Source organism: Oncorhynchus gorbuscha, linkage group LG24 (genome assembly GCF_021184085.1).
Source record: "Oncorhynchus gorbuscha isolate QuinsamMale2020 ecotype Even-year linkage group LG24, OgorEven_v1.0, whole genome shotgun sequence".
Lineage (NCBI taxonomy): Eukaryota > Metazoa > Chordata > Actinopteri > Salmoniformes > Salmonidae > Oncorhynchus > Oncorhynchus gorbuscha.
In genome coordinates, this window is record NC_060196.1 from 35,955,088 (window position 1) to 36,099,266 (window position 144,179).

The 144,179-nt window shown below is 41.9% G+C and overlaps 3 protein-coding genes across 4 annotated transcripts in view; all 3 read right to left on the reverse strand.

Annotated features, from left to right (window-relative positions):
* Positions 1-324, reverse strand: part of LOC124012911 (cleavage and polyadenylation specificity factor subunit 1-like) — a 17,819-nt gene extending 17,495 nt beyond the window's left edge. Inside the window, 1 exon segment of the mRNA XM_046326964.1 lies at positions 81-324. The gene's annotated coding sequence lies outside the window, so the exon portion shown is untranslated.
* Positions 325-4,563: 4,239 nt separating this feature from the next.
* LOC124012786 (protein mono-ADP-ribosyltransferase PARP10-like) lies at positions 4,564-17,434 on the reverse strand. Its single transcript, XM_046326747.1, has 12 exons — positions 16,952-17,434; positions 15,486-15,661; positions 15,010-15,252; positions 13,332-13,562; positions 10,592-11,649; positions 10,094-10,309; positions 7,609-7,735; positions 6,733-7,396; positions 6,015-6,424; positions 5,688-5,821; positions 5,416-5,590; positions 4,564-5,192 (listed from the first exon to the last, which is right to left on the reverse strand). The coding sequence occupies exons 2-12, from the start codon at positions 15,658-15,660 to the stop codon at positions 4,894-4,896; spliced, it is 3,732 nt and encodes a 1,243-aa protein (XP_046182703.1). The 5' UTR covers position 15,661; positions 16,952-17,434; the 3' UTR covers positions 4,564-4,893.
* A 6,822-nt stretch (positions 17,435-24,256) lies between these two features.
* LOC124013218 (CMP-N-acetylneuraminate-beta-galactosamide-alpha-2,3-sialyltransferase 1-like) lies at positions 24,257-85,200 on the reverse strand. Of its 2 annotated transcripts, XM_046327463.1 has the most exons (8): positions 84,910-85,200; positions 60,759-61,210; positions 60,383-60,593; positions 39,056-39,249; positions 28,702-28,881; positions 26,873-26,918; positions 26,530-26,649; positions 24,257-25,696 (listed from the first exon to the last, which is right to left on the reverse strand). In XM_046327463.1, the coding sequence occupies exons 3-8, from the start codon at positions 60,494-60,496 to the stop codon at positions 25,523-25,525; spliced, it is 828 nt and encodes a 275-aa protein (XP_046183419.1). In that variant the 5' UTR covers positions 60,497-60,593; positions 60,759-61,210; positions 84,910-85,200; the 3' UTR covers positions 24,257-25,522. The 2 variants fall into 2 exon arrangements, with proteins under 2 accessions (XP_046183419.1, XP_046183418.1); XM_046327462.1 differs by having other exon boundaries at positions 60,383-61,210.
* Positions 85,201-144,179: the final 58,979 nt, after the last annotated feature.

Sequence of the window (144,179 nt, forward strand, 5' to 3'; positions counted from 1 at the left end):
AGGCATCTAGATATGTAGCTAAATAGTTGTTTTTAAATAACGTAGGTCAGCTAGGTAATTAGCATATCCGTTTGTCTTACTTGCTAATTAATGCTCCACTCGCGTCTGTTAGCTACCTTAGCTTCAAGGTGTTCCAGTATTTTATCACATAAACCTACCGATCATGAATAAGCTACGATAGTTTCCAATTAGAGTCTTGCCTTCCACTTTTATTACAGCATAATTCATACGCTCCAATTGCTAAAAAATAATTACTGGCTTTAGTTATTTTTCATTCAATCATTTCCCAGACATCCATTCCACCAACGTGAGCAGCTAAACTGAATTCGGTAAGAACTAACGACCACACAACACTAGTTCCTATCTTTATAGAAAAATGTGTGTACGGTTTGAAATCTCACCATGTGTGTATTGCAGTTGTGTACATAAATATGACTGGACACGTTTAATTGAACACAAAGCTTCAATTACAGCCACCTTTTTTACTAAATAAAAAGTAAATGTAAACACCATGTCTCAGAGGGAATACAATAAATATAAAACGTATTTATTTATTTTTTATTTCACCTTTATTTAACCAGGTAGGCAAGTTGAGAACAAGTTCTCATTTACAATTGCGACCTGGCCAAGATAAAGCTAAGGCAACATGATAAGTAAAGTAACTTTTTGGTTTCGCCAGACATATTACCAGTTAAATGCATACATTTCACAAGTAACATTCCATGTCACACCACTGGAGGTCCGTTGTTAAACTGATTATAAACATCAAACTATACTGGAAACAATATGGTTCCAAACTATTACATTCATCTAATTCGCATGCATTACAATCATATTATTGATATGGATAAGAATGAGTATTTGTAATCATTGTACAGTAGGAGGCTGCTATAGTGTTGTCTTAGAAATAAACAGTAGCATCGTAAACACACAAGTTACAAAAATTCCAGAGGAGCTGCTGTTCGGAGGATATAGTGGCATGGGTGTTCTTATGCATCCTGTTTCCATTGATCATCCTTGGAGATGTTTCTACAACTTGATTGGAGTCCACCTGTGGTAAATTCAATTGACTGGGCATGATTTGGAAAGACACACACACACACACACACACACCTGTCTATATAAAAAGGCCCCACAATTGACAGTGTACACTGCCATTCAAAAGTTTGGAGTCACTTAGAAATGTCCTTGTTTTCCATGAAAACATACATGAAATTGAGTTGCAAAATGAATAGGAAATGTAGTTGACAAGGTTATAAACAATGATTTTTAATTGAAATAGTGTCCTTCAAACTTTGCTTTTGTCAAAGAATCCGGCATTTGCAGCAATTATAGCCTTGCAGACCTTTGGCATTCTAGTTGTCAATTTGTTGAGGTAATCTGAAGAGATTTCAACACATGCTTGCTGAAGCACCTCCCACAAATGAGATTGGCTTGATGGTCACTTCTTACAGTCAAGCTGCTCCCACAACAGCTCAAAGGCGTTGAGATCCAGTGACTGTTCTGGCCACTCCATCATACACAGAATACCAGCTGACTGCTTTTTCCCTAAATAGTTCTTGCATAGTTTGGAGCTGTGCTTTAGGTCATTGTCCTGTTGGCGTTGCATGGCATTGCAAAATGGAGTGATAGCCTTCCTTCTTCAAGATGCCTTTTACCCTGTACCATCTCCCACTTTACCACCACCAAAGCACCCCCAGACCATAACATTGCCTGCACCATGCTTGACAGATGGCGTCAATCACTCCTCCAGAATCTTTTCTGCGTCTCACAAATGTTCTTGGTGAGCCGAACACCTCAAACTTAGATTTGTCTGTCCATAACACTTTTTTCCAATCTTCCTCTGTCCAGTGTATGTTCTTTATCTATTATTGTCCAGTCTGAGATAAAGGCCAGCATCCCGGAGTCGCATCTTCACTGTTGACGTTGAGACTGGTGTTTTGCTGGCACTATTTAATTAAGCTGCTATTTGAGGACTTGAGAGGGGTCGTTCTCAAACTAGACACTAATGTACTTGTCCTCTTGCTCTGTAGTGCACCGGGGTATTCCACTCTTTCTATTCTGGTTAGAGCCAGTTTGAGCTATACTGTGAAGGGAGTAGTACACAGCATTGTACGAGATCTTCCCCAGTCTTGGAAAATTCTCTCATGGAATAGCCTGACGAGTTTCAGAAGAAAATAATTTGTTTCTGGCCATTTTGAGCCTGTAATCGAACCTACAAATGCTGATACTCCAGATACTCAACAAGTATAAAGGCAGGCAGTATTTTGCTTCTTAATGAGGACAACAGTTTTCAGCTGTGCTAACATAATTGCAAAAGGGTTTTCTAATGATCAATTAGCCTTTTAAAATTATAAACTTGTATTAGCTAATACAACGTGCCATTGGAACACAGGAGTGATGGTTGCTGATAATGGGCCTCTATACGCCTACGTAGATATTCCATTAAAAATCAGTAGTTTCCATCTACAATAGTCATTTACAATATGAACAATGTCTACACTGTATTTCTAATCAATTTGATGTTATTTTAATGCACTTATATTGTTGTTTTTCTTTAAAATCAAGGACATTTCTAAGTGACCCCAAACTTTTGAATGGTAGTGTATGTCAGAGCAAAAACCAAGCCATGAGGTTGAAGGAATTGTCCGTAGAGCTCCGAGGCTGGATAGTGTTGAGGCACAGATCTGGGGAAGTGTACCAAAACATTTCTACAGCATTTAAGGTCCCCAAGAAATTTGGAAGCACCAAGACTCTTCCTAGAGCTGGCCGTCCAGCCAAACTGAGCAATCGGGGGACAAGGCCTTGGTCAGGGAGGTAACCGTGAACCCAATGGTCACGGACAGAGCTCCAGAGTTCCTCCATGGTGATGGGAGAACCTTCCAGAAGGACAACCATTTCTGCAGCACTCAACCAATCAGGCCTTTAAGGTAGAGTGACCAGATGGAAGCCACTCCTCAGTAAAAAGCACGACAGCCTGCTTGTAGTTTGCCAAAAGGCAGATAAAAGACACTCATACAATGAGAAAGAAGATTCTCTGGTCTGATGAAACCAAGATTGAATTCTTTGGCCTGAATGCCAAGCATCACTTCTGGAGGAAATCTGGCACCATCTCTATGGTGAAGCATGGTCGTGGCAGCATCATGCTGTGGGGATGTTTCTCAGTGGAACGGACTGGTAGACTAGTCAGGATCGAGGAAAGATGAACATAGCAAAGTACAGAGAGATTCTTGACAAAAAACCTGCTCCAGAGCACACAGGACCTCAGACTGGGGCGAAGGTTCATCTTCCAACAGGACAACGACCCTAAGCACACAGCCAAGACAACGCAGGAGCGGCTTCAGGACAAGTCTCAATGTCCTTCAGTGGCCCAGCCAGAGCCCAATCGAGAGACCTGAAAACAGCTGTGCAGTGACACTGCCCATCCAACCGGACAGAGCTTGAGAAGATCTGCAGAGAAGAATGGGAGAAACCTCCCGAATACAGGGGTGCCAAGCTTGTAACGTCATACCCAAGAAGACTCAAGGCTGTAATCGCTGCCAAATGTGCTTCAACAAAGTACTGAGTAAAGTGTCTGAATACTTTTAAAAAATGTAAATCACATTCACATATATTTTTTAATACATTTGTATAAAAAAAAGTCTAAACCTGTTTTGCTTTGTCAATAAAGGGGTATTGTGTTTATTGTTGTTTTTATTTGATCCATTTTAGAACAAGGCTGTAACTTAACAAAATGTGGAAAAAGGGTCTGAATACTTTCCGAATGCACTGGATATTGGCTCGACTTAGTCTCTGGCCTAACAACATCCGTATCAATATATCCTCCAAATACCTGCTTCCTGGGCATTATCACAAACACAATACACAGTATATTCTCAGAAGGCTTTTTCAAATTGAATTCCCATTAATCAGTCAAGAGCATCCGGACTGGTTGCATCACTGCCTGGTATGGCAACAGCTCGGCTGTTGGACCGCAAGGCAGACCGCAAATGGGCGGCAGGGTAGCCTAGTGGTTAGAGTGTTGGACTAGTTACTGGAAGGTTGCGAGTTCAAACCCCAGAGCTGACAAGGTACAAATCTGTCGTTCTGCCCTTGAACAGGCAGTTAACCCACTGTTCCTAGGCCGTCATTGAAAATAAGATTTTGTTCTTAACTGACTTGCCTGGTTAAATAAAAACGCAAGGCAGTATATAGGGTAGTGCATACGGCCCAGTACATCACTGGAGCCAAGATTCCTGCCATCCAGGACCTCTATACCAGGCAGTGTCAGAGGAAGGCCCTAACAATTGTCAAAGACTCCAGTCACCCTAGTCATAGACTGTTCTCTGCTACTGCAGAGCAAGCGGTACCGGAGCGCCAATCTAGGTCCAAGAGGCTTCTAAACAGCTTCTACCCCCAAGCCATAACACTCTTGAACATCTAATCAATTGGCTATCCAGACTGTTTGCATTGCCCCCCCTTTTACGCTGCTGCTACTCTCTGTTATTATCTATGCATAGTCATTTGAATAATAATAATAATAATATATGCCATTTAGCAGACGCTTTTATCCAAAGCGACTTACAGTCATGTGTGCTCTACCTACATGTACATATTACCTCCATTACCCTGACTAACCGGTGACCCCGCACATTGACTCTGTACCGGTACCCCCTGTATATTGCCTCGCTATTGTTATTTTACTGCTGCTCTCTAATTACTTTAATTTCTTATTCTTTTTGTGTGTTTGTTTTTTAAAGACTGCATTGTTGGTTAAGTGCTTGTAAGCATTTCACTGTTGTATTCGGCGCACGTGACAAATACAATTGGATTTGAATCCACTTTTCCTCAACACGGAGAAAAGCAACAAATAAAACACTGACCAAACAGTTCTTTGGACATCAATCAACTCCCTCAGCGGTGAATCTTCTGACATGTGATGAGATACTCAGGGTAAGCCTGTGTGTCGTTGAAGATCACAAACAGAGAGGGGTTGTCCGTCTTATCTGCCACGCTGTCGTATCGGAGGGGCATGTCAGAGCTCTCCTTCAGAGGAGCCGTCTTCATGGAGTGACTGCCCTGAGTGAAGTCCCCGGTCAGCACCTTGGTCACAAACACAAACTTGTGTCCGTCTGCGTTGGGGGGAGAATATTGATCCTGGATGGACAGGGCAGAGTTCACAGCAAAGTAGACCCCCTGACCGTACACAGTGGCTGCAGAGAAAAACAACAACGAGAGGCCAAATTATTACAGAAAGAGATACAATAGGCCAAATTAGTAAAGTAGAACACTTGACAGTACACAGTGGCTGCAGAGAACAGCATATACAAAAGAGGCCACATTACTACAACAGTCTACATCTTCTACAATGAAAATAATGATGAAATGAAAACGCTGATGAACTAGAGCCTTTTTTTTTATATTAGAAGGCCTCACCATTCTTTCCACAGAAGCTTCTATTGAAGCCATGAACACAGATCTCTTTCACGCTGGTCTCGCTTGTGCCGTGGTACAGCGTACGCTCCACTTCTGGGTCAGTGGTACTCTGATTTATACTAGCCTTCTTCAGTCTGTACTGGTTGTACAGGAGCCTATTCATCAGCTTCTCAACCTGGGAAATAAGATTAACAGAGCAATGGACTCCGACATCACTGATACAATACGAAGTTACTGGTTAGCTGCTGTCGACGTCGATAGATACCACATACCTTAATGATTCGGATTTGGTTGTGGAACTCCTGTATGGAGTCGTAGAAGTCTTTCACAACATTCCGGAACTCATCAGAATCCGTGTTCATTCTGGACGTTTCAGGCAGGTTGGACAGTAGACTGTAGTCCTCATCTGAAAAACAGAAACATATCGCAACAACATAAGTGCAATATAGCTTGAAGGAAAACGGTGCAACATTAAATAGCTTTGTTCATATTAAAATAACAGGGATATTGCATCAGTAATGAAATAGCATCTCACAAATGTAATTCTTATCCCCCCCCATAACAATAAGCTCACATACAGTATTTGCTAAGTTCTTTACCTTGCATCTCCGAGTACACGTCATCGGAGCTCAGCATCTTCCTGGAGATGGTGACGGACTTCCCAGAGGCCACGTTGTACTCCTGCATCTTCGCAAAGTTGATGATGTGCGGCAGGTTGTTGAGCAGGATGTCGATCTTTTCCTGCCTCATCTTCCAGGCGTTCTCCATGAACACTGTCGCCTCCGGAGCGTACGGGGTCTCCGTCCCTGACGACGCAGGGTCGTGCCACACCCACTGCACTGTCCGCAGGATGTCAGCGTCTGACGTCGTTGTGGAGATCCTCCTTAGCAGCAGCTTCATGTCCGGCATCGCACCGGTAACAAAGTCCTTGAACCCGGAGATGATTGCCGTAGTTCCCTGGATGGTGACCTCCACGGCGTGCTTCCTCTTGATGAGGTCCAGACACCACCTGATTGGTTGATTTAATTGACAATGAAACAATTCAAAAAGTGGTGGGCACCAATATTGAAAATTCCATATGATATTGTTTAATATCGATATGAGCGAGGCATATCGTAAGAGGTGTATTCTTCCTGTTAACCTACACTATTCTGTAAAAAGCATACATGACTGCTTCTGCATGCACAAAACCCTCTCACAGAGTTACCAAACCAATATGATATTGAACTCAAAAGAAAATTGGGAAAAAAATGCAACTGAATTCAATATAGATTTTCCACAAATAAAATACATAGAACTTTACACACACACACGTACCTGTGATACGGAGACAGGCTCCTCAGGCTGCGGTGCACTAGCTTCTCCTTATGCTGTTTATTACTGACCCTCTTGTTCAGGGCAATGTCCACTCTGACCAGGTCACAACTGTAGCCTGCGTACACAAAGATTGTTGCCGAGTTGGCTGACTGAATGGCCTCCTGCAGAGATACCTGGACAGCCTGATCGAGGTGGGAGCCAGCAGTAGGGAGGGAAGCGGTAGGCATGGCACCGCCATCATCCCGAGTCATCTTCGTCATCTTCCTGGACAGCTCTAGAACCTTCTGCAGCTCCTCCTCCTCGTCAGCCAGGGACCTCTTGGTGGTCTCCATAGAGTACTGGATGGCCAGGGACATCTGCGCCTCCTCCTCCAGGGTAGTGGAGAGTTGCATGGCCCGGGACATCTCTCCATCCTGAGTCACCACAGGAGCAGTAGCACCCACATCGTCACTATCCCCTCCCTCCACCAGGGGCAGTGGAGCCTCTTCCTCCACCTCAACGTTAGCGCTGTCCCTGTCTGGGCCCTGGTCAGAGCTCGGGGCCATGGGTTTCTCGGCCGGAAACAGATCCTCCTCCATGTCAGTGGTTCCGGTCAAACCGGAGAGGCCAGAGTCCACCGTCTCATCTATGGCTGAGAACAGCCTCTTTGCCTCCTCTATACGACCTGGGATCAGTACGTAGGTTTTCAGTGAGGAATTGCAAAACAACAATCCCAATAGAATAACTACCTTCTCTGAACATTATTCTGGCCACTATGCTTCCATATGCTCTTTAGAGTCCAGGATGGGTTACTGTGCATCACTGTGACAAATGTTGTAAAAAGGGATTTACAAATACATTTGATTGATATGAGAAGAGTAAAATGAAAGTATGCACCTCTGTCTAAAGCTGAGAGGTTGTTGGAAGTCTGGATAGTACAAGTCAGAACTGATGTTGAGGCCTGTAAGGAACTTCTCTGGAAGCTCTGATGGGACGTCATATTCCACGCAGCCTCAAAGATGTCCTGTAGAGATGACAAAACTAGAATACACAACATACATACCACAATACAGTGCAGTCGGAAAGTATTCAGACCACTTGACTTTTCCCACATTGTAACATAAGACATTTTTCCCCCCTCTCATCAAATCGACACAATACCTCATAATGACAAAGCAAAAACAGGTTTAAAAAAACGGAAATACTTTGAAGGAACTTTGGCAGCATTTTACAGCCTTCTTGAGCATGACGCTGCAAGCTTGGTACACCTGTGTGTTGGGGAGACTTGTCCCGAAGCAACTCCTGCATTGTCTTGGCTGTGTGCTTAGGGTCGTTGCCCTGTTGGATGGCGCTGTGTTAAGAAGCAGTGCGGCTTGGTTGGGTTGTGTATCGGAGGACGCATGACTTTCAACCTTCGTCTCTCCCGAGCCCGTACGGGAGTTGTAGCGATGAGACAAGATAGTAGCTACTAAACAATTGGATACCACGAAATTGGGGTGAAAAAGGGGTAAAAAAAATAAACCAATAAAATAAAATAAAACAACAACTGCGGAACCATATATAGACAGGTGTGTGCCTTTCCAAATCGTGTCCAACCAATTGAATTTACCACAGGTGGACCCCAATCAAGTTGTAGAAACATCAAGGACGATCAATGGAAACAGGATGCACCGGAGCTCAATTTCAAGTCTCAAAGCAAAGGGTTTGAATACTTATGTAAATAAGTTTATTTTGGGGGGGGGGGGGGGGGGATTATATAAAAACATGTTTCCGCTTTGTCATTATGTGTAGATTGATGAGGAAAAAAATATATTTGATCAATTTCAGAATAAGGTTGTAACGTAACAAACGTCAAGGGGTCTGAATACTTTCCGAATGCACTAATACATATATCTCTGAAATACACCATAGGCTTAAAGAGATTATCCAGTACTTATACCTTTTAGCCGGTAGTTCTCAAAGTAGCACTCATGACCCAAAATTGATCCTCAAAAATGGTTTAGTATGTCATATATCCACCACGTTATTGCTCTCTGTGCATCTTGCCATTTGTCACTCAAAATGGCAAGGGACTGAAGCTCATTGGCTAGGAGGGCTGGCCCGCGTGGGGGAAAATGACTCAGCATTTCTGTTTCTGGAAAAACAGGCCATTTTCAAAGTAGAGATTTTGTGGCTAACTGAGGTAAGACACTAATTCTGTTCATACAATGAACAAAAATATAAAAGCAACATGTAAAGTGTTGGTCCCATGTTTCATGAGGTGAAATAAAAGATCCCAGAAATGTTCCGTACGCACAAACAGCTTATTTCTCAAATAGGTTCACTTCCCTCTTAGTAACCTGACTGCAGCTCGGCGTCATAACCGACTTCAGTGTGCAAATGCTCACCTTCGATGGCCACTGGCGCGCTGGAGGAGTGTGCTCTTCGTTGATTAATACCCAGTTCAACTGTACCGGGCAGATGGCAGACAGCATGCATGGTGTCGTGTGGGCGAATGGTTTGCTGATGTCAATGTTGTGAACAGAGTGCCCTATGGTGGTGGGGTTATGGTATGGGCAGGCACAAGCTACAGACAACGAACACAATTGCATTTTAGCGATGGCAATTTCAATGCACAGAGATACCGTGTCGAGATCCTGAGATCCATTGTCGTGCCATTCATCCGTCACCACATGTTTCAGCATGATAATGCACGGCACCCATGTTGTAAGGATTTGTACACCCATCCTGGAAGCTGAAAATGTCCCAGTTCTTCCATTGCCTGCATACTCACCAGACACGTACCCCATTGAGCATGTTTGGGATGCTCTGGAGCGACGTGTACGACAGTGTGTTCCAGTTCCCGCCAATATCCAGCAACATCGTACATCCAATGAAGAGAAGTGGGACAACATTCCACAGGCCACGATCAACAGCCTGATCAACTCTATGCGAAGGAGGTGTGTCGCACTGCATGACCAACAGATGCATATCTGTATTCCCAGTCATGTGAAGTCCATACACAAGGGCCTGATGAAGTTATTTTAATTACGGAGTTACAGTTCATATAAAATCAGTCAAAAATCATAGAAATTGTTGCATGTTGTGTTCATATTTTTTGTCCAGTGTAGATTATGCATGTATCAACTACACATCTAGCTCAAAGCGGGAGGTTTAAAGAAATACTTAGTAGTTACAAAAGTTCCAGAGCATGTCTTTAACCATACTTATCCCAATAAAAAAATACAGCAAACCTTTAAAGAATCTATCAAATGTAGAGGAACAAATCCATGGCACAAAAAACAAATCCCCATCTCTGTGCAGATTGTAATTTGGCTACCACATTCGCTAGTTAATTAGTAATGATAGTCTATATTAATGTCATTATCATTGAGCCAACTACCTCGTTGTCCAGGGGTTCCCAGTGCACCTTCTCCATGTTTATGTAGACCTGGAACTTAGTCTGCATCTCCCTGAGGATGCTGGTCCCCTCCCCCTCCTGGATGAGGAACCGCGCCACGCCCGTCTGTTTCACCGTGATGGTTCTGGTCTCGGTGGACAACACCACGCCCCTCAGAACCTCATCGGCTATTTGACATGCCGCAGCATTGCCTTGGATCTACCAATCACAGTCACATGGATGATTAAAAGGAGGTGGAAGGTTTATAAGGCCATTTACCAAGACATCCGATACCCTTTTCACGATAGCATGCACATTTGAACCGTACTATACTGGCTGAGATTTTCTTTTCACATTGTCCTCTCCAGCATGTGTAACCAGTATAGATCAGCTTGACTCGGGAGAGTGAAAAGGGTATGAGAGAATTACAGCATATACTGTGTTGAATTTATATAATACAATGCATGCTTTTATGATTTTTCTAAAAAGTAAAACACCTACTCTGAGTCCACAGATGCCGTGTGCGTCTAGAGGGAAGATAGACACCTGGTTCATATCAGCCAGTAGCTGATGATGGTGGGTCTGGATGTACTTCAACATGCCTGGCTCCATAGAGATGATAGCCTCCGTTTCAATGGGTGTACTGAGGAACTCCACTATCTTAGCCTGCTTCTCCTCCTCCAACCCTCTCAGAGTCAGGACATCTATCTGTCCTCTTTCGGACACCTTAGCTGAGCAAAGAGTCAGAGACTGAAGGAAGCCAGTCCACTCCTGGGCATACAGCATACACTCGTACGCTCTGTCCACAGGGATACTGAAGTCAGACAGCAGAGTCTTCAACATGCTACATGCCTGGCTCACCAAGCTGGGAGACAGAGACGTTACCATGACGACACAGTCCGACACGGTGTACATGGACGGCAGCCCGTTTTCTTTCAACGTCTGTAGCAGCCGGTCCTTCACTTCCTGTTTGGCCAGGAAGTGGGCCTTTTCTGGGTCAAAGGTGAGATGAGCCTGGGCCACGTCCCCAAGGAACTCCAACACAGCGTTTTTCAACTGCTCCAGCGTTGGCCGGTCAGGCCCGGCCATGTGGACCCCGTCCTCCCTGATCTGGATGCTACAGCCTTGGTGGGCCAGCTGGAGGCTCTGGGGCAGGGGACTGGCCTGGAGCAGGGTGAGTTTCACCGGGTCTGGGACAGAAATGTTGCTAGACATGGGCTCTGGGGTCGAAATTAGGTCACCCATGCCTCCCTGGGCTGCTGCTGCCTGGGACACAGGGGGGAACAGAGGGGGGCCCAGAGGCTCAGAGGTAGCCTTGTGAGAGGACTGAGAACGGTCACTGGTACTGTCTACAGGGAGAGAATCAGTCTGTGATTGACCACCACTGTCTGTCTGCTGTGTGTTCGTTGTGCTACCATCTGATGTTCCATTCACAGAGGTCAGGGGAGAGGTCAGGGGTGAGGAGGAGCTGTCCTCTGATTGGAGGAAGGAGAAGTAAGGCCTGACCGTCAGATCTGTCTCCTCCAGTTTATGTGATTGTTTAAGGACACGTTCCACTGCTGTTAGATGCAATAACAAGGAAGGGAATAAAATGCATTCAACAGCTGCATAGAATTTGCATGCTTTATAACCCGGCTTTATAGCTTTTATGTTGCATTGACACTACCAGTCAAAAGTTTTAGAACTACTCATTCAAGGGATTTTCTTTATTTTTACTAATTTCTACATTGTAGAATAATAGTGAAGACATCAGAACTATGAAACAACACATATGGAATCATGTAGTAACCCAAAGTGTTAAATCAAAATATATTTTATATTCTTCAAATAGCCACCCTTCGCTTTGATGGCAGCTTTCCACACTTGGCATTCCTCAACCAGCTTCACCTGGAATGCTTTTCCAACAGTCTTGTTGGCTGCTTTTCCTTCACTCTGCGGTCCGACTCATCCCAAACCATCTCAATTTGGTTGAGGTCAGGGGAATGTGGAGGCCAGATCAACTGATGCAGCACTCCATCACTCTCCTTTTGGTAAAATAGCCCTTACACAGCCTGGAGGTGTGTTGGGTCATCTTCCGATTGAGAAACAAATTATAGTCCCACCAAGCGCAAACCAGATGGGATGGAGTATCGCTGAAGAATGCAGTGGGGACTACACATGCGGAGATCATCCGTTCACCTACTCTGCTCTGAGTCTCACAAAGACACGGCGGTTGGAACCAAAAATCTCCAATTTGAACTCCAGACCAAAGGACAAATGTCCACCTGTCTGTCTATTGCTAGTGTTTCTTGGCCCAAGCAAGTCTCTTATTGGTGTCCTTTAGTAGTGGTTTCTTTGCAGCAATTCAACAATGAAGGCCTGATTCACAGTCTCTAAACAGTTGATGTTGAGATGTCTGTTACTTGAACTCTGAAGTATTTATTTGGGCTGCAATTTCTGAGGCTGGTAACTCCAATGAATTTATCCTCTGCAGCAAAGATAACTCTGGGTCATCCTTTCCTGTGGAGGTCCTCATGAGAGCTAGTTTCATCATGGCGCTTGATGGTTTTTGAGACTGCACTTGAAGAAACTTTCAAAGTTCTTAACATTTTCCAGATTGACTGACCTTCATGTCTTGAAGTAATGATGGATTGTCGTTTCTCTTTGTTTATTTGAGCTGTTCTTGCCATAATATGGACTCGGTCTTTTACCAAATAGGGCCATCTTCTGTATACCCCCCTAGCTTGTCACTACACAACTGATTGGCTCAAACACATTAAGGAAAGGAATTCCACAACTTTTAACAAGGCACACCTGTTAATTGAAATGCATTCCAGGTGACTACCTCATGAAGCTGGTTGAGAGAATGCCAAGAGTGTGCAAAGCTGTCATCAAGGCATAGGGTGGCTATTTGAAAAATCTCAGATATATTTTTATTTGTTGTACACGTTTTTGGTCACTAAATGATTCCATATGTGTTATTCCATAGTTGTGATGTCTTCACTATTATTCTTCACTATTATTCTAAAATAAATAGTAAAAGAATAGTAAAAATAAAGAAAAATCCTTGAAAGAGTGGGTGTTCTAAAACGTTTGACCGGTAGTTACAAAATCTAACGTAATTACTTTAAAAATGGATACAACAGCTAAAATGTAACCGCTTCTACACAAACAGATGAAGCCCTTGTGGATGACGTCCTTAACTTACATCCAAACAAACAGTCGGTAGAGATACAGTACATAAAAACATCTCTAAACCTACAGTCAAAGTCCAGGAAGGAGACCCTGGCAACCCCCTCTGACATCATGGTGACCTCCTTAACTTCAAGGCGCCCGCCCCGTTGGCTCTCCAGGTACAGAGTAAGCATGTCTGCTGTGATGCTGGGGTGCACGTTCTCCATTAGGACGGAGTCAGTTTGATCGATCTGTTCCAGAGAGATCTGTGCTCCATCCAGAGGCTTCTTAGAGATCTTTGAGCAAAGCTTCTGGAAGTCTGTGCATGCAAAATAAGGAAGAATTCACAAATTAACTATATTGTATGCAAAAGCATAGCCAATTACAATATATTTGTAATTATATTGTTTCCCAAATCATGAGCTGTCCTCAATTACTTAATCTACGGTTTGATTGTGATGATACTTAAGGGGGGGGCTCAACACCCCTGAATGAGGTGTGCTTGTGGTCGAGCAACTCCTCTCTCCTTGAGCAACAGGGGGCGTGGCTTTGTGTGTTCAGCAGCATTAAGCAGCAGCAGAAGGGAGAGATGACAGAACTATAGAAAACGTACATTATAAGCGCCGGAGTTGTGTATCACATTTAACAAACCACACCTTGAAATTCCATTATGGAAGGTAAAGTAAAAACTCTAGCCGGTCTTTGCATCAATACCGGTATATTGTAAAATATGGTATACCGCTGAGCCCTAGTTGAGTTTATATTTTTGTTCAGTATACTTCCATAAAGATGTTTGAACTGGTATCCGGGGGACCTTCAGACGAGTCTTGTAAGGACTGTGGTCATCCGATAGCAACACAACCGACATGTAGCCCATGTTCAGACACTAGAGACAGAAGTTGGCAGATCAGCAGTACCGACTTCAGACAAGTCCCTCTTGTGTCCGAGAGGGGTCATAATAGTTTCTAGGTCAAACCGTTCGGACGCTAGAGATCATTTTGTGAGAAGACCAATTTTCTGGATGTCTCATGCTATTTTTGGGTCTCGCCTATGGCGGCAGACCGGCAAGGACCGAACCGGCCTCCACATGGCTACATGCAACTTTAGCTTTGATCTCAAAACAAGCACGACTGCTCATACTGTAAACACAGTCCAGTTCAAAGTGAATGGCACAGATCCATATATGGCAATGGTTTACTTGCATATAGGCCTACTGCAGCTCTGATTAGTTATGTCGCACCGGTCTGTGTAGAGTTCAGGCTGAGTCGTGCGTGTCAATACAATCCTACTCAGATGCGTTCTGCCTACAAAATCTCTTGCATAGTTAGTTGTGTGTCGATATGTTGCATTGAAAGTGGATAATTCAATCGCGTTAATTCGATCACAATTGACACAGTAAAGGGAGACGTTTATAGCGTTAACTAATGGGGAAAACTCTAGAAAGTTTAGTGCTACTCTGGCACGGGCTGATATTTCTTCTGCATGGCAGTTCCGGTGAGCTGCGCGCCTGCCGCAGCATAGATGGAACATTGGTCTCATGGTCTAACAAACACCGCTCTGGCTCTGTCACCTTTAACCGCAGATGTGGAAGTGTGACATCGGTGGATGCAGTGGATTGAGGCTCAACCAATGCAAAAAAAAAAAAAAAAAAACATCTCTAGCTTAAACTGGCAGATTTTTATGGAGATACATTTATGCTAATTAGATGTCCGCAGTACTGCGGAAATCGACTCTAAGGGATTCAACTTAATAGGAAAACCCCAAACCTTTATTGAAGGCCTGATTGAAGTGTACTAGGACCAGGTCCCTGCCAGGTGAGGGGTATAGAGTGTAGTCGTGCGTGTCCATCCCCATCATGTTCTCTACATACAGCTCCACCAGCTCCTGACAGCTGAATGGGTTAACCCCCCGCAGCAGCAGCCTCCGTGGATCCTTACACGCAGGCTTCCTCACGGTCAGCCGAGCATTGCTCAGGACATGTGCTCTTTTAGACAGGACCCTTGATGCAACTGTCAATCAAACAAAGACATAATCAGCATGCCATGGATGAATCGTTTTTTGGTGCAATATTATCATGAATTTGTGGACCACAGGATGACTAGTTGTTGCTAAGACATCAGACTTCTGTGGATCCAGATAAAGAAAGGAAATCTGATTAAGATGCGTAGGTTCATAATGTGAAACTTATTGGCCTTAAAACATATCAGATCCCAATAATTACACCGACTGAATGCATTCTTACCCTCCGCCTCTTCAAACAGCAGTAAGGCGCGGCTCCCTTCCAGCTTCACAGACACCAGATTACCTCCCCCAGAACGACGCTTGTTCTCAAAGTACAAATACAACAGCTCATCCTCCACCTCCTCTGGTACTCCCAGCACCTCCACTGTCCGGTTCTCTTTGCTTTCAGCAGACATCCTGACATACAGGCACAGGAATAATCAGTGGGATTGATTGACTTGCAAAGTACAAGGTGTAAGTGTACACACACACACACACACACCTACAAATGTATGTGGACACACATTCAAATTAATGGATTCAGCTATTTCAGCCACACCAGTTGCTGACAGGTGTATAACATCGAGCACACAGTCATGCAATCTCCATAGACAACCATTGGCAGTAGAATGACCTTACTGAAGAGCTCAGTGACTTTCAACGTGGCACCATCATAGGATGCCACCATTCCAACATGTGAGTTCGTCAAATTTCTGCCCTGCTAGAGCTGGGCCGGTCAACTGGTAAGTGTTGTTATTGTGAGGTGGAAACATCTAGGAGCAACAACGGCTCAGCCGCGAAGTGGTAGGCCACACAAGCGCACAGAACAGGATCCTCGAGTGCTGAAAAACACATCACCGAGTTCCAAACTGCCTCTGGAAGCAACCTCAACACAATAACTGTTCGTCAGGGAGCTTCATGAAATGGGTTTCCATGGCCGAGCAGCAGCACACAAGCCTAAAATCCTCATGCACAATGCCAAGCATCAGCTGGAGTGGTGTAATACAAATATCAAAATAAGCTTCAAATGTAGTCCTCATCTACAATACGCTTCATAAGATACTGTACTTTATCAAAATGCTGGGATCTTTTATTGTACAATACTGGCTGTTTTACAAATCTTTCATTTAGAATATTTAAACTTTTTGCACTGTTTTGCACTGAGATGCAGTGCCTTAGACCACTGCGCCACTCGGAAGGCCCCGAAGGCTACTTTAAACGTGTACATGATACCGCACAAAATTCTCTCACTCCATATATTAATGCCCATTTTGGAATGAGATGTTCAACGAGCAGGTGTCCACATACTTTTGGTTATGTAGTGTACGTACTGTATCATAGCCAGCACAGACAGGGCTAGTATGAACACACCTACAGCCAGGTGTGTATTGATTGTGTAATGTGCATTGATCACAAAATGTATCCTACTTGGCTACAAAAGTCAGGAGTTAAGTTGACTTAAATAAAAATCAAACAAATACATCGCTGAATATAATAGAATGTGTTGGATTTTATGAACATTAGTAACGTCACTCATTTTCGATGAAATATAAACTGAAACTATCCACGCCGCACAACATCGCAAGTAGCACAAAGAGCAAATGGCACAATTACATAAAGGAATAATAGCTCTCGCTGGGTATAAATATGAATTTGCCCTTAACTTTGAAACACCTTTATTCGCAGTTTAAAGGAAAAAAAACTTACCTGGAAGACAAACATTCTCAGATCACGACGCACAGAAATGGCTTCATTGGCGATTTCTTCTTCTTTGGGATTGGGTTGGCGGGTCGCATACAACTTAAGGTGCATACACTGCCACCTACTGTACTGGATTGCGAAGCCAGACACAGCCTACATACATTAAATTCTCTTCATTTTTCCCGTTCCTCGAAGAAGGTGAGAGACTTGACACCACTTCCCTCCCCCCAATACACCACCCAAACCCCATCCAGCCTCTCCAACCCTTTCACACAATATCTACATCATACAGTTCACAAAATATCAACACATGCTACACCATTTCCTCCTCTAAACACTCCACAGACCTGTTTCATATCTCCCTACCATCCACAACATGGCATTCCAACCTGTGTTCCCAACCCGTAGTCTAGTCCACCCAACTTCCTCTTCTACATCCCATACACCCCACCTCTTCCTTTAATGACCAGAGCACACAATAAAATTGCCTCCCCTTACTACTAATATCCCACTCCATTTGCCAAAGATTAAGCCCTTTTGCCCTGATCAAGGACTTCACTTCCCTGCGGCCCAGCGGGACCTGAATATCTAATAACTTCTTCTTCTTTGATATCATGGTGGTCCGAAAACAATGGTTTAAGTGCATGCCGCCACCTACTGCTCTGGAATGTACGATCAATCACGATCTGCCCAATTTTGTACTAGCATAAAGAAAAGTATTAAGTTATCTAAACCAAATAAATCCTTAACTTCTACCAAAGCCCCCCCACCCCACAAAACACCTCCCCTACCCCATTAAACATATATATCATGCTGAAACACTGCACCCTTAGGATTGTTCAGCATGTCAATAACCATTTATCAGTAACATGTACCTGTTACCCCCATCTGTTTTACCGCCTCCACAATAACCTTCAACCTGGCATTTCTGCTTTCCTCAACCCGAGTCGTATTGATAACCTTACCAATAAACATCATGACTGATCCCGTATCTCTGAGCCTCGAGCATCTCTCTGTACCTGGCATTTCTGCTTTCCTCAACCCGAATCGTATTGATAACCTTACCAATAAAAGCTATGAAGTCAACTTCATTGATTATCAAAGTCCTTTGACACCGCACATTCACGAGCACAAGATTTCTGAACTGGGCCTCCACACTGCCAGGACCATCAGAAGCACCAGCCCAGACAGTAGGTCCACTTACTACAGGTACATCCATGTACGCTCCATCAGTCCACACTGTAGTTCTATCAATCTATTTTATGGCCTCTGCATTCGATACATCATGACTGATCCCGTATCTCTGAGCCTCGAGCATCTCTCTGTACCTGGCATTTCTGCTTTCCTCAACCCGAGTCGTATTGATAACCTTACCAATAAACATCATGACTGATCTCGTATCTCTGAGCCTCGAGCATCTCTCTGTACCTGGCATTTCTGCTTTCCTCAACCCGCATCTGATCTCGTATCTCTGAGCCTCGAGCATCTCTCTGTACATGGCATCCAACAAATGCTGCACTTATGTTCTGCCCCATAGTTACAGCACTTAACCTTCACATTGTTTCCACATTCACCGTAACCATGTGCCCCTCCACACTTGGCACATATTTTCTTTCTTTTACACTGAGCAGCTACATGTCCCATTCTTTGTCATTTAAAACACCAGTGTGCACATGGGACAAATTCTCTAACATTGAAACTAAGGAATCCTATCTGTACTTTTCCCGGCAAGACTTTCTCAAACCTCAGCATCACTGATAAGCTTTCACGACTTTGATCAACCTTTAGGCTTAAATCACACTGCCTTCCTTCACATTTTCTTTAATATCATCTGTGGACATACATATTGGGACCCCAGTGGGACTCCCCTCAACCTAGCATAAGCACCAGGGACAGACATGGCTTTTAATCTTCTTCCCATTAAGCTTTTCCATTTAAAAAAATCTTATCTTGTTGAGCCTGGCAGCCACATAATATTAACAATCAACCATTTCCAATGAGCCGAGCTAATTTCACTTCTCCGGCCTCTTTCTCTACGACATTAGTTAGTCTGATAGGGTGTAAGTGAGGCCCTGTGGTCTCATCAAACACTATCACCACTTTCCACTCCAATACATTATTACTCTTGCTTCCTACCTTGGCTCTCTTCATGATTTCTTTACTAGACGCTCCACTGCTTTCTGTACCATGATCTCTCTTCTTCCTGTGTCTTGTCACCACCGACCATTCCGGTCCTTGATCAGAACTAACATCCGTATTGTTTGCATTCCAGCACAGCTGTTTCTTCAAACGCTTTCTCCATTTCCTCCACACTACACGCCGCCATTTCCTCTACAATGCCCTGCTTCCGTGCTACCGTCTTTGCCATTGAGCAATCATATCTACCCTCTCTCCCACACACACTCTCAGGACCTTTGAGTGTATCCTATCCCGGAGTTTTGGCTGCCGATCCATATACAAAGCACCCATAATCCAAAAATGACCTGATCAATACGTGGTACATATACAACAGTGTTTGTCTATCTGACCCCCAATCACCCTACTACACTTAATATGCTCAACATGTCTCTTCGATGTAATCCTCTCATCAAACCACATACCTAAATAGTTCAACTCAGACACCCTACCTATATCCTGACTGTATATTTTCAGCATAACATCTTTAACCGTCCTTCTAGAATGCACCATAAAGCAGGACTTGGCCACAGACATCCTAAACCCCCATGTTAGAGACCAATCTTCCACAACTCCTACAGCTTCTTCCTCATCACATATTTCACATTCCCACTTCTCTTCTACCCCATTGACAATTCTGACCCCAACATGACTCGATCGAACAGGAAGTCCATAATCCAGTTATGCAGACGTCCCCCAATGCCTAATGCGCTCAACTTGATCAACAACCCTTCCCTCCAAATGGTATCGTAAACTTTCTCAATGTCAAAATACACGACACTCATCACCTCTTGGGCTATCTCTGTACTATCTCTGTACTAACTGTCACCAGGGCCTTCATGGCAGACCTTCCTCTACTGAACCCACTCTGTGCCACGCTCATCACACCCCTAGCTTCCAAGAGATACATCCTCCTATTCACCACTGGCAACTTCCTGGTTGTTCGTCATGTGCACCATGTAGTTAGTGGTGCTTCTGCATCAGCTACAGGATTTATGCATTACATTTTCAGTAGCAAGGCCACTTGAATAAGCAGGCCTAATTAGTCAGAATATCCTAATGGGTTTGACTAAATATGCACATTTTCATGGAACATGAGGTCATGTGGAGGGGGAGAGAGTCAGAGGATCAGAGTCCCAGCGAGGTCATTTAGTAAGTTTGTTCATGACTGTAATGTAGTCCTACACTATCATTTGTAGCCTAACGTATGTATCCACACATGTTTATAGCTTCAACAAGAGAGACTCAGGGGAACAAAGTTGGTATTCTCATTATGATCTTGTAAAGCAGAACCATTGGCAAATAAAACAGTTTATCCATTATCCACTAGGTGACAGTGTCCTCTAATGCATGTTATCAATCACTGATATTCAATTCATTGACCATCAATAATTATACTCCTGGTCTCCTTTTTTAAACAAACACAGCTTTATTCAAATTAAACATGTTACATGGTCTCAAAACTTGCAAAATAAATTATGGAAAGATCTCAATTGCATACTCATGTCCTCTCTCCACATCTCTTCTCAAAACCTATTGGAGGAGAAAGCCAGAGAGGAAGGACCTCTGGCTTTCTTATCCAATGGGTTTGGGTTTTGAGAAGGAAACAAGAAGCGAGGACGTGAGGCGTATGCAATTGAGATCTTTCCCACGGCTCGAACCCATTTATGGTGGGGGGGGGGGGGGGGCAATAAAAAATATCCATTGACTGGCAGAGTTGTCTCAAGGCACATAACACAGAAATACTGTTAAAAGTCATAATGTCCCAAAACATAGATAAATCACAAAGGCATCCTTCAGCTTATCTCATGATACTTTAAATACAATAATGCAGGAATATCAATTATCTTACCATTTACATTTACATTTACATTTCTCCTGTGAGAATTTTCGTTGCCGGCTAAAAGGTTCAATGAAAATAAACAAGAGAAAGAAATCTCAAATGTATTTAAAATAGGAGGAATGAGTGCAATAACATAAGATTCAAGCACCCCATGTAAAAGAAAAGCTTGAGTGATTCTGAATCTGACTGTCTTTAATGATATCACATTTAATAAACTTCAAACAAATATTCCCCTCAGTGCTAGGTCACTACAGTTTCCCATCATCGTTAAAGGTCTGATGCATCTCTCTGTGTCAGAGCCCAACTAGTAGAGATGTATTTGGAGAAGTCCCTAAACATCTGAAAAACCTGTAATAAAACATTAAACATTTGGTCATGAGTTACTGCAGAGCCTTGATGAGCAGCAACTTGTAACACTGTACATGTTAAATCATTTATCAAAGAATATTGCACTGATTCCTCTCAAGAAGATCATAGGCACTTTGGACCTGTTTAACTAGTAATATGAATATCATGGATAAGGCACTTAATTTAAAATGGACACATTATCATTAGTCAGTCATCTAGTCCTTCTACTTTGTAGAATGATAAACGGTACGATCCACCAGACATTGGTTCTTTGAGCAGCAAAGATACCTTGATAATAAAGCAGATACTGGTTGTTGCACTATTCCCTCATAGGACGGCCATTCAGTCAATGCCACACCCGGTGGCCAATTAAGATGGGAATACTGTATATACTTTAGAAGGGTAGCTCAATACAGAGATGACAGACGCTCCCACCAGCAGCAATCTGGAGACATTTGCCTCGGCCAGGGCCGCAGTGAGGCAACGAGCTAGAGACCGCTCTCATCCTCATGATCATTGGACCTGACTTCCCAGACAGGTGTCTGTGGTCTCAAGGAGGTGGTGGGGTGAGGGTGGGAGGGGCAAGGGGAGAAGTCAAGTTTTGGTTTTGGATCAACACATTACAGAAGGTCACTTCAACCAGCATCAGCTCTGTATCAAAACCATACCCACATCACAAAATGTACATGTGGAAAATTGGGTAATATATGGTTGAGATGTTGCTCAATGAGATTACAACCTAAATTCACTCTCAAAAAGACAGCAGAAACGTTGTTGAATTCCCAATGTGTTATCACTATGCTTTCAACCATCTAAAAGCACAGCCAAATTCCAATGGAAAACAATGTCTGGTTTTTGGTTGAGTGGTCACCTAAAGTGCTTTCAGAAAGTATTCACACCCCTTGACTATTTCCACATTTTGTTGTGTTACGAAGTGGGATTTAAATTGATTTAATTGTCATTTTTTCTGTAAACGACCTATACATAATACTCTGTAATGTCAAAGTGGAAGAAAATTTCAAATTTTTTATTTTTATTAATGGAAAATAAATCACTAATATATATTCATTTACATAAATATTCAACCCAGCTGTGAGTCTTTCTGGGTAAGTCTCTTAAATTGCTGCAAATCTGGAGCGTACAATATTTGCCCATTATTCTTAAAACAATTCTTCAAGCTCTGTCAAGTTGGTTGTTGATCATTGCTGGATAGCCATTTAAGTGTTGCCATGGATTTTCAAGACGATTTAGATCAAAACTAACTAGGCCACTCAGGAACATTCAATGTTGTCTTGGTAAGTAACTCCAGTGTATATTTGGCCTTGCGTTTTAGGTTATTGTCTGCTGAAACGTAGATTTGTCTCCCAGTGACTGGGAGCAGACTGAAACAGGTTTTCCTCTAGGACTTTGCCTGCTCTATTTCTTTGATTTTTATCCTAAAAAAACTCTGAAGTCCTTGCCGATGAAAGCATACCCATAACATGATGCGGGCACCATCCTGCTTGAAAATATGAGTGGTACTCAGTGATGTACTGTGTTAGATTTTCCCAAACATAATGCTTTGTATTGAGGACAGAAAAATTTATTTCCTTGCCACATTTTTTTCAGTATTATTTTTATGCTTTATTGCTAACAGGATGTCTGTGTTTGAGTACGTGTATTCTGTACAGCAGGGATCATCGATTACATTCAGCTGCAGGCCAATTTTTCTTGAGCACACGGTCAGGGGGCCTGAACATAATTACAAATCCTTTGGAGATTGCAAATTGGCCGTAAGAAGACCCAAACGGATATATTTGACTAAAACATAATCAATTCAAACCTTGCTTCCATTTGTAGACGATCACATCTCTCTGCTATGTGTGTGAACACTTTCAAACAGATTTCCAAAATTAAAATCACTTGGAGCTGATTAGCTTATTTATTTTTTATTTACTTGGTGGGGGGGGGGGGCAAATAAAATCAGCTGCGGGCCAAAACATTCATATTAAACACCATTATTGCACACAGTGATAATCCATGCAACGTATGCGACTTGTTAAGCACATTTTTAGTCCTGAAGTTATTTAGCCTTGCCACAACAAAAGAGTTGATCACTTATTGACTCAAGACATTTCAGCTTTTCATTTTTTTTAATACATTTCTAAAAACATAATTCCACTTTGTCGTTATGGGGTATTGTGTGTAGATCAGTGACACAAAATAGAAACCATTTTAAATTCAGGCTGTAACAACAAAATGTGGAAAAAGTCATGGGTGAATACGTTCTGAAAGGCACTGTAAATGTGTATCACTGCACCGAAGACCATTTAATAGCACAACAAATGGGAATACAATGTCAGATATTTTGTTTATTTATACAACTTAATGTGTTATCCCTGTTCCTCTTCTAATAGCACAACCAAATAACATGGATTGCAGTTGAGAATATATTACATTAATAGTACATGGTGCAAGTGATCAATGCCGTTTATTATAGACATTCATTATAAAAATTGTGAAGATCTCCACAGACCTGTGATCTTGAACATGCACTCTTTAATTGCTAAGACATTTATAGTTACATTAGCGTCAAAATGTGGCTATGGATGTGTTACCCATTTGAATAAATACTGTTACGTTAGTCTGTAAGTTAGCCTTACCTTTAGGCTACTGTATTACAAAAGTAACAGTGAATTGTGTTTGGTTGATAACACAACAAATAACCAGCATTTAAAGGAGATTAATCTACTGCTTGAATAGTTTAATATGTCCCACTGACTTAGTCAAGCTTTAATTCCATTGTTATGCTGTCTGAGGCACTGCATCGCAGTGCTAGAGGCTTCACTACAGACCTGGGTTCGATCCCAGGCTGTATCACAACCGACCATGATTGGGAGTCCCATAGGGCGGCACATAATTGGCCCAGTGTCGTCCGGGTTAAGGGAGGGTTTGGCCGGGGGGGCTTTACTTGGCTCATCTGGCTCTAGCGACTCCTTGTGGCGGGCCGGGCGCTTGCAGGCTGACCTCGGTCGTCAGTTGAACAGTGTTTCCTCCAACACATGGATGCGGCTGGCTTCCGGGTTAAGCGGCCGGGTGTTATGAAGCTCTGTTTGGCGGGTCATGTTTCAGAGGACGCATGACTCGAACTTCGCCTCCTGAGTCTATTGGGGAGTTGCAGCGATGAGACAAGATCGAATGAGAAAGAGGTGGCAAAATATCCCCCCAAAAAGTTTTTAAAAATCTAATAGTATGTTTGATTCACTTCTCCAACTCGACCAAAAATCGAACTTAAAGAATAGGACAAAATCAAATCAAACTGTAAATGGAATTTAAATGAAGTTGGATTTAGTCCTATTCTTTAACTTCGATTTTTGGTTAGGATGGAGACATGAATCCAACATATACAGTACATTATTAACTTATAGATTACATTTAAAATCAACCAAAGCTTTAAACCCTATGCCTATATGTATCGTCTATTTTTAGTTGAATCCTGGGTTGAATTGAAACAATAGGCCTATTGGAATGACTTCCGATGGCAAAAGTGAATCTATTTAGCTTGTACATTTTTACATTTTAGTCATTTAGTAGACGCTGTTATCCAGAGCGACTTAGTTAGTGCACTCTTCTTAAGATAGCTAGTTGGAACAACCACATATCACAGGCATAGTCAGTACATTTATCCTCAATGAAGTAGCTATCAGCAAAGTCAGAGCTAGTAAGGGGGAACAAAGTAAAGTGTGAGTGTTAGTTCACAAAACACTCTTTGTTTGGGGGGGCGTTGTCAGTGACATATCAAAGCTTAGCAGGGTCGGGCTGGGTTAAAACCCAGGATGGGAGACCAAAGGAATAGCTATAGATAGCTGTAGAATTTTCCAGAAGGATTTGCTGCCCAGCTATAGTTTTTTTCCTGATAATGGATATAACATTGAATATCTGACATTGTTTCAAAAGGTACAAATTCAACATATTTTATACAAGCGCTGTCTATGTTGAACATTGGTTACAATGATGACAAAATCCTGTGGTTGAAATTTCACCCTCAAAACAACAGTTGATTACTCTTTGCAAATCCAATGAATTTTACACAGATTCCACGTCACAATACGTTGACAAATTACGTTGAAACAATGTTTATTCAACCAGTTTATGCCCAGTGATTAACCTCTGAGTCGAAAGAATTTCATTCAAGAGGCTTGATGGTCTCAGGCCAGTAACATCTCCAGACATCAGAAGCCTTTGAAAATCTTGATCTTGTGTTTGTCAGCCAGAAGCAGGGTAACGTTGTACTCATAGTCAGCATCATGCACCCCGGTGTGGCGGAATGCTCCTCCCTGGTGATTCTCTTCCCAGTAGTGGTGCCAGTTCCCGTACTGATCCGCTCCGAACCCGTACACACTCACCTAAATGATACAACACACCATTATACAGAGGTACTCGTCCGCCCCGGAATTGGCCATCATGGTGCCAGACTCTTCTATGTGACTTATATGCTTTGGCCTAATGCCATGTGCCACAGAACTGATGAGGTGGAATGTTGCTTTACTGAATGATGCGTTGGTTTGATGTTCTGGTACTCTGACACATACAGTTGACTTTGTAGAGCTAATTTCTCCAGTTGCAGGTTTTTTTCGAGAAACTTACAAAACATGCCTATTGATGATGCTTTAACTCTAGATGACAGTATGCAGTTACTAGAAAAACGTCCTTATACAGTTACTAGGATTTATTTTTCTTCTCTTCTAAATGACTCAGTTGACCTCTATGTAACAACTATAGGACAACTATAGGACACTGGGATGCCGTCTGCATCACTTGGGGCAACTGTGGAGTTTTTCTCGAGTCAACCTCTTTCAGGTTCTAGAGAACACCTTTTTTTCCTAAGAGTGTAGCACATGGTAATTGCCTGCATTTCACACCTCCCGTGTAGATGCAGATAATAAGCAGAACACTCGGCGCTCTGCCCCTCTTTCCCACCCAAAATGTGTTTTTTTTTGTAGAGCAGTGGGGGGTAGACAACACAGTGCTGCACAGCGTGTGGCCATCATTTCGCAGACGCAAGGGGTTACTTCATTTCCATCAGCGGTTACATTTTTTGGGCACTTGGGACACTTTTTCCGGCTGTAAACGCCGTAAAACCTCAGTGTGAACCCAACGCATGCTTCGCAGCCACAGAACACTCTCATAATGTACAGAACTTTGTCAGACAGACACAAAAGGAAGTGGGTGGGCTCACCTTATCACAGATATGAATGGAAAACAATAGGCTGAGGAAGCCAGTGGAGGGATACCGGCCATGACTCTCCAGCCATGCGTCATAGACATATTTAAAGAAGGTCGGGCTGTATATCAACACCTGCAAAACATAACAACAGCTTTGACCTTGTGACAAGTGAAAATAATTTAAATCTTGAACGTTATCAATCAATGAACCAACCAACCAGTCACTAGCTCTTCAAAATATGCATTATATTGTCTCCAGGTAAGGTAAACTAAAGCAGATTAACCCATAGTGCTTTGGTCAAAAGTAATACTCTACTTTAGGGCGCCATTTTGGAAGCAGCCAAGGGTTCACTCACCCTGTTCTTGTTTGCCTTAATCCTGGACTGGACAGGAATGTATGTGCTGCAAGAAACAAAAGACGACATAATATAAGAAATATCAAAGTTTTATCTGTGGTCCTGTGTAGCTCAGTTGGTAGAGCATGGCGCTTGTAACGCCAGGGTAGTGGGTTCGATCCCCGGGACCACCCATACGTAGAATGTATGCACACATGACTGTAAGTCGCTTTGGATAAAAGCGTCTGCTAAATGGCATATATTATATTATTATTATTATTATCACAGATAGAAGGGGAAACCAAAGAACCTTTGGTACTGTCAGTTTAAACCACCATCGTTGATCAAATTCACCTTATTTCTGACAGAGGCGCCGCCATCTTTGTTTACTTTGTGGTGGCCATCCTGTTGGCTATCAGCATTGGCTAACATTAGCCATACTGACTATGAGCTCCTCACGACAAACTAGTAGCCTATACCGGTAATACGTTCAGTAAAAGGCTGTCACGTCTGGAAAAGAAACCCGATTTCAGGTTAGAAAATATATGTTACAGTTCACAGTGTATTTGTGATACTGACACTGTTTTGGTTACTGTTTTGATAATTGTTTTTTTTATGTTTGTGTTGGTATAGTAACAGTTTGCAAACAAAGTAATTCTCACATTATTTATGTTTTTACAGATGATCACAGTGACAGATACAGATGCAAACAGCAGAGGCTTGTTTCCCATCAAGGTCAAGGGTCATACGCTATTGTGATGTGTGAGGTCATATAAACAATATTGATTTGGGAATGATTTGATTAGTACTACAGGTATGCTACCCACCGGTAGGGTAGACTGTATGAAAAGAAAAGCTGCACCGTCTAGGTCAGATTAAATAAGTGCAATAGATAAAGTTTCGATAGCTATGCTGCCTTCATCAGGATTCAAGCTGTGCTGTGATATAACTATAGCGCTAAGAATTATTGACCATCTGACCCATAACATTATTAGGCTACAGTTCAACCCTGATCCTCAGGGCTGGACTGGGACCAGAAATCGGCCCTGGCATTTCTAACACACTGGCCCATTTTTTTCTTTGAGGCTCCCAAACCAGTTCATTTTTCCCTCTCGATGGCCCACACTGGCCCAGTTCTTACTTGAGGCCCCCATTATTACAGAGATAAGGATCATTTTGTGCAGAAAACACAAGTTAGACAGGCCCACTGGGAAAAGAATGGGCCAGGCCACCCCTGCTGATACTCAAGGTGCCAGTAAAGATTCCTACAGGCAGCTAAGCACTTCCACAACCTCCTCACTCTCCTCCTCCTCTTCCTCCTAACATCCCACTCATCCTCAGTAGTCATTAGATCATTAACACAAGAACGTCACCATAAGGATGTAACTGTCAAAAGCGTTCCAGCTGAAGCCATATGTATGACCCAGTTGAAGGAATCCACATTCTTAGAATCTTAACTTGTGGTAATAATGAGGTGATTCATTGAGATGATTCATGTCATGTGTAATAATTGTCTAACACAGAGCTTGAGAACATCGACCTTGCGGCGCTGGAAGAGGTCTATATCAGTACGTGCCAACATGTGGATACTTGTGGTTATGACAAACAGCCCTGAAGGAGGCATCGGGTGCACTTCTACAAAGACTGTTTACACAGCATAAAGGATACCAGACCTCACGGGGATGAGAACGTTGTTTGCGGTTTCATCTTTCCATTCATTACAAACAATTCCACAGGCATCCACTACAGTTCGCATTGAAGGTTTCACTAAGGTGCACTTTACTACACTTTCTTAGGTGAACTTGACGAACGTGTAGTGACTGTGTGGCGCGTGGTCATTGATCACTCACTGTTTGATGGAGCCTGTAGTCAAGGCGCTGGTGATCCACTGAAGGTCCAGAGTCTTGAAGGGGATGAGCAGAAGACTGGTGGTGTTGTCCAGATCTATGGCGCTCTCTGGGTACATGACGTGATGGGTGGTCCGGCTCCCAACATCCTCCTCATAGCCAGAGGTAGGAGCCATGTTCATTCTGCAGGAGCAGGGTTACGGTTAAAGTCGAAGTGGGTTGTCCTGCATTATAAAAACTGGGTGGTTTTGAGCCCTGAATGCTGATTGGCTGACAGCCGTGGTTTATCGTATCGCATACCACGGGTATGACAAAACATGTATTTTTTATTGCTCTAATTACATTGGTAACCAGTTTATAATAGCAATAAGGCAATATACCATGGCTAAGGGCTGTAAGCCCTCAGCCATGTACCCCACACCCCTCTGTGCCTTATAACTTAAATATAACAAATGGATGACAATGCTTTCACATACTAATCAACATATCTGCTTTGTTGAAGGTGGGATGCCTGGAGGTACAAAACTGGAATTTGTATCTAAATGATATTTCTGTCATTTGGAACTTGAATGTGGTGATGAACCAGAGGCTTACTGTATATCCTCAACATCAGGCTCTGGGATTAACCGTCTTCATGACATTCCTGTAAATATCTACTGAATGCCCACATCCTAGTAGTGCCATGGCATGTGACAGTTTGTGGAATTCCTGCTTCTCCACATCATACAGTTAATATTTGTGTCCCAGTTACAGTGAGTGCATTGAGGGGAAAGCTATAGCTGTGATTCTGCCTGTTTAATTAATATAGTTAGTTCGTTCTTCCAAGGGGAGATCTTTGTGTGTGTGTGTGTGTGTGTGTGTGAGTTAAGTGAGTGTAGGGTGAGCAGTATAATCAATTTCAGCCAAGGACTTCCCTCCTAATTTACACACTGATAGTTGGTCTGGCTCCTCATTGAAAAACATAGCGCAGAAATCCAATCTAAAACTGGGCTTTTCACTCACAGATGTGAGGTGCATAGCTATCACTACATCTGTTGGGCTCTAGGATCCAACCTAATGAAGTTACTTGCTGAGGCTTTACCCCATCATACACGGATCAGAAGTCGATTGATGTTTAATCCACCGCTGATCCAACGCTGTAAAGTGTCTTATACTCCAGACAAGCTAATTATGTTTGAATAAAAGAACCCGGTGCATCTTTGACACCTGTGATATAGCAGCTCTCGTAGAACCAGAATAAATAGGCTCTTTTTTTTAAAGTGTGAGGGGTTTCGCCAGTAAATATTTATCATTACATGAAAGGGGATGGGTTCTATAAATTTACACTACCTTGGGCTATGCGCTTGGTAGTGGGTCAATGCTGTCAGTGTCTTATTATCCAGACAAGCTAATCATGATTTAATAAAATATCCCGGTGCTTTTGACACCTGTGATATACCAGCTCTCATAGAACCAGAATAAATAGGGTTAAAAAAAAAAAAAAAGAGTTATGGATTTTGCTGGTAAATATTTATTTTCATTACATGGAACGGGATGGGTACTATAATTTTGAAGCAGAGCACATACAACATGTTTTTCATTTGCATAGTCGGGTCTGGCAATCCAGCGTTCATCTAAGTCACTGGAGTAGCAGCACACGGGCTCCGTCCTAAATGGCACGGTATTACCTTTATAGGGCACTACTTTTAACCAGGGTCCACAGGGGATGCAGGATGATATGAACGGTACATAATTCCTGTGCTTGTAAGCCTGCACTGCAGAGAAGGATTGTATTAAAAGAAAAGCAATAAGTCTCGCGTCTCTTGTCCCAGTCTCTGCGTAATTAAATCAGCATGCATGCTGCTCCACAGCATGGGATGTTGTAGAAGATAAGTGCAGTCATACAGCTTTACATTGAGGAACATTTGTACAGAACTGCTTGTGAGTGGAGAAAAACCATACATTTACATTTGAGTTCATATCCAGTGTGACTTACAGGAGCAATTAGGGTTAAGTGCATTGCTCATCAACATATTTTTCACCTAGTCAGCACAGAAATTCGTACCAGCAACCTTTTGGTTACTGGCCCAACTTTCTTAACCGCTAGGCTACCTGCCACCCGGGGATGTACCAGAGAGCTCATCTCCTGTTTTTCCATGCTTCTGTGACAGCATGGCCAGCACCATTGAGGGCTATCTCCATTTTAAAGTAGTCAATGGGTACCTTTGAGCAGATACAGTGTGTTGCATTATGGGGATAAAAACTGCGCCTACACATCAACTGCATGAACTTTACAAATACCTTGTAAGCAAAGGTAATGCCGTTTTTTATTTAGTCGCCTTCAAGTCGCTGTAGTTGCTTCTCACAAACTGTACCATGCAGCCATTACCTGCATTGTGGGATGCACTATTTGTCAACCAATCATTAGGCTGCTTTTGGTTGACCCAAGCGAAAATGGCCAAAGAAGTGACAAACAGGAACCAACATTGCCGTGATTCTAAAGCTACAGGGGACACAAATGAAAGTGATATTTGCGTCCTCTGTCTAACCAAATTAATTGTAGCCTACACACGTTATGTTATCAGTTTGTGAGTGTGTGTGATATAGTATTGAGGGCTTGCAGTTGATGTATGACACCGCTGGGCGGCCATGTTGGAAGACCACATCATTACTTCTTCTGACAACAACAGCCGAGTTTCTGCCTCAAACTGCATGATAGCAGTGCCTAAAACTAGTTGATTCATCACCAAGGTCATTTTCTGTGGATATATTTACAGATTCCCCGCAATCATGAAACAGCATTGATGACACCAATGAGAGAAGACTCGAGAACTGTCGGAAAAGCAAGTAAACCTTTTTGCCTGTCAAGACCTGAACCCAGACAGCTGTCAGTACAGGGTCTGCTATGATCATTTCATAACTGGTATGTCAAGTCTGATTGATTTTGAGTTTAGTTTATCTGTTATGCGAAACAGGTGTTAACACTAAATTAGCTAGCTCGATTGTAGTCTAGCCATTAGCATATGTCGAGCTATTTTTTTCACCATAAAATGGAACCTTTATAACAAATGACTGCATGCCCTCGATCATCGCATCTGCAGACTAATGTAAGCCTACTGTTCCTAACGTGATGAGCAGATTGGATAGTGATAATTTTGGCTATTAATAAGCGCGTAGTGACAGAGGTTTATAGGCTATATCAAAGAGATTTCTTTCCTTTGCACAGGGAAAAAATGTGGCCTTCGATAAACAATTGATGCAATTCTACTACACTTTATATGAATGGAGACATTAGCAGAATATTGTTTTAATACGATGGTAGCCTGGTCCTACTCTACTGACACTGACAACAGATCAATAAAAAACCACCTCGTCTTGAATGCAACCATGTAATCTAGAATATGACATTAATTTGACAAAAACTGGATCCCTTCTAGCCATGACCATGAAAAAGGCGAGGCGCAAATGATACAATATGACATCCATATAGTCTGGGGGACAAAACTCATATGATAACTCATTGATCATTTGTTGAGAGCTTTATTCATAAAGAGGGAAAATGTATGGACATTACAGCATAGGACAAAGGCCTCCATAGGATAGGTCAACCTGCTGTGTTGACTATTGGGTGTTCCAGCCCAACAATAGATTTAATATTTATATGACACTAAAACACCTGACTGAATTAAACAACCAAACGATGAAGAGCCCCGATGGTATAAGTGACCTAAAGAAGTGCTATTCTAACATCAGGGGTGCTTTTCAGTGGTTTATGTACTGCTGTAGGTTCAACCAGCTGACCTCTGTCAAGACAACCACGTCGACTGGATTCCCAACGTGAAGATGAGCAATGTTGCAACAGCATCAGTTTCTACAATCTAGCTATTCTTTGTCCCTTTTCAGGTATGAAAGGAGACATTCCTTAGTCATACGAGATGGTTGTCATATGCTGTGCTTTGGTCAATCAATGATTCTGTTGTGCAATTTGAGCAGAAAGCACCTTGCCGTCCTGACAAAAGTGCCCCCTTAAACCATATGAATATATTAAACGTAATTTGGAACATGTAAAATACTACTGTTTATGATATTGTAAACATACTGTAGATGATACGCTATATTGTTGTCTGGGTGAAATTAAAAGTATTGTCATCTCTGCTTTGCCTAGCCCCATTGAATAAAAACTGTTTCTTATAGGCCAACTATTATTCTTTCTTTTCCAATTTAAACACATTTGGCATAGACAAACGTAATTGTTGTGGTAGTCTTAGGCAAACCATCTTCATTGTCACAGTAGCCTGACTAAGTGACACTCAGACCTTCTGGGATAAAAGTATCTGGCATTGAACTTGGTGGTAGTAGTTGTTTGTATGTTTGAAGAGAAGGACCCCCATCATCTCCTGTTTCCAGACATTTCATCACCTAGATTACAAAGGTTCGATTTGCACTAAACAATGTCAGCACAAGGCATGTACAAAAGTCTGGCACGCCCAATTTTTCAGTTTTTGATTTGTTAAAAAAGTTTGAAATATCCAATAAATGTCATTCCACTTCATGATTGTGTCGCACTTGTTGTTGATTCTTCACAAAAAAATACAGTTTTATATCTTTATGTTTGAAGCCTGAAATGTGGCAAAAGGTCGCAAAGTTCAAGGGGGCCGAATACTTTCGCAAGGCACTGTATATATATATATATATATATATATATATATATATATATATATATATATATATATATATATATATATATATATATATTTCACCTTTATTTAACCAGGTAGGCTAGTTGAGAACAAGTTCTCATTTGCAACTGCGACCTGGCCAAGATAAAGCATAGCAGTGTGAACAGACAACAACACAGAGTTACACATGGAGTAAACAATAAACAAGTCAATAACATAGTAGGGAAAAAAATAATCTATATACATTGTGTGCAAAAGGCATGAGGAGGTAGGCAATAAATAGGCCATAGGAGTGAATAATTACAATTTATCAGATTAACACTGGAGTGATAAATGATCAGATGAACATGTGCAGGTAGAGATACTGGTGTGCAAAAGAGCAGAAAAGTAAATCAAATAAAAACAGTATGGGGATGAGGTAGGTAAATTGGGTGGGTAATATACCGATGGACTATGTACAGCTGCAGCGATCGGTTAGCTGCTCAGATAGCAGATGTTTAAAGTTTGAGAGGGAGATAAAAGTCTCCAACTTCAGAGATGTTTGTCATTCGTTCCAGTCGCAGGCAGCAGAGAACTGGAAGGAAAGGCGGCCAAATGAGGTGTTGGCTTTAGGGATGATGCATCGGAGTCGGAGGATCACCAACCGCTGGACTGTTTGCTGGACATTTTGTTACATGTCCAGTAAGCAGTGAGATACACCTGCTGGAGCGCGTGCTACAAGTGGGTGTTGCCATCGTGACCAGTGAACTGAGATGAGGCGGAGCTTTTACCTAGCATAGACTTGAAGATGACCTGGATAATGATTAGCCTCATACATTGTCTACTGTTATTGTTTTTAAATTGAGAACCTAGAGCTTAACAATGTGTAAACAATGTGTGAGTTAAGCAATTCTCTGCTTCAGATGCACATTGTCAAGGAGTCTTTTGCAAATGCCCATAAGGCTAATGCGATCATACTATAGGCCAGTTTACCATTAAAACAAGTTTAAACACTAAACTTCAACACTATCTCATATTATTTCAAAGTGTACAAGTAAGCTAACTCATATGTAAAGGTTAGACATTTTTGTAACAAGTAGGCTATTATTACGAAAGCATAATTTCAGGTGAACAAAAGAAAGTCTATATCAGATCTGGCCAATCTCGCTCCACTGATCCGTGATCTACTGGGGCGCAGACTTCTGTTCCAGCCAAGCAATAGCACACTTGATTATTAACTCATTCATTTTGATACATTAAAATCAGGTGTGTTAGTGCAGGGCTGGAACAGAAACCTGCATGCCCAGCAGAGTTGGCCTGCTCCAGTTGTAATAGGTTTAAACATTGTGTGTGACTTTTAAACTGTATTTCGGTTCACAACATGTGCTAACATAGGTACACATACAATCCATGGTATACAAGGATGTACCCTTATTCTCTTGGGACATTCACCTGGACCTCTTCATCTGCAGACAGAGTTTCACAGCTCAGTTTCTGTACCTGAGAACAGAAAACATTGTAAAGAAACAGGCTGCATTATACTCAAATTAGACAGCACTGAATATTATGTTACTATATCTCTCTGTCCTACGTTTTTCCTCGCTATTGACTAGAACTGGAGAATATTTTCAAAAATGTCCTCCCGCAAAAGGTATCTTCCCTATCCAGATTAGCCTACTCTCCCTTCTCTGACAGCTTGAATTGATAGCTAATCTTTCACCCTCTTCCATGGCTGTTAGCTAGCAACAAATGAATTTAGTTAAAATGATAAATACATCAAGATAGCTAGCTAATTAGCTAATATGACGTTAGCAAGCTGGTGATATTTAATTAACTTAGCTAGCTATACAGTTTACTAAATAGTGAACATTACATTAGCAGCTCATTTGAGTCTGCCTGCACACTTAAGTTTCTGTAGCAAACTAGCTAAAAACAACCACTTTCAAAAAATATTTACTTACTTGAATAGGTTCTCACACTGCCGTTTTCTGGGTCCTTAGAAAAAACGAAATAATGGGCAATCTTCCCGAAGTTTCCGATGTTAGCAAAATTCAGCCAGCTATGTGGACAATTGGATAACTTACTGTCAACTGCATTTATTTTCAGCAAACTTAACATGTGCAAATATGTGTATGAACATAACAAGATTCAACAACTGAGACATAAACTGAACAAGTTCCACAGACATGTGACTAACAGAAATGGAATAATGTGTCCCTGAACAAAGATAGGGTCAAAATCAAAAGTAACAGTCAGTATCTGGTGTGGCCACCAGCTGCATTAAGTACTGCAGTGCATCTCCTCCTCATGGACTGCACCAGATTTGCCAGTTCTTGCTGTGAGATGTTACCACATTCTTCCACCAAGGCACCACCAAGTTCCTGGACATTTCTGGAGGGAATGGCCCTGGCCCTCAACCTCTAATCCAACAGGTCCCAGACGTCCTCAATGGGATTGAGATCCGAGCTCTTCGCTGGCCATGGCATAACACTGACATTCCTGTCTTGCAGGAAATCACGCAAAGAACAAGCAGTATGGGTCGTGGCATTGTCATGCTGGAGAGTCATGTCAGGATGAGCCTACAGGAAGGGTACCACATGAGGGAGGAGGATGTCTTCCCGGTAATGCACAGCATTGAGATTAACTGCAATGACAACAAGCTCAGACTGATGATGCTGTGACACACCGCCCCAGACCATGACGGATCCTCCACCTCCAAATCGATCCCGCTCCAGAGTACAGGCCTCGGTGTAATGCTCATTCCTTCGACGATAAACGCGAATCTGACCATCACCCCTGGTGAGACAAAACCGCGACTCGTCAGTGAAGACCACTTTTTGCCAGTCCTGTCTGGTCCAGCGACAGCGGGTTTGTGCCCATAGGCGACGTTGTTGCCGGTGATGTCTGGTGAGGACCTGCCTTACAACAGGCCTACAAGCCCTCAGTCCAGCCTCTCTCAGCCTATTGCGGACAGTCTGAGCACTGATGGAGGGATTGTGCATTCCTGGTGCAACTCGGGCAGTTGTTGTTGCCATCTTGTACCTGTCCTGCAGGTGTGATGTTCAGATGTACCAATCCTGTGCAGGTGTTGTTACACATGGTCTGCCACTGCAAGGACGATCAGCTGTCTGTACTGTCTCCCTGTAGCGCTGTCTTAGGCGTCTCACAGTACAGACATCGCAATTTATTGCCCTAGCCACATCTGCAGTCCTTATGCCTACTTGCAGCATGCCTAAGGCACGTTCATGCAGATGAGCATCTTTCTTTTTGTGTTTTTCAGAGTCAGTAGAAAGGCCTCTTTAGTGTCCTAAATGTTCATAACTTTTACCTTAATTGCCTACCCTCTGTAAGCTGTTAGTGTCTTAACGACTGTTCCGCAGGTGCATGTTCATTAATTGTTTATGGTTCATTGAAGAAGCATGAGAAACAGTGTTTAAACCCTTTTACAATGATCTGTGAAGTTATTTAGATTTTTATGAATTATCTTTGAAAGACAGGGTCCTGAAAAAGGGATGTTTCTTTTTTTGCTGAGATTACATACACACACACACAAAAGTATGTGGACACCCCTTGAAATTATTGGATTAGGCTATTTCAGCCACACTCGTTGCTGACAGGTGTATAAAATCGAGCACACAGCCATGGAATCTCCATAGACAAACATTGACAGTAGAATAGCCCGTACTGAAGAGCTCAGTGACTTTCAGTGTGGCCCCTTCAGAGGATGCCACCTTTCCAACAAGTCAGTTTGTCATATTTATGCCCTTCTGGAGTTTCCCCGGTCAACTCTAAGTACTGTTATTGTGAAGTGGCAACGTCTAGGAGCAACAACTGCTCAGCTGCGAAGTGGTAGGCCAAACAAGCTCACAGAACGAGACCGCCTAGTGCTGAAGCACATAACTCCTTAGAAATCGCCTGACCTCGGTTGTAACACTCACTACAGAGTTCCAAACTGCCTCGAAGCAACATCAGCACAATAATTGTTTGTCGGGAGCTTCATGAAATGGGTTTCCATGGCTGAGCAGCCACACACAAGCCTACGATCACCATGCACAATGCCAAGCGTCGGTTGGAATGGTGTAAAGCTCGCTGCCATTGGACTCTGGAGCAGTGGAAACTCGTTCTCTGGAGTGATGAATCATCCTTTGACGGATGCCAGGCGAACGCTACCTGCCCCAATGCATAGTGCCAACCTTAAAGTTTGGTGGAGGAGGAATAATGGTCTGGGGCTGTTTTTCATGGTTCGGGCTACGCCCCTTAGTTCCAGTGAAGGAAAATCCTAACGCTACAGCATACAATGACATTCTAGACGAACATTGTGATAAGAGTTTGGGGAAGGCCCTTTCCTGTTTCAGCATGACAATGCCCCCATGCACAAAGTGAGGTCCATATAGAAAAGATTTGTTGTGATCAGTGTGGAAAAATTTGACTGGCCTCAACCCCATCAAACAACTTTGGGATGAATTGGAATGCCGACCGCGAGCCACACCTAAATCGCCTAACATCAGTGCCCAACATCACTAATGCTCTTGTGGCTGAATGGAAGCAAGTCCCCGCAGCATCGTTCCAACATCTAGTGCAAAGCCATCCCAGAAGAGTGAAGGCTGTTATAGCAGCAAAGGAGGGGACCAACTCCATATTAATACCCATGATTTTGGAATAAGGAGGAGCAGGTGTACTCATACCTTTGGTCATGTAGTGTATGTTGACACTGCCAAGTTGATCTGAGCATGGCTGTTGGAAAATCACCAGTGTTCAACTTTCGGCTGTCGCAGATGCACCTCCCCCGGTTTCACTCTCCGAACTTCGTCTACAGTCGGCTTCATTACCCTTCCTGCTCTAACCCTAACCCTATTTCTTCTTCTCAGAGTGTATTGACAGGTCCCAATCACTGCACTATTGTCAGCATAAAACAGTCAAATCATCTCAGGTATCGCATTAAACTGACCCATCAACGTCGTACAAAAAGAGGGCTTGCAATTTGCTGCACATTTTCCGCATAATATGGTTCAATCAAGCCACACAAACAAACGTTTTCCCTCATCAGCGCATTTTCGCAACAAATTGGCCAAAATCATTGCATATTGCCATGGAAAAATCAAGCATTTTTTGCCCTCAAATAGAAAAAAAAATCCCAGCAAAATCCTGGAGGGACGAATTGGCACTAACCCTACCCCCATCTATGTGCCGGAGTGTGTATAGTCTGAACACATAAAACCAAGGGGGATTAACTGCCACCTGCAGTTAAGGAAAGTTTTCTCAGGAGTCAATTTCATTAGCTGACCAGGATGGAATTCTGTGTTTCTTCCTTAACCTATATCAAGTCCCACCCAGTTGACTACTACAAAATAGCGAAAGCCCTAAATCGCATGGCACATCATGCTTAAACAGGTTTTGGGGCCAAGTGGCTTTGACTTCTATGAGACAAACTGATCCAATATAACCTTTCATGAGCTATTGTGATGATAATTGTAGGCTATAAATGCCTTGATAGAACAAAACCGTTTGTATCCCTGCTCAGGTGTAATCTTATCAACGGTGGGGGTGGGAATCAAGAAACTGGACTACAATGATTACACTTGTAATTAACACCAAAGCCTAGATATTGGTCAGGCATGAATGCTATACAGAACAAAATCACTCTTATGTGGCTTTGCAGTTCAATTCCTGACATAATGCTTTATGTAACTCATAAACAAAAAACAAGCTTGATGAGTCACCTGATGACGACATCACTGGAGTCGATGAGGGCTCCGTAGCGGGAGCCCTTAAGGTTCCCAGAGTTCCCCACCACAGCACAGGTCCTACAGCGCTCAGGGCCCGCATCCATGTAAAGGTCAGCATCAGGGATGACCTGGAACAACTTCTCCACCACCTCGCTGAAGTTGGCCGGCTCTTGCTCTGCCTGCAACCACTGGAGAGAGAGGGAGACCTTCAAGCCTTTCAGCTCAGCCTTTAACCATTCGGGCCAGAACAGAGACAGTTGAGGTAGGGACACAGAGACAGGCCAGCCAGCACATAATTATCTGAGGACCATATGTTTCTTAGAGCTTGGTGAGAGAATGATAGTCATATGGTTATTTTGCATACAACCTTCCCATAACGTTTCGTACAGGTTACCTCATGGTTCTATTTAAAGAAGGTTTTCAAAACATTAGTAACGTTTAAAGAACATTCTAACGATGTTATTTAAAAACATACTTTCAGTTCTCAGCATAAAAAAAACTCTTGTTAAAAGGACAAATTTGGATTTCGGCAATGAGGCCCTTTATCTACTTCCCCAGAGTCAGATGAACTCAAAGATACCATTTTTATGTCTGAGTGGAGTTTGAAGTAAGTTGCTAAGTAGCATTAGCGCAATTGCTATCTAGCGTTAACACAATGACTGGAAGTCGGCTAACATGCTAGCGATACCCATAGACTTCCAGTCATTGCGCTAATGCGAGTTAGTATTGGCTTTCAAAACAGTTATTTATCCAGGAAAAAGGGAGTGGTTTTGGGAGTAAATCCCAGTAAATCTCAGTAACCGGGTTACCACCATTCAACCCTAGCACACACCAGAGCCAGTAGATGGACCAAGACAGTACTCATCAATACTCACCTCTTATGAAACATGTTATGAGTAACAGGATGTTACCTTCTAGTTAATATTCCATCTACTCTTACATCTAATTGGTCAAGATGAATGTGACCTCATCTCCATAGAACCCCCTCAGGGCATGTGATCCTTCCACCTCCAACGTGTATCTCCGTATTTCATTTAATGGAGTCACGATGGTGGCAGCCACTGGTAATAGCCCCAGGATCAATTCTAATTTACAAGAAAGTGTTCCTAACTGACTTCTGAGAAGGGTGAATGGACTTTTGATGTTTGAATAAAACGAACAACGGCGTACCATTTGACTGTTAGACGTTGTAACCGGGCTGTTCCTAAGTGATCGGCAGCTCATTCTTCATTGTACGTGACCTTGCTATAGAAATACCAAGAATAAACTGACAAATTGTGATGCAGGGTTGAGGCAAGAATAATTTAGAGCTCAACATACCATCGGCCTACGCTTTGAACTCAATATGGCCACGGATAAGGTTCAAAAATAGAATATCTCTCGTCTCTGAAATACGTGTTTTTTTCCCTCAGTTTATTGGATCTAGACTTCTCTAGTAGTGTTGAATGGTATTCATTGAGTAGTAATTCAGTTCTATCTGGTGGAATCTTAGAAATTAGCCACCTCAAATTATAGCTGACTAGGAGATGGTATCGTTCATGGGCATTGGTACGTACAGTATCATTAATAACGTTGTCATGGAAACAATGTTTTCTTCCTTGTCCTGATTATCATTAGGACGGTTAACCTGATGTGACTGAACCAAACTCACCTGTGTGGTTATTAACCTGTAAGTCTCAGAACCTGACATCACCTGTACGTGTCATCAGCCAGCAGACTGTTCCTCCAGGTCATCAGAGGGTGGACTAATCCAAACTCTCTAACCCTAGCTTCATGTCCACATCCCGGTTTAACCCTAACCTCATGCCTAGCTTCATGTCCACATCCCGGTTTAACCCTAACCTCATGCCTAGCTTCATGTCCACATCCCGGTTTAACCCTAACCTCATGCCTAGCTTCATGTCCACATCCCGGTTTAACCCTAACCTCATGCCTAGCTTCATGTCCACATCCCGGTTTAACCCTAACCTCATGCCTAGCTTCATGTCCACATCCCGGTTTAACCCTAACCCTAGCTTCATGTCCACATCCTGGTTCAACCCTAACCCTAACTTCATGTCCACATCCTGGTTCAAACTAACCCGAGTTTCATGTCCACATCCTGGTTCAACCCTAACCCTAGCTTCATGTCCACATCCTGGTTCAAGCCTAACCCTAGCTTCATGTCCACATCCTGGTTCAGCCCTAACCCTAGCTTCATGTCCACATCCTGGTTCAAACTAACCCTAGCTTTATGTCCACATCCTGGTTCAACCCTAACACTAGCTTCATGTCCACATCCTGGTTCAAACTAACCCTAGCTTTATGTCCACATCCTGATTCAGCCATAACCCTAGCTTCATGTCTACATCCTGTTTCAGCCCTAACCCTAGCTTCATGTCCACATCCTGGTTCAAAATAACACTAGCTTCATGTCCACATCCTGGTTCAAACTAACCCTAGCTTTATGCCCACATCCTGGTTCAAACTAACCCTAGCTTCAAGTCCACATCCCAATTCAACCCTAACCCTAGCACAACCCCAACCCTAGCTTCATGTCCACATCCTGGTTTAACCCTAACCCTAGCTTCATGTCCACATCCTGGTTCAACCCTAACCCTAGCTTCATGTCGACATCCCAATTCAACCCTAACCCTAGCACATCCCCAACCCTAGCTTCATGTCCACATCCTGGTTCAGCCCTAACCCTAGCTTCATGTCCACATCCCAGTTCAATCCTAACCCCAGCTTCATGTCCACATCCTGGTGCAAACTAACCCTAGCTTCATGTCCACATCCCAGTCCCACCTAACCCCAGCTTCATGTCCACATCCCAGTTCAATCCTAACCCTAGCTTCATGTCCACATCCTGGTTCAAACTAATGTCCACATCCCAGCTTCATGTCCACATCCCAGTTCAATCCTAACCCTAGCTTCATGTCCACATCCTGGTTCAAACTAACCCTAGCTTCATGTCCACATCCCAGTTCAATCCTAACCCTAGCTTCATGTCCATCCCAGTCCACATCCCAGTTCAATCCTGGTTCAAACTAGCTTCATGTCCACATCCTGGTTCAAACTAACCCTAGCTTCATGTCCACATCCCAGTTCAATCCTAACCCTAGCTTCATGTCCACATCCTGGTTCAAACTAACCCTAGCTTCATGTCCACATCCCAGTTCAATCCTAACCCTAGCTTCATGTCCACATCCCAGTTCAATCCTAACCCTAGCTTCATGTCCACATCCCAAATCCTAACCCTAGTTCAACCCTAACCCTAGCTTCATGTCCACATCCCAGTTCAATCCTAACCCTAGCTTCATGTCCACGTCCAGGTTTAACCCTAACCTCATGCCTAGCTTCATGTCCACATCCCGGTTTAACCCTAACCTCATGCCTAGCTTCATGTCCACATCCCGGTTTAACCCTAACCTCATGCCTAGCTTCATGTCCACATCCCGGTTTAACCCTAACCTCATGCCTAGCTTCATGTCCACATCCCGGTTTAACCCTAACCTCATGCCTAGCTTCATGTCCACATCCCGGTTTAACCCTAACCTCATGCCTAGCTTCATGTCCACAGCCCGGTTTAACCCTAACCTCATGCCTAGCTTCATGTCCACATCCCGGTTTAACCCTAACCTCATGCCTAGCTTCATGTCCACATCCCGGTTTAACCCTAACCTCATGCCTAGCTTCATGTCCACATCCCGGTTTAACCCTAACCTCATGCCTAGCTTCATGTCCACATCCCGATTTAACCCTAACCTCATGCCTAGCTTCATGTCCACATCCCGGTTTAACCCTAACCTCATGCCTAGCTTCATGTCCACATCCCGGTTTAACCCTAACCTCATGCCTAGCTTCATGTCCACATCCCGGTTTAACCCTAACCTCATGCCTAGCTTCATGTCCACATCCCGGTTTAACCCTAACCTCATGCCTAGCTTCATGTCCACATCCCGGTTTAACCCTAACCCTAGCTTCATGTCCACACCCTGGTTCAACCCTAACCCTAACTTCATGTCCACATCCTGGTTCAAACTAACCCGAGCTTCATGTCCACATCCTGGTTCAGCCCTAACCCTAGCTTCATGTCCACATCCTGGTTCAAACTAACCCTAGCTTTATGTCCACATCCTGGTTCAACCCTAACACTAGCTTCATGTCCACATCCTGGTTCAAACTAACCCTAGCTTTATGCCCACATCCTGGTTCAAACTAACCCTAGCTTCAAGTCCACATCCCAATTCAACCCTAACCCTAGCACAACCCCAACCCTAGCTTCATGTCCACATCCTGGTTTAACCCTAACCCTAGCTTCATGTCCACATCCTGGTTCAACCCTAACCCTAGCTTCATGTCGACATCCCAATTCAACCCTAACCCTAGCACATCCCCAACCCTAGCTTCATGTCCACATCCTGGTTCAGCCCTAACCCTAGCTTCATGTCCACATCCCAGTCCCACCTAACCCCAGCTTCATGTCCACATCCCAGTTCAATTCTAACCCTAGCTTCATGTCCACATCCTGGTTCAAACTAACCCTAGCTTCATGTCCACATCCTGGTTCAAACTAACCCTAGCTTCATGTCCACATCCCAGTTCAATCCTAACCCTAGCTTCATGTCCACATCCCAGTTCAATTCTAACCCTAGCTTCATGTCCACATCCAAGTTCAACCCTAACCCTAGCTTCATGTCCACATCCCAGTTCAATCCTAACCCCAGCTTCATGTCCACATCCCAGTTCAATCCTAACCCTAGCTTCATGTCCACATCCTGGTTCAAACTAACCCTAGCTTCATGTCCACATCCCAGTTCAATCCTAACCCTAGCTTCATGTCCACATCCCAGTTCAATCCTAACCCTAGCTTTATGTCCACTTCCCAGTTCCAGCCTAACCATAGCTTCATGTCCACATCCCAGTTCAATCCTAACCCTAGCTTCATGTCCACATCCTGGTTCAAACTAACCCGAGCTTCATGTCCACATCCCAGTTCAACCTTAGCTTCATGTCCACATCCCGGTTTAACCCTAACCTCATGCCTAGCTTCATGTCCACATCCCGGTTTAACCCTAACCTCATGCCTAGCTTCATGTCCACATCCCGGTTTAACCCTAACCTCATGCCTAGCTTCATGTCCACATCCCGGTTTAACCCTAACCTCATGCCTAGCTTCATGTCCACATCCCGGTTTAACCCTAACCTCATGCCTAGCTTCATGTCCACAGCCCGGTTTAACCCTAACCTCATGCCTAGCTTCATGTCCACATCCCGGTTTAACCCTAACCTCATGCCTAGCTTCATGTCCACATCCCGGTTTAACCCTAACCTCATGCCTAGCTTCATGTCCACATCCCGGTTTAACCCTAACCTCATGCCTAGCTTCATGTCCACATCCCGATTTAACCCTAACCTCATGCCTAGCTTCATGTCCACATCCCGGTTTAACCCTAACCTCATGCCTAGCTTCATGTCCACATCCCGGTTTAACCCTAACCTCATGCCTAGCTTCATGTCCACATCCCGGTTTAACCCTAACCTCATGCCTAGCTTCATGTCCACATCCCGGTTTAACCCTAACCTCATGCCTAGCTTCATGTCCACATCCCGGTTTAACCCTAACCCTAGCTTCATGTCCACATCCTGGTTCAAACTAACCCGAGCTTCATGTCCACATCCTGGTTCAGCCCTAACCCTAGCTTCATGTCCACATCCTGGTTCAAACTAACCCTAGCTTTATGTCCACATCCTGGTTCAACCCTAACACTAGCTTCATGTCCACATCCTGGTTCAAACTAACCCTAGCTTTATGCCCACATCCTGGTTCAAACTAACCCTAGCTTCAAGTCCACATCCCAATTCAACCCTAACCCTAGCACAACCCCAACCCTAGCTTCATGTCCACATCCTGGTTTAACCCTAACCCTAGCTTCATGTCCACATCCTGGTTCAACCCTAACCCTAGCTTCATGTCGACATCCCAATTCAACCCTAACCCTAGCACATCCCCAACCCTAGCTTCATGTCCACATCCTGGTTCAGCCCTAACCCTAGCTTCATGTCCACATCCCAGTCCCACCTAACCCCAGCTTCATGTCCACATCCCAGTTCAATTCTAACCCTAGCTTCATGTCCACATCCTGGTTCAAACTAACCCTAGCTTCATGTCCACATCCCAGTTCAATCCTAACCCTAGCTTCATGTCCACATCCTGGTTCAAACTAACCCTAGCTTCATGTCCACACCCCAGTTCAATCCTAACCCTAGCTTCATGTCCACATCCCAGTTCAATTCTAACCCTAGCTTCATGTCCACATCCAAGTTCAACCCTAACCCTAGCTTCATGTCCACATCCCAGTTCAATCCTAACCCCAGCTTCATGTCCACATCCCAGTTCAATCCTAACCCTAGCTTCATGTCCACATCCTGGTTCAAACTAACCCTAGCTTCATGTCCACATCCCAGTTCAATCCTAACCCTAGCTTCATGTCCACATCCCAGTTCAATCCTAACCCTAGCTTTATGTCCACTTCCCAGTTCCAGCCTAACCATAGCTTCATGTCCACATCCCAGGTCAATCCTAACCCTAGCTTCATGTCCACATCCTGGTTCAAACTAACCCGAGCTTCATGTCCACATCCCAGTTCAACCTTAGCTTCATGTCCACATCCTGGTTCAAACTAACCCTAGCTTCATGTCCACATCCCAGTTCAACCTTAGCTTCATGTCCACATCCTGGTTCAAACTAACCCTAGCTTCATGTCCACATCCTGGTTCAGCCCTAACCCTAGCTTCATGTCCACATCCTGGTTCAAACTAACCCTAGCTTCATGTCCACATCCCAATTCAACCCTAACCATAGCACATCCCCAACCCTAGCTTCATGTCCACATCCTGGTTCAGCCCTAACCCTAGCTTCATGTCCACATCCCAGTTCAATCCTAACCCTAGCTTCATGTCCACATCCTGGTTCAAACTAACCCTAGCTTCATGTCCACATCCCAGTTCAATCCTAACCCTAGCTTCATGTCCACATCCCAGTTCAATCCTAACCCTAGCTTCATGTCCACATCCTGGTTCAAACTAACCCGAGCTTCATGTCCACATCCCAGTTCAACCTAACCCTAGCTTCATGTCCACATCCTGGTTCAAACTAACCCTAGCTTCATGTCCACATCCCAGTTCAATCCTAACCCTAGCTTCATGTCCACATCCCGGTTCAAACTAACCCCAGCTTCATGTCCACATCCCAGTTCAATCCTAACCCTAGCTTCATGTCCACATCCCAGTTCAATCCTAACCCCAGCTTCATGTCCACATCCCAGTTCAATCCTAACCCTAGCTTCATGTCCACATCCTGGTTCAAACTAACCCTAGCTTCATGTCCACATCCCAGTTCAATCCTAACCCTAGCTTCATGTCCCCATCCTGGTTCAAACTAACCCGAGCTTCATGTCCACATCCCAGTTCAAACTAACCCTAGCTTCATGTCCACATCCTGGTTCAAACTAACCCTAGCTTCATGTCCACATCCCAGTTCAATTCTAACCCTAGCTTCATGTCCACATCCTGGTTCAAACTAACCCTAGCTTCATGTCCACATCCCAATTCAACCCTAACCCTAGCACATCCCCAACCCTAGCTTCATGTCCACATCCTGGTTCAGCCCTAACCCTAGCTTCATGTCCACATCCCAGTTCAATCCTAACCCCTAGCTTCATGTCCACATCCCAGTTCAATCCTAACCCTAGCTTCATGTCCACATCCTGGTTCAAACTAACCCTAGCTTCATGTCCACATCCCAGTTCAATTCTAACCCTAGCTTCATGTCCACATCCAAGTTCAACCTAACCCTAGCTTCATGTCCACATCCCAGTTCAATCCTAACCCCAGCTTCATGTCCACATCCCAGTTCAATCCTAACCCTAGCTTCATGTCCACGTCCAGGTTTAACCCTAACCTCATGCCTAGCTTCATGTCCACATCCCGGTTTAACCCTAACCTCATGCCTAGCTTCATGTCCACATCCCGGTTTAACCCTAACCTCATGCCTAGCTTCATGTCCACATCCCGGTTTAACCCTAACCTCATGCCTAGCTTCATGTCCACATCCCGGTTTAACCCTAACCTCATGCCTAGCTTCATGTCCACATCCCGGTTTAACCTAACCTCATGCCTAGCTTCATGTCCACAGCCCGGTTTAACCCTAACCTCATGCCTAGCTTCATGTCCACATCCCGGTTTAACCCTAACCTCATGCCTAGCTTCATGTCCACATCCCGGTTTAACCCTAACCTCATGCCTAGCTTCATGTCCACATCCCGATTTAACCCTAACCTCATGCCTAGCTTCATGTCCACATCCCGGTTTAACCCTAACCTCATGCCTAGCTTCATGTCCACATCCCGGTTTAACCCTAACCTCATGCCTAGCTTCATGTCCACATCCCGGTTTAACCCTAACCTCATGCCTAGCTTCATGTCCACATCCCGGTTTAACCCTAACCCTAGCTTCATGTCCACATCCTGGTTCAACCCTAACCCTAACTTCATGTCCACATCCTGGTTCAAACTAACCCGAGCTTCATGTCCACATCCTGGTTCAATCCTAACCCTAGCTTCATGTCCACATCCTGGTTCAAACTAACCCTAGCTTCATGTCCACATCCCAGTTCAATCCTAACCCTTGCTTCATGTCCACATCCCAGTTCAATTCTAACACTAGCTTCATGTCCACATCCAAGTTCAACCCTAACTCTAGCTTCATGTCCACATCCCAGTTCAATCCTAACCCCAGCTTCATGTCCACATCCCAGTTCAATCCTAACCCTAGCTTCATGTCCACATCCTGGTTCAAACTAACCCTAGCTTCATGTCCACATCCCAGTTCAATCCTAACCCTAGCTTCATGTCCACATCCCAGTTCAATCCTAACCCTAGCTTTATGTCCACTTCCCAGTTCCAGCCTAACCATAGCTTCATGTCCACATCCCAGTTCAAACCTAACCCTAGCTTCATGTCCACATCCTGGTTCAAACTAACCCGAGCTTCATGTCCACATCCCAGTTCAACCTTAGCTTCATGTCCACATCCTGGTTCAAACTAACCCTAGCTTCATGTCCACATCCCAGTTCAACCTTAGCTTCATGTCCACATCCTGGTTCAAACTAACCCTAGCTTCATGTCCACATCCTGGTTCAGCCCTAACCCTAGCTTCATGTCCACATCCTGGTTCAAACTAACCCTAGCTTCATGTCCACATCCCAATTCAACCCTAACCCTGGCACATCCCCAACCCTAGCTTCATGTCCACATCCTGGTTCAGCCCTAACCCTAGCTTCATGTCCACATCCCAGTTCAATCCTAACCCTAGCTTCATGTCCACATCCTGGTTCAAACTAACCCTAGCTTCATGTCCACATCCCAGTTCAATCCTAACCCTAGCTTCATGTCCACATCCCAGTTCAATCCTAACCCTAGCTTCATGTCCACATCCTGGTTCAAACTAACCCGAGCTTCATGTCCACATCCCAGTTCAACCTAACCCTAGCTTCATGTCCACATCCTGGTTCAAACTAACCCTAGCTTCATGTCCACATCCCAGTTCAATCCTAACCCTAGCTTCATGTCCACATCCCGGTTCAAACTAACCCCAGCTTCATGTCCACATCCCAGTTCAATCCTAACCCTAGCTTCATGTCCACATCCCAGTTCAATCCTAACCCCAGCTTCATGTCCACATCCCAGTTCAATCCTAACCCTAGCTTCATGTCCACATCCTGGTTCAAACTAACCCTAGCTTCATGTCCACATCCCAGTTCAATCCTAACCCTAGCTTCATGTCCCCATCCTGGTTCAAACTAACCCGAGCTTCATGTCCACATCCCAGTTCAAACTAACCCTAGCTTCATGTCCACATCCTGGTTCAAACTAACCCTAGCTTCATGTCCACATCCCAGTTCAATTCTAACCCTAGCTTCATGTCCACATCCTGGTTCAAACTAACCCTAGCTTCATGTCCACATCCCAATTCAACCCTAACCCTAGCACATCCCCAACCCTAGCTTCATGTCCACATCCCGGTTCAGCCCTAACCCTAGCTTCATGTCCACATCCCAGTTCAATCCTAACCCTAGCTTCATGTCCACATCCCAGTTCAATCCTAACCCTAGCTTCATGTCCACATCCTGGTTCAAACTAACCCTAGCTTCATGTCCACATCCCAGTTCAATTCTAACCCTAGCTTCATGTCCACATCCCAGTTCAATCCTAACCCTAGCTTCATGTCCACATCCAAGTTCAACCCTAACCCTAGCTTCATGTCCACATCCCAGTTCAATACTAACCCCAGCTTCATGTCCACATCCCAGTTCAATCCTAACCCTAGCTTCATGTCCACATCCTGGTTCAAACTAACCCTAGCTTCATGTCCACATCCTGGTTCAAACCTAACCCTAGCTTCATGTCCACATCCCAGTTCAATCCTAACCCTAGCTTCATGTCCACATCCCAGTTCAATCCTAACCCGAGCTTCATGTCCACATCCCAGTTCAAACTAACCCTAGCTTCATGTCCACATCCCAGTTCAATCCTAACCCTAGCTTCATGTCCACATCCCAGTTCAATCCTAACCCTAGCTTCATGTCCACATCCCAGTTCAAACTAACCCTAGCTTCATGTCCACATCCCAGTTCAATCCTAACCCTAGCTTCATGTCCACATCCTGGTTCAAACTAACCCGAGCTTCATGTCCACATCCCAGTTCAACCTAACCCTAGCTTCATGTCCACATCCCAGTTCAACCTAACCCTAGCTTCATGTCCACATCCCAGTTCAATCCTAACCCTAGCTTCATGTCCACATCCCAGTTCAACCTAACCCGAGCTTCATGTCCACATCCTGGTTCAACCCTAACCCTAACTTCATGTCCACATCCTGGTTCAAACTAACCCGAGCTTCATGTCCACATCCTGGTTCAGCCCTAACCCTAGCTTCATGTCCACATCCTGGTTCAAACTAACCCTAGCTTTATGTCCACATCCTGGTTCAACCCTAACACTAGCTTCATGTCCACATCCTGGTTCAAACTAACCCTAGCTTTATGCCCACATCCTGGTTCAAACTAACCCTAGCTTCAAGTCCACATCCCAATTCAACCCTAACCCTAGCACAACCCCAACCCTAGCTTCATGTCCACATCCTGGTTTAACCCTAACCCTAGCTTCATGTCCACATCCTGGTTCAACCCTAACCCTAGCTTCATGTCGACATCCCAATTCAACCCTAACCCTAGCACATCCCCAACCCTAGCTTCATGTCCACATCCTGGTTCAGCCCTAACCCTAGCTTCATGTCCACATCCCAGTCCCACCTAACCCCAGCTTCATGTCCACATCCCAGTTCAATTCTAACCCTAGCTTCATGTCCACATCCTGGTTCAAACTAACCCTAGCTTCATGTCCACATCCCAGTTCAATCCTAACCCTAGCTTCATGTCCACATCCTGGTTCAAACTAACCCTAGCTTCATGTCCACATCCCAGTTCAATCCTAACCCTAGCTTCATGTCCACATCCCAGTTCAATTCTAACCCTAGCTTCATGTCCACATCCAAGTTCAACCCTAACCCTAGCTTCATGTCCACATCCCAGTTCAATCCTAACCCCAGCTTCATGTCCACATCCCAGTTCAAGCCTAACCCTAGCTTCATGTCCACATCCTGGTTCAAACTAACCCTAGCTTCATGTCCACATCCCAGTTCAATCCTAACCCTAGCTTCATGTCCACATCCCAGTTCAATCCTAACCCTAGCTTTATGTCCACTTCCCAGTTCCAGCCTAACCATAGCTTCATGTCCACATCCCAGTTCAATCCTAACCCTAGCTTCATGTCCACATCCTGGTTCAAACTAACCCGAGCTTCATGTCCACATCCCAGTTCAACCTTAGCTTCATGTCCACATCCTGGTTCAAACTAACCCTAGCTTCATGTCCACATCCCAGTTCAACCTTAGCTTCATGTCCACATCCTGGTTCAAACTAACCCTAGCTTCATGTCCACATCCTGGTTCAGCCCTAACCCTAGCTTCATGTCCACATCCTGGTTCAAACTAACCCTAGCTTCATGTCCACATCCCAATTCAACCCTAACCCTAGCACATCCCCAACCCTAGCTTCATGTCTACATCCTGGTTCAGCCCTAACCCTAGCTTCATGTCCACATCCCAGTTCAATCCTAACCCTAGCTTCATGTCCACATCCTGGTTCAAACTAACCCTAGCTTCATGTCCACATCCCAGTTCAATCCTAACCCTAGCTTCATGTCCACATCCCAGTTCAATCCTAACCCTAGCTTCATGTCCACATCCTGGTTCAAACTAACCCGAGCTTCATGTCCACATCCCAGTTCAACCTAACCCTAGCTTCATGTCCACATCCTGGTTCAAACTAACCCTAGCTTCATGTCCACATCCCAGTTCAATCCTAACCCTAGCTTCATGTCCACATCCCGGTTCAAACTAACCCCAGCTTCATGTCCACATCCCAGTTCAATCCTAACCCTAGCTTCATGTCCACATCCCGGTTTAACCCTAACCTCATGCCTAGCTTCATGTCCACATCCCGGTTTAACCCTAACCTCATGCCTAGCTTCATGTCCACATCCCGGTTTAACCCTAACCTCATGCCTAGCTTCATGTCCACATCCCGGTTTAACCCTAACCCTAGCTTCATGTCCACATCCTGGTTCAACCCTAACCCTAACTTCATGTCCACATCCTGGTTCAAACTAACCCGAGCTTCATGTCCACATCCTGGTTCAATCCTAACCCTAGCTTCATGTCCACATCCTGGTTCAAACTAACCCTAGCTTCATGTCCACATCCCAGTTCAATCCTAACCCTAGCTTCATGTCCACATCCCAGTTCAATTCTAACACTAGCTTCATGTCCACATCCAAGTTCAATCCTAACTCTAGCTTCATGTCCACATCCCAGTTCAATCCTAACCCCAGCTTCATGTCCACATCCCAGTTCAATCCTAACCCTAGCTTCATGTCCACATCCTGGTTCAAACTAACCCTAGCTTCATGTCCACATCCCAGTTCAATCCTAACCCTAGCTTCATGTCCACATCCCAGTTCAATCCTAACCCTAGCTTTATGTCCACTTCCCAGTTCCAGCCTAACCATAGCTTCATGTCCACATCCCAGTTCAATCCTAACCCTAGCTTCATGTCCACATCCTGGTTCAAACTAACCCGAGCTTCATGTCCACATCCCAGTTCAACCTTAGCTTCATGTCCACATCCTGGTTCAAACTAACCCTAGCTTCATGTCCACATCCCAGTTCAACCTTAGCTTCATGTCCACATCCTGGTTCAAACTAACCCTAGCTTCATGTCCACATCCTGGTTCAGCCCTAACCCTAGCTTCATGTCCACATCCTGGTTCAAACTAACCCTAGCTTCATGTCCACATCCCAATTCAACCCTAACCCTAGCACATCCCCAACCCTAGCTTCATGTCCACATCCTGGTTCAGCCCTAACCCTAGCTTCATGTCCACATCCCAGTTCAATCCTAACCCTAGCTTCATGTCCACATCCTGGTTCAAACTAACCCTAGCTTCATGTCCACATCCCAGTTCAATCCTAACCCTAGCTTCATGTCCACATCCCAGTTCAATCCTAACCCTAGCTTCATGTCCACATCCTGGTTCAAACTAACCCGAGCTTCATGTCCACATCCCAGTTCAACCTAACCCTAGCTTCATGTCCACATCCTGGTTCAAACTAACCCTAGCTTCATGTCCACATCCCAGTTCAATCCTAACCCTAGCTTCATGTCCACATCCCGGTTCAAACTAACCCCAGCTTCATGTCCACATCCCAGTTCAATCCTAACCCTAGCTTCATGTCCACATCCCAGTTCAATCCTAACCCCAGCTTCATGTCCACATCCCAGTTCAGCCCTAACCCTAGCTTCATGTCCACATCCTGGTTCAAACTAACCCTAGCTTCATGTCCACATCCCAGTTCAATCCTAACCCTAGCTTCATGTCCCCATCCTGGTTCAAACTAACCCGAGCTTCATGTCCACATCCCAGTTCAAACTAACCCTAGCTTCATGTCCACATCCTGGTTCAAACTAACCCTAGCTTCATGTCCACATCCCAGTTCAATTCTAACCCTAGCTTCATGTCCACATCCTGGTTCAAACTAACCCTAGCTTCATGTCCACATCCCAATTCAACCCTAACCCTAGCACATCCCCAACCCTAGCTTCATGTCCACATCCTGGTTCAGCCCTAACCCTAGCTTCATGTCCACATCCCAGTTCAATCCTAACCCTAGCTTCATGTCCACATCCCAGTTCAATCCTAACCCTAGCTTCATGTCCACATCCTGGTTCAAACTAACCCTAGCTTCATGTCCACATCCCAGTTCAATCCTAACCCTAGCTTCATGTCCACATCCCAGTTCAATCCTAACCCTAGCTTCATGTCCACATCCAAGTTCAACCCTAACCCTAGCTTCATGTCCACATCCCAGTTCAATACTAACCCCAGCTTCATGTCCACATCCCAGTTCAATCCTAACCCTAGCTTCATGTCCACATCCTGGTTCAAACTAACCCTAGCTTCATGTCCACATCCTGGTTCAAACCTAACCCTAGCTTCATGTCCACATCCCAGTTCAATCCTAACCCTAGCTTCATGTCCACATCCTGGTTCAAACTAACCCTAGCTTCATGTCCACATCCTGGTTCAAACCTAACCCTAGCTTCATGTCCACATCCCAGTTCAATCCTAACCCTAGCTTCATGTCCACATCCCAGTTCAATCCTAACCCGAGCTTCATGTCCACATCCCAGTTCAATCCTAACCCTAGCTTCATGTCCACATCCCAGTTCAATCCTAACCCTAGCTTCATGTCCACATCCCAGTTCAATCCTAACCCTAGCTTCATGTCCACATCCCAGTTCAAACTAACCCTAGCTTCATGTCCACATCCCAGTTCAATCCTAACCCTAGCTTCATGTCCACATCCTGGTTCAAACTAACCCGAGCTTCATGTCCACATCCCAGTTCAACCTAACCCTAGCTTCATGTCCACATCCCAGTTCAACCTAACCCTAGCTTCATGTCCACATCCCAGTTCAATCCTAACCCTAGCTTCATGTCCACATCCCAGTTCAACCTAACCCGAGCTTCATGTCCACATCCTGGTTCAACCCTAACCCTAACTTCATGTCCACATCCTGGTTCAAACTAACCCGAGCTTCATGTCCACATCCTGGTTCAGCCCTAACCCTAGCTTCATGTCCACATCCTGGTTCAAACTAACCCTAGCTTTATGTCCACATCCTGGTTCAACCCTAACACTAGCTTCATGTCCACATCCTGGTTCAAACTAACCCTAGCTTTATGCCCACATCCTGGTTCAAACTAACCCTAGCTTCAAGTCCACATCCCAATTCAACCCTAACCCTAGCACAACCCCAACCCTAGCTTCATGTCCACATCCTGGTTTAACCCTAACCCTAGCTTCATGTCCACATCCTGGTTCAACCCTAACCCTAGCTTCATGTCGACATCCCAATTCAACCCTAACCCTAGCACATCCCCAACCCTAGCTTCATGTCCACATCCTGGTTCAGCCCTAACCCTAGCTTCATGTCCACATCCCAGTCCCACCTAACCCCAGCTTCATGTCCACATCCCAGTTCAATTCTAACCCTAGCTTCATGTCCACATCCTGGTTCAAACTAACCCTAGCTTCATGTCCACATCCCAGTTCAATCCTAACCCTAGCTTCATGTCCACATCCTGGTTCAAACTAACCCTAGCTTCATGTCCACATCCCAGTTCAATCCTAACCCTAGCTTCATGTCCATCCCAGTTCAATTCTAACCCTAGCTTCATGTCCACATCCAAGTTCAACCCTAACCCTAGCTTCATGTCCACATCCCAGTTCAATCCTAACCCCAGCTTCATGTCCACATCCCAGTTCAATCCTAACCCTAGCTTCATGTCCACATCCTGGTTCAAACTAACCCTAGCTTCATGTCCACATCCCAGTTCAATCCTAACCTTAGCTTCATGTCCACATCCCAGTTCAATCCTAACCCTAGCTTTATGTCCACTTCCCAGTTCCAGCCTAACCATAGCTTCATGTCCACATCCCAGTTCAATCCTAACCCTAGCTTCATGTCCACATCCTGGTTCAAACTAACCCGAGCTTCATGTCCACATCCCAGTTCAACCTTAGCTTCATGTCCACATCCTGGTTCAAACTAACCCTAGCTTCATGTCCACATCCCAGTTCAACCTTAGCTTCATGTCCACATCCTGGTTCAAACTAACCCTAGCTTCATGTCCACATCCTGGTTCAGCCCTAACCCTAGCTTCATGTCCACATCCTGGTTCAAACTAACCCTAGCTTCATGTCCACATCCCAATTCAACCCTAACCCTAGCACATCCCCAACCCTAGCTTCATGTCCACATCCTGGTTCAGCCCTAACCCTAGCTTCATGTCCACATCCCAGTTCAATCCTAACCCTAGCTTCATGTCCACATCCTGGTTCAAACTAACCCTAGCTTCATGTCCACATCCCAGTTCAATCCTAACCCTAGCTTCATGTCCACATCCCAGTTCAATCCTAACCCTAGCTTCATGTCCACATCCTGGTTCAAACTAACCCGAGCTTCATGTCCACATCCCAGTTCAACCTAACCCTAGCTTCATGTCCACATCCTGGTTCAAACTAACCCTAGCTTCATGTCCACATCCCAGTTCAATCCTAACCCTAGCTTCATGTCCACATCCCGGTTCAAACTAACCCCAGCTTCATGTCCACATCCCAGTTCAATCCTAACCCTAGCTTCATGTCCACATCCCAGTTCAATCCTAACCCCAGCTTCATGTCCACATCCCAGTTCAATCCTAACCCTAGCTTCATGTCCACATCCTGGTTCAAACTAACCCTAGCTTCATGTCCACATCCCAGTTCAAACCTAACCCTAGCTTCATGTCCCCATCCTGGTTCAAACTAACCCGAGCTTCATGTCCACATCCCAGTTCAAACTAACCCTAGCTTCATGTCCACATCCTGGTTCAAACTAACCCTAGCTTCATGTCCACATCCCAGTTCAATTCTAACCCTAGCTTCATGTCCACATCCTGGTTCAAACTAACCCTAGCTTCATGTCCACATCCCAATTCAACCCTAACCCTAGCACATCCCCAACCCTAGCTTCATGTCCACATCCTGGTTCAGCCCTAACCCTAGCTTCATGTCCACATCCCAGTTCAATCCTAACCCTAGCTTCATGTCCACATCCCAGTTCAATCCTAACCCTAGCTTCATGTCCACATCCTGGTTCAAACTAACCCTAGCTTCATGTCCACATCCCAGTTCAATTCTAACCCTAGCTTCATGTCCACATCCAAGTTCAACCCTAACCCTAGCTTCATGTCCACATCCCAGTTCAATCCTAACCCCAGCTTCATGTCCACATCCCAGTTCAATCCTAACCCTAGCTTCATGTCCACGTCCAGGTTTAACCCTAACCTCATGCCTAGCTTCATGTCCACATCCCGGTTTAACCCTAACCTCATGCCTAGCTTCATGTCCACATCCCGGTTTAACCCTAACCTCATGCCTAGCTTCATGTCCACATCCCGGTTTAACCCTAACCTCATGCCTAGCTTCATGTCCACATCCCGGTTTAACCCTAACCTCATGCCTAGCTTCATGTCCACATCCCGGTTTAACCCTAACCTCATGCCTAGCTTCATGTCCACAGCCCGGTTTAACCCTAACCTCATGCCTAGCTTCATGTCCACATCCCGGTTTAACCCTAACCTCATGCCTAGCTTCATGTCCACATCCCGGTTTAACCCTAACCTCATGCCTAGCTTCATGTCCACATCCCGGTTTAACCCTAACCTCATGCCTAGCTTCATGTCCACATCCCGATTTAACCCTAACCTCATGCCTAGCTTCATGTCCACATCCCGGTTTAACCCTAACCTCATGCCTAGCTTCATGTCCACATCCCGATTTAACCCTAACCTCATGCCTAGCTTCATGTCCACATCCCGGTTTAACCCTAACCTCATGCCTAGCTTCATGTCCACATCCCGGTTTAACCCTAACCTCATGCCTAGCTTCATGTCCACATCCCGGTTTAACCCTAACCTCATGCCTAGCTTCATGTCCACATCCCGGTTTAACCCTAACCTCATGCCTAGCTTCATGTCCACATCCCGGTTTAACCCTAACCTCATGCCTAGCTTCATGTCCACATCCCGGTTTAACCCTAACCTCATGCCTAGCTTCATGTCCACATCCCGGTTTAACCCTAACCCTAGCTTCATGTCCACATCCTGGTTCAACCCTAACCCTAACTTCATGTCCACATCCTGGTTCAAACTAACCCGAGCTTCATGTCCACATCCTGGTTCAGCCCTAACCCTAGCTTCATGTCCAATCCTGGTTCAAACTAACCCTAGCTTTATGTCCACATCCTGGTTCAACCCTAACACTAGCTTCATGTCCACATCCTGGTTCAAACTAACCCTAATGCCCACATCCTGGTTCAAACTAACCCTAGCTTCAAGTCCACATCCCAATTCAACCCTAACCCTAACAACCCCAACCCTAGCTTCATGTCCACATCCTGGTTTAACCCTAACCCTAGCTTCATGTCCACATCCTGGTTCAACCCTAACCCTAATGTCCATCCCAATTCAACCCTAACCCTAGCACATCCCCAACCCTAGCTTCATGTCCACATCCTGGTTCAGCCCTAACCCTAGCTTCATGTCCACATCCCAGTTCAATCCTAACCCCAGCTTCATGTCCACATCCTGGTGCAAACTAACCCTAGCTTCATGTCCACATCCCAGTCCCACCTAACCCCAGCTTCATGTCCACATCCCAGTTCAATTCTAACCCTAGCTTCATGTCCACATCCTGGTTCAAACTAACCCTAGCTTCATGTCCACATCCCAGTTCAATCCTAACCCTAGCTTCATGTCCACATCCTGGTTCAAACTAACCCTAGCTTCATGTCCACATCCCAGTTCAATCCTAACCCTAGCTTCATGTCCACATCCCAGTTCAATTCTAACCCTAGCTTCATGTCCACATCCAAGTTCAACCCTAACCCTAGCTTCATGTCCACATCCCAGTTCAATCCTAACCCCAGCTTCATGTCCACATCCCAGTTCAAGCCTAACCCTAGCTTCATGTCCACATCCTGGTTCAAACTAACCCTAGCTTCATGTCCACATCCCAGTTCAATCCTAACCCTAGCTTCATGTCCACATCCCAGTTCAATCCTAACCCTAGCTTTATGTCCACTTCCCAGTTCCAGCCTAACCATAGCTTCATGTCCACATCCCAGTTCAATCCTAACCCTAGCTTCATGTCCACATCCTGGTTCAAACTAACCCAAGCTTCATGTCCACATCCCAGTTCAACCTTAGCTTCATGTCCACATCCTGGTTCAAACTAACCCTAGCTTCATGTCCACATCCCAGTTCAACCTTAGCTTCATGTCCACATCCTGGTTCAAACTAACCCTAGCTTCATGTCCACATCCTGGTTCAAACCCTAGCTTCATGTCCACATCCTGGTTCAAACTAACCCTAGCTTCATGTCCACATCCCAATTCAACCCTAACCCTAGCACATCCCCAACCCTAGCTTCATGTCCACATCCTGGTTCAATCCCTAACCCTAGCTTCATGTCCACATCCCAGTCTTCATGTCCACATCCTGGTTCAAACTAACCCTAGCTTCATGTCCACATCCCAGTTCAATCCTAACCCTAGCTTCATGTCCACATCCCAGTTCAATCCTAACCCTAGCTTCATGTCCACATCCTGGTTCAAACTAACCCAGCTTCATGTCCACATCCCAGTTCAACCTAACCCTAGCTTCATCCTGGTTCAAACTAACCCTAGCATCCCAGTTCAATCCTAACCCTAGCTTCATGTCCACATCCCAGTTCAAACTAACCCCAGCTTCAGCCACATCCCAGTTCAATGCTTCATGTCCACATCCCAGTTCAATCCTAACCCCAGCTTCATGTCCACATCCCAGTTCAATCCTAACCCTAGCTTCATGTCCACATCCTGGTTCAAACTAACCCTAGCTTCATGTCCACATCCCAGTTCAATCCTAACCCTAGCTTCATGTCCCCATCCTGGTTCAAACTAACCCGTTCATGTCCATCCCAGTTCAACCTAACCCTAGCTTCATGTCCACATCCTGGTTCAAACTAACCCTAGCTTCATGTCCACATCCCAGTTCAATTCTAACCCTAGCTTCATGTCCACATCCCAATTCAACCCTAACCCTAGCACATCCCCAACCCTAGCTTCATGTCCACATCCTGGTTCAGCCCCAACCCTAGCTTCATGTCCACATCCCAGTTCAATCCTAACCCTAGCTTCATGTCCACATCCCAGTTCAATCCTAACCCTAGTCATGTCCACATCCCAGTTCAAACTAACCCTAGCTTCATGTCCACATCCCAGTTCAATCCTAACCCTAGCTTCATGTCCACATCCCAGTTCAATCCTAACCCTAGCTTCATGTCCAATCCAAGTTCAATCCTAACCCTAGCTTCATGTCCACATCCCAGTTCAATCCCAGTTCAACATCCCAGTTCAACCTAACCCTAGCTTCATGTCCACATCCTGGTTCAAACTAACCCTAGCTTCATGTCCACATCCTGGTTCAAACCTAACCCTAGCTTCATGTCCACATCCCAGTTCAATCCTAACCCTAGCTTCATGTCCACATCCCAGTTCAATCCTAACCCGAGCTTCATGTCCACATCCCAGTTCAATCCTAACCCTAGCTTCATGTCCACATCCCAGTTCAATCCTAACCCTAGCTTCATGTCCACATCCCAGTTCAACCTAACCCTAGCTTCATGTCCACATCCCAGTTCAACCTAACCCGAGCTTCATGTCCACATCCCAGTTCAACCTAACCCTAGCTTCATGTCCACATCCTGGTTCAAACTAACCCGAGCTTCATGTCCACATCCCAGTTCAACCTAACCCTAGCTTCATGTCCACATCCCAGTTCAACCTAACCCTATCTTCATGTCCACATCCCAGTTCAATCCTAACCCTAGCTTCATGTCCACATCCCAGTTCAACCTAACCCGAGCTTCATGTCCACATCCCAGTTCAACCTAACCCGAGCTTCATGTCCAAACCTAACCCTAGCTTCATGTCCACATCCCAGTTCAACCCTAACCCTAGCTTCATGTCCACATCCTGTTCAACCTAACCCTAGCAGTGGTAACATCTCACCTGCCACCAGCGGTATGTGTCGTCAGTCAGCAGGCTGTTCCTCCTAGACATCAGAGGTTGAACAGACAGGTTGAACCTCTCAGTGAACCAGGGGTCGTCCTCCAGCTCGGTCATACACTGTCGACAGCCACACTGGCCCTTAGAGAAGAAGCTGTCCGATTTGCGGATGGCGTATTTGAAGAAGTACAGAGAGGGATCTCTCAACGTGTAACTGAAGAGGAACGTGGTTAAAGTTACAATGCATGAAAACACAGTAAATGCCCTGATCTTCCTCCACTTCGATAGAGACATGGTGTAGTGGTAGATTATAAACTTAGTTGTCTGGGAGGTGGAAGGAAGGGAAGGGAAAAACAGAGAAAAAATTATTGAAAATTACAATTTCCAAGTGATGTCTGAGAATATTTCCTCCTCTGGAGATTTCGTGGCTCTAACAGGCTGAATGCCGGGTTCCTCTGATGAACAGAAACAGTCCCTGTCTTCCTCATCACAATTACAGGCTCCTCTTCACTCTGTTGGAAAACAACATCTCAGAGGAAAAAGCTGACCAGAATACTAGTTCCTTAAATATTTTAAAGGGAAAGCCTTGGCATTCTGTAGAAAAAAATGTTCGGTCAGACAAAAATCACATAGATGAGGAATCCTTGTGTATGTCCATGACACGTCTGCTGAACAATAACACCGTAGTTAAACGGTGGTCCACAATCCAGGATGGTCCTGTCAACTTAACGATGGCCGAGTAACTGCATCCAGCTGCTCTTCTGCGGTTGGCAGTGTGAGGTCAGTGACTTGTGCGTCTATCATTCACTGCCTGTCCAGTCAATCATTTCCCTAGACAGCAAACAAACAAGAGACATGAATGCAAATACAAACACCGCCGAGTAAATGACTGATCATATGTGATAAAAACATTTCCCTTCAACAGCTTTCAACTTTCACTATTCCCAGAACCAACTCTAGCTTTATACTAAAAACAGAAAAGCAGGAAGACCCCTTGGGATCTATTTCTACATGAAAGGACATCAGAGCTCCACCATCCAGCAGAAAGGTCTGGGTTTACTGTTAAATGCACAGAAACACAGAACATTTCACAGTATTGTTCACATTCAGCCAAGGCAAGTCTATGGCCATTCTCCACACCGAAAATGCTCTTGTCAAATTATAGGCCAAGGTGATAAAATTAGGATTTTTGCACACAAACATACTAACTTCACCTTTTTTCTCTTTACAATGTATGGCATGTCAGTCTAGCATAGATCTCAAAAAGGACCCCAAGACACCAGAGGTTGGGGGTGTTTTTTTGATGGTGTCAAGAATGAACAAAAATGCAAGAGAAAGGAACAGACTTGAATGTAACACTTAACTAGTTGTCTTGAATGCAGCTTCCTAGCAATTTAACAAGCAGTAGCTGCTAACTATTGCCAATCAGCCTCAAAGACTGTTTGCAACACTAAACTAGTTGTCTTGAACGTAACTCCTCAAACAAGTTCCAGCTGCTACTAACTGCTAATCTGCCTCAATACCTATTCTCACTTTCCTTAAGCCCCTAGAGTCGATTGTCGCACTGGTGCAATCTTCTACCCCCAAACTATAAGACTGCAGAACAATTTATCAAATGGCCACCCGGACTATTTACATTGACCAACCCATTGGTTAAGAGCTTGAAAGTAAGCATTTCACGGTAAGGTGAAACACCTGTTGTATTCGGCGCATGTGACAAATACATTATGATCTGAATCTAAGTAACATAATAACAAAATCCCCATCAAAATCCGTCAATTTAAGCTAGAGATGTCTAGCAGAGCTAGACTGGTGTTTGTCAGACTATGAGACGTCCCCAAAATTAGTCTTCTCACAAAAAAGTCTGTGACGTCCGTACAGGTTGACCTACAAACTATTATGACTATGATTATTACTATTACTCTATGGACACGGAGATGCTCTACAAACCCAACAAGTGTCATGGGACTCTGAATGGAACTGGTACAGAAGTATGAAGGTAGTTTTGTGCCAACCCCAAAAAGGGGTTAAATATGTGTATATAAAAAAAGGAAACTATTTTCCTGAGATTTCTTATATCTCTTATATCTCCTAGAATCTAGGAGATATAGGACCTAGATAGTAGTAAAGTAGTAGTAGTAAAGCCCCCCCCCCCGGCTTAGACCTTTAAGAATGAATCACCACTACCATCCTACTTTAATCTGATGAGTCATTCCTCCTGTTTTGTGTCACATCCCTTCTCCCCCTTTCCCCACCTCCTTTCTCACTTTACTTATGTTGTGTTTACCACACCGGCCTAACTACCACGGCCTGACAGTGATGTCTACCTGAGACTCCAAGCCAAACCCTACAGAGTCAGCCCCTCTGGATCCTTCATCTGCAGCCCTCGACTTCATCCAGTTCATTTTCATTTCCCCACTGAATCCTCATTCTCACATCCATTCCATTTCTCACATCCATTCCATTTCCTTAATAAATATTCTAAACCCATTTCACATCTGGTCCTTAAACTCGTGAAATGAGGAATCGACCAGGAAACCCTGGCTCTGCCCTGCAGGGAGAGACGGGGGACCAGTGGTGGTGAAGGGTGTCTGGGTGTCAGGCTGTGTGCGCAACTGGTCAACTGGAGTCAGGTGCAGGAGAGCAGAGATGAGTGAACAGGCACAGGGGCGGTGCTTCGGTGGCGTGCCTGAGCACTAAGAGAGCATGGCTCCTACCCCAGCCTTGGACGCGTCCACCTCCACTATGAACGCCAAAGAAGGATCCGGATGGGCCAGCACGGGAGTCAAGGTAAACAGAGCCCTCAGGTGACCAAAAGCCCTGTCCGCCTCAGCTGACCACTGCAAACGTACCGGGCCCCCCTTCAGCAGTGAGGTAATGGGAGCCGCTACCTGGCCAGAACCCCGGATAAACCTCCGGTAGTAATTGGCAAACCCTAAAAAACGCTGCACCTCTTTTACCGTGGTGGGAATCGGCCAATTACGCACGGCTGAAATGCAGTCACTCTCCATCTCCACCCCTGAGGTGGAAATGCGTTACCCTGGGAAGGAGACGGAATGCTGTAAGAACAGGCATTTCTCATTCTTGACGTACAGGTCATGCTCCAACAGTCGCTCAAACACCCTGCGCACCAGGGACACATGCTCGGCTCATGCAGCGGAGTATATCAGAATGTCATCAATATACACCACTACACCCAGCCTGTGCAGGTCCCTGAACATCTTGTCTACAAAGGCTTTGAAGACTGATGGAGCATTCATCAAACCGTACGGCATGACGAGGTACTCATAGTGCTCCAAGGTAGTACTGAATGCCGTCTTCCACTCGTCTCCCTCCCAGATACGCACCAGGTTGTACTCGCTCCTGAGATCTAGTTTGGTGAAGAAGCGCGCCCTGTGCATTGACTCGATCGCTGTGGCTATGAGAGGTGGCGGGTAACTGTACCTCACAGTGATCCGGTTTAGGCCTCGATAGTCAATACATGGGCGCAAACCTCCCTCCTTCTTCTTCACAAAAAATAAACTTGAGGAGGCGGGTGAAGTGGAGGGCCGAATGTACCCCTGACTCAGGGATTCGGAGGCATATGTTTCCATAGCCGCCGTCTCCGCCTGTGACAGGGGATACACGTGACTCCTGAGAAGTGCTGCTTCTACCAGGAGGTTTATCGCACAATCCCCCCCACGATGGGGTGGTAATTGAGTCGCCCTCTTTTTAGAGAAGGTGAGAGCCAATCGGAATATTCGGGGGGGATGCGTACGGTGGAGATCTGGTATGGACTTTCCACCGTAGTAGCACCAACAGAAGCCCCTAAACACCTCCCCGAGCACTCACGCGACCACCCCGAGAGCCCTCTGTTGCCATTAAATGGTGGGGTTCTGACGAGCTAACCAGGGAAGGCCTAGTACCACAGGAAATGCAGGAGAGTCAATGAGGAAGAGACTTATTCTCTCCTCGTGACCCCCCCCCCCCCTGCGTCATCATGCCCAGGGGAGTGGTGGCCTTCCTAATCAACCCGGACCCTAATGGTCGACTGTCCAGAGCATGAACTGGGAAAGGCCTAACGACTGGAACAATAGGGATCCCTAACCTCTGGGCGAATGCTCTGTCGATAAAATTCCCAGCTGCGCCTGAATCAACGAGCGCCTTATGCTGGGAATGCGGGGAAAACTCAGGAAAGTAAACATGCACAAACAGGTGTACAACAGAGGGCTCTGGATGAGAGTGGTGCAGGCTCACCTGGGGTGACGCCAGAGTGCCCTGCCTGCTGCCTTGACCCCAGAGGAACCAACACGGCACCGACCGGCAGTGTGACCTCTGTGGCCACAGATGGTGCACGTGAAAGCCCCACCTCCGGCCTCCCTGAGCGCAGCACCTCCCAGCTCCATAGGCACCGGAGCGGTGGTGCTGGGAGAGGGAACCGACAGAGCCCTCTCTGGACGTCTGCGGGTGACCAGCAGGTTATCCAACCGAATGGACAGGTCTACCAGCTGGTTGAAAGTGAGGGTGGTATCCCTGCAGGCCAACTCCCGACGAACATCCTTGCGCAGGCTGCAGCGGTAGTGGTCGATAAGGGCCCTGTCGTACCATCTCGAGGCTGTGTGGGAGGGATCGTGATTGCTCTGTGGATGGGTTAGTCTGAGAAAAACATCACACTCTCATAAAGTAACTGAACTAAATGACTATTGCGAATTAGCACTCACTTCTGTCATCATGAAGTGCTTTGAGAGGCTAGTCACCTCCACCTTACCCGACACCCTAGACCCACTGCAATTTGCATACAGCCCCAATAGATCCACGGATTATGCATATGCCATCGCAATGCAGACTGCCCTATCCCATCTGGACAAGAGGAATACCTATGTAAAAATGATGTTCATTGACTACAGTTCAGCCTTCAACACCATAGTACCCTCCAAGCTCATCATTAAGCTCGGGCCATGGGTCTGAACCCATCCCTGTGCAACTGTGTCCTGGACTTCCTGATGTGCCGCCCCCCCCAGGTGTTGAAGGTAAGAAACCACACCTACACCCTGTTCACCCATAACTGTGGCCACGCATGCCTCCATCGCAATCATCATGTTTGCAGACGATACAACAGTAGTTGGCCTTATTACCAACAACGACGAGACAGCATACATGGAAGAGGTGATAGCCCTGGTGGAGTGGTGCCAGGAAAATAACCTCTTCCTCAACATCAACAAAACAGGAGCTGACTTCAGGAGACAGTAGGGGGAGAATGCTCCCATCCACATTGACAGGGCTGCAGTGGAGAAGGTGAAAAGCTTCAAGTCCCTCGGCGTACAAATCACTGACAATCTGAAATTGTCCACCCACACAGACAGTGTGGTGAAGAAGACGCAACAGTGCCTCTTCAACCTCAGGAGGCTGAAGAAATTTGGCTTGGGCCCTAAGACCCTCACACATTTTTACACCATTGAGAGCATCCTGTCAGGCTGTATCACCACCTGGTACGGCTATAACGCATCACCGGGAGCACCCTGCCTGCCCTGAAGGACATCTACAGTACCCGGTGTCACAGGAAGATCATCACCTCAACCACCCGAGCCATGGCCTGTTCACCTCGCTATCATGAGGTCAGTACAGGTGCATCAAAGTTGGGACCGAGAAACTGAAAAACAGCTTCTATCTCAAGGACATCAGAATATTAAATAGCCATTACCAGGCGGCCTCCACCCAGTACCCTGCCCTGAACTTAGTCACTGTCACTAGCCAGCTTCCACCCGGTCACTCAACCCTGAACTTTAGAGGCTGCTGTCCTATGTACATAGATATGGAACACTGGTCACTTGAATAATGTTTACATACTGTTTTACTAATTTCGTAGGTTTATACTGTATTCTAGTCAATGCCATCCTATTCAACTGTTGCTGTTCATATACTATTCCAGCCTATGTATTCTTCAGGTATAGTATATATTCTATCTACATATGGTCCATAATGTCTATACATGCCATCACATATATACTGTTAACTGTGTGTATATACTATATATTTATAATTCGGATTCTGAAATTGCTCGCCCTTAATATTTCTGTATTTCTTAATTCCATTATTTTACTTTTAGATTGGTTGTGTATTGTTAGATATTACTGCACTGTTGGGAGATAGGAACACAACCATTTCGCTACACCCGCAATAACATCTGCTAAACATGTGTATGCGACCAATAACATTTGATTTGACAATCACAGCTGAACTGCAGGCCTCAGCGCATATCCACCTAAGGATTAAACGAGACTTTGTAGGAAATATGTGTGTGTATGTGTGTTAATGTGTGTGTGTTTGTGTGTGGTGGGGTTAATGGACACATTAATGTGAGAGGTGGTGTATTAAACTCAGGGAGTCCTTGGAGGCATAAGGCCAGGTACCGTAGATGACAGACTGAACAGACTGTATGCTATAACAGATGGTGGCTGGCTGTGTTTGACAATGGTGTGTGTCGTCTAGTTTCCTGACCTTGTCCTGCTGGAGGTTGGCAGTTTTGGATTGATCAAAGTTCCCAAAGCTGAAACAACAGAGCATCTGTGGCCTAAACTTCAGAGCATGAAGGAGGAAGGAAGGGAGGGGAGAGGGAGGAAGAAAGGGAGAGCGGGGGAGATGGAGGGAGGGAGGGGGAGGGAGGGAGGGAGGGAGGGAGGGGGAGGGAGGGAGGGAGGGAGGGAGGGAGGGAGGGAGGGAGGGAGGGAGGGAGGGAGAGAGAGGGAGGGAGGGACAGGGAGGAAGAGAGAGCGGGAGAGAGAGAGAGGGAGAGCTGGAGGGAGAGAGAGGGAGAGGGAAAGAGACAGAGGGAGAGAGTGGGAGGGAGGGAGGAGAAAGAGAGAGCGGAGAGAGAGAGAGAGAGAGAGAGAGAGAGAGGGAGGGAGAGAGCGGGAGGGAGGGAGCGAGCGAGCGAGCGAGAGAGAGAGAGAGAGAGAGAGAGAGCGGGGAGGGAGGGAGGGAGGAGGGAGAGAGAGAGAGAGAGAGAGAGAGAGAGAGAGAGAGAGAGAGAGAGAGAGAGAGGGAGGGAGGGAGCGAGAGAGAGAGAGAGAGAGAGAGCGAGGGAGAGAGAGAGAGGGGGAGGGAGAGAGAGGGAGAGAGGGAGGGAGGGAGGGAGGGAGGAGAGAGAGAGAGAGAGAGAGAGAGAGAGGGAGAGAGCGGGAGGGATGGAGAGAGCGAGGGAGAAAGCTGTGAAGGCTGAGGAGTTCTAGAGGTTCTTTCTCTAATCTCAGGCTTATACAAGTCATCAACTTTACAGGATGGAGCAACAGAAAAGTGCTCTGGATTGTGTTTTGAGAGATAGTTTTTTCTCTCATGCTTCCTGTGAGCAATTTCATGTCTCAAACTTTTGCAGAGATGAGCCCTTGAATCTCTTTTTTATTACTTGTCTGACAGCACATCTGTAGTGTACAAAAAAATAACCCCCACCAAAACATAAAGCTATTAAACACATTACATACTATGTAGTGAGTTTCCTCACTCATGGAAATTCCATTCAGATTTCTGAGTTTCTCTTACAGTCATTTACAAGACTTTGATCAGGTTGTTTTTACATCCCATCAAAATGTTACTTTGATAGAAAATTCAAATTTGGTCAGTTTGAGGAATGATAAGCATTTCCCAAAGTTAAAGCTTTTAGACCAAGGAAGATGGCTGCCTCCCAAACATGTTATCTAGGCTTGCATTCCAAATGGCACCCTATTCCTTATTGTACACCACTATGGACCCTGGTCAAAAGTAGTGCACTATATCGGGAATATGGTGCCATTTGAGACGCAGCTTAGACACAGGATAAGATGGATGTTTCCGATTAATCTTTGGGAGGGAGGGGAATAGAGGACACCTCTCATTTTTGAGAGTGGTAGTCAACAGTCTTTTCCGACAGGGAAAAAAAGTAAATGTTATTTTCATCAGACTGACGGTAACCTCGAATATACACAGTTTATTTGTCACTTTAACCAGATTAAAACCCCAGGTCAACATCATTTAAAAGGTTAGTTTAAATCATGTTGAAATGACATTTGCTGACATCAACATCAAAATTCGATGTGGATTTGCCCGGAAAGTATGCTTGGTGTTGGCAGAATTTGGCATAGCTGGGATGTTGAACCACATCACACACACACACCACCTTGTGTGTGTGTGTGTGTGTGTGTGTGTGTGTGTGTGTGTGTGTGTGTGTGTGTGTGTGTGTGTGTGTGTGTGTGTGTGTGTGTGTGTGTGTGTGTGTGTGTGTGTGTGTGTGTGTGTGTGTGTGTGTGTGTGTGTGTGTGTGTGTGTGTGTGACCAGTACGACCATACATAATCTGGGCCGACAGTCAAAGGCACTTGCTTGTCCATCCTTGGGGGAACTGTTGATCTACTGTTAGGGGAAGTATGTCTGGAGTGACTTCCGGTTATTCTGGCCCCTATTGTCCTCACTCAGTTGTAACAGACTGAGGCCATCTTTTCACCTTTTCAAACATACAGATACATAGTGTCACATGTTTTGCATATGCTTGCATTGGGTAGCTTGACTATATAAATGATCCTGTTCTCTCTGTACAGGACGCTCTCACTCCATCTCACCTGCGTGGGTGGGGCGACCAGCCTCCTTATTACGATACGTTTTTAATAAAAGTAATACCTTGATTGATTATTGATTTTAACTCTCCTCGTTATTTTAAAGGTAGAATTTGTTCACAAATGTATAGGTGTATTTTACTCCAATAATGGTTGAATTGAAGAAGCGTAGGGCTAAAATGCCAATCAATCATTGTTTTTACGACCCGTGGACACCCAGTGAAAAATGTGCTCTTGGAAAAGCTGCATAGTGCAGATCCCAGCCTATGGAGTAAAAGTTTGAGGGAGTTCCTCTCAGGTAATAAATAAATAAATAAAGATGGCTTTTTTTGTTAACCAACACTGGCACTTGTAATGTAAATGTTGTAAACTCCTCTTTGGTACTGTGCTCCATACATACGCACTTTTGATAGACTTCCACATCTGCATATTATTGAGATATCAAAGTATCAACCGTAGAGATCCTATTATATTAGGCATTCTAATTCCTAATTCTATGGTGTCACCAACAAAAACATAAATAATAGGCCTAAATGCAGCATATGCATTCATTTTTCAGGTCACGCAAATAGCGCTTTTCAGTAGTGCTCAGAAAATGCCAATCCAAGAGAGCAGCATTTCTTTTTCAACCGTGTTTTGAAGCAATGAGCCCAATCATTCTTCCATGACAAAAACATAAGCTAATAAATCCTTAGTTTTGGGGTTATTTTCAGGTATTAACAATTAGAATAATCTACATTTCCATATTTCAAAGTCATATTCTTGATGATGAAGGGGCATTTAATTAATTGGAATGACTGGAAATCTGACAGACTGGTTTTAAATGTAAATATACAGCCTACTCGTTTTATTATCTGTATTGAAATAGAAAGTAATGGGTTAGAAGCCTACATGACCTATTAATGCAATCAATATGCAACTTTGCAGGGTAGTCAGGAATCAATATACACAGTCAGTTAGGAAAGCTAAGGCTAGCTTTTTGAAACAGAAATTTGCATCCTGTGATACTAACTCCAAAATGTTTTGGGACACTGTAAAGTCCATGGAGAACAAGAGCACCTCTTCCCAGCTGCCAACTGCACTGAGGCTAGGAAACACTGTCACCACTGATAAATCTACGATAATCGAGAATTTCAAGAATCATTTATCTACGGCTGGCCATGCTTTCCACCTGGCTACCCCAACCTCGGCCAACAGCTCTGCACCACCCGCAGCAACTTGCCCCCCCCCCCGCTTCCCCTTCACCCAAATCCAGACAGCTGATGTTCTGAAAGAGCTGCAAAATCTGAATCCCTACAAATCAGCTGGGCTAGACAATCTGGACCCTCTCTTTCCAAAATTATCCACCGAAATTGTTGCAACCCTCATTACTAGCCTGTTCAACCTCTCTTTCGTATCATCTGAGATCCCTAAAGATTGGAAAGCTGCCGTGGTCATCCCCAAACTGTTACAGACCACGCTCAAGGTCCTAAACAATATCATAACCGCCATAGATAAAAGACAGTACTGTGCAGCCGTTTTCATCGACTTGGCCAAGGCTTTCGACTCTGTCAACCACCACATTCATATCGGCAGACTCAATAGCCTTGATTTCTCAAATGACTTCCTCGCCTGGTTCACCAACGACTTCTCAGATATAGTTCAGTGTGTCAAATCGGAGGGCCTGTTGTCTGGCCTTCTTGCAGTCTCTATGGGGGTGCCACAGGATTAAATTCTCTGGCCGACTCTTTTCTCTGTATATATCAATGATGTCGCTCTTGCTGCTGGTGATTCTCTGATCCACCTCTACGCAGACGACACCATTCTGTATACATCTGGCCCTTTCTTGGACACTGTTAACAAACCTCCAAACAATATTCAATGCCATACAACACTCATTCTGTTGCTTCAAACGGCTCTTAAATGAAAGAAAAACTAAGTACACACTCTTCAACTGATTGCTGCCCACACCTGCCCGCCCGCCTAGCATCACTACTCTGGACGGTTCTGACTTAGAATATGTGTACAACTACAAATACATAGGTGTCTGGTTAGACTTTAAACTCTCCTTCCAGACTCACATTAAGCATCTCCAATCCAAAATGAAATCTAGTATCGGCTTCCTATTTCGCAACAAAGCCTCCTTCACTCATGCTGCCAAACATACCCTCGTTAAACCTGACTATCATACCGATCCTTGACTTCGGCGATGTCATTTACAAAATAGCCTCCAACACTCCACTCAGCAAATTGGATGTAGTCTATCACAGTACCATCCGTTTTATCACCAAAGTCCCATATACTACCCACCACTGCGACCTGTATGCTCTCGTTGGCTGGCCCTCGCTTCATATTCATTGCCAAACCCACTGGCTACAGGTAATCTATAAAACTTTGCTAGGTAAAGCCCCACCTTATCTCAGCTCACTGGTAACCATAGCAACACCCACCCGTAGCACGTGCTCCAGCAGGTATATTTCACTGGTCATCCCCAAAGCCAACAATTCCTTTGGCCGCCTTTCCTTCCAGTTCTCTGCTGCCAATAGCTGGAACAAATTGCAAAAATTACTAAAGCCGGAGACTCGTATCACCCTCACTAACTTTAAGCCCCAGCTGACAGAGCAGCTTACTGATCACTGTACCTGTACACAGCCCATCTGTAAATAGCACACCCAACTACCTCATCCTCATACTGTTCTTTTTGTTGTTGTTGCTCTTTTGCACCCAAGTATCTCTACATGCACATCATCATCTGCACATCTATCACTCCAGTGTTAATGCTAAATTGTAATTATTTCACCACTATGGTCTAATATGGCAGACTCCCTCTGCCTACCCAACGACGTCAGAGGACAAAAATCAGTTAACCACCTAACTGAGGAACTCAATTGAACCTTGCGCAATACCCTAGATGCAGTTGCACCCCTAAAAACAAAAAACATTTGTCATAAGAAACTAGCTCCCTGGTATACAGAAAATATCCAAGCTCTGAAGCAAGCTTCCAGAAAATTGGAACGGAAATGGCCAAACTGGAAGTCCTCAGACTAGCTTGGAAATACAGTATCGTGCAGTATCGAAGAGCCCTCACTGCTGCTCGATCATCCTATTTTTCCAACTCATTGCGGGAAATAAAAACAATCCAACATTTCTTTGGTGCTCTTTCATGCTGTCCCTAGGAGGGGTGCGTCACTTGAGTGGGTTGAGTCACTGATGTGTTCTTCCTGTCTGTTTTGGTTTGTGCCATGGTGGAGATCTTTGTGGACTATACTCGGCCTTGTCTCAGGATGGTAAGTTGGTGGTTGAAGATATCCATCTAGCTGTGTGGGGGCTGTGCTTTGGCAAAGTGGATGGGGTTATATCCTTCCTGTTTGGCCCTGTACGGGGGTATCATCGGATGGGGCCAACATGTCTCCTGACCCTTCCTGTCTCAGCCTCCAGTTTTTATGCCGCAGTAGTTTATGTGTCAGGGGGCTAGGGTCAGTCTGGTGTATCTGGAGTACTTCTCCTGTCTTATCCGGTGTCCTGTGTGAATTTAAGTACGCTCTCTCTAATGATCTCTTTCTTTCTCTCTCTCGGAGGACCTGAGCCCTAGGTCCATGCCTCAGGACTACCTGGCATGATGACTCCTTGCTGTCCCCAGTCAACCTGGCCGTGCTGCTGCTCCAATTTCAACTGTTCGGCCTGCGGCTATGGAACCCTGACCTGTTTACCGGAGGTGCTACCTGTCCCAGACCTGCTGTTTTCAACTCTCTTGAGACAGCAGGAGCTGTAGAGATACTCTTAATGATCGGCTATGAAAAGCCAACTGACATTTACTCCAGAGCTGCTGACTTGCTGCACCGTCGACAACTACTGTGATTATTATTATTTGACCATGCTGGTCATTTATGAACATTTGAACATCTTGGCAATGTTCTGTTATAATCTACACCCGGCACAGCCATAAGAGGACTGGCCACCCCTCATAGCCTGGTTCCTCTCTAGGTTTCATTCTAGGTTTTGGCCTTTCTAGGGAGTTTTTCCAAGCCACCGTGCTTCTACACCTGCATTGCTTGCTGTTTGGGGTTTTAGGCTGGGTTTCTGTACAGCACTTTGAGATTTCAGCTGATGTAAGAAGGGCTATATAAATACATTTGATATGATATTTATTGTCTTACCTCCCTAACCTTACTACATTTGCACACACTGTACATGTATTTTTCTATTGTGTTATTGACTGTACGTTTGTTTACTCCATATGTAAATCTGTGTTGTTGTTTTTGTCGCACTGCTTTGCTTTATCTTGGCCAGGTCGCAGTTGTAAAATGAGAACTTGTTCTCAACTGGCCTACCTGGTTAAATAAAGGTGAAATAAAACATTTAAAATTTAAATGCAACATCCATTTAAGGCCAGCTATGTAAACTCTGACATACAGTGCCTTGCGAAAGTATTCGGCCCCCTTGAACTTTGCGACCTTTTGCCACATTTCAGGCTTCAAACATAAAGATATAAAACTGTATTTTTTTGTGAAGAATCAACAACAAGTGGGACACCATCATGAAGTGGAACGACATTTATTGGATATTTCAAACTTTTTTAACAAATCAAAAACGGAAAAATTGGGCGTACAAAATTATTCAGCCCCCTTAAGTTAATACTTTGTAGCGCCACCTTTTGCTGTGATTACAGCTGTAAGTCGCTTGGGGTATGTCTCTATCAGTTTTGCACATCGAGAGACTGAATTTTTTTTCCCATTCCTCCTTGCAAAACAGCTCGAGCTCAGTGAGGTTGGATGGAGAGCATTTGTGAACAGCAGTTTTCAGTTCTTTCCACAGATTCTCGATTGGATTCGCTCTGGATAAGAGCGTCTGCTAAATGACTTAAATGTAAATGTAAATGTAATTCAGGTCTGGACTTTGACTTGGCCATTCTAACACCTGGATATGTTTATTTTTGAACCATTCCATTGTAGATTTTGCTTTATGTTTTGGATCATTGTCTTGTTGGAAGACAAATCTCCTTCCCAGTCTCAGGTCTTTTACAGACTCCATCAGGTTTTCTTCCAGAATGGTCCTGTATTTGGCTCCATCCATCTTCCCATCAATTTTAACCATCGTCCCTGTCCCTGCAGAAGAAAAGCAGGCCCAAACCATGATGCTGTCACCACCATGTTTGACAGTGGGGATGGTGTGTTCAGGGTGATGGTCTGTGTTGCTTTTACGCCAAACATAACGTTTTGCATTGTTTCCAAAAAGTTCAATTTTGGTTTCATCTGACCAGAGCACCTTCTTCCACATGTTTGGTGTGTCTCCCAGGTGGCTTGTGGCAAACTTTAAATAACACTTTATATGGATATCTTTAAGAAATGGCTTTCTTCTTGCCACTCTTCCATAAAGGCCAGGTTTGTGCAATATACAACTGATTGTTGTCCTATGGACAGAGTCTCCCACCTCAGCTGTAGATCTCTGCAGTTCATCCAGAGTGATCATGGGCCTCTTGGCTGCATCTCTGATCAGTCTTCTCCTTGTATGAGCTGAAAGTTTAGAGGGACGGCCAGGTCTTGGTAGATTTGCAGTGGTCTGATACTCCTTCCATTTCAATAGTATCGCTTGCACAGTGCTCCTTGGGATGTTTAAAGCTTGGGAAATATTTTTGTATCCAAATCCGGCTTTAAACTTCTTCACAACAGTATCTTTTTCCTGCCTGGTGTGTTCCTTGTTCTTCATGATGCTCTCTGCGCTTTTAATGGACCTCTGAGACTATCACAGTGCAGGTGCATTTATACGGAGACTTGATTACACACAGGTGGATTGTATTTATCATCATTAGTCATTTAGGTCAACATTGGATCATTCAGAGATCCTCACTGAACTTCTGGAGAGAGTTTGCTGCACTGAAAGTAAAGGGGCTGAATAATTTTTGATTTGTTAAAAAAGTTTGAAATATCCAATAAATGTCGTTCCACTTCATGATTGTGTCCCACTTGTTGTTGATTCTTCACAAAAAAAATACAGTTTTATATCTTTATGTTTGAAGCCTGAAATGTGGCAAAAGGTCGCAAAGTTCAAGGGGACCGAATACTTTCGCAAGGCACTGTAGATTTATCTTGCAATGGATGTTGACAATTGGTAATATTGTATTTTCTAATCCCTCTTAAGGGGAAAGTAAAAAGTAACAAAGTAATCTGATTACGCTACTGAGTTTGGGTAATCCAATATATATGCTACTGGTTACAATTTAGGACAGGTAACTAGTAACTGCCCAAAGCATCACTGGGTGCACACTGCCTGCCTTCCAGGACACATACATCACCCGATGTCACAGGAAGGCCAAAAAGATCATCAAGGACATAAACCACCCGAGCCGCGGCCTGTTCACCCCGCTACCATCCAGAAGGCAAGGTCAGAACAGGTGCATCAAAGCTGGGACCGAGAGACTGAAAAATAGCAGCTTCTATCTCAAGGCCATAAGAATTTTAAATAGCCATCACTAGCTGGCTACCACCCAGTTACTCAACCCTGCACCTTAGAGGCTGCTGCCCTGTATACATAGAATCACTTGTCACTTTAATAATGGAATACTAGTCACTTTAATAATGTTTACTTACTTTACTCATCTCATGTGTATATACTCTATTCTATTCTACTGTATTTTAGTCAATGCCACTCCGACATTGCTCATCCTAATATTTATATATTTCTTAATTCCATTTCTTTACTTTTAGATGTGTGTATTGTTACATACTACTGCACTGTTGGAACTAGGAACACATGCATCTGCTACACCCGCAGTAACATCTGCTAAATATGTGTATGTGACCAATCAAATTTGATATGATTTGATTATAACAGATTACATTTACTCACTCACTCACTCACTCACTCCTCACAGCTAATACAGCTATGACAGAAAATCAAATTACTCACCCAGGTTCAGGTGCAGCTTGTTTGAGTCCAACAGCACACAGCAGGAGGTGTTTAGAGCAAGTTCACATAGAACAAGTAATCAATGTGAAAGAGCAGAATTACAGAGTTTAAGAGTGACATCTACTCAGGCACCTATTGGCCGCCTAGCTGGTTTTTCCAGTGACCATTTTAAAAACAGTAATGTGATGACTAAAGCCGTAGAGTGTGCAAAGCTGTCAAAGGCAAAGGGTGGCTACTTTGAAGAATCTCAAATATAAAATATTTGGATTTGTTTAACACTTTTCTGGTCACCACATGATTCCACACGTGTCATTTCATAGTTTTGAAGTCTTCCCTATTATTCTACAATGTAGAAAATAGTAAAAGAAAGAAAAACCTTTTGAATGAGTAGGTGTGTCCAAACGTTTGACGGGTAATGTACATGTCAGTACATACACACAACAAGGAGGTCACATGGGGGAGAGGTGTTCGTTGAGCCGCGTGGTGTTGCTTTATTTCATTTTTTTCCAACCAAGTTTGCGGTTCACAATGGATCGGCTACCATACAAAAAGGAACGAAGAAGAGCAGCAAGTTAAGATGTATCATACATTAACTGCTTAATAACAGGCAATTAGGTGACAACAGAAATGTCTAACTGAATTGTCCCCAGAGGCAAAAACAAAAGGTATGTAGTGTAATGTCTGCGGGAGTTTAGCATGCTAGTATTACATTACGTTAGTATAAAGTCATGTAGTTTGTCCACTGATAAACTACAAATATGAGTCTTAATCAGGATGTGAAACCATGAGACTGTACATAATGAGTAACTGATAGTATCTATGCGTGTCCCAAATATCCCCCTATTCTCCATAGGCCTCTGGTCAAAAGTAGTTTACTATATAGGAAATTCCACCATATGTGGCAGCCTTTCTTCAATTATGTACAGACGCTACAATTCCCCTCTACTCCGCAGTAAACTGCCTGTGTTCGTTTGGAATTGATTTACCGTTCTAATTGTTTTGTTTGAGTCTGACTTACTACAGTGGTCCTCTGTGGCGTGACTGCAAGTCGCTTTGGATAAAAGCGTCTGCTAAACGGCTTATATTATTATTCTCCATTTTGAAGACCAACTGTGTTTTGTTTTGTTGGTGGGTTGTTGCGTGTACAGTATGTTATGCTGTTGCTGACATTGTTATTTTTACTTGGTTTCACATAGGTTCCTACCTCCCTAAAAAAAACATGTTCCCATATTATATGGGACGTATAATTTAACATGCACCAACTCGGTGGTCTTGTGATTAGAGTGTCTGAGATTGGAATGTTGGGTGTTTGATCCCCGGGTGAATCATACCAAAGAGTACAGTGAAATGCCTTTCTTGTGAACTCTTTTTTTTATTTCGGCATTTGTTGTTCGTGTAATTGGTTTGTAATGTTGCAAAGTACATCTTGTAAATGTTGTAAAGCAAGTCATGTTAACATCAACCTCCACTCCATGGCAGCGCAGTAAAAGTACTGTGCTGAGTTGGCATTCTCTTCTCCTTCTATGAAAAGGAGTGAACCCTCTGTTCTCCTAGATTGCTTCACTTTATGTCCTATATAGTGCACTGCTTTTGTTAGGGCTATAATCAAAGTAGTGCACTATATAGAGAATGGAGTGCCATTTGGGACAAAAACCTCATGGGTAAGAATGTTTGTTCTCTGTATGTGGTCTGAGATGGAGAAAACACATGGTAGTACAGCCCAGGGGCCAAATCATGGGGCCCAACACAGCTGTAGCCCAGCTTAACAGGGGAAATCTACAACAACACTAAGGCCCTTGGCAACAGCAATGGACCAATCCGTTCAGGTTGCCGCCTTTATTTCACCCATAGGGATTCCACCATCAGCTTCCTTGGTCTGACTTCTGAAATCCTTTCTCCCCAATAGTCAGAGTTTTAGAAATGGGGCTCTGCCAAACACCTTTAATCAATTATAATCTAGTTCTAGTGTAAAACTAAAACTAGGTGTCAGTTAAACTAGCCTACTTGAATGTCTCTACTTTTTCAAACCTAAAACTGTCCCAAATGGTACCCTATTCCTTGTGTAGTGTACACTCCTTGACCAGGACCTAGGGGCCTATAGTTGCGATGCTGCTGATCCAAGCCACTGGATTCAGACCCAGACACAAAGCACCCTATTGAGTATTTTTGGGGTGAAAATACAAAAAGTCCTTTGTCATAGAGAACAAAGACAACAATGCCGCAATATCATTATACCAAATCCTTCAACATTCGCTCTGTTTTCTTCCACACAAAACCAAACCATGGCAGATCTTCCAAACACAAACGGATGGGTTATGTTTGCAGCCTGCTGTACACAACAACACACCCAATATTCAGATCAGATGGATGTCATGCTTGTAGCCTAGAGACTCGTAATATAGACGTTCTTATGATCGGTGTCACCACCCCATTTAGAAAACACGTAACAGCCATGTGAGTTGAACTAGTCTCACAAAACAAAATTTACTTTGAGTGCTGACAGACTTTGCTTATTTTATTTTTTAATTGAACCTCTAACTAAGTTAGTTAAGAACAAATTCGAATTTACAATGACGGCCTCCTGGGGAACAGTGGGCTAACTGCCTTGTTCAGGGGCAGAGCTACTGCTTTTAACCTTGTCAGTTTGGGGATTCAATCCAGCAACCTTTCAGTTACTGGCCCAACACTCTAACCACTAGGCTACCTGCTGCCCCAGACTAGGGGTTTGATGATGTGTGTAACCAATAGCAGATCACAGAAGAGGTATTTGATGATGTGTGTAACCAATAGGATTACACTGATCTCTCAAACAGCAATGGTTGTTCCATCAGCTTCACACCACTCCCGGTTTAGACAGATACACAAGCAGCAGTATGGTTTGTACACAAACAACAGTATGGTTTGTACACAGGCAGCATGGTTTAGAAACGCAGTGTGAAACAACCCTGTTTTGTATCACCTTTCTGAGGCAGTTGGCAGATATGGCATTTCATGTTTAATAATTTGTCCTTATATATAAAAAAACACATCTGCTTGGAACCTTAAGGTCTGGGGAAGCACCTGGGGCTGGGATGTTAAGGGGGAACATCTGGCTGAACCATGGGTTTTAAAGGGGAGGACAGGTGGTGCTCAGCTTTGACTGTCAATTAAAGTTGTGACCATATGAAGAGCTGGGAGCTGAGAGAGATAACTCGTAATTAACAATACACCTCCGAGGCATGACAATTAGCTTCTTTCTAACAAACAGAAAGCAGGACAGAGAGGTGGAAGACAGACACATTGGGAGGACCAGGACATACAGTGCCTTTGAAAAGTATTAAATACAAACCCTCAGCAATCTACTCACAATACCCAATCATGACAAAATAAAACCAGGTTTTTAGAATTTGTTTCTAGTTTATTAAAAATAAAAAACAGAAATACTTTATTTACATATTCAGACCCTTTCCTATGAGACATGACATTTAGCTCAGGAGCATCCTGTTTCCATTGATTACCCTTGAGATGTTTCTACAACTTGATTGGATTCCACCTGTGGTAATTTCAATTGATTGGACATGATTTGGATAAGGTCCCACAGTTGACAGTGCATGTAAGAGCATAAACCAAGGCATGAGGTCGAAGTAATTGTCCGTAGAGCTCCGAGACCAGATTGTGTCAAGGCACAGATGTGGAGAAAGGTACCAAAAACATTTCTGCAGCATTGAAGGTCCCCAAGAACACATTGGCCTCCATCATTCTTAAATGGAAGAAGTTTGGAACGACCAAGACTCTTGCTAGAGTTGGCCGCCCGGCCAAACTGAGTAATCGGGGGAGAAGGGGCTTGGTCAAAAATGTTTTGGTACCCTTCCCCACATCTGTTCCTAGACACAATCCGGTCTCGGAGCTCTACAGACAATTCCTTCAACTTCATGGCTTGGTTTTTGATCTGACATGCACTGTCAACTTTGTCAACTTTTGATTTGATTTGAACTTTGGGACCTTATATAGACAGGTGTGTGCCTTTCCAAATCATGTCCAATCAATCGAATTTACCACAGGTGGACTCCAATCAAGCTGTAGAAAAATCTCAAGGATGATCAATGGAAACAGGATGCACCTGAGCTCAACATTCGAGTCTCACAGCAAAGAGTCTAAATACTTATGAAAGCTATTTGTTTTCTACATTTTTAATACATTTATTAAAATTGCTAAACCTGTTTTCACTTTGTCATTATGTTATTGTGTGTAGATTGCTGACAAACTTTTAAAACAAATGCTGTCAATAGTGCAGCAGTAAATGTTCCTGAGGATCTGAGTGGCCATGCAACATCATTTCAGATTCCTGAGAGAGAAAAAGCATTGCCATGCGTTCTTCATGACTGTGTTTTGGTGTGAGAGGACCATGTTTCATCCTCAGTGATGTGGACACTGAGGAACTTAGCTATTGACCCCCCCCCCTCCACACACACACTGCCAGTTCTCTTACCTCCTCCCTGTATGCTGTCTCATCGCCGTTGGTGATCAGGCCATAGAGGTCTTATGTTTATAAATGTATGTTCACACATGACAAAGTAAATGGAATGATTCTTGCTGACAGGAAAGGCATACTTTATTTAAGATTAGTGAAGGCCTACAGTATTTCTATGCACATCCTTTGAAATGATGTGTTTATTGACCTTACATTGTACTGTACAGTATGTCATGTGTGAATTCTACGTACAGTATTAGAAGCAAACAAAGGCCATGTAACTATTGCCCTCGGGTGAAGGTGATCAGAAAGTGTTCAGTATCAATCTGTCCTACACCCATTTTTGTTTTTTAAACGAGTGTGAAATAAAGACATTCCCACAAACTGAGGAATGCTGCTATAGTTGATTGTGCAATGTTTCCACTCTACGATCTTTGTCAGGCAGAATGTGTGCTATTAAATAGAGTCAGTCTATAATAGGAAGTATAAATGTGTTTCATTTTATCTGACAGACAGGGTCCGGGTCTGTGTGACCTTTTCAACATGACTTTAAATAAGAATAAAAAAGTTCAGGAAGAAGCTTTATGTAAGCTTTGGCCAATTCACAAGACCACACACGATGAAATCATGACACGAGAATGGCTACGCCTGACAGTGGGTGCTTCCCAAATGGCAACCTAGTGCACCCTAGTGCCCATAGGGTTCTGGTCAAGAGTAAGGTATTATAAAGGGAATAGGGTGCCATTTGGGATGCACACATCAGCCTGATACAAGTCAAGGACAGAACATCTGTCCACCTAAACGGGAGGAAAAAAACATCAGTCTCATCTCATTCCTCGCAGCAATCTATGAAATGTGATGTGAGGGCATCAAAAGGATACAACATCTGGTGGTATCTACAGTTCTACATAATGCATCCATACAGCCTGAAACTGAGCAGCTGTATGAAGCCTTTTAAACACGTCCTCTCCTTAATCAGCTGCCCGTCTTCTAGTGTGATCAAATGGGCACCGCATTTGTTTATTTGGAGACAGAAGTTTTGTAGTATTCAGTCTTAATTGAGAGACGTGGTTCACTTTGATTGCAGTGGTAAAAACATTTCCAAGAAACAGTGGTTAGTGCCAAGGAAAACAGACATTTGGTCATTCTCTCAACACAACAGCAGTTTATAACCGCTTATTAAAATATTCAAGACAATACAATTAATTGCATGTGTCATGCCATGACGTCTGGGAAAGAGGACAATGATACGTTAATATGTATTTCTTATGACGTCAGTCTGCTGTAAAAAGCTGTGTACTGGTATGTAAAGTGTGCCACGCAGGACACTGTGCTTTAAATGTGTGTTTGGCAAAGAGCCAAGACTGTAAATGAAAACAGAGGGTGAACCAAAAGCCCGGAGAGAATTCCTCTTGAGAGAAACTGTGGAGGGAAAATAGTGTCTGTAACCGCTCTGAGTGGTTAGAATGGAGACAACTATGGCATTGCTGTCTGGAGGGAGACTCTCATGTGTCCCAAATGGCACCATATTCCCTACTAATATAGGATCTTAATTTGAGCCAGTTTGCTATAGCAGGAAAATAATCCTGCTGCAACAGGAAATGAGATTATATGGATTAGAACTATTGGACGTCTTTGTAGCGGTTGACACATTTTTCATAACAGGAAAATCAAGTCTGATTCTGAAAGCACTTGAAAAAGCTAAACAAGCCCCCAAAAGATGGTGACAGTCAAGAGGGAAACACATGTCTTGAGCAAAGGGAGGTGGTAAACGCCGGGAGATGAGCAGGTCATCCGGAAGCCAGCAGCACAGTTCCCTTTCACCGGGGCCTTGCCATCCCCGACGTCTGGCTACAACTTCTCCGTAGCCGTTGACTCTCTCTGGTCTTGCAGAACAAGATGAAGTCTGTTTTTGATAATGAGGACGGTGATAGCCCGCTCAGAACTTTGGAGGAAACCTCCTTAGGGATGCAATCGCCACTGTCAGCTTGGCATACATTGAACTACTCCTCATTGTGTCAGGAGGCCGTAGAAATAACAGAAATAGGCTGGTGCATTCAAATCAAAATACACTAGCTAGCTAGCTTGGTAGCATAGCTAGCTAGCTATCATGAGAAAACTGATTTGCCATGAATTCACGGTCAGGAAACAAATAGATGTCATCCATACACATTTGGCTATTCAAAACAAAAAATAAAGTTCAAAGATTCAGAGAACAAATACCTAAACACATTTACAAAATGTACAGGAGCTCTCTGCCGGGCGACCTTACAGAATATATATTCCTATATAGGGAATATGGTGCCATTTGGGACGCAGCCTCTGGTTACTAGGGAAATATACCACCTCACAAGCTGTCTGTAACCACTTCAGATAACCACATCCAGGAACCACAGCTATGAGGTCTGACTGTTCACAGGATGGGTTTCTCTCTTTTTCCGTCTCCTTTGCAGCAGGGTTGGTGCCCAGACCAGACCGTGCAGTTACAGTACAATATAATGATGTGCTGAAACGCTCTGAAAGGCTCTGTGGTTAAAGCATGGAGTCTCCACAGTTTAGGATGCTGAGCTGCATAGACCACATGAGTTGGCTCTTATGACTACAGTGCTGACTAGATGACAATGTGACTTATGACTACAATACTTTTTTCAGCATAACAACTGTACTGAGTCGGGCTCAGCCTACAGTAGTCTCGGGAACATAGTTGTTTTATCAAAGGAATAAATTATAGTATCTTGGGAAAAGTTTTTAGGCCAGTACCTAAATGTGTAATTATAGCTTTGTGTCTAACTGTATGGCAACTACTGTAAATCTAACTCTTTATGCTCATCAGACAGCTTTGTCTTTTTCTCTGGTTACATTTGACATTTCATTCATTTAGCAGACGCTCTTATCCGGTGGATACATTTTTCATACTGGTCCCCCATGGGAAACAAATCCACAACCCTGGTGTTCTGTGCTCTACCAACTGAGCCGCACGAGTGATCGACAGTTGGTGAGGGTTATTGTACCGAGTTTCTCCAACATCAGCAACATTCTGAATTGTTTTTACCACCAGTTACATAGGGCCTACTGTAATTACACTGTACTCTTCCTTAATATGAAATGACACCTAGCCTCCACTTCCATCTCTCTGAGCACACACTGGTCCACCAAGGTCACTCCGTAGCCAGTCACATCACAGACGGAGAGCAATATCCCTGGGGCCAATCTTCCTGCCATCCAGGACCTCTATACCAGGCGGTGTCAGAGGGAGGCCCCCCAAAAATGTAAAAGACTGCAGCCACTCAAGTCATAGACTGTTCTCTACCGGTACCCCCTGTGTATGGCCTTGTTATTGTTACTTTTAATTGTATTTTTTACGTTAGTTTATTTCACAGTAAGGTCTACATCGGTTGTATTCGGCTCATGTTACAAATAAAATGTGATTTGATATACAATATATTGGCAATGACATTGTACTTGCTTATTACTTCTAATGGAGATTGAATGAAAAGGTAACCTTTCTAATGGACACACTATCATTAGTATACATAAAGGACCTCAGTCATTACTCCAAATAGAATGGGAAAGACAATTAATAATTCAGATGCAATTTCAAATTAATTTCTAGAACACATAACCATAACATAACCACCCTGGGTTTTAATCCCAGTAAGACAAAAGAGGTCTATAATAGCAGCATTTAGAGTGAATCCGCAATATTCCCTATATAGTGCACTACTTTTGACCAGAGCATCGGCCATGGTCAAAAGTAGTGCACTATATAGGGTATAGGGTGCCATTTCGGATGACAGCATAATGTCAGATGTTCTGTACTATTGTGTGTACTGAATGCAGAGAGAGCAGCATTATACCCTACTACGCTAGAGATAATACAGTCAACAGATGTTGGTCTGTTCTCACTGTCATTACCGTGCCATTGAGCAGTTAAGAGTAAATTGTCAGAGATATTACAGAGATATTAAGCAATGCAGCATTACACCTGGCCTCTATACTAGTAAAGATGTCTGAAAGCCTACATTTTAAAAATGTTTTGCCTCTAGCCCAAGAACACGGTTCTTGAAAAGATAGCACTGAGGCAGTAGAAATGTCCATACAGTTTGCACTGCTGATACTGCTGATACTAACTAGATAACTAAATTTGGGGTGGGAGCACTACTCTCAAAGAAATGTATAGGCTACATTGCGTTTAGGAAATAAATACATTGTTGTAAGTTCAAATCCCCAAGCTGACAAGGTACTGTCATTGCCCCAAAACAGGCAGAACAAATAAGAATTTGTTCTTAACTGACTTGCCTAGTTAAATAAAGGTAAACATTAAACTCCAAGGTATGGTAAGGCTGTAAAGCCTGGGTACCGTTTAAAATTGGATCGTTTTTTAAAATAGACTTTCTATCAGATGAAAAAAAAAGTTTGAAGTTTGAACATTGGTTTGAAATACAACGAATACGAGAGTTGCCCAATACCCTTGCAGTACAAGGGTATAAGCTATAGATTAAAACATATTATTTGTAAATTGTCAGAGATATTATTATTTGTCCTGTGATAATCTGACTAATTATTTCAAATCAAAGAACCACAAAATGCATATTTGATCATGCAAAACGCTTCAATGGCTGGATAGGCTACTTACTTTCATTTCCAAGACAGCTCTGATCGGAATGGTAGGGAGACCCGTTATCCAGAGCATCCACACAGCACAGCGATAAGGTTATCCAAGCAAGGAGCTGCTGAGCGAAACCACCCCGATATTCATCGAATACAGTAGCCTAGTTTAAAAGACCGAGCAGTGAACGTCGAAATGTTCACACCCTTAAGCTACTAAAAAGGTAAATCTGCGAGTGGATGGCTGGAAGAGGCAAGTCCGTTATTATTCAGTGATACCTCCCCGACGCATGGAGAGCTAGTGGACCGCTATTCTCCTACTGGTGGCGATCAAGCGGTCTTGCGGCCATGTGGATTGGCGAGGCACAACAGTGCAACGCAACGCCCCTTTTCATCCTGACTAGGTATAGCGGTTTGGGCAGAGGTGTAATAATGGGGTTGACTGCATAGGATGTGTTGGAAACATTGAAATAAGCAAATGAAAGGAGTAGGCCTAGGCAACTTTTTAATTTCCAGTAATGATATGTCTTTGAAAAACAACTCAAATCATATAAAAGGTTTCTCTAATTCTAGTTATGCCCCTGGGCAAAATCGGTTTAAATCATGTTTCTAGGTCATTACAACAACAAAAATCCCTGCGATGACGTTAAATCAACGTGGAAAACTGATTGGATTTGCAGAAAGTCGTTAAAGTAAGGGCATTCGTCTCTTTTTCACGCATCTTTTTTTCCAATGACATGGCGATTATTTAGTTGATTTCATATTATTTGAGAACTAATCCAAAGTAATCCAGTAAATCAAAACTAGAGGTTGAAACGACCTCTGTGCCCCGTGGAATGTGACGAATGGGTGGACTGGCAGCCATATGGTGTACCCAACTGTAACGAGTGCGCTGAGAGTCGGGAAGCAAGTTCAGGGAGTGAGTGTTTTAATAAATCAAATGAACACGAGCCACAAACAACGCACCGACATGAAAACAGGGTCAATAACACCTGAAGAAAAAAACAATGGGAGTGACGGATATGGGGAAGATAATCAAGGAGGTGATGGAGTCCAGGTGAGTGTCATGAGTCGCAGGTGCGCGAGACGATGGTGACAGGTGTACAGAATAATCAGCAATTCAATTAAATAATTGAAACGAAGTGGATATCAGAAAACATGTCTACCATTTACCATCACTTCTTAGACAGACCAGAGCCTTATATATGCAGTTTTAGAAAGTGTTCTTTGTTTTATTTTTTTGATAGCACACAGGGCTGCGGCCAGAAGATTCTGGGTTCGCAGACCACCGTTCTCCTTTATAGTAAAAGCATTGCATGAATCTATCATTGTATTTGCAGGTCCAAGAAAAATATACGTTCTACAAACAATTCAATAAATTTACATAATTAGCAGAATATTTAGATAATGCAAACTTCTAGTAGAGTTTGAATCTCATCACAGACCATTTGAGCTAAATAGCAACTTTTCAACTACTTACTATTTTTAACTACTTTGCAACTACTTAGTGTGTGAGCTAACCTTTTAGCCAACACTTGCCCTAAACATAACCCCCAATCCCTAGTTATGGTTAGCCACCTAGCTAGAATTTGTAACATATAATACGTTTGGCAAATTCGTAACATACTGTACGTTTTTCAAATTCGTAACATATAATACAAATTGTAATTCGTGACATATCATATGAAATGGGTGATGGACATCCACCAATTAATACATACCATACGAAATTGAGTGTCTCGGATTTATGTTAAGAATAATACAAAATGCTCTGAAAACAGGTTGCTGATCATGGTACTTTCAAAGTTACGACTACCTTTCCACCCCAGACAGAATAGGCCTACTGACACAGAAAAATGTAAGCATTTACTGCTGGCTATTCTTCTTTCATGGCTTGGTCACAGGTGTTTCCCTAAAAGCTGTCTTGGTTTAAACATCTTGGTTTAAACATAATCAATTGATAGTGACAGAATTAGATTGCTTTCCAATCAAAGTACATGTTTTTTGTCTCCTCGGCTACAGAAGATTGAAGCTCAGCCTCTGAATGTCAAAGAAATAAAACGATGATATTCCATGTACATCAGAGTCACGTCATTCCAGGGTATTTTACAGGTTGTTTCTAGTAGAAGGCATCTCTGACAAAAGCGCTGTTATAGATCACTTTATATAACAGGATCCGCTTTATTTTCTTCAAAATCTTAAACTAACGAAGGGTAGGCCTGTGCCTTTTTCCATTTTCTTTAATAAAATAACCTATGGCATACCCTGTCAAACCCCTTCAGGTCGAGTTTTGGTTTGAACTTAACAGCGCTTCACTGACATGGAGGTAGGCGATTTAAAGAGTGCATGGTGGGTGAAGGAATTGATCGACAAAGGAGTGCATGGTGGGTGAAGGAATTGATCGACAAAGGAGTGCATGGTGAAGGTGAAGGAATTGATCGACAAAGGAGTGCATGGTGGGTGAAGGAATTGATCGACAAAGGAGTGCATGGTGGGTGAAGGAATTGACGACAAAGGAGTGCATGGTGGGTGAAGGAATTGATCGACAAAAGCCATACAGTAGCTGCCTATAGCCTAATTGTGTCTGTCAAACAGGTAGGCCTAAGACTTTTGTAATTTCAACAGTAAAACACTGTAGAATGTACTGTATAATACCATACATGTGTTTTACAGCATTCATGCTGTGGATTGCACTGCATTGTGTGTAAAAAGCTGAAAAATACTGTAATTGTAATTTAGAAGCCTCCTGTAAAAATGACTAACATACTGTATTTATTTACAGTGATAGCTTATGCCTACTGTAGATTCAAATAATTTGTTTCAGGCGCCAAACTTATGCTGTCAGGTGAGACACATGAAGCTCAGTCTATTTTAGTAAATATCTTCTTGAAGCGGCTGTGAAGAGGAAGAATAATTTAAGCAGCTGCTGGGTAGGTACCTTGCTTTGTTTATAAGCATATTTATTGCTAGCCAACGTTGAATTGCTGCATGTTTCCTTAGCTAACCTAGCAAGATAGTTGGCTAACGTTTGTTAGATCAAGTTGACAAAAGCCATTTCGGTCTGCTCTAAATTGCTTGTAGATATCTAGCTGTGCGACATAGAAAACATCACTGAAAGAATATTGTGATTATATTCTGTATCTCAGCCTCTGAGTGCTATAAAGAATATTCTTAGGGCAGACTCGTGACCGTTATGTTTCCACCATTACTACAGAGAAAATGACTTGTTTCTAGCAGTTCAAAGGATTACCCATATTTTTTCGGATTGATGAGCCGCATTTCACACATAAACCACACTATGGGCCGTACTCATAAGCCGCTAAAGCTGATGCGAATGAACCATATTGTATCGAGGTGAATTTTCCCCTCCCAGGACACAATAAATGACTAATATTGGTAGCCATCTAGATGTCACTGTGATATAGTCTACTCAATGGGAGAGCATGAATGGCTAAAACACCAGGACACTGTGTCCTCCGCTGTCACAATCCTATGTTTGATTCGGTTCACTTGGCTCTCATCTGCGCTACATAAATCATTGTTTTGTAGGCCAGGATTGTCCATATGGCCTCTCCCGCTAACCATTTTAAAAATTGTAAAAACATTGTTCCATAATGTTACAGTATTTGCTAAACTTGTTCACTTTACCAGTAGTTCGCAATCACTTGGTGGCACAATGAGAAAGGAAAATGTTGTGAGTCTGGTAAAATGATCTGTGATATTGTGTAGGGCAGGCTATAGTCTTTTTTGTATTTATTCAATGCTTCAATTCATTTCATAAACTATATTGTATCAGAGGGTGATACACGCAGCCGAACGCACCATTGGGTGCACATTGCCTACCCTCCAGGACACCTATAACACCAGGTGTCACAGGAAGGCCAAGAAGAACATCAGGTACCTCAGCCATCCGAGCCATGGCTTGTTCTACCCGTTTCCATTACTCAGACGCGGGTAGCATTATGGCAAAAACTGGAAGACTGGCCAATAATTTCTACCCCCAGACCAATACAACAGACCAATACACCTTACAGTGAAATACTTACTTACAAGCCCTAAACCAACAATGCAGAGTTTTTTAAAAAGTAAGAAAGAAAATGTTGTTAAATAAACTAAAGGAAAAATAGTAACACAATAAAAGAACAATAACGAGGCTGTGTACAAGGGGTACCGGGTCAATGTGCGGGGGTACGGGCTAGTCAAGGTACATGAGGTAATATGTAACTGTCACACCCTGATCTGTTTCACCTGTCTTTGTGATTGTCTCCACCACCCTCCAGGTGTCGCTCAGCTCCCCCATTATCCCCTGTGTATTTATACCTGTGTTCTCTGTTTGTCTGTTGGCAGTTCGTTTTGTTTCATCAAGCCTACCAGTGGTTTCCCCTCTGCTCCTGTCTCTCGATTGTTCCTGTTTCCTAGTTTTCCCACTGTTGACCATTTTGCCTGCCCTGACCCTGAGCCTGCCGTCCAGTACCTTTGCCCCGCCTATCTGGATTACCGACCTCTGCCTGCCCTTGACCTGTTTTTTGCCTGCCCCTGTTTGATTAATAAACTGTTGTTAATTCGGCATTGTCTGCATCTGGGTCTTACCTGAAACATGATATTAACTGTAGATACAGTGCCTTGCGAAAGTATTCGGCCCCCTTGAACTTTGCAACCTTTTGCCACATTTCAGGCATAAAGATATAAAACTGTATTTTTTTGTGAAGAATCAACAACAAGCGGGACACAATCATGAAGTGGAACGACATTTATTGGATATTTCAAACTTTTTTAACAAATCAAAAACTGAAAAATTGGGCGTGCAAAATTATTCAGCCCCTTTACTTTCAGTGCAGCAAACTCTCTCCAGAAGTTCAGTGAGGATCTCTGAATGATCCAATGTTGACCTAAATGACTAATGATGATAAATACAATCCACCTGTGTGTAATCAAGTCTCCGTATAAATGCACCTGCACTGTGATAGTCTCAGAGGTCCGTTAAAAGCGCAGAGAGCATCATGAAGAACAAGAAACACACCAGGCAATTACTTTTATGATGTATTCATCTTTTACAAAAAAAATCATAAACTTTGCTTAATGCAACCACTATGTCAGATTTGAAAAACACTTTATGGAAAAAGCAAATCATGCAATAATCTGAGTACAGCTTTCAGACAACAAAGCAGCCAAAAAGATATCCGTCATATTGGGTAGTCAACAGAAGTCATAAATAGCATTGTAAATATTCACTTACCTTTGGTGATCTTCATCAGAATGCACTCCCATGAATCCTAGATCCACATTAAATGTTTGATTTAGTACGATAATGTCCATCATTTATGTCCAAAGAGCTACTTTTGTTAGCACGTGTGGTAAACAAATGCAAAGTCATGAGGCACGTTCCCTAGTTGCAGACGAAATGTCAAAAAGTTCCGTTACTGTCGTAGAAACTTGTCAAACGAGGATGGAATCAATCTTTAGGATGTTTTTAACATAAAAACGTCAATAATGTTCCAACCGGAGAATTCCTATGTCTGTAGAAAAGCAATGGAATGAGAGCTGACTCTCTCGTGACCGCACCTCAGAGCCTGTGGCACTCTGCCAGACACCTGGCTCAAACAGCCCTTATGAGCCCCCACTTCACGGTAGAATCCTCAAACAAGTTTCTAAAGACTGTTGACATCTAGTGGAAGCCTTAGGAAGTGCAACCTAACCAATATCCCACTGTGTATTCAATAGGGGTTGGGTTGAAAATCAACCAACCTCAGATTTCCCACTTCCTGTTTTGATTTCTTCTCAGGTTTTTGTCTGCCATATGAGTTCTGTTATACTCACAGACATCAAACATTCAAACAGTTTTAGAAACTTCAGAGTGTTTTCTATCCAGTACTAATAATAATATGCATATTAGCAACTGGGACTGAGGAGCAGGCCGTTTACTCTGAGCACCTCTGGGCACATTTCATCCAAGCTACTCAGTACTGCCCCTGCAGCCATAAGAAGTTTTAACATAGTCAAAACATCCAGGTGTTGTAAGATCTGGCAGGCGTCAGCAACATCTGAGCAAAAGTGTCTTCTTTCAAACTTCTGAAAAACTTTACTCATTGCAGTTCATTATCATGAAAGAGTGCATTGTTATTCAGCCCTGATAAAGTGCATTATAGGTATACATGATAGGTTACTTCTGATAAAGTTACAACATTGGCATATTTGTCCATGGCTCTTTGTACGGAAAGGCTGTATGAGAAAATGAAGGAGATTGACACAGTTATAGCAGCAGTGTCTGTGTGCTTTTGGTTTTACTGTCCTTGTGAGGATCAGTAGTCCTCACAAGGACAGTAAAACAAGGAACATTTGGACAAGTGGAGGCATTTCACTGGTCCCCACAAGGAAAAAGGCTGTTTTAGGCTTAGGGGTTAGGTTTAGGGTAAGGGTTAGGGTTAGGTTAAGAGTAAAACTCGCTGCATGGTCATTCCGTCTGCATTGGCCGTGCAGCATTTATGATGACACAGCCTCTGCAGAAGTCTTGCGCTCCACAGAGCAGCGCAGAGCTGTTGTGAAGGAAGTTTTTTATGTTAAACAGGACATACCACACCTACCTACCTTCAAATTAAATCAAATGCAATGTAAATAGTCCAGGTGGCCATTTGATTAATTGTTCAGCAGTTTTATGGCCTGGGGGTGGAAGCTGTTAAGGAGCCTCTTGGACCTAGACTTTGCGCTCCGGTACCACTTGCCGTGCGGTAGCAGAGGGAACAGTCTATGACTTGAGTAACTGGAGTCTTTGACAATTCTTTGGGCCTTCCTCTTCAACCAATCATGTCAATGTGGAGCTATATGGAGCCCTACGCATTGTCAAGACATTTGAGAGGCGCAGTACTGAGTATTGAGCATGACTCCGGAGACTCCGACTCTGACCACATTTTCGGATCAAGCATAAATTTGCTGTAAGGGTTAGGGGTTAAGGTAAATACGATTTTGAATGACAATAATTTGTTTGGTCCCCACAATGATAGTATGTGAGCGAGCGAGTGAGTGAGTGAGTGAGTGAGTGAGTGAGTGAGTGAGTGAGTGAGTGAGTGAGTGAGTGAGTGAGTGAGAGAGAGAGAGAGAGAGAGAGAGAGAGAGAGAGAGAGAGAGAGAGAGAGAGAGAGAGGATGGATGGATGGATGGATGTGAACCAAAACTCTGTCTCCCAGTGTGTAGCATACAGGCCTCTGGTTTAACTACTGAGCAGCATGTAGCCTACAGCCCTTTGGCAATACCCTTTTCACTGAGCACCAAGGTCATCTGGCGAACTGGCATCTCTCTTCTCATCTCATCACAATGCTGAAGGATTAACAGTATTGTGCCAAGCCTCTCTTCATGAGTGCCTCCTATTCCTCCCCTTCATCCTTATCACTGTGCTTTAAATTAACAGTCCCTTCAGATGGATGAATATTATTGGTTGGTTTCTCCTCTCTTCTCCACTTTGGTCCTGTACTGTTGCCTCTGTGCTGTCTCTCAAACCAGGTGCTGGTTCTACTTCTAATATTCTAAAACGGCTTCATCCCTTGGATGAGATGATACTGTATATCAGAGAGCATTGAAATGGCAATGTTCACCAGCGACTAGTGAGATTGTTGAGGTGAAGTCTGTCTGTAGGCTACTTCCAGACAGAGAACTCAAGGATTACTGCCTCGTCTAGTCAGTCACACTTGAACTGTATCTCCTACATTCTGTAACAACCCGCTGTAAGGAAATCCCAGAGGACTCCATTCCGTTACGGAGGACAAAGATACAGAATTCAGAGTGTAAAGTCTCTAATCATGTGTTTACACGCTGTTGTTTTGTGGCCATGTTTTCTGGCGACTTTGTCATTAGGATTAGACAGCTTGAGATCCAGGCGGCTGTGGCCCTGAAAACGTCTCAGCCAGCCTGGCGCTGAGCCCCATGATGAGAGAGGAGAGGCGGATGAGTGAAAAGAGGAGACCACAGAAGCCTTTAAAAGAGCAGATCATCTATTCACCGCTGACTGCCAGGAGAAAAGCTAGCAATCCACTGGGATGTGCCGTTATTTGAAATCTTTGTCCAATTATATTCCAATTGCAGGAAAGAAAGAGAGAGGGGGAGAGAAGGGAAGAGGGAGAGAGAAAATATGAATTTTAAAGTAGCATTTAATGTACAACACAAATCCTTCTTGAAAACCAGTGAAGAAAGCTCCCTCTTGTCTCTGAGGAGACATGATGAGAGAAGGACGAGCCTCCAGGGAGGGACAGACACCAAACACTGTGATTTGTTCCTCTGCTGAGGACCAGGTGTTACTACAGCATCCTAAACAACAGCATTCAGACCAAGGGGGAATGTGTCTACACCCCAGATAAAACCTTGGGTTCAGACACACGTCTGGTGTGTGTGTATGTGTGTATCTTCCTCCTTTGATGTTTGGGCCAGGAACAGAATCTCTGTGGAGGGGAGAGCCTCAGCCAGGATTAGGATTGAGGCAATTACATTTTTTTTTTCATTATTAAATGAGATTCATTCGTATTCTCTGTCTGATCTGACACAGTGGAACAGAGTGCAGGTGGTTCTGTCAAGAGACCTGCTGTGGAACAACACGGTGTTCGGCCGCTGAGCGAAAGTCTATAGGAATTGGCTTGGGGAGCTAACGCAAGTCTTCATTGAACCACCTTCGTTACAACAGCATTGTGAATATTGTGTACTGTTTTTAATGGACATTTATGAGACCTCCAGTTTAAGTTTATTATGCTATTTGTTACTGGGAGAATGGTGGCTGTTTTACAAAATTACCAGTCTGTAACAGTCACACCCTGGTCTGTTTCACCTGTCCCTGTGATTGTCTCCACCCCCTCCAAGTGTTGCTTTTCCCCCCAGTGCATTTATCCCTGTGTTTCCTGTCTCTCTGTGCCAGTTGATCTTGTATGTTTAGTCAAGTCAACCAGCGTGCTTTTCTCCGTACACCTTTTCTATTCTCTTTTTCATAGTCCGCCCGGTTCTGACCCCTGCCTGACTCTAGACTACTTTCCCTGCCTGATCATCCTGCCTGCCCTGACCTTGAATCTGCCTGCCCTTCTATACCTGTTGGACTGTACGTTGCTTGTGCACCACCATTCTCTTGCCTAACCCTAATACACATTTTACTGAAACCTTTTCATCGTTTATTGAAGAATAATGTCAAGGAAGTAGAAAGGGACAACAAGTCATTGTGATTCTCCTTATTGTGGTAGTTATTGACAGCACCACAGGTTGCCTGCGCTTGCCACATGACTGTTATTTCAAGGTTTACATTCAAGAGAGAGAAACGGAAAGGACATAATTGCCTTCCTTTTGCGTGAAAGTGAAAATAATATTATTTATTTGTCCCCATGTTTTTGTTCTCTTTCTTATTTAGGATTCAAATGCGTTCTTTTCTCCCATGCACATAAACAAGGTATGGCCTAATGGCACCGTTGGATACATGTGGAGATATGAGATAATTACTCTCATGGAGACAAATCAGTAATAATCCTAACAATTCTCATCGTCCGCTCGGCCCCATCTGTTCAGTAGTTCTTTACTATTCTATATAATCACTGCCACAACGTGCTCCTCGTCTGTTTTACCCTTCTATATAATGAATGAGGAATTTAAAATGCAGTAACTGAACAATACGAGTAAGGGGTATTATTATTGTAACGAGGTGTTTTATGACGGGTTTGAAACCAGGATTTAGTTTTGGAGGATAGCACAGTACAATAGACAGTGCAAGTTCAGCACGTGTTATTACAATGGTAAGCTGCACTAAAGCTCATCATCTATTATTAAAATGGAGAGTTGCAGTGGAGCTGTCAAGATTGTCATGATTGTGAGGAGACCAGAATTGTCTTGACAGGACTGAGGATATAAACGCTTCTTAACAGATCTATTCCCTCGACAGCATCATCTTTCACATAACATCAGAGAACATAAGCACCAACCCCTCCTCCTTCTCCCCCACTCCCCCCCCCTCCCATCCTCCTCTCCCTCTCCTCCTCCCCCTCTAAGAACTGTTCTACTCTCAAAGGAGCACCAGCCAGGAGTCTCTTTCTTTTTCAAGACCATCTCTCTCAACTTTCTAAAATAAAAGAAAGAGACTACTGGAAGTGCAGCAGCAGTAATTCCTCAAATGTTCTTTCACCAGATGGGTGAGAACATCAAAGTGTGTTTGACGTGTACACCTGGGAAGGAGGGAGTCCCTGGTAAGAAGGGAAGGAGGCAGCAGCAGTACGCTAGGCTAGGCGCTAGTAGCTTCACACAGAGACCTGAGGACTGGCCCGTTAGTAGCTTCACACAGAGACCTGAGGACTGGCCCGTTAGTAGCTTCACACAGAGACCTGAGGACTAGCCCGCTAGTAGCTTCACACAGAGACCTGAGGACTGGCCCATTAGTAGCTTCACACAGAGACCTGAGGACTGGCCCATTAGTAGCTTCACACAGAGACCTGAGGACTAGCCCGCTAGTAGCTTCACACAGAGACCTGAGGACTGGCCCGTTAGTAGCTTCACACAGAGACCTGAGGACTAGCCCGCTAGTAACTCTGATTCAAACTCCCATTCACCGGCTCTGCAAGCATTATAATGTCAAAACATGTTCGTTGATCACCAAATATGGAGTTTCGCTGAGCAACTATCTTCATTTACTCCTGTTATGGCTGGCATGTAATGCCAAAAAGGTCGAAATAAAAATGTACAAGGAATTGTAAAAATGTCTCTTTAGCACCTCCAATGTATTGTGTGCCTTCAGAAAGTATCCACACCTCTTGACTTTTTCCACATTTTGTTGTCTTACAAGGTGGGATTAAAATGGATTTCATTGTCATTTTTTGGTCCACAATCTATACAAAATACACTGTAACGTCAAAGTGGAAAAACAATTCTAACGTTATGAAAAATAAAACACTAATATATGTTGATTACCATAGATCTTGACATAGACTTCCAAGTCGATTTAAGTTTGAACTGTAACTAGGCCACTCAGGAGGATTCAATGTCATCGGACGTGGCCACAGTATCTCCTGACCCCTCCAGGCTCAGTCTCCAGTATTTATGCTGCAGTAGTTTATGTGTCGGGGGGCTAGGGTCAGTCTGTTATATCTGGAGTATTTCTCCTGTCTTATCCGGTGTCCTGTGTGAATTTAAGTATGCTCTCTCTAATTATCTCTTTCTCTATCTCGGAGGACTTGAGCCCTAGGACCATGCCCCAGGACTACCTGGCATGATGATTCCTTGTTGTCCCCAGTCCACCTGGCCATGCTGCTGCTCCTGTTTCAACTGTTCTACCCTCGGCTATGGAACCCTGACCTGTTCACTGTGATTACTATTACTTGACCATGCTGGTCATTTATGAACATTTGAACATCTTGGCCATATTTTGTTAAAATCTCCACCCGGCACAGCCAGAAGAGGACTGACCACCCCTCATAGCCTGGTTCCTCTCTAGGTTTCTTCCTAGTTTTTGGCCATTCTAGGGAGTTTTTCCTAGCTACTGTGCTTCTACACCTGCATTTCTTGCTGTTTGGGGTTTTAAGCTGGGTTTCTCTACAGCACTTTGATATATCAGCTGATGTAAGAAGGACTATATAAATACATTTGATTTGATCTTAGTAAGCAACACTGAATATTTGGCCTTGTGTTTTAGGTTATTGACCTACTGAAAGGTACATTGTCTCCCAATGTCTGTTGGAAATCAAATCAAACTGTATTGGTCACATACACATGGTTAGCAGATGTTATTGGTCACATACACATGGTTAGCAGATGTTATTGGTCACATACACATGGTTAGCAGATGTTATTGCGAGTGTAGCTAAATGCTTCTGCTTCTAGATCTGACAGTGCAGCAGTAGCAGCAGTAGCTAACAGGTAATATCTAACAATTCCACAACAAAACCTAACACACACAATCTAGTAAAGGAATGGGATGAGAATATATAAGTACAACATATATGGATGAGCAGTGACAGAGCGGCTAAGATGCAACAGATAGTGTAGGATACAGTATATAAATATGAGATGAGAAATGTGAGATATGTAAACATTCTTTAAAGTGGTGTTATTAGAGTGACTAGTGTTCCATTTATTAACGTGGCCAGTGATTTCAAGTCTGTAGGTAGGCAGCTGCCTCTCTGTGTTAGTGATGACTGTTTAACAGTCTGATGGCCTTGAGATAGGTGCTGTTCAATCTATCTGTCCCAGCTTTGATGCACCTGTACCGACCTCGCCTTCTGGATGGAAGCAGGGTGAACAGGCAGTGGCTCGGGTGGTTATTGTCCTTGATGATCTTTTTTGCCTTCCTGTGACATCGGTGTTGTAGGTGTGAAGACCGCACCACCCTCTGGAGAGCCTTGCCATACCAGGTGGTGATAAAGATTAGTGAGGGTTTTCGGTGATAAGCCACATTTTTTTCAGCCTCCTGAGGTTGAAGAGGTGCTGTTGCGCCTTCTTCACCATGCTGTCTGTGTGGGTGGACCATTTCAGTTTGTCGGTGATATGTACACACAGGAACTTAAAACGTTCCACCTTCTCCACTGCTGACCCGTCGATGTGGATAGGAGGGTGCTCCCTTTGCTGTTTCTTTAAGTCCATGATTATCTCTTTTGTTTTGCTGACATTGAGTTATTTTCCTAAAGTCACCATAATTGTATGTGTGGGGTACAGAGATGTGGAAGTCATTTAAAAATAACTTTAAACACTATTATTGTACACAGAGGCCATGCAACTTATTATGCAACTTGTTAAGGACATTTGGACTTATTTAGGCTTGCCATAACAAAGGGTTTGAATGCTTATTGACTCAAGACATTTCAGCTTTTCATTTTTAATTCATTTGTAAACTTTTCTAAAACCATAATTCCACTTTGACATTATGGGGTATTGTGTGTAGGCCAGTGACACAACATCTCTATTTAATACATTTTAAGTTCAGGCTGTAACACAACAAAATGTGGGAAAAGTCAAGAGGTGTGAATACCTTCTGAAAGCACTGTAGACTTCCGACCTACGCATGGCAGTAATTAGTCATTTAAATTGGTGCCAAAGAGATATTTCTTACAGTGGGTTGTACAACTTTTATGTAGACCTTTTTAGGAAGTACATACCGGCCGTAATGGGAGTAAATGAAGATGCTCAGTCAACAACCATATTTGGTAATCTACAAACATATTTTACAATTATAACACTGACGCTGAGCTTCCTGGGCGTTTGAGGTCCCTTAGGGATCTCAAGTTTAATTATATTGAGAGAAAATCAGACCTCTGAAATGAAAAAGGACGGCCCTTCCTTCAGTAAAATCTATTTTTACCCGACCCTCCCAGAATGCTAGAAAAATACAAAATAAAGTAAAACATAATGTGGACAGCAGAGAACATGCCTACCGTTTACCTTCACTCCTATGACAGACCAGAGCCTTAGATATGCAGTTTCAGAACCTGTTTTTGTAGGCATTACATGGCAAAGTAGCCAGAAGATTGTGGATTCGCAGACTACCGTAGGCATGAAAATATCTCCATTATAATATCATCTTGTTTGCGGTTCAGAGGGAAAAAAAAACATTTTTATAAATGCATTTCATGCAATTCTCTGTAATTTGACATGATTGGAGACAACAGAGCATGACAAAGAACGAGCGCATGCTGCAGCACCGGAGACGTTTTGATTTCTATACAGGCTATTGTTAAATAGGAGGATACTGTAAAATTTTAATTAATAACCCTGGAATTTATTTGCTTAAATCACTGAACACAACAGGCTCTTATTAAAAACAGGTTTCTATTTGAGCCAGACGTCTATTTCTTTAATGCACATGGCTTTTGATCATTTGCACAGTTAATTGTTTTAATTCCAGCATTCGGCTCCAGCATTTTAATTCATTTCTTATTAATCATTTACACACTGTGTCATGTTGCTCCTCAGTAAAAGGCACATGACAACCCATTTGGAGTTCGCCAAAAGGCACCTAAAGGACTCTCAGACCATGAGAAACAAGACTCTCTGGTCTAATGACCAGATGGATTTTCTTGGGCTGAATGCCAACTGTCATGTCTGGATGAAACATGGCACCATCCCTATGGTGAAGAATGGGTGGCAGCATCATTCTGTGGGGATATTTTTCAGCGGCAAGGACTGGGAGACTAGTCAGGATCGAGGGAAAGATGAACGGAACAAAGTACAGAGAGATCCTTGATGAAAACCTGCTCCATAGTGCTCAGGACCTCCCTTCCAACAGGACAATAACCCTAAGCACACAGCCAAGACAACGCAGGAGTGGCTTGGGACAAGTCTCTGAATGTCCTTGAGTGGCCCAGCCAGAGCTCGGACTTGAACCCGTTCGAACATCTCTGGAGAGACCAGAAAATAGCTGTGCAGTGATGCTCCCCATCCAACCTGACAGAGCTTGAGAGGATCTGCAGAGAAGAATGGGAGACAAAATACAGGTATGCCAAACTTTTAGCGTCAAACCCATGAATAATCAAAGCTGTAATTGCTGACAAAGGTGCTTCAGAAAAGTACTGAGTAAAGCGTCTGAATACTTATGTAAATGTGATGTTTTTATTTATTTTAATAACTTTAAAAATAAAGAAACCTTTTTTTTGCTTTGTCATTATGGGGTATTGTGTGTAGATTTTTGAGGAAAAATTACTATATAATCCATTTTAAAATAAGGCTGTAAAAAGTCAAGGGGTCTGAATAATATTTAAGGAGTGCACGGTGACAGAAGGGCCTGGCTGACAAAATCTATTGATAATAAACTATAATTTTGGTCTTTCAAAAAGGTAGATCTACCTTTTAGTTCTTGAATAGGAAGAAATAGGCTCCAACAGGAAACCCTCTTGTAGTTAGTTGCCTAAATTCAAGTTAAAATGAAGACTGTTTTAAATTAAGTAGGCCTTCTCAAATGTGCATACTTTTAGAACCCATGTGCTGTCCATCTCCGCGGCTGCCGTCGCTTCCTAGTGATGTAAGTTACTCAAATATGGCTTATTGTGAGGTCAGTAACTGATAAATAGATTTATAACGGGCAACAAAACATATTGTTTTTTATTAAAATCAATTATAGCATTAGCAAGCTTACCTTCGGTCTTCCTTCTCATCTTCACACACTCTCCCTCTCAAACTAAACAGGACATCAGTAGGCCTAGTCTGTGTGCACTGATATTGCTCTTTAAGAAATCTTTTTTTTAAAATAAATAAAACATTCTGGTAGAAGCCTTTGACTCGCCTACTGATTGGGATAGCCTATCAATTTCAGCCTAGTTTTATATGCACACCATCCGAGCAACACAAAAAGGAAGGAAGGAAGTATATATATTTTTTAAATATAACTTTGCGCTGTGCTTCTGTGAGCATGCGCTTCGTATAGGCTAAAGGATCATTTTACTGAGACCGCTACAGGTGTACTTGACATTGCACGCCCAGCAGAGAATCAGGAATGAGGGGCAGCATCGGGCACACATTGAGATATAATAGGCAGCTAATTATCAAACACTAAGCAGTATAGACATTTAATGAATTACTAATTACATTACCCTCCCTGAACTAAATAAAAATATACTAAACACTCCCCCTGACTGAAATTGAAAATGTATAACCCTCCCCCATTTTCCTGCGGGTAACAATTGACTAAATGTCGACCGCTCCCTAATGCACAAATACTGGTTAAGGTGTTTCTACACCATTAACATTCAAAGGAGCAAGCACTCCACTTCGCTCTTACACAGCCTGTTTGAATTAAATATGTGTCATCGCTGTCTGTCACAACAGCTCTGTATAATGTAGGATGAGACAGGGTTGAATGTAGGTTACTCTATTAGGATGACTGCTGCGGTACAGACACACTTCCTGCTAGTTATAGGGTTTGTAGGCTTCACATATTGAGTCATGTTGTTTTTTGCATAAGAAATTGGATTATTGTATGTTTTAATGAGCAGTTCTATAGTATTTTCAGTAGAAATAAAAATGTATTGTAGCCTACAGTATTTGCACTGTTTGGTTTTATGTGTGATGTGTGGAATATATTTGACTCTGATTACTTGGTTGTCGTGGCGTTCTGAGCTGTGATGAATGGTGAAAAGGTAACCTTCCTTGACCACCTCCACTTCACCTCCACTACTTTCACAATACATGGGTAGCCATAGGGCTTTCAAATCTGTTAGTGTATGTCCCAAAATGAAACCCTACTTTAGACCAGAGCCTATAAGGGACAAGGCTGTAACTATAGGAGTTTTGTCAAAACTAGTGCTCTATAAAGGATATAGGGGCCATTTGAGACGGATTCTCAGTCTACCAGCGAGCAGCGTTCTCTAAATCTTGTCTTTTCTTCATCCTTGTCTATTCAAGCATTTTCTTCTCAATCCCCTCTTTCTACATTTCATGGTGCTTTCACAATGGGCATCCACTGTGTGGAATTCACTGTGAAAGCTCAATATGTTTTTTTTGAGAGATATGAGTGGAAGTAGGATGTATGAAGTATACTTGAATATAAGATTACACAAATTAATAGGCAATTCATTCACAGGCAGTAGGAGCTTATTTTACAATAAAATAAAGTTGTTACAATAAACTCAAGACAAAATAAACACATTACAATATGAACACCCAAGACAAAATGCATACATTATAAGTGTAGCCACCCATAAAAGCTAACCAAGATTCTCTGCTGGATTTCAAATGAAATGTTTAAGGTATTTTCAGATTTTTATTGAAAAGAGATAGGATGACATCCTATGACATTGTCAACAAATTTGATCCATACTTGCTTTTCAGGTTTAGTCTAATATTCCTCACCCTTAGGGAGAACCATGTAGGATCCTCTGGGGGAGAAACTGCAGCCCATAGAGATGATGTCACGTGATACTCCAGTATGATGGGCTGGTTTCATGAAGGTGTCATGCATGTATAACCCCCTTCAAATAAAGTATTACCCTTGGAGTCACAAGTAGTCTACTGTGATTCCCTAAAGACAACGTCGTATAAAATGTATTCGGTTATTTCCATGAGCCATAGAATTACATAGAATCTTATGTACCTATGTGTCAATTCCATAATCATATGTACAGTACCGATATGTACTGTCATTACTGGCCTGTTCGGGTCAGGTTACCGTGGATCACAGTCCTACAGGGGGGGGAGGGATATAGCGGGATTGGTGGGGGGTATGAGACCTTTATGAGAGATACCCAAGGGAGACCTTCAACAAGTAATTGCATCATTAGAATTCTGACCCATAAGAGCGGCATTTCGGGGCAAGGTGTTAGGGCTAAAACTAAGCATCGTTTACAAATGTATCCAAGTGTGCTTTTCTCTCGTGCACTCTCTCTCCCTTTCTAAATCCCCATCTTGTGTAATACGTGTCATATTCTGTTGGTCCGCTAGGGACCTGTTTCATTGTACTAAGTTCTAATCAATATCCTAGACTGTGTGTTTGTGTATGTGTATCTTATATTTTCATTTAGCTTGTTAGTAACTAAATAATCAACTCAGTTGGTGTGGTATAGAATGAATTAGTGAGACCCGGGTTTGTGCAGATTGATGAATTATGCGATGTTCAGGATGAGACTGTAGAGGAAATTCATGAATTAGCAACTGCTGTAAAATAGATATTCTGATATTCTTTGTGTTAATTTGGGAAACGGAAACTCATTAAACTAACTTTTCCCATGTTGCCCCAGGTTACTGAGTTAATGATTACCTCATTAATTTAATCACGTAATTATAAACATAATTAATTATTCGATAAACAGCAGTTGTTACATTAATGATACAACATTACGACAGTATGTATTCTGTACCTGTATGTGAAGTAAATAATCCTATGTACAGTACCGATATGTACGTATCCTGTATGTGAGGTAAATAATCATATGTACAGTACAGATATGTACGTATCCTGAACCTGTATGTGAATTACACAATTCTATGTACAGTACCGATATGTACATATCTTGTACCTGTATGTGAGGTAAATAATCATATGTACAGTACCGATATGTACGTATCCTGTATGTGAGGTAAATAATCCTATGTACAGTACCGATATGTATGTATCCTGAACCTGTATGTGAATTACACAATTCTATGTACAGTACCGATATGTACATATCTTGTACCTGTATGTGAGGTAAATAATCATATGTACAGTACAGATATGCACGTATCCTGTACCTGTATGTGATGTAAATAATCATATGTAATAATAATAATAATATGTACTGTACCGATGTGTGTATCCTGAACCTGAATGTGAAGTAAATAATCATATGTACAGTACCAATATATATGTATCCTGTATGTGAGGTAAATAATCATATGTACAGTACCAATATATATGTATCCTGTATGTGAGGTAAATAATCATATGTACAGTACCAATATATATGTATCCTGTATGTGAGGTAAATAATCATATGTACAGTACCGATATGTGTGTATCCTGAACCTGAATGTGAAGTAAATAATCATATGTACAGTACCAATATATATGTATCCTGTATGTGAGGTAAATAATCATTATGTACAGTACCAATATATATGTATCCTGTATGTGAGGTAAATAATCATTATGTACAGTACCGATATGTAAGTATCCTGTATGTGAGGTAAATAATCATATGTAGACTGAACACAGATCTTTACATAATCCTATATCTCTATGCCGTGAGCAGTAAATGAACTGGAAGTAGATGTTCTCTTCTCTCATTTTAGTGAGTGAGTGAGTGAGAGTGAGAGAGAGAGAAACAAAAGAGAGAGAGAGAGAGAGAGAGAAAGGGAGAGAGAGAGAAACGAAAGAGTGAGTGAGTGAGTGAGTGAGTGAGTGAGTGAGTGAGTGAGTGAAAGAGAGAGAGAGAGAGAGAGAGAGAGAGAGAGAAAGACAGGGGGAGTTACATTTTCTATATTTACAATTTAGAATTTTCCAAACAAGTTCAACAATTTGTATTCCTGAATGTGAAAAGCACTTTGACAACACTGCGACAAACATGATCTGCATCTTAGTTAGTGAGGTCAGTAGCAGCAATGAAATGGAAGGGTTTGGAAGAGAGTGGCCTATTATAGAAGTGTCTCCCAGTCATAATTATTACTCTACCTCCAAGGCTAAATAAAATAGCTCTCTCTCTCCCAGCACTACTGAGTAAATAAACACAATCATTAATCCTCATGCTTTCACAGGGGACAGACATGTAATTGATGGAAAAGCAAACACAGATCAATATTTACTCCATTACACTTGATCCATATTATCTCCCCCAAAATCTTTTGACAAACATTTAAACAGATGTTCCTATCCAGAGCAACCAGGGTTAAGTGCATTGCTCAAAAGGCACATCAACTAATTCTTCACCTAGTCGGCTCAGGGATTCAAACCAGCGGCCTTTCGGTCAAACCAATTTTTTGGCCTGAATGTTACCTTAAGTAGAGGTATATCTATAAATCCATGTGTAACACTTGTATTTTCGAAAACATTTATGATGAGTATTTCTGTAAAATTGATGTGGCTATGCCAAATCACTGGATGTTTTTGGAACTAATGAACATAATGTGCCAATGTAAACTCAGATTTAAAAAAAATATAAATATGAACTTTATCAAACAAAACATACATGTATTGTGTCACATGAAGTCCTATGAGTGTCATCTAATGAAGATCAAAGGTTAGTGATTCATTTTATCTCTATTTGTACTTTTTGTGACTCCTCTCTTTGGCCGGAAAAATGGCTGTGTTTTTCTGTGGCTTGGTGGTGACCTAACAATCGTTTGTGGTGCTTTCGCTGTAAAGCCTATTTGAAATCAGACACTGTGGTGGGATTAACAACAAGATTACCTTTAAAACGGTATACGATACATGTATGTTTGAGCAATTTTAATTATGAGATTTCTGTTGTTTTGAATTTGGCGCTCTGCACTTTCACTGGCTGTTGTCATATCGATCCCATTAACGGGATTGCAGCCCTAAGAAGTTTTAACAGAGCTGAAATTTACTTTGAAGTGCAAAGTCTAGGAATACAGGTGAAATCAGTCATTGACATCGACATGGTGGCGTAGCAGGAAGTTAAGAATGTCATGAACCAAGAGGTTGTGAGTTCAAATCCCAGGTGAGGACATGTTGAGTAATAATTACTGTAGAACTAAACATGCACAATGTAATCATGTATGTCAAACATGTACATAGACCTTTTTATAAGCACTATTTTAATGTGACGGGTGTCACTAGCCTATGTTTTTTTAAGTTGGAGCTACGTTTAGGCTAACAAAAATGTTTAAGTTATGGTAACACTGACAGAATAGTTGAGTAAACTAAAAAAGGCTGTGGAACCAGTTAACAGTTTACTGTATATGTGCTTTATGAAAAGGTACATTATTTAATTGAGGATAAGTGTCTTGTTTTTACTCTGCATAATTAGTTTACATTAACTTTGTTCAACCATTCCTTGATCACCACAGATATAATATTTGATCATTTGTATATTAGCTTCAGAACAGATATCTGGAAGGTTGGGTATATTTACGTTAAGAGAAGAGGACTCAAAAATGATCCTTGAAGAAGCCCCCGTTCTGGCCTGTACGTTTGGTTTTATTGATTACCACACAGGGATTGACAGTTCACCTGGGGTATGTGAACTGAGTGGTCCCACAAGTTGAGCTGTGAGGATGCCCCATTGGACAACCAAACTGCAAAGAATTCCCATTAGCCTAAAACTTTCTGGTTCTTCTCCATTGTTTAAGTGAAGGACAGGCAAGTTATGGCTGTCAGGGAAATTGAGCCTGCACTGAGAATTGTGTTACTGATAACAACCAGTAGTGATCTTTCTGATTCCTCCCCCACAGTATGTGTAGGTGAAAGAGAAGTAATACATGGTCCTTCTGCATGTACAGTGCCTTCAGAATGTATTCATACCCCTTGACTTATTCCATAATTAGATACGTTACAGCCTGACTTCAACATTGATTAAATTGTTGTTTATTTCTCATCCATCGCCACACAATACCTCATAATCACAAAGTGATGTTACCATTTTTTAAAACGAAATACATAAATATCTCATTTACATAAGTATTCCCACCACTGAATAAATACATGTTAGAATCACCTTTGGCAGCAAGTCTTTCTGGATATGTCTCTCATGGCTTTGCACACTTGGATTGTCCAATATTTGCCCACTATTCTTTAAAAAAAAGTTAGGTCTTGCCATAGATTTTCAAGCAGATTTAAGTCAAAACTGTAACTCAGTCACTCAGGAACATTCATTGTCTTCTTGGTAAACAACTCCAGTGTAGAATTGGCCTTGTTTTAGGTTATTGTCATGCTGAAACGTGATTTTGTCTCTCAAACACTTGGAGATTTTGCCTGTGCTTAGCTCCATTCTATTTACTTTTATTCATGAAAAACTTCCCAGTCCTTAACGATTACAAGCATACCCATAACATGATGCAGCCACCACAATGCTTGAAAATATGGAGAGTGGTACTCAGTAAAATGTTGTATTGGATTTTCCCCAAACTTTACACTTTGTATTCAGACCAAAACCGTGAATTGCTTTGTCACAGTTACTTTACTGCCTTGTTTCAAACAGGTGCATGTTTTGGAATATTTTTATTCTATACAGGCTTCCTTCTTTTCGCTCTGTTAGTATTGTGGAGTAACTACAATGTTGTTGATCCATCCTCAGTTTTCTCTTATCACAGCCATTAAACTCTGTAACTGTTTTAAAGTCACCATTGGCCTCAGGGTGAAATCCCTGAGTGTTTTCCTTCCTCTCCGGCAAGTTAGTAAGGATGCCTGTATCTTTGTGTTGACTGGGTGTATTTTGATACACCATCCAAAGTGTAATTAATAACTTTACCACGCTCAAAGGGATATTCAATGTCTGCTTTTGTTATTCTACCAATAGGTGCACTTCTATGCAAGACATTGGAAAATCTCCCTGGTCTGTGGTTGAATCTGTGTTTGAAATCCACTGCTTGACTGAGAGACTTTACAGGTAATTGTATATGTGGGGTACAGAGATGAGGTAGTCATCTCTGTACACCACACCGAGTCCATGCAACGTATTATTTGACTTGTTAAGCACATTTTTACTCCAGAACTTATTTAGACTTGCCATAAGAAAGGTGTTGAATATTTATTGCCTCAAGACATTTCATGTTTACATTTTTAATGAATTTGTAAAACATTTTTAAAACACAATTCCACTTTAACATTATTGGGTATTGTGTGTAGGCCAGTGACAAAACAAATTTACATCTTATACATTTTAAATTTAGGTTGTAACAACAAAATGTGTAAAAAAGTCAAGGGGTGTAAATACTTTCTGAAGGTACTGTAAATGGCTAATTTACAGTACACATAGAAGAATCCTGTGCTATGTGCGTGTGAACATGTTATTGAATGTATTCTCTGGTCTCTCTGTCCAATGCACTGAATGTACAGGTTTACAGCCAATCAGGGAACTTCCTCCTCAGATGTCTTTATCATGGACGTGCTCATTAGTTAATTGGATTACTGATACTCTGTTCATCTCTTAATAACCCACATCTACAGAGGGAGGGGGCGAGAGAGAGGGAGAGAAGGTTCACAGGGGGTTTAGGGAGTGTATTCCCATGCTGATTCTCCCTCCCCCTGCTCTTCTCTTTCTCCTTTCCCATTGGGTTGGGGGGACCTCAGGGAAACTCTCTCTGAGACTCCAACCCAGGGGAAGAGTCTCATGGTCTTATCAAAACTCCATTACGCACTAAAGAGGAAGGAAGGCCATTGTAAAACCTTTAGAGTGACGTTCATTATACTTTTATATTACACCCAATGTCATCTTAAAGTGCTTCCTTGGGTTGTGAATATGTGACACAATGTATGTAATCGGACATGTATCAGGGTAGTCGGGGACAATTCCACTAATTGTATCATTCTAAGGTTCCTCTCCATATTATGTAAATAACATTGATTCTGTCCTCTCAAGTCAATTATCATACAGTTAGTTTTTCAATTCCTAAATTTGACTCACCTGAGTAGGGATTGAAATACTACAGCTTCCTGTCTGTTTTAAGCATACTGCATAAAGGTTAACCCTCTGTTTTCTCCGTTTTACCAGGATACCTGAAGATAGCAAAGAGTCTTAGCCACATGCTGGAAGCCAGACCCTCTGGTCACAAATCCACCACATAATCTGCTGCTGGTACTGTAAATACCTGCAGATGAGTTGCATAGCTATGGCAGATGAGCTGCGGTACAATCTGTACATGCACTGTGCCTGCAGTTGCAGTTACCGACTACTATAGCTGCATATTGCGGTCACCATAGCAGCATAGACAGAGCCCAGCAGTTGCTTTTCTACTTCTCTGCTCAACTCTGGAATTGCAACCCCCTCCCCCTTTCCTTCCTCTCTTGCTACTCTGCAATCTCTCCGTCTTTCCCCTTAGGTTATTGTCCAACAACATCCCATATACCCCAGTATTTACAGCATATTATACCTCTATTATATCCCATATACTCCAGTATATACCACATATTATACCTCTCTTATATCCCATATACCCCAGTATATACCTCTCTTATATCCCATATACCCAAGTATATACCGCATATTATACCTCTCTTATATCCCATATACCCAAGTATATACCTCTCTTATATCCCATATACCCCAGTATATACTGCATATTATACCTCTATTATATCCCATATACTCCAGTATATACCACATATTATACCTCTCTTATATCCCATATACTTCAGTATTTACAGCATATTATACCTCTCTTATATCCCATATACCCAAGTATATACAGCATATTATACCTCTCTTATATCCCATATACCCCAGTATATACCTCTCTTATATCCCATATACCCAAGTATATACTGCATATTATACCTCTCTTATATCCCATATACCCCAGTACATACCACATATCATACCTCTCTTATATCCCATATACCAGAGTATATACCGCATATTATACCTCTCTTATATCCCATATACCCCAGTACATACTGCATATTATACCTCTCTTATATCCCATATACCCCAGTATATACTGCATATTATACCTCTCTTATATCCCATATACCAGAGTATATACCGCATATTATACCTCTCTTATATCACATATACCCCAGTATATACCTCTCTTATATCCCATATACCCCAGTATATACCGCATATTATACCTCTCTTATATCCCATATACTCCAGTATATACCGCATATTATACCTCTCTTATATCCCATATACCCCAGTATATACTGCATATTATATCCCGTATACCCCAGTATATACTGCATATTATACCTCTCTTATATCCCATATACCCCAGTATATACAGCATATTATACCTCTCTTATATCCCATATACCCCAGTATATACAGCATATTATACCTCTCTTATATCCCTTATACCGGAGTATATACCGCATATTATACCTCTATTATATCCCATGTACCCCAGTATATACTGCATATTATACCTCTCTTATATCCCATATACTCCAGTATATACCACATATTATACCTCTCTTATATCCCATATACCAGAGTATATACCGCATATTATACCTCTCTTATATCCCATATACCCCAGTACATACTGCATATTATACCTCTCTTATATCCCATATACCCAAGTATATACCACATATCATACCTCTCTTATATCCCATATACCCCAGTACATACCACATATCATACCTCTCTTATATCCCATATACCAGAGTATATACTGCATATTATACCTCTCTTATATTCCATATACCCCAGTACATACTGCATATTATACCTCTCTTATATCCCATATACCCCAGTATATACTGCATATTATACCTCTCTTATATCCCATATACCCCAGTATATACCGCATATTATACCTCTCTTATATCCCATATACCCCAGTATATACTGCATATTATACCTCTCTTATATCCCATATACCCCAGTATATACTGCATATTATACCTCTCTTATATCCCATATACCCCAGTATATACAGCATATTATACCTCTCTTATATCCCATATACCCCAGTATATACAGCATATTATACCTCTCTTATATCCCATGTACCGGAGTATATACCGCATAGTATACTTCTATTATATCCCATATACCCCAGTATATACTGCATATTATACCTCTCTTATATCCCATATACCGGAGTATATACCGCACATTATACCTCTCTTATATCCCATATACCCCAGTATATACTGCATATTATACCTCTCTTATATCCCATATACCCCAGTATATACTGCACATTATACCTCTCTTATATCCCATATACCCCAGTATATACTGCATATTATACCTCTCTTATATCCCATATACCCCAGTATATACCGCACATTATACCTCTCTTATATCCCATATACCCCAGTATATACTGCATATTATACCTCTCTTATATCCCATATACCCCAGTATATACCTCTCTTATATCCCATATACCCAAGTATATACTGCATATTATACCTCTCTTATATCCCATATATCCCAGTACATACCACATATCATACCTCTCTTATATCCCATATACCAGAGTATATACCGCATATTATACCTCTCTTATATCCCATATACCCCAGTACATACTGCATATTATACCTCTCTTATATCCCATATACCCCAGTATATACTGCATATTATACCTCTCTTATATCCCATATACCAGAGTATATACCGCATATTATACCTCTCTTATATCACATATACCCCAGTATATACCTCTCTTATATCCAAAATATACCCCAGTATATACCGCATATTATACCTCTCTTATATCCCATATACTCCAGTATATACCGCATATTATACCTCTCTTATATCCCATATACCCCAGTATATACTGCATATTATATCCCGTATACCCCAGTATATACTGCATATTATACCTCTCTTATATCCCATATACCCCAGTATATACAGCATATTATACCTCTCTTATATCCCATATACCCCAGTATATACAGCATATTATACCTCTCTTATATCCCTTATACCGGAGTATATACCGCATATTATACCTCTATTATATCCCATGTACCCCAGTATATACTGCATATTATACCTCTCTTATATCCCATATACTCCAGTATATACCACATATTATACCTCTCTTATATCCCATATACCAGAGTATATACCGCATATTATACCTCTCTTATATCCCATATACCCCAGTACATACTGCATATTATACCTCTCTTATATCCCATATACCCAAGTATATACCACATATCATACCTCTCTTATATCCCATATACCCCAGTACATACCACATATCATACCTCTCTTATATCCCATATACCAGAGTATATACTGCATATTATACCTCTCTTATATTCCATATACCCCAGTACATACTGCATATTATACCTCTCTTATATCCCATATACCCCAGTATATACTGCATATTATACCTCTCTTATATCCCATATACCCCAGTATATACCTCTCTTATATCCCATATACCCAAGTATATACCGCATATTATACCTCTCTTATATCCCATATATCCCAGTATATACCTCTCTTATATCCCATATACCCAAGTATATACCGCATATTATACCTCTCTTATATCCCATATACCCCAGTACATACCACATATCATACCTCTCTTATATCCCATATACCAGAGTATATACCACATATTATACCTCTCTTATATCCCATATACCCAGTATATACCTCTCTTATATCCCATATACCCCAGTATATACTGCATATTATACCTCTCTTATATCCCATATACCCCAGGATATACCTCTCTTATATCCCATATACCGGAGTATATACCGCACATTATACCTCTCTTATATCCCATATACCCCAGTATATACTGCATATTATACCTCTCTTATATCCCATATACCCCAGTATATACCTCTCTTATATCCCATATACCTCAGTATATACCGCACATTATACCTCTCTTATATCCCATATACCCCAGTATATACTGCATATTATACCTCTCTTATATCCCATATACCCCAGTATATACCTCTCTTATATCCCATATACCTCAGTATATACTGCATATTATACCTCTCTTATATCCCATATACCCAAGTATATACTGCATATTATACCTCTCTTATATCCCATATACCCCAGTATATACCTCTCTTATATCCCATATACCTCAGTATATACTGCATATTATACCTCTCTTATATCCCATATACCCCAGTATATACCTCTCTTATATCCCATATACCGGAGTATATACCGTATATTATACCTCTCTTATATCCCATATACCCCAGTATATACTGCATATTATACCTCTCTTATATCCCATATACCCCAGTATATACTTCACATTATACCTCTCTTATATCCCATATACCCCAGTATATACAGCATATTATACCTCTCTTATATCCCATATACCCAAGTATATACCGCATATTATACCTCTCTTACATCCCATATACCCCAGTACATACCACATATCATACCTCTCTTATATCCCATATACCAGAGTCTATCTCGCATATTATACCTCTCTTATATCCCATATACCCCAGCACATACTGCATATTATACCTCTCTTATATCCCATATACCCCAGTATATACTGCATATTATACCTCTCTTATATCCCATATATCCCAGTATATACCTCTCTTATATCCCATATACCCAAGTATATACCGCATATTATACCTCTCTTATATCCCATATACCCCAGTACATACCACATATCATACCTCTCTTATATCCCATATACCAGAGTATATACCACATATTATACCTCTCTTATATCCCATATACCCCAGTATATACCTCTCTTATATCCCATATACCCCAGTATATACTGCATATTATACCTCTCTTATATCCCATATACCCCAGTATATACCTCTCTTATATCCCATATACCGGAGTATATACCGCACATTATACCTCTCTTATATCCCATATACCCCAGTATATACCGCATATTATACCTCTCTTATATCCCATATACCCCAGTATATACTGCATATTATACCTCTCTTATATCCCATATACCGGAGTATATACCGCACATTATACCTCTCTTATATCCCATATACCCCAGTATATACCGCACATTATACCTCTCTTATATCCCATATACCCCAGTATATACCGCATATTATACCTCTCTTATATCCCATATACCCCAGTATATACTGCATATTATACCTCTCTTATATCCCATATACCCCAGTATATACCTCTCTTATATCCCATATACCCCAGTATAAACTGCATATTATACCTCTCTTATATCCCATATACCCCAGTATATACCTCTCTTATATCCCATATACCGGAGTATATACCGCACATTATACCTCTCTTATATCCCATATACCCCAGTATATACCGCATATTATACCTCTCTTATATCCCATATACCCCAGTATATACTGCACATTTTACCTCTCTTATATCCCATATACCGGAGTATATACCGCACATTATACCTCTCTTATATCCCATATACCCCAGTATATACAGCATATTATACCTCTATTATATCCCATATACTCCAGTATATACCACATATTATACCTCTCTTATATCCCATATACTTCAGTATTTACAGCATATTATACCTCTCTTATATCCCATATACCCCAGTATATACAGCATATTATACCTCTCTTATATCCCATGTACCCCAGTACATACCACATATCATACCTCTCTTATATCCCATATACCCCAGTACATACCACATATCATACCTCTCTTATATCCCATATACCAGAGTATATACCGCATATTTTACCTCTCTTATATCCCATATACCCAAGTATATACCGCATATTATACCTCTCTTATATCCCATATACCCCAGTACATACCACATATCATACCTCTCTTATATCCCATATACCAGAGTATATACCACATATTATACCTCTCTTATATCCCATATACCCCAGTATATACCTCTCTTATATCCCATATACCCCAGTATATACCACATATTATACCTCTCTTATATCCCATATACCCCAGTATATACCTCTCTTATATCCCATATACCCCAGTATATACCGCATATTATACCTCTCTTATATCCCATATACCCCAGTATATACTGCATATTATACCTCTCTTATATCCCATATACCGGAGTATATACCGCACATTATACCTCTCTTATATCCCATATACCCCAGTATATACCACATATTATACCTCTCTTATATCCCATATACCCCAGTATATACTGCATATTATACCTCTCTTATATCCCATATACTTCAGTATTTACAGCATATTATACCTCTATTATATCCCATATACTCCAGTATATACCACATATCATACCTCTCTTATATCCCATATACTTCAGTATTTACAGCATATTATACCTCTTTTATATCCCATATACCCCAGTATATACAGCATATTATACCTCTCATATATTCCATATACCCCAGTATATACTGCATATTATACCTCTCTTATATCCCATATACCCCAGTATATACCTCTCTTATATCCCATATACCCAAGTATATACCACATATTATACCTCTCTTATATCCCATATACCCCAGTATATACTGCATATTATACCTCTCTTATATCCCATATACCCCAGTATATACTGCATATTATGCCACTCTTATATCCCATATACCCCAGTATATACTGCATATTATACCTCTCTTATATCCCATATACCCCAGTATATACTGCATATTATACCTCTCTTATATCCCATATACCCCAGTATATACTGCATATTATACCTCTCTTACATCCCATATACCCCAGTATATACTGCATATTATACCTCTCTTATATCCCATATACCCCAGTATATACTGCATATTATACCTCTCTTATATCCCATATACCCCAGTATATACTACATATTATACCTCTCTTATATCCCATATACCCCAGTATATACTGCATATTATGCCTCTCTTATATCCCATATACCCCAGTATATACTGCATATTATACCTCTCTTATATCCCATATACCCCAGTATATACTGCATATTATACCTCTCTTATATCCCATATACCCCAGTATATACCTCTCTTATATCCCATATACCCAAGTATATACCGCATATTATACCTCTCTTATATCCCATATATCCCAGTATATACCTCTCTTATATCCCATATACCCAAGTATATACCGCATATTATACCTCTCTTATATCCCATATACCCCAGTACATACCACATATCATACCTCTCTTATATCCCATATACCAGAGTATATACCACATATTATACCTCTCTTATATCCCATATACCCAGTATATACCTCTCTTATATCCCATATACCCCAGTATATACTGCATATTATACCTCTCTTATATCCCATATACCCCAGTATATACCTCTCTTATATCCCATATACCGGAGTATATACCGCACATTATACCTCTCTTATATCCCATATACCCCAGTATATACTGCATATTATACCTCTCTTATATCCCATATACCCCAGTATATACCTCTCTTATATCCCATATACCTCAGTATATACCGCACATTATACCTCTCTTATATCCCATATACCCCAGTATATACTGCATATTATACCTCTCTTATATCCCATATACCCCAGTATATACCTCTCTTATATCCCATATACCTCAGTATATACTGCATATTATACCTCTCTTATATCCCATATACCCAAGTATATACTGCATATTATACCTCTCTTATATCCCATATACCCCAGTATATACCTCTCTTATATCCCATATACCTCAGTATATACTGCATATTATACCTCTCTTATATCCCATATACCCCAGTATATACCTCTCTTATATCCCATATACCGGAGTATATACCGTATATTATACCTCTCTTATATCCCATATACCCCAGTATATACTGCATATTATACCTCTCTTATATCCCATATACCCCAGTATATACTTCACATTATACCTCTCTTATATCCCATATACCCCAGTATATACAGCATATTATACCTCTCTTATATCCCATATACCCAAGTATATACCGCATATTATACCTCTCTTACATCCCATATACCCCAGTACATACCACATATCATACCTCTCTTATATCCCATATACCAGAGTCTATCTCGCATATTATACCTCTCTTATATCCCATATACCCCAGCACATACTGCATATTATACCTCTCTTATATCCCATATACCCCAGTATATACTGCATATTATACCTCTCTTATATCCCATATATCCCAGTATATACCTCTCTTATATCCCATATACCCAAGTATATACCGCATATTATACCTCTCTTATATCCCATATACCCCAGTACATACCACATATCATACCTCTCTTATATCCCATATACCAGAGTATATACCACATATTATACCTCTCTTATATCCCATATACCCCAGTATATACCTCTCTTATATCCCATATACCCCAGTATATACTGCATATTATACCTCTCTTATATCCCATATACCCCAGTATATACTGCATATTATACCTCTCTTATATCCCATATACCCCAGTATATACTGCATATTATACCTCTCTTATATCCCATATACCCCAGTATATACTGCATATTATACCTCTCTTACATCCCATATACCCCAGTATATACTGCATATTATACCTCTCTTATATCCCATATACCCCAGTATATACTGCATATTATACCTCTCTTATATCCCATATACCCCAGTATATACTACATATTATACCTCTCTTATATCCCATATACCCCAGTATATACTGCATATTATGCCTCTCTTATATCCCATATACCCCAGTATATACTGCATATTATACCTCTCTTATATCCCATATACCCCAGTATATACTGCATATTATACCTCTCTTATATCCCATATACCCCAGTATATACCTCTCTTATATCCCATATACCCAAGTATATACCGCATATTATACCTCTCTTATATCCCATATATCCCAGTATATACCTCTCTTATATCCCATATACCCAAGTATATACCGCATATTATACCTCTCTTATATCCCATATACCCCAGTACATACCACATATCATACCTCTCTTATATCCCATATACCAGAGTATATACCACATATTATACCTCTCTTATATCCCATATACCCAGTATATACCTCTCTTATATCCCATATACCCCAGTATATACTGCATATTATACCTCTCTTATATCCCATATACCCCAGTATATACCTCTCTTATATCCCATATACCGGAGTATATACCGCACATTATACCTCTCTTATATCCCATATACCCCAGTATATACTGCATATTATACCTCTCTTATATCCCATATACCCCAGTATATACCTCTCTTATATCCCATATACCTCAGTATATACCGCACATTATACCTCTCTTATATCCCATATACCCCAGTATATACTGCATATTATACCTCTCTTATATCCCATATACCCCAGTATATACCTCTCTTATATCCCATATACCTCAGTATATACTGCATATTATACCTCTCTTATATCCCATATACCCAAGTATATACTGCATATTATACCTCTCTTATATCCCATATACCCCAGTATATACCTCTCTTATATCCCATATACCTCAGTATATACTGCATATTATACCTCTCTTATATCCCATATACCCCAGTATATACCTCTCTTATATCCCATATACCGGAGTATATACCGTATATTATACCTCTCTTATATCCCATATACCCCAGTATATACTGCATATTATACCTCTCTTATATCCCATATACCCCAGTATATACTTCACATTATACCTCTCTTATATCCCATATACCCCAGTATATACAGCATATTATACCTCTCTTATATCCCATATACCCAAGTATATACCGCATATTATACCTCTCTTACATCCCATATACCCCAGTACATACCACATATCATACCTCTCTTATATCCCATATACCAGAGTCTATCTCGCATATTATACCTCTCTTATATCCCATATACCCCAGCACATACTGCATATTATACCTCTCTTATATCCCATATACCCCAGTATATACTGCATATTATACCTCTCTTATATCCCATATATCCCAGTATATACCTCTCTTATATCCCATATACCCAAGTATATACCGCATATTATACCTCTCTTATATCCCATATACCCCAGTACATACCACATATCATACCTCTCTTATATCCCATATACCAGAGTATATACCACATATTATACCTCTCTTATATCCCATATACCCCAGTATATACCTCTCTTATATCCCATATACCCCAGTATATACTGCATATTATACCTCTCTTATATCCCATATACCCCAGTATATACCTCTCTTATATCCCATATACCGGAGTATATACCGCACATTATACCTCTCTTATATCCCATATACCCCAGTATATACCGCATATTATACCTCTCTTATATCCCATATACCCCAGTATATACTGCATATTATACCTCTCTTATATCCCATATACCGGAGTATATACCGCACATTATACCTCTCTTATATCCCATATACCCCAGTATATACCGCACATTATACCTCTCTTATATCCCATATACCCCAGTATATACCGCATATTATACCTCTCTTATATCCCATATACCCCAGTATATACTGCATATTATACCTCTCTTATATCCCATATACCCCAGTATATACCTCTCTTATATCCCATATACCCCAGTATAAACTGCATATTATACCTCTCTTATATCCCATATACCCCAGTATATACCTCTCTTATATCCCATATACCGGAGTATATACCGCACATTATACCTCTCTTATATCCCATATACCCCAGTATATACCGCATATTATACCTCTCTTATATCCCATATACCCCAGTATATACTGCATATTTTACCTCTCTTATATCCCATATACCGGAGTATATACCGCACATTATACCTCTCTTATATCCCATATACCCCAGTATATACAGCATATTATACCTCTATTATATCCCATATACTCCAGTATATACCACATATTATACCTCTCTTATATCCCATATACTTCAGTATTTACAGCATATTATACCTCTCTTATATCCCATATACCCCAGTATATACAGCATATTATACCTCTCTTATATCCCATGTACCCCAGTACATACCACATATCATACCTCTCTTATATCCCATATACCCCAGTACATACCACATATCATACCTCTCTTATATCCCATATACCAGAGTATATACCGCATATTTTACCTCTCTTATATCCCATATACCCCAGTACATACCACATATCATACCTCTCTTATATCCCATATACCAGAGTATATACCACATATTATACCTCTCTTATATCCCATATACCCCAGTATATACCTCTCTTATATCCCATATACCCCAGTATATACCACATATTATACCTCTCTTATATCCCATATACCCCAGTATATACCTCTCTTATATCCCATATACCCCAGTATATACCGCATATTATACCTCTCTTATATCCCATATACCCCAGTATATACTGCATATTATACCTCTCTTATATCCCATATACCGGAGTATATACCGCACATTATACCTCTCTTATATCCCATATACCCCAGTATATACCGCATATTATACCTCTCTTATATCCCATATACCCCAGTATATACTGCATATTATACCTCTCTTATATCCCATATACTTCAGTATTTACAGCATATTATACCTCTATTATATCCCATATACTCCAGTATATACCACATATCATACCTCTCTTATATCCCATATACTTCAGTATTTACAGCATATTATACCTCTTTTATATCCCATATACCCCAGTATATACAGCATATTATACCTCTCATATATTCCATATACCCCAGTATATACTGCATATTATACCTCTCTTATATCCCATATACCCCAGTATATACCTCTCTTATATCCCATATACCCAAGTATATACCACATATTATACCTCTCTTATATCCCATATACCCCAGTATATACTGCATATTATACCTCTCTTATATCCCATATACCCCAGTATATACTGCATATTATGCCACTCTTATATCCCATATACCCCAGTATATACTGCATATTATACCTCTCTTATATCCCATATACCCCAGTATATACTGCATATTATACCTCTCTTATATCCCATATACCCCAGTATATACTGCATATTATACCTCTCTTACATCCCATATACCCCAGTATATACTGCATATTATACCTCTCTTATATCCCATATACCCCAGTATATACTGCATATTATACCTCTCTTATATCCCATATACCCCAGTATATACTACATATTATACCTCTCTTATATCCCATATACCCCAGTATATACTGCATATTATGCCTCTCTTATATCCCATATACCCCAGTATATACTGCATATTATACCTCTCTTATATCCCATATACCCCAGTATATACTGCATATTATACCTCTCTTATATCCCATATACCCCAGTATATACCACATATTATGCCACTCTTATATCCCATATACCCCAGTATATACTGCATATTATACCTCTCTTATATCCCATATACCCCAGTATATACTGCATATTATACCTCTCTTATATCCCATATACCCCAGTATATACCGCATATTATACCTCTCTTATATCCCATATACCCCAGTATATACTGCATATTATACCTCTCTTATATCCCATATACCCCAGTATATACTGCATATTATACCTCTCTTATATCCCATATACCCCAGTATATACTGCATATTATACCTCTCTTATATCCCATATACCCCAGTATATACTGCATATTATACCTCTCTTACATCCCATATACCCCAGTATATACTGCATATTATACCTCTCTTATATCCCATATACCCCAGTATATACTGCATATTATACCTCTCTTATATCCCATATACCCCAGTATATACTACATATTATACCTCTCTTACATCCCATATACCCCAGTATATACTGCATATTATACCTCTCTTATATCCCATATACCCCAGTATATACTGCATATTATACCTCTCTTATATCCCATATACCCCAGTATATACTACATATTATACCTCTCTTATATCCCATATACCCCAGTATATACTGCATATTATGCCTCTCTTATATCCCATATACCCCAGTATATACTGCATATTATACCTCTCTTATATCCCATATACCCCAGTATATACTGCATATTATACCTCTCTTATATCCCATATACCCCAGTATATACTGCATATTATACCTCTCTTACATCCCATATACCCCAGTATATACTGCATATTATGCCTCTCTTATATCCCATATACCCCAGTATATACTGCATATTATACCTCTCTTATATCCCATATACCCCAGTATATACTGCATATTATACCTCTCTTATATCCCATATACCAGAGTATATACTGCATATTATACCTCTCTTATATCCCATATACCCCAGTATATACTGCATATTATACCTCTCTTATATCCCATATACCCCAGTATATACTGCATATTATACCTCTCTTATATCCCATATACCCCAGTATATACTGCATATTATACCTCTCTTATATCCCATATACCCCAGTATATACTACATATTATACCTCTCTTATATCCCATATACTCCAGTATATACTGCATATTATACCTCTATTATATCCCATATACCCCAGTATATACTGCATATTATACCTCTCTTATATCCCATATACCCCAGTATATACTGCATATTATACCTCTCTTACATCCCATATACCCCAGTATATACTGCATATTATACCTCTCTTATATCCCATATACCCCAGTATATACTGCATATTATACCTCTCTTACATCCCATATACCCCAGTATATACTGCATATTATACCTCTCTTATATCCCATATACCCCAGTATATACTGCATATTATACCTCTCTTACATCCCATATACCCCAGTATATACTGCATATTATACCTCTCTTATATCCCATATACCCCAGTATATACTGCATATTATACCTCTCTTATATCCCATATACCCCAGTATATACTACATATTATACCTCTCTTATATCCCATATACCCCAGTATATACAGCATATTATGCCTCTCTTATATCCCATATACCCCAGTATATACTGCATATTATACCTCTCTTATATCCCATATACCCCAGTATATACTGCATATTATACCTCTCTTATATCCCATATACCAGAGTATATACTGCATATTATACCTCTCTTATATCCCATATACCCCAGTATATACTGCATATTATACCTCTCTTATATCCCATATACCCCAGTATATACTGCACATTATACCTCTCTTATATCCCATATACCCCAGTATATACTGCATATTATACCTCTCTTATATCCCATATACCCCAGTATATACTGCATATTATACCTCTCTTATATCCCATATACCCCAGTATATACTGCACATTATACCTCTCTTATATCCCATATACCCCAGTATATACTGCATATTATACCTCTCTTATATCCCATATACCCCAGTATATACTGCATATTATACCTCTCTTATATCCCATATACCCCAGTATATACTGCATATTATACCTCTCTTACATCCCATATACCCCAGTATATACTGCATATTATACCTCTCTTATATCCCATATACCCCAGTATATACTGCATATTATACCTCTCTTATATCCCATATACCCCAGTATATACTACATATTATACCTCTCTTATATCCCATATACCCCAGTATATACTGCATATTATGCCTCTCTTATATCCCATATACCCCAGTATATACTGCATATTATACCTCTCTTATATCCCATATACCCCAGTATATACTGCATATTATACCTCTCTTATATCCCATATACCAGAGTATATACTGCATATTATACCTCTCTTATATCCCATATACCCCAGTATATACTGCATATTATACCTCTCTTATATCCCATATACCAGAGTATATACTGCATATTATACCTCTCTTACATCCCATATACCCCAGTATATACTGCATATTATACCTCTCTTATATCCCATATACCCCAGTATATACTACATATTATACCTCTCTTATATCCCATATACCCCAGTATATACTGCATATTATGCCTCTCTTATATCCCATATACCCCAGTATATACTGCATATTATACCTCTCTTATATCCCATATACCCCAGTATATACTGCATATTATACCTCTCTTATATCCTTATATACCCCAGTATATACTGCATATTATACCTCTCTTATATCCCATATACCCCAGTATATACTGCATATTATACCTCTCTTATATCCCATATACCCCAGTATATACTGCATATTATACCTCTCTTATATCCCATATACCCCAGTATATACTGCATATTATACCTCTCTTATATCCCCCCAGTATATACTGCATATTATACCTCCCCATATACCCCAGTATATACTGCATATTATACCTCTCTTATATCCCATATACCCCAGTATATACTGCATATTATACCTCTATTATATCCCATATACCCCAGTATATACTGCATATTATACCTCTCTTATATCCCATATACCCCAGTATATACTGCATATTATACCTCTATTATATCCCATATACCCCAGTATATACTGCATATTATACCTCTATTATATCCCATATACCCCAGTATATACTGCATATTATACCTCTATTATATCCCATATACCCCAGTATATACTGCATATTATACCTCTCTTATATCCCATATACCCAGTATATACTTATATCCCATATATCCCCAGTATATACTGCATATTATACCTCTATTATATCCCATATACCCCAGTATATACTGCATATTATACCTCTCTTATATCCCATATACCCCAGTATATACTGCATATTATACCTCTCTTATATCCCATATACCCCAGTATATACTGCATATTATACCTCTCTTATATCCCATATACCCCAGTATATACTGCATATTATACCTCTCTTATATCCCATATACCCCAGTATATACTGCATATTATACCTCTCTTATATCCCATATACCCCAGTATATACTGCATATTATACCTCTCTTATATCCCATATACCCCAGTATATACTGCATATTATACCTCTCTTATATCCCATATACCCCAGTATATACTGCATATTATACCTCTCTTATATCCCATATACCCCAGTATATACTGCATATTATACCTCTCTTATATCCCATATACCCCAGTATATACTGCATATTATACCTCTCTTATATCCCATATACCCCAGTATATACTGCATATTATCCTCTCTTATATTATACAGTATATACTGCATATTATACCTCTCTTATATCCCATATACCCCAGTATATACTGCATATTATACCTCTATTATATCCCATATACCCCAGTATATACTGCATATTATACCTCTATTATATCCCATATACCCCAGTATATACTGCATATTATACCTCTATTATATCCCATATACCCCAGTATATACTGCATATTATACCTCTATTATATCCCATATACCCCAGTATATACTGCATATTATACCTCTCTTATATCCCATATACCCCAGTATATACTGCATATTATACCTCTCTTATATCCCATATACCAGAGTATATACTGCCCATATATTATACTGCATATTATACCTCTCTTATATCCCATATACCCCAGTATATACTGCATATTATACCTCTCTTATATCCCATATACCCCAGTATATACTGCATATTATACCTCTCTTATATCCCATATACCCCAGTATATACTGCATATTATACCTCTCTTATATCCCATATACCAGAGTATATACTGCATATTATACCTCTCTTATATCCCATATACCCCAGTATATACTGCATATTATACCTCTCTTATATCCCATATACCCCAGTATATACTGCATATTATACCTCTCTTATATCCCATATACCCCAGTATATACTGCATATTATACCTCTCTTATATCCCATATACCCCAGTATATACTGCATATTATACCTCTATTATATCCCATATACCCCAGTATATATGCTCCGTCCCTTATTTGTAGGAGTCCTCTACCAGTTTTTCGATATCCTTGATTAATTATGCATTCTCCCCCAATCGAGAAAAATATAATAATATGCAAAATGATCATGTGTGACCTATATTTCCACAGAGACTTGTTCCTCGTCCATTTCTCTGTAACTAAGTTTGTTTGTTTGCTTGCTTTCAACATGAACTGCCTCTGAAGAAGAGAGGGTATGGGCTAGTCTCCTTTGGCAGAAGGGTTGCCTCCCGCATTAACAATGTTTCAGCATACATGTCGTTTGGGTTAAGCGCAAATGGATGTGCAGGAAATCCGTCCAGGGCCTTATCCATTTGTGTCCTGGCCTAAACAGCCTCACCGGACACAGCTAAATGGATATTGTCAATGAATGTATTTTTTGAATGAGCAATGACAGCTAATGTTAGCGTTATAAGCTGACTGTGGCTATAATTAGCCTAACCTTCTTCGTCCGCATGCGTCCTTCTCTGTCATTTTTCCAAGGGGATTCTTTTTCAAGAGCACAATTCCCTCTTGCATTTTAAGCCCCCCCCCCCCCCCCCCCTACCCAAACGTGTTATTTGTTGGGAGAGTTGTCTGTCTGAAGAGCAGCCTCCCCAGATTTATTTTTGCCTCTTTCGAAGTGGCCAAGAGAATCCCAGTTTCCTTAGACCTAGTACTGTTGCCATAGGTCTTGTATTTCCAGGTATAGTCTCAAAAGAATCCCTGTTTCATGGTGAGGTCCACAGGGAGTTGTCACAACAACAAAGAACAGCAACAGAGAGATATGTGCTTTAGAACAGAGTTTGTCTGGTGTTAATAACATGTTCTCCCAGTAATAACTTTCTACTGTTTGTTAACCTCTCTAGTTCTCTCGTCACCTATAATAAAGGTCTGGATCCATGTACATCACCGTATCCATACAGATCACATGTCAACTCTGACCTTTACTGCATGTAGGCTGGGCAGCCTAATTTTATCTGCTCTGATTTCTCTGAGTGTAATGCTGATATTTCCTTTTCTAACACTGTTATGAACAGTTGTGATGGACTACTTTCTGCACAAGGTCAGTGTGAACCATAGAGACTTGACACAACGCGGGCCAAACAAGTTGTACAAACAAAATGGAGTTAAAGGGTTTCTAGTCTGCCGTGAATTGTTCATCCATGTATAAGGGTAAGAGTTTAGCTACATTTTCAGATATGATACGTTTATAGTTTTGTCAGAAAGTCATTTCCATTGCAGGTTAAAGCGTACTGTTAGCAAGCTAGTGAATATTAGCTTGCTAGCTAATTAGCTAACGTTACGTGTATGATCTGTGCAGCCATTTTCACAAAAGTGGGGTTACAAGATTATCAACTTTCAAAGCAGAATTGCTTTCCCATTGTTCCTCAACTGCAGTGTACAATATACCATGCTGTAGCTCTGAGTCTCTACTTTTATCCAATGTAAAAAAAAAAACACAATTTCAAATTTTGCAACATAAGTCCAAATCGAGATGGTCGGTCACATATAGAGGACAAAATAGAGGTACAGGATCGGTCATTGACAAACCGTATAGGGGATAAACACTGCTATGAGGGGGTTGGTTTAAAGTGTGGTAGACATACAGTACACAGTGCCATAGATAAAGGATGACTGCTGCATTGACTGTAACCTTTGCAAATCTTGCAGTTTAGATGTAAAGTGACTTTCAGGAAGAAAAGAACTGGAGTGTTTAGTGTGAATAGGAAGATGAGGAGGAGAGGTTGGATGATACTCAAAGGAGACTGACGGCAGGAAGTACATTATAATCTGAAAAAACATTGTGGGTGGTATTCCTTTCCAAATCTATTTTGCTACTGAAGAACTAAGACTTTGAAGGCAGTCAACTCAGGAAGTGATTTTAATTTAACTCAATAGCTTCTACATTTCATTTTATAGGGAAGTCATTGAAAGTACTAAATTACTAAATTTAATTTTCATTTAACTTTCTGAATTGACTGCCTTCAAATCTTTATGGCGTAAAATGCCTGCTGTGTATGCAAATTCTGAGAATGAGTTTTTCTGTCTAATAGATTGCATAAAAGCAAGGTTCTAGGGTCCTAAAAGTCAACCCTGGACCTCTGGCCCCTGGCCAGTTCCACTGCATTTTTTCACTGTTGCCCTCTTATCAGGGACCAGACCTTATAGGGTAAGAGTTGAATAACCCTGCTCTAGGACTTCCAAATCTTCAAGATACACTTTTCAGAAACATTTTACCCCTAGTTTCAAACTACTGTAGTACTGGTACATAATATACTCTAATCTTCAATTTTCAGTCAGGCTGAGAAACACCAACCCCAGGCAGTACTGGATAAGACAGTCAGAGAAAAACAACCATTCAAAGCTTTCATTTAATTTCCTCTTCTAAGGAATGTTTTAGTTTGTTAACAAGGCAGCTGCTTCTCTGCTCTACTCTGTCTCTGCTCTGCTCTGTCTCTGCTCTACTCTGTCTCTGCTCTACTATGTCTCTGCTCTACTCTGTCTCTGCTCTGCTCTCTCTGCTCTGTCTCTGCTCTGTTCTGTCTCTGCTCTGTCTCTGCTCTGTCTCTGCTCTGCTCTGCTCTACTCTGTCTCTGCTCTACTTTGTCTCTGCTCTGTCTCTGTTCTGCTCTCTCTGCTCTGTCTCTGCTCTGTTCTGTCTCTGTTCTGTCTCTGCTCTGTCTCTGCTCTGCTCTGTCTCTGTCTCTGCTCTGCTCTATCTCTGCTCTACTGTCTCTGCTCTGCTCTGTCTCTGCTCTGCCCTGTCTCTGCTCTACCCTGTCTCTGCTCTGATCTGTCTCTGCTCTGTCTCTGCTCTGCTCTGCTCTGTCTCTGCTCTGCTCTGTCTCTGCTCTGCTCTATCTCTGCTCTACTGTCTCTGCTCTGCTCTGTCTCTGCTCTGCCCTGTCTCTGCTCTACCCTGTCTCTACTCTGCTCTGTCTCTGCTCTGTCTCTGCTCTGCTCTGCTCTGCTCTACTCTGTCTCTGCTCTACTCTGTCTCTGCTCTGTCTCTGTTATACTCTGTCTCTGCTCTACTCTGTCTCTGCTCTACTCTGTCTCTGCTCTGCTCTGTCTCTGTCTCTGTCTCTGTCTCTGCTCTGCTCTGTCTCTGCTCTACTGTCTCTGCTCTGCTCTGTCTCTGCTCTGCCCTGTCTCTGCTCTACCCTGTCTCTGCTCTGCTCTGTCTCTGCTCTGTCTCTGCTCTGTCTCTGCTCTGCTCTGCTCTACTCTGTCTCTGCTCTACTCTGTCTCTGTTCTACTCTGTCTCTGCTCTACTCTACTCTGTCTCTGCTCTACTCTGTCTCTGCTCTACTCTGTCTCTGCTCTGTCTCTACTCTACTCTGTCTCTGCTCTACTTTGTCTCTGCTCTGCTCTGTCTCTGCTCTACTCTGTCTCTGCTCTACTCTGTCTCTGCTCTGTCTCTACTCTACTCTACTCTGTCTCTGCTCTGCTCTGTCTCTGCTCTACTCTGTCTCTGCTCTACTCTGTCTCTGCTCTGTCTCTGCTCTACTCTGTCTCTGCTCTGCTCTGTCTCTGCTCTGTCTCTGCTCTACTCTGTCTCTGCTCTACTCTGTCTCTGTTCTGTCTCTGCTCTACTCTGTCTCTGCTCTGTCTCTACTCTACTCTGTCTCTGCTCTGCTCTGTCTCTGCTCTACTCTGTCTCTGCTCTACTCTGTCTCTGCTCTGTCTCTGCTCTACTCTGTCTCTGCTCTACTCTGTCTCTGCTCTGTCTCTGCTCTACTCTGTCTCTGCTCTGCTCCCGCCCCCACATCACTCTCACCCCAGCTGTCCAGTCTCCTTCTCCAGTAGCCGGTCTACACTTCTGTCTACCCTCCATTAAACACCCTGCTTGATGAAATCTCATTAGTTATCAGAACTCTTGAAAAACAATGAGACAGATAATCCAGTCAAGTCCCAGACTGAACCACCATGCTGCTTCCATCACGCTGCTCCATTGGCTGGCTGGGGACTGAATATTCTATTTACTGCTGAAAGTTAAAATTGGGAGAGGGGGTGCATTCCTTAATGCCTGTGGTTGGTTGCAGATTGGGGTTATTATAGTAAACGAAAACTGAAACAAAAACTAAAACTAATCGATTTCGCAAACTGAAATAAAATGATTAACAAACCTGTTTGAAAAACTAAAACAGTTATATTTGACACACCAAAACGAACCAAAATAAAATAAAAACCATAATGAATTATGTTCAGTTTTAGTTTGTTTTCTTCTAAACTTGAGATTTTCAAGCTTCTTTTTCAAAGGCGAGGCTGCGGAACCGGAGGTAAATGCCCCCATCCCGCCCCACGTTCTGTTCATGTGTTTCTTTACCTCTAAGCATACATTTTTGTGGTCACCACCCTCCCTTCACATTTCTCACTGATCATTAATGATAATTCTTCAGGTTTCACCATGAAACATCCATGCAGCCTGCCAACCATTTGATCTCAATCAGTTTCATGGGGATATGCATTTAGATGTTCTTGAGTTAACACTGTTGTTTTGAAGTAGGCTATGTTGTTGTTTTGAAGTAGGCTATGTTGTTGTTTTGAAGTAGGCTATGTTGTTGTTTTGAAGTAGGCTATGTTGTTGTTTTGAAGTAGGCTATGTTGTTGTTTTGAAGTAGGCTATGTTGTTGTTTTGAATTATGTACAGAGAGTGAATTTTAGAGCAGGTGGTGTTAAACTGTGGCATACCTGTATTTATACTGAACAAAAATATAAATGCAAGATGAAAAGTGTTGGTCCCATATTTCATGAGCTAAAATAAAAGATCCCATAACTTTTTATGTGTAGGGAAAATTGTATTTTGCTCAAATGTTTTGTTTACATCCCTGTTAGTGACCATTTTCTCCTTTGCCAAGATAATCCATCCACCTAACATGATGCATATCATAATTATGTTGCATATCATAATTATACAGGTGCATCTTGTGCTGGGGATAAAAGGCCACTCTAAAATGTGCAGTTTTGTTACACAACACAATGCCACATATGTCTCAAGTTTAGGGAGTGTGCAATTGGCATGCTGACTGCAGGAATGTCCACCAGAGCTGTTGCCAGATAATTTAATGTCTCTACCATAAGCCTCCTCCAACGTTGTTTTAGAGAATTTGGCAGTATGTCCAACCGGCCTCACAACCGCAGACCATGTGTAAGCGCGCCAGCCCAGGACCTCCACATCCGGCTTCTTCACCTGAAGGATCGTCTGAGACCAGCCAACTGGACAGCTGGTCTCTATCTGTTATAAAGCTAAAGAGTGTAGAGGACAGTACTCTTTGTTTTGTGTCTGCTAGTGTTCTGTTGACCTTGGGTTGAATCCCTTTCATGAACTAACATAATGAAGTCTAGATGCTGCCAGGTTTACAAACCTCTCAACCTCCCAGCAGATATATTCCATTACAACACATTTCCTTCATTTAGCTATGTCTGAAATTCTGACACAACCTTTGAGAAGGGCAGTCCTCAGACACCATTGGTCCTCTTTGGCACAACAAGATTAACTGCATTTATTTTACCATCTTATTTCCATTCCTTTATTTCCCATCTTCTCCCATTTGGTGCCTACATCTTCACACTGAAAACGCTTGTGTTGTAGGATCCCCTCCCCTTTATACCACATAGATAAAGGCATTCAAATAACTGCAAAATTAAGCAGTTATTTCCTACCGTATCACCACCACATGTGAAACATTTCTCACAGAGTATCTCCTCCATATCCAATTACGAATTATAATATAGAACGTATATCATTTCTGACCCATGAATTAGTTAGTAAATTGTGCTGCTTGACCTCAGAGAGAGTGGTGGTGCGTTTCATGTTTGTTAATTATGAGGAATACATCCTCGGGCCAGGAGAGAAAGAAATACACAATTTGCTGCAGCACAAGAATGACATTCACATTGTTAGGCTGTGTAAGTTCAGCCCTGATTGTGGATTCAACTCATGTCTTTTCATTCTCACAGAAGCAGACCACACACACATCCACACACTGGGGGAAGGGACATCTGAGCTTCAATTTTCACAGTAGATTGAAAGCCAACATAGAAGTCAGCTCGGAGAAATAGTTTCAGCAATTGAAAGGAGTTGTTGATGGAAATCAGGGGGAGCGAGGCAGACTGACAGATGGGTGTCCTGACTGCTGGGTTGAGGGTTCAGCAAACAGAAACTAGTCACTACCCACTGGGAAAACACTGGTTGAATCAAATCTGTTTCCACGTCATTTCAATGAATTGACGTCTGTGCCTAGTGGGAATGCTTTATTACTAGCTGAAGATGCTTTTCCACAGGATTTTTCTATTTGAAAGACAACCACATAATGGGCTACTGGAAATATGAAATGGTTACATTTTACAATAAGGCCTAGATCGAGGTGTAGATCACATTTCACATCCCAGTGTTTGTACTTGTAAACAAGGCTGTTAATGAGAAGCTATACAGCCAATGGCCATGTCCGCTTTAGGTATAATGTCTAGAACCAATTGGGGATTTGACAGCTCTAACAGCAGTTCCACCTCTAACAGCTCTAACAGCAGTTCCACCTCTAACAGCTCTAACAGCAGTTCCACCTCTAACAGCTCTAACAGCAGTTCCACCTCTAACAGCTCTAACAGCAGTTCCACCTCTAACAGCTCTAACAGCAGTTCCACCTCTAACAGCTCTAACAGCAGTTCCACCTCTAACAGCTCTAACAGCAGTTCCACCTCTAACAGCTCTAACAGCAGTTCCACCTCTAACAGCTCTAACAGCAGTTCCACCTCTAACAGCTCTAACAGCAGTTACACCTCTAACAGCTCTAACAGCAGTTCCACCTCTAACAGCTCTAACAGCAGTTCCACCTCTAACAGCTCTAACAGCAGTTCCACCTCTAACAGCTCTAACAGCAGTTCCACCTCTAACAGCTCTAACAGCAGTTCCACCTCTGACAGCATCAAAGCGGATCTGATTGAATAAAGCCCCAAGGCTACAGTAATTAACATACATATTGATAAGAACTTAATCAATAGACATAATGGTGAAATATTTACCCCTTACTATGAGCAATTATCTTTATAACTTGGTTTGTTAAGATCATCATAGCCTCATAAACACATAAGTAGTTCTATGTTTTATAAACGCGTCAATGTTTTCTATCATTTCAGCCTGTAATTTTGTGAAAGTAGTGCAAATGAGACAAAATGTCTCCCCGTAAATTGTGCACAATTGTGTACAACATAATCAATTTCATATGATATGTTACGTCCTGCAGTTATTATAAGTCCTTAAGATCCCGTTCAATATCTTTAATGAATTATTCCTTTGTGATAGCGACATTAAATCATGTTAAATAATGACTGGACATTGTGATAGCGACATTAAATCATGTTAAATAATGAATGGACATTGTGATAGCGACATTAAATCATGTTAAATAATGAATGGACATTGTGATAGCGACATTAAATCATGTTAAATAATGAATGGACATTGTGATAGCGACATTAAATCATGTTAAATAATGAATGGACATTGTGATAGCGACATTAAATCATGTTAAATAATGAATGGACATTGTGATAGCGACATTAAATCATGTTAAATAATGAATGGACATTGTGATAGCGACATTAAATCATGTTACATAATGAATGGACATTGTGATAGCGACATTAAATCATGTTAAATAATGAATGGACATTGTGATAGCGACATTAAATCATGTTAAATAATGAATGGACATTGTGATAGCGACATTAAATCATGTTAAATAATGAATGGACATTGTGATAGCGACATTAAATCATGTTAAATAATGAATGGACATTGTGATAGCGACATTAAATCATGTTAAATAATGAATGGACATTGTGATAGCGACATTAAATCATGTTAAATAATGAATGGACATTGTGATAGCGACATTAAATCATGTTAAATAATGAATGGACATTGTGATAGTGACATTAAATCATGTTAAATAATGAATGGACATTGTGATAGCGACATTAAATCATGTTAAATAATGAATGGACATTGTGATAGCGACATTAAATCATGTTACATAATGAATGGACATTGTAAGAGTTACTTGTGAGGAATAATTTATATGCACTGACAGTAACTGAGTCCTAAATAGCACTTTATTCCATATATAGTGCACTACTTGTGACCAGAGACCTATGGTCAAAAGTAGTCTACTATATAGGAAGTAGGGTACCATTTGGAATGCAACCAGTGTTCACCAGATTTATGACCTGATTGTAACATGATGGCATGATGCAATCTCCTTTGCCTTGCAAGCTTTATGTTCTATAAAACATGAGACTTGTCATCCATTACATCAGTAAAAGACCTATTCTGTTCTCTCAGTTATGCCTCTTTCTGTCTCTCTGATATATTATAAACCCAATGTGCGTCCAATATGGCACCCTACTCCCTGATTAGTTCACTACTTTTGATTATCGAGAGTAATGCTCTACATAGGGAATATGGTGCAATTTCAGACGCAGCCCCAATGATTTAACCCAGCCAGCTGCCAGAAAGATTCATAAGACACCACAGCCTTTTAGAAGAGGAACACACTTGGCCTTGAGAGATTTCCATAAATGAAATGCTCAGTTTAAAATTTGCACTTTCATTTTCTTCACATCAATTTTAATTTTCTTCTCTGTCAAGATTTGTTTATTTTTAAATCTCTTTTGTTATTCATCATTTTTCAAATCTCACTGCGTTTCTCTCGAGGGGCAGGGAGATGTATAGGCCAGGCTAATTAGAATTTGATAGGCTAAACCATTCAAGAAGAAGAAGAAGAAGAAGAAGAAGAAGAAGAAGAAGACGGAGAAGAAGGAGAAATAGACGGAGAAGAAGTAGACGGAGAAGAAGAAGAAGACGGAGAAGAAGAAGAATACAGAGAAGAAGAAGAAGACGGAGAAATAGACGGAGAAGAAGAAGTGAAAGTAGTGCAAGACGGAGAAGAAGAAGAAGGAGGAGAAATAGACGGAGAAGAAGTAGACGGAGAAGAAGGAGAAATAGACGGAGAAGAAAGGAGGAGAAATAGACGGAGAAGAAGTAGACGGAGAAGAAGGAGAAATAGACGGAGAAGAAGTAGACGGAGAAGAAGAAGAAGACGAAGAAGAAGAAGACGAGAAGAAGAAGACGAAGAAGGAGAAGAAGAAGACGGAGAAGAAGAAGAAGACGGAGAAGAAGAAGAATACAGAGAAGAAGAATATACAGAGAAGAAGAAGAATACAGAGAAGAAGAATACAGAGAAGAAGAAGAATACAGAGAAGAAGAAGAATACAGAGAAGAAGAAGAATACAGAGAAGAAGAATACAGAGAAGAAGAAGAATACAGAAGAATACAGAGAAGAAGAATACAGAGAAGAAGAATACAGAGAAGAAGAATACAGAGAAGAAGAAGACGGAGAAGAAGAATACAGAGAAGAAGACGGAGAAGAAGAAGAAAGAAGAAGACGTAGGATAAGGTCACTGGTAAATAGACTATCTATGTTGACTTGTTAAAAAGACATTGTCTTGTGATTTGTATGGGCACTTCTATTTAGTTAAAAATCGATGCAGTGCCTTTTGCTATTCAGACCCCTTGGATTTCTTCAAATTTGATTGTCTTACAAAATGGGATTCAAATGGATTTGTCTTTGTTTTTGTCAACAATATACACAAAATAAGTATAAGTACAAAAGAAAAAGCATATGTTTGGGGCGAATCCAAACACTGATTAACTGCCTCCCTATTTATAAGCATGATCGTGGCTGCATCATGATATGGGTATGCTTGACATCGGAAAATACTGGGGAGTTTTTCAGGATAAAAATAAACGAGATGGAGCTAAGCACAGGCAAAATCCAAGTGCAAAACCTGCTTCAGTCTACTTTATACCAGATACTGGGAGAGGAATTCACCTTTCAGCAGCACAATAACCTACAACACAAGGCCAAATCTACATTGGAGTTTCTTACCAAGAAGACAATGAATACTTTTGCAAGGCACTGCAATGACGTATTCCAGCTGCATACTGGGGCGTGTTGTAGAAGAGACTGACAGGACAATGCTTTGTTAGAATGGTGGTTTTATAACAGCTTGTTACACACTATCAGCTCCAGCCACACTGTATTTAGAATAATAATAATATCATTTGGTGGGTGCTTATATTTGTCCTATTTCACACATGTAGGCCTACAATTGTGTATTAAACGCATGTGTGAATAAAACATAAATAAATTGCATAGGTGATCCTAAAGCATGTAGGCTTAATGGCCTTGCTCAAAGGCACATTGACAGATTTTTCACCTTGTTGGCTCGGTGATTCAAACTAGCAACCTTTCAATGACTGGCCAAAACGCACTGGCCACTAGGCTACCTGCCTAGTTAGGTGTTGATGGCCCACATACAAAAGTTGTCCTATGATTGGTATGGCTCTGATATGTAAAATCTACTACTGTTTGGACAAGAAAACGTTTAAACTTACATACACTAGTTGTGAGCTAGGGGTGTGTTGTAACAGAGAACTTGTCACTTTCCAAGTGAGATGACTATGTTAGCGTAACCCAGCAACGGCCACTGTATTGTTCCAAACGGTATCTGCGTTTCCCCCCATAACGTACCAGACATATTCTCTATAGTCTAAGGACAGCAGTGTGTCTCCACAGAAACACTTGGGACCCATCCAAAGCTAGATAGTGTTATCATCCTACACCACACCACCCAGGCCTTGATTTGGACCGGACGGGAATGATTAATTAAGAATCACAATAACCTATGGACAACATACACAATAACCTATGGCCAACATATGGCCCAAAAACAACAACAACCTTATGTTGTAACGTCTTAAATTGTACATTGGTACACAATAGTTTGAGACCAAAGAGAGAAAGAAGAAGTTAATCACATATTTTCACATTCAAGTTCAAGGTTTATAAATCTGAATGTTGGCGTGGATTTTGACATTAATAACACGATTTATGATCAAATCTGTGCCTAATGGACATACATTTTTTCATAATGAAGTTCCCTGGGGCAGTAATTCTCTGTCTTATTAGAATAACTGTTTGGCTAGCTTAATGGAACTATAAATATATTCTTATGTAATCATAGAAAGCCTGCATATTCAAGATGCAGGTTGGCATTTATTGTCATGAGGCTTGTCCTGGAGGCAGCTCTATAGAGAGGATACTAGCTGGCACAGCCACAAAGTCATAAAATATAATGTTAAACATATTAAACCACACTGCTAACCCTAATGCCAAACCTTAAATATAAACCAAAAAGGGAATTTGTGTTTTCATGAATTTTTACAATATAGCCAATTTTGACATTGCAGCTGGCTCAACTAGCAGAAACCTCTCAGTTCTGCCTCCTAGGCAAGACTCATGTCAATAAACATCAACATGTTCAAGATAACATGACCAGTGTAGATTGTGTTGTGTTTTTATTTTTATAAACTTTAACTAGACAAGTCAGTTAAGAACAAACTCTTATTTACAATGATGGCCTAGGAACAGTGAGTTTCCTTGTACAGGGGCAGAACGACTGATTTTTACCTTGTCAGCTCGGGGATTCAATCTAGCAACCTTTCAGTTACTGGCCCAATGCTCTAACCACTAGGCTACCTGATCTGCTTACATATGATCAACAGATCAGGGTTGGTTTTGATCTTTAATTCTCTGATAAAGAAACAAACATCCATAAAGGAAATGTTGTGCTGGTCTTATGTACCAACTCCTCTCTTCCAAATGGATACAGTAGAAAGGGTAAGAATAACAATCTAGTTTGACAATGATATAATATAATCCAATGTACTTTATAAACTGGGTGGTTCGGGCCCTGAATGCTGATTGGTTGACAGCGGGTATGACAAAAACATTTATTTTTACTGCTCTAATTACAATGTTAATCAGTTTATAATAGCAATAAAGCCACCTCTGGGGTTTGTGGGATATGGCCAATATACCACGGCTAAGGGCTGTATCCAGGCGCTCCGCATTGCGTCGTGCATAAGAACACTTGGCATACCTGATAAAGAAACAAACAACATCCCATCAATGAAATGTTGTGCTGCCCTTAAGCACCAACTCCTCTAGTTCAATGACGAGATGCACAGAGAAAAGCACAGTAACTAGTTAGAATGTACAGTGTCATGAATAACCACGAGAATCCAAATAGGTCAGATCAGGTTTGCAATGAAGAACTTCAATCAGACCCCCTTTCACTAGTAGAGGGGTAAGGAAAGAACTAGTGGGGATTAACAAGTCAAAATACATTTTAGATTCTTCATAGTAGCTACCCTTTGCCTTTATGACAGCGTTGCTCACTCTTGGCGTTCTCTCAACCAGCTTCACCTAGAATGCTTTTCCAACAGTCCTGAAGGAGTTCCCACATATGCATTTCCTTCACTCTGTGGTCCAACTCATCCCAAACCATCTCAATTGGGTTGAGGTTAGGTGATTGTGGAGAACAGATCATCTGATGCAGCACTCCATCACTCTCCTTCTTGGTCAAATAGCCCTTACACATCCTGGAGGTGTGTTTTGGGTCATTGTCCTGTTGAAAAACGGATTATAGTCCCAGCAAGCGCAAACCAGATGGGATGGGGAATTGCTGCAGAATGCTGTGGTAGCCATGGTGGTTAAGGGTTGCCTTAAGTTGAAGTTGGAAGTTTACATACACTTAGGTTGGAGTCATTAAAACTTGTTTTTCAACCACCCCACACATTTCTTGTTAACAAACTATAGTTTTGGCATGTCAGTTAGGACATCTACTTTGTGCATGTCACAAGTAATTTTTCCAACAATTGTTTACAGATTATTTTACTGTATCACAATTCCTGTTGGTCAGACGTTTACATACATTAAGTTAACTGTGTCATTCAACAGCTTGGAAAATCCCAGAAAATGATGTCAAGGCTTTAGAAGCTTCTGATAGGCTAATTGACATCATTTGAGTCAATTGGAGGTGTACCTGTGGATGTATTTCAAGGCCTAAATTCAAACTCAGTGCCTCTTTGCTTGAAATCATGGGAAAATCTAAAGAAATCAGCAAAGAGCTCTAGAGAAAATTGTAGACCTCCACAAGTCTGGTTCATTCTTGGGAGCAATTTCCAAATGCCTGAAGGTACCACGTTCATCTGTACAAACAATAGTACACAAGTATAAACACTGTGGGACCACGAAGCCATCCTACCGTTCAGGAAGGAGATGTGTTCTGTCTCCTAGAGATGAATGTGCTTTGGTGCGAGAAGGGCAAATCAATCCCAGAACAGCAAAGGACCTTGTGAAGATGCTGGAGGAAACAGGTACAAAAGTATCTGTCTCCAAAGTAAAACAAGTCCTACATCGACATAACCTGAAAGGCGGCTCAGCAAGGAAGAAGCCACTGCTCCAAAACCGCAATAAAAAAGCCAGACTATGGTTTGCAACTGCACATGGGGACAAAGATCATACTTTTTGGAGAAATGTCCTCTGGTCTGATGAAACAAAAATAGAACTGTTTGGCCATAATGACTATTGTTATGTTTGGAGGAAAAAGGGGGAGGCTTGCAAGCCGATGAACACCATCCCAACCGTGAAGCATGGGGTGGCAGCATCATGTTGTGGGGTTCTCTGCTGCAGGATGGACTGGTGCACTTCACAAAATAGATGGCACCATGAAGACGGACAATTATGTGGATATATTGAAGCAACATCTTAAGACATCAGGCAGAAAGTTAAAGCTTCGTTGCAAATGGATCTTCTAAATGGATAATGACCCCAAGCATACTTCCAAAGTTGTGGAAAATTGACTTAAGGACAACTAAGTCAAGGTATTGGAGTGGCCATCACAAAGCCCTGACCTTAATCCTATAGAACATTTGTGGGCAGAACTGAAAAAGCATGTGTGAGCAAGAAGGCCTACTAACCTGACTCACACCAGCTCTGTCAGGAGGAATGGGCCAAAATTCACCCAGCTTATTGTGGGAAGCTTGTGGAAGGCTACCTGAGACGTTTGACCCAAGTTAAACAATTTAAAGGTGCTACCAAATACTAATTGAGTGTATGTAGACTTCTGACCTACTGGGAATGTGATGAAAAAAATTAAAGCTGAAATAAATCATTCTCTCTAATGTTATTCTGACATTTCACATTCTTAAAATAAAGTGACTGACCTAAGACAGGGCATTTTTACTTGGATTAAATGTCAGGAATTGTGAGAACTGAGTTTAATTGTATTTGGCTAACGTGTATGTAAACTTCCGACTTCAACTTAAAATCACAGACAGTGCAACTAGCAACTAGCAAAGCAACCCACACCATCACACCTCCTCCTCCATGCTTCACGGTGGGAACCACACATTCAGAGATCATCCGTTCACCTACTCTGTGTCTCACAAAGACACGGTGGTTGGAACCATAAATCTAATATTTGACATCAGACCAAAGGACAGATTTTCATTGCTCATGTTTCTTAGCCCAAGTGAGTCGCTTCTTATTATTGGTGTCCTTTAGTAGTGGTTTCTTTGCAGTAATTCAACCATGATGGCCTGATTCATGCAGTCTTCTCTGAACAGTTGAATTTGAAGTGTCTGTTACTTGAACTCTGTGAAAAATGTATTTGGGCTGCAATCTGAGGTGCAGTTAACTCTAATGAACTCGGGGTCTTCCTTTCCTGTGGCGGTCCTCATGATAGCCAGTTTTATCACAGCGCTGGATGGTTTTTGCAACTGCACTAGAAGAAACGTTCAAAGTTCTTGAAATTTTCGGTATTGACTGACCTTCATGTCTTAAAGTAATAAATGGACTGTCGTTTCTCTTTGCTTATTTGAGCTGTTCTTGCCATAATATGGACTTGGTCTTTTACCAAATAGGGATATCTTCTGTATACCACCCTACCTTGTCACAAAACAACTGATTGGCTCAAACACATTAAGAAGGAAATAAATTCCACAAATGAACTTTTATCAAGGCCAACCTGTTATTTGAAATGCATTACAGGTGTCTACCTCATGAAGCTGGTTGAGAGAATACCAAGAGTGTGCAAAGCTGTCAACAAGGCAAAGGGTGACTACTTTGAAGAATCTCAAATATAACATATATTTAGATTTGTTTAAAAAAAGTTTGGTAACTACATGATTCCATTTGTGTTATTTCATAGTTTTGATGTCTTCTCCATTATTCTACAATGTAGAAAATATTAAAAATAAAGAAAAACCCTGAAATGAGAAGGGGTGTCCATACTTTTGACTGGTAGTGTAGTTGAGGTTTAAATACTATCGGTTGTGCATGTAATATGACAAATGATGAAAGTGTTTTTGTTAAGAGAGGGATGCGATTTGAGAAGTTATAAGAAACAATTGTTTTCCATAACTTTGCACAGTGAGTAATAACCTCCCGAAGTGAGGTCAGGGAGCGTGCCAGCCTGCCATAAGCACCCCTTTCGGCAAGAGGTATAAATGATGGTTTAAGAATAAACACATTAGACCAGAAAAGTGTGAAGCTGCACCTGCACGTTTAAAATGGTTTGATCTTTGAATCACAACACGAGGTGGAGACAATAAACATCTTCCGGACTGTCACTTGTACGGCTGATTAGCTGTCCTAAATATTGTATCTTCGACTTGAATTTAAGTTGGACCATCCTGTTACTTTGCTCAAACCATTGTATTACACTACACTCATCACTTCACTGGGGAACTATACAGCAGGCTAGCCTATCTTCAAAGAGGCATCTTCATGAGTGAATGGAAGGAAAATCAACTCTGTTCACGGCTACATGACAAGTCACCGGCTACTCCACAACTACGAAGAAGGACAACAGGAGAAGAGTTGTTTGAACCATTTCGGACCCAACCCCCTTTACCGAAGGATCCCAGGCGAACCCAGGCATTTCACGTAAATACATTCATGATTTCTTGCTCAAACCGGGCAGCGGTTCGTGTGCAATGTTTATGATTATTGTAGGTGACAGTAGTTTCTGAATGTGGCAATGTTAAGTGTCTCTGTATCTCCCTCGCCATCTCTTCTTTAAGAAGCATCCACTTGGTTGTCATTCAACTAGGGACCTGTTTTCAGCATATTAAGTCTCCAGTCAATAACTTGTAAAGAGTATGTGTGTTTATCCTGTGCTCCCATTTAATTAGCTAGTAAATAAATAATTAAACACATTTGTGTAGTTCTGAAACTTAAGTAAGGCTCGGGATTTTGCAGATTCAAGTATGTTACGACTGTTCAGAATGGTGATATGATACGAGGTTATGATTAATGAGTTGACTGTTTATAGATGTGATCAGTAAAGACCTTTTAGAGTTGAATTCGGGAGATGGTAACTCTTTAAAGAACCCCTCTCGTGGTGTCTCAGATCATTATGAGTTAATTGTTACATGATTAATTTAAAATCGGGCAACAATCAAACATAGTTAATTAATTAGTTAAATAACAGTCTCCAGATGAATGTTAAAAAGTCAAGCCACAACAACAGCATTCACAAATCAAAAATATAAAATGTTCATAAATGCATGAAATGCATAAATATCACAATATACTGGTAGAAGACCATAATATCACAATGTCAGAGACAATATAAACTCAATATCTGTCTTTTAACATGTATGATTGATTGATTTTCATGGGACCATTTTTCAGTAACCTACCTCTTCCACATGGGTACAGAAGACAGGGAAGAGGTAAAGGGGTCAGGATGTGTATGAGGGGGAATACAGAAGGAGAAGAAAGTGTGTGACATTAAAAAGGGCACTTACAACATCAAAAGGAATGTGCACTAATATTAGGCATGGGAAATATTCAGATTTTGTATAATTATATAACATGAAATTCAACACTTGTTACACGTGCAAAGGTTGCAGGTCTGTGGAGATCTTCACAATTGCTATAATTATTTGTGCAGAATCTTGAACAGCATTGACCACTTGCACTATTAAGGCTACTTTTAATGCAATCTCAACTGCAATCCAGGTCATTTGGTTGTTCTATGAGATGAAGCACAGTGATAACACATTAAGTTGTTAAAAATGCTAAATATCTGACACTGTATTTTCATTTGAATGTGGTTGTGCTTTATACGGTTGAAAGCGCAGGGATAACATTTAGATGACAACTAAACAAAAGAAATCGGACGATGTTTTACCTTGTACTTTTAGATGGTTAAAAGCATGGTGAGAACACATTGGAAATTCAACAAAATTCTGTCCGTCTTTTTGAGTGGGTGAATAAAGGTTGAAGGTCAACGTCTCTACCAAATATTATCCAAATGTACACGTTGAAACGATGTGGTGTGCCCAGTGGATCAATGCCCCAGGGACGCTGCTCTGCCGCAGCCCCCATGCTGCTCTCAGCCTGTGATGTGTGTGTTGTGTATCAGTTTGCGTACTGTAACACAAAATTAAGAATATCCGTGCAAATGGACCAATAATGCAGGTATTGTAATGCAAGTATTGTATTTCTCATACAATATTGTTGTGATTTACTCCCTGGCTCAGTCAATGTTTTCTTTTTTTGATTTAACATGGAGATAAAGGTGCCTGTCAGCAGTGTATTGTCCCTCTACAGCGTGAAGGCTGCAGCTTCCCTATTGAATGATCCAGACTGCTGTCACGCAAATCAGTCAGCCAGATGACTCGGACATTGCCGGTGAACTTTACAGCTGCGAAGCCTAATTAACGAGACAACTGTCTCATCCTGTTTAGCAGCTTCCATGATTACTCCTTAATGAAGAACAAAAGAAACTGTCTCTTTAATCTTTCTGTCATGCTGGGTTTTCTGTTGCTGCTAGCTACATTATGCCTCCACTGCAACCAGCTATAAAGGAAACAGAGTGATAAGTGTCCCACTGACTGTTAATCAACACATACCAGTCTGTTGGGTACATGGTGCTATTTCGCACACCAGTGTTTTTCTTGCATTATACAACGAGTGGGTCTAATCCTGAATACTGATTGGTTAAAACCGCATTCCAGCCAGTGTCTAATCCACAAATTACCACTGGCTAAATCTAGGATGTTAAAATGCCTATTTTCTCTGTTCCATCTGAATGCGCAATCCATTGTCTCATCAGTCCAGCCAAGCAACTTATAAACTGGATCTCCACTATAAAAAGCATCTTGACATTATCTCACATTTCTTTTAGACAAAAATTTCAATTTTGTTTGCAACAGCGGAGATTTGTACAAACCTTGCTGTCTGTCTCTCTGACATTTGCAACATTGTTTCAATATTCAAATTGGATCTCCTGCTGTCCCATAGTAATGAACGTGTCGTGAGTCGGGACGAGACAGACAAGCAGCCAGCATTTCTCAGCCAGTCAAAATCCTAATTCAACTTGCATAATTTTTATGGATATATACACATATTTTTTTTTTAAAGATAAAATGAAACGCAGCTAATTTGCAGTCTTTCCCTGCTTCAGTTTGAAGTGATTGTGTCACCATAGCTGTGTTGTTGGCTAGCTCCTCTGAACAACAGGATCCTGACGAGTGAGTCCATTTGCTTTGTCAGGCGAAATCGAGCCTCATCGGCTCATTGTTATGGATGTATCCAAATAAATGTCACTAGAAAACAGCTTTAACAAATGCAAATACAGCTACAATATATCCTCCCATCACTGGCTTCTCAGGCATGATCACAAAGTCCTGAAGTTATTTCTGATGCTGCCACTTATTTTAAACACATTCAGTGCCACATTCAGTGCCAACAAGGTTGGCGTCAAACCCATTTCAATTCCAGTGAACTCAAAAAGTTAGCCAAAGTCATTGAAAAGCATTGAAGAGAATAGGAATTATAATTTTGATGTACTTCCTGAATTTATTGAATTGACCCCAACCCTGCATGCCATACTGTCACTGCAAGACTGTCATTTTCTCATGATCATATATTATATGTTTCACCTGCCCCTCGGCAACATAGCACAGGGATCTAGGGAAACTAGCTCTCTGATTATACATACTACTGTGTAACATCTAAAGCACCTTGTACACTATGCACACTGATACACTTTGCTGTCTGTGTGATCATGACAGTCTTACAAACCTGTATGATTCAGTCATCAAATCAAATCAAATTTATTTATATAGCCCTTCGTACATCAGCTGATATCTCAAAGTGCTGTACAGAAACATTTACATTTACATTTAAGTCATTTAGCAGACGCTCTTATCCAGAACCCAGCCTAAAACCCCAAACAGCAAGCAATGCAGGTGTAGAAGCACGGTGGCTAGGAAAAACTCCCTAGAAAGGCCCTGTTACAATGATATCCCAGGAATTAAAGAGTCATTACAGATAGATAGATAGATAGATAGATAGATAGATAGATAGATAGAGTGGCACAGTGGTCTAAGGTACTGCATCACATTGCTTGAGGCTTCACTACAGACCTGGGTTCGATCCCAGGCTGTGTCACTGCTGGCCGTGACTGGGAGACTCATG

What these genes read in the sequence shown, in the direction of transcription:
- LOC124013218 (XM_046327462.1), bottom strand. Translation starts at nt 60,673, where the DNA reads ATGTCTCTATCGAAGTGGAGGAAGATCAGGGCATTTACTGTGTTTTCA. An exon ending in ACTACAGGCTCCATCAAACA is followed by an intron (nt 26,919 to 28,701) that starts GTGAGTGATCAA and finishes TGTTTCTTGCAG; the next exon opens with CACATACATTCCTGTCCAGT. An exon ending in CCATTCATATCTGTGATAAG is followed by an intron (nt 25,697 to 26,529) that starts GTGAGCCCACCC and finishes TGTATCATTTAG; the next exon opens with GTGAGTGTGTACGGGTTCGG.
- LOC124012786 (XM_046326747.1), bottom strand. Translation starts at nt 15,660, where the DNA reads ATGTCTGCTGAAAGCAAAGAGAACCGGACAGTGGAGGTGCTGGGAGTA. An exon ending in AGCCTGTCTCCGTATCACAG is followed by an intron (nt 6,425 to 6,732) that starts GTACGTGTGTGT and finishes TCAACCAATCAG; the next exon opens with GTGGTGTCTGGACCTCATCA. An exon ending in CGTGTACTCGGAGATGCAAG is followed by an intron (nt 5,822 to 6,014) that starts GTAAAGAACTTA and finishes TCTGTTTTTCAG; the next exon opens with ATGAGGACTACAGTCTACTG.